We start from the raw sequence: 144179 nt of genomic DNA on the forward strand, positions 1-144179 counted from the left end.
ATAGCATAAGATTACTTTTCATATCTAGGAATAGAACCCAGGTCCCATCTACTCAGCCATACTACCTTTCAAAATGATTTGACCAAGTTACATGCTTGACTATGCTCTGTAAACTAGGGCTAATTCTGCAGGCCTATTTTCACAAATCACTTTGACGCATTCAGAGGAATGACCGTTCTGTAAATGCAAAGGATAATTAACAAATAGAATACTCAAGAATCCTAATTCCCAGCTCTCTGCCCCCACTTGACAACACTTCCTGCGTAGAGAAAAGAACAGACTCCAGGTCTCTTGAGTCTCAGAATGCCACTGCTCTTTAGCAACCACTTGTTTAACCCCCTGACCAAGTGTAAGTGTGTTGCATCCCTCCCTGCAGGCTGGATAACAGCTTACTATTGTTACCTATTATTGCTTTAACCCAAGTGGTACAAGTTAGAGCTGTAGGTTCTAGGGTCAAAACCTGCTGATGACTCATTAGGACAACTTTGATTTTGGCATATTTTAACTTTTTTTTGTCAGTTTGTTCTTTGGTATGGAATAAGAAAAAAAATTCCATATGTCAAAATTAATGCTTCACCTTGCACACTGCATCAGAAGGTTAACACTTCTATTTAAACAGAACTGGGCTCCGGGTCACAACAGAAATCAATATTAATAGAGGCTATGTGATTTTACCTATCACTGCCGGAATTCTTTTTTCAAACTTTTTATATTATTGATTCCCTATCTTTCCACCAAGCCCCTTCATAAAAAGGAAGCACATCCACATCTTTTTTTGTGAAAAGCAACAGGCTGCATGGTAACGTGTGTACAAATAATTACATACATACCCAGAACACTCAGCTATAGGGCTCACTTGTGCCCACTGCAGAGGCAATATGGCCCTGCCCTGTGCCAGAGGAGATCTGGGAGGAATTTTGGCCTCAGAATTCCAACTTTTCAGCTGGCAGCAAACTCTCTCCCCTCCATCATGTGGGGTCAGCTCTTTGATTGGTGCACAGTGAGAAAGAACCATGACCCCACCTGTTCTTTGCCATGCGTGGGGTGGCTTGCACCCCTTAGTGTACAAATAATGATCAGTTTCTGTACTTTGGGGAGTGCATGAATTGGTAGCATAATCGTACCCAGTTGCTCTGTAGAAGTCTCTCTGTGTGTGTTTATTTGCACCCCCCTTCCCCTTTCACACTGATAAAGCATCTGGGCACAGCCTGGCTTGTATTGTTTGCAAATGTTTAGCCATCTTCTGCTGAGGTACAATACCCTCTCACATTTCAATATGGAGTCTCTTAAAATAAATGTACTATATAAAACTGATAGGCTAATACTATTAATATAGTAATATATAATTCGTTTATTAGTAGTAGTGCTACTACCACAAAACTCCATTAAGTTAGCATAAGAGATAAAAGGTACTGAAAATTCAGGGTACCACGTCCTGCTAATCTCACATAGGCTCTCTCTTGTGACTTTGGAGTGGTCCAGACAGTGGTATGCAACATTGCTCAAAGGGAAGGTGGAGAAAGCCCTGTGTTAAATCTGTACAAAGGTTCCTGTCTAGCTGAATTACTGTAGTATTCCATGAGGGTGCAGCAGTGATGCAGAATGGGATATTGTAGAGAGAGCTGGGGAAGAGAGGAAAAGGGCAGAGGATAGAACAGAGGAGACAGGATAAAAAAGGAAAAATGATAGGAGTATTGAGGCATGAAAGGTAGGAGGTAAATAGGGGGAAGACAATAGTAAAGGCAGAGACACTGGCCTGGATCCTCAGGTGCATGAATAGGGACTTTGCTCAGCACACTTGAGGAGAAGCATTGCAGAAGCACTGGTTTCCTTCTTTGATCCATGGGGCTGAACTGGCCTCTGGCCCAACTTAAAGCAACTAGAAGGCTGCATCTGTTTTTCAACATATTTCTGGGGCAAGCTCCAGCAAACTTTTCTTCATCTCCACTCACTCCCATTTACTTTTGGGATTCACAACCTGCAGAAAATTCCGCCACTTTCATAGATTCATAGACTTTAAGGTCAGAAGGGACCATTATGATCATTTAGTCTGACCTCCTGCACAACGCAGGCCACAGAATCTCACCCGCCCCCTCTTATAACAAACCCCTAACCTATGTCTGAGTTATTGAAGTCCTCAAATTGTGGTTTGAAGATCTCAAGGTGCAGAGAATCCTCCAGCAAGTGACCCGTGCCCAAGGCTGCAGAGGAAGGCAAAAAACCTCCAGGGCCTCTGCCAATCTGCCCTGGAGGAAAATTCCTTCCCAACCCCAAATATGGCGATCAGTTAAACCCTGAGCATGTGGGCAAGACTCACCAGCCAGCACCCAGGAAAGAATTCTCTGTAGTAACTCAGATCCCATCCCATCTAACATCCCATCACAGACCATTGGGCATATTTACCTGCTAATAATCAAAGATCAATTAATTGCCAAAATTAGGCTAGCCCATCATACCATCCCCTCCATAAACGTATCAAGCTTAGTTTTGAAGCCAGATATGTCTTTTGCCCCCACTACTCCCCTTGGAAGGCTGTTCCAGAACTTCACTCCTCTAATGGTTAGAAACCTTCGTCTAATTTCAAGTCTAAACTTCCTAGTGTCCAGTTTATATGCATTTGTTCTTGTGTCCACATTGGTACTAAGCTTAAATAATACCTCTTCCTCCCTGATATTTATCCCTCTGATATATTTATAAAGAGCAATCATATCCCCCCTCAACCTTCTTTTGGTTAGGCTAAACAAGACAAGCTCTTTGAGTGTCCTTTCATAAGACAGGTTTTCCATTCCTTGGATCATCCTAGTAGCCCTTCTCTGTACCTGTTCCAGTTTGAATTCATCCTTCTTAAACATGGGAGACCAGAACTGCACACAATATTCCAGATGAGGTCTCACCAGTGCCTTGTATAACGGTACTAACACCTCCTTATCTTTGCTGGAAATACCTTGCCTAAGGCATCCTAAAACCGCATTAGCTTTTTTCACAGTCATATCACATTGGCGGCTCATAGTCATACTGTGATCAACCAATACTCCAAGGTCCTTCTCCTCTGTTACTTCCAACTGATGGATCCCCAATTTATAACCAAAATTCTTGTTATTAATCCCTAAATGCATGACCTTGCACTTTTCACTATTAAATTTCATCCTATTACTATTACTCCATCAGTATGTCTCCATTCAATTTTTCATTTTTCAGCTTAATCTGAATCACCTGGTAGGGAGCTGGCCGATATATTTTTTGGGGGGGAGGGGGAGAAATTGGCTCTGACTCTTCAGGCAGCCTTTTTTATTGAAGTTTCCTCCTAGAAGGTCAATTTACATGCATCACTGATTCTAGGCAGGGTTCTGAGCCTGACCACCAGCAGACAGAAAGAGCATAGTATTCTAAGAGTATCACATTCTGGCTACCCTTTGGTGCTATTGGATCAATAACCATCTTTAGATTAAATATAATTGTGTGGGTGTAACATAACTGCTGGGATATGTTGTCTACGAAGCCTTGCTTTCTAGTGCCTGAATTTACTCTTCTAGCCAGGTTTGAAATCTGGACTGGTAGTGGGGAGATGGGGAAGATTTCTTCCTTCCCACACACAGGTTCCTGTCTTTATCAATTAAAGGTTCCATCATCAGTGGTTTTGGAAAGACTCTTTAAGGAAATCTCTGTAGCTTCTTTCTCTAAAAAGTGGTTGTTATTCATATCTGACTTCAGGAGTAAACCCTATAAAATCTGTCTATGCAGTAGCATTGATCATTCCCAGGATATTAACAGTTGTTCTAGAAGTTTTTCCCAAGTTTGACTTTCAAGCAACTTGATCTTTTTCTCAACTGAAGCAAAATTGTAATCAAAATTCTTGGCAGTAATTTTTGTCTTGGCTTCCTGAGAATGCATTTTCTTTAAAAACAGAATGGAAAACCAACTGTGCATGGAAACTGCCTTTTGAGAATGCTGCTCTCAGCTCTACCAGTTCCCCTTTCACCAATCACTGTACATTATCTTAAAAATGTAATATTTTTTTATTGTCTTTGAAAGATGCCTCTGAGGAAATGAGTTCTCATCTTCCACTTTTAGAGTGTTTTTGAAGTGTTTATTTTGAACAGCAGGTGTCTCCTCTTTGGTGTCTGTACTGATTCTGATGTCTGTTAGTACAATATCTAAAAGGTATTTAAGTTACATCTTTTGGGAGTATCACACTTGGACTAGATAAAAACACAAGCCACTTGCACACCTGATATTTGCTACAGCAGGACACAAAAATCCAAGGCTGAATGTCTTGAGCCTTAGGCCCCTTGTGTTGGGACATATGTGGAATGTCTTGGTGCTCTATTGGCTTTGGAAAGTTTCCTGCTATGAAATTTGATGTGGGTCTTTGTGCTCAACTCCCCTTAAGGGAGGGGGGACTAAAAGACAGAGGGTCAGATCCTCAGAGTGGCTCACAATAGAGGCTCTGGACCAGAGTAGCCTAGATTTTTCTCAGGAAACTACTGAACTGTATCAAATTCTAGTAATCAAAGCTAGAATCTGTCTAGAAGGATTTGATAAAAACTTGAAAATCTCTCTGCTCCCAGGAGAGAAGTTTGAACTCATATGGTTGAGAAACTCTGGACCAGATTTTCAGATGACATACAAAGCTTAAAACCCAAATTACAAGCATCTCAAAACACAAACATTCAAAAGGCAGCCACTCCCCTCCTTAAACCCTCATCGTTTTCTTTTATGGTTTCCATAAGTGGCAGAAGCAGTTGCTGACAGTGACCCTTTCTTACTCTCCAAGCCTATATTTCCAAAAGCTAAAAAGCATTCTAGAGCTGGAGCCTGATAGACTGTGTCTACATTTGTCGGGATAGAAGTAGTGAAGCAAACCAAATGGGAGGGAGGGAATGGTGGCACTCTTTTTCAGACTCCTCTCATAAACATAGTACCTGGATGTTTCTGCTAAAACAATCAGTAGTGAAATAGTTAATCAGGTTAATATTGAAAATTTGTCATACTGATGGCGATAGTCCTTCCTACTCGGCCCACAAGCAAGCCAAGCAAGTGAGATTTCATTAATGTCAATATGAGTTGCAGGTGCTCAGAACTTCTGAAAATCTTAAGGTGCCTAAAATATGGATTTAGTTGCTTTACTTTTATGCAACCAGATTTGAAAAATTGGATTTTTTTTTAAATGAAAGTGTAAGCCTTGTCTACACTGGGATTATGCATGTGACAGGTATAAACCATGTCTACACTAGAGCAGCTAGCCTGATACAGCTACACTTGTGGCTGAAAATCCAGGGTAGACAAAAAACTGATGGAGCCAGCAGAACATTGCTAGTACAGTGTACCACCATGTACATTATTGGCTTTATCCAGATGGTAGGCTATGGATAAACAAACTCTTTTTTTACAAGCATCTTTGCTAACTGTGACCTGGAGATCCCCACTGAACAGTTTTTGAATTATGCTAGCTGGTTACTGGTGGTCATAACCAGGTTTCTGTGTATGGGAAATGAAATCTGTGGCTGTCAAACCTGGTTTTTATAATACAGTAAAAGAACCTCCTGCAGTGGATGTTTCAAGGGGACCTTTCTAGTTATAAACTAATATAATAAATCAAAACACTAATCTCAAGAGGTTTGCAGTGTTGCTGTCCTAAACAGCAACTTACAGATAAAATGTTTTAATTTGCTAAATATCAGAAAATTTGTGTTAAACTGAAATTTTTGCTGGGTATTTGATATCACTACAATGGAAATATTCAGCCTCCCTACAAAGAAGATGATTATGATCAACATTTTCATGCTCCAGTGTCTGGATATATAATGTTAATAAATGCAGTTTGTGTTTCAGGGCAGAAATACCTTTAAAAAAAGTATTAAGGGAAAAATACTGTCTTGTGTAAAGATCATTGATTGCTGACTTCATACTTTACTAGATGAATATGAAAAGCTAAGTGAAAATTTCAGAGGAGCACAATCTGCCTGGAAAAGATTTGGATTTCAATGGTAAGATCATCCAGATTGCAAAAGTGCTGCATGCAGTCACTTGTAAATGTATGTTGCAGATTTGTGATATGAAGCATGTATGCATGAACCAGAATAAGAATTATTTGTTTTACTGCCAAGTCTGCAAACATTTGTGAGGGATCCAAGTATACTGCTGACCACCCAAGTTAATTGTCTTGAAAACATGTTTGTGTGTGTATGTGTGAGGAAGGGTATACAGAATAATTACTTGAAAAGGACTCTGTGTTTGTGTGAGAGAGATACCAGGCAACTGCCGGAAAAGGCCTGTATATGTGTGATATTTATGCTTTTGTCTCTGAAGCAAGAGCTTGAAAGGGTGCCTGTGTGTGAGAGAGAACAAGGGAGAGAGCACTTGCCATGCCTATTTTATCACAGGTAATTTTATTTTACAGAGGATGTAGAAACCTTCAGAGCTGCATGATGAGTGCACCTTTATAACAGCCAGCACAGATGGACACTGGTAACCATACACTCCAGCAGTAACCCTACTGGCCATCTCCTCAGGCTGGAAACAGCCCGATCTGCCTTTTTCTGACCTAGGGCTGTCTGCTCTTCCCGGGGCATAGATTAAAGAAGAAAATCATCCCCATTAAAGAAAAAATAGCCCCAAGCCCGACAGTCCCCACTGAGGCTACACTCTCCTTGATTGCACTGAGAGCTTTAGCCACGTAGGACCCATAGAGTGTACGAGGGGCAAGAAGTGGCAACATCCTGGGGGCGGGTTGGGGGGGGGGACTGCCCTTGGGCCAGCTAGCGCGTCCCACGCACTGCCCGCTCCAGCCTTCCTACTCCAGGGGTAGTGACTGGCCCAGCGGAGCAAGGGGCTCACAGTGTGGGAGCCAGGCCAGGCCGGGGCCCGCGGCGAGCAGCCAGCGAGAGCAGCAGAGGTGTGGGCGGGGGAGCTCGTGGGGCGGGCGCGGCTTCTCCCCGCCTTCTCCCCCGCTTGGGGGCCCGAAGCACAGCCCTCCGCCCCTCCCCCAGCCGGGCTGTGCGCGCCCGGGCAGCCGTCACGCCGCAGGTGCGGTGCGGAGCGGAGCGGCACAAGCCGAGGCTGCTGCTGCTGCTGCTGCACCGGCCGGGAGGGAGGAAGCCGCGGGCGCCGGAGCGAGGCAGCCCCTTGCCGCGGCCAGAGCCCGAGCCGGGCCAGCGATCTCCGTAGGGGCGGCAGCGGCCGGGCGCGGAGCATGTCTGTGGTGACCGGGGGCAGCGAGCCGGGTGCCGCTGGGGGAGGCGGCGGGAGCCGGGTTTTCTTCCAGAGCCCCCGCGGCGGCGGGGGAGGAGGCGGCTCCTCCCGGGAGGACTCGGTCTCCCCGGCCGCGGCGGTGGTGCAGGTCCAGCAGCAGCAGCAGCGGCGCCACCAGCAAGGCAAAGTGACGGTGAAGTACGATCGGAAGGAGCTGCGGAAAAGGCTAGTGCTGGAGGAGTGGATCGTGGAGCAGCTGGGGCAGCTGTACGGCTGCGAGGTACCGCACCTGCCCGGGGCGCGGCTGGGAAAGGAGCGGGACTGCCCGCGTGCGGTGCCCAGGGAGAGCCCCCGGGGTGAGGGCGATCGCCCGCTGCGCCCCCCTGGCCGCGGGAGACACGCACACGCCGAGGTGTGTGAACAGAGCGGGGCTCTCCCCTGGGCTCCCCCTCTCGGGGGTGTGTGTGTGTGTGATCTCCCTATGCTGCCTGTGCCTCCCCTCCCCGAACTCTACCTGGAGACACACATTGGGGGGTTGGTGTTTAAACTTTTCCCTTTTGAGCGTGTCTATGATTTGATTAATTGGAAACGCTGAGGTGTTGGGTTTTTTTTAAACCCACCTCTAAATGACATTCCCAGCGCTAGTGTCCCCTCCCCCCTCTCCTCCCTCTCATTTCTAATGTTTGTAAAGGAAGATGCATGCTCCTCTGTTAAGCCGTTTAATTAATTTCGTCGCAAGGATGTCTTTCAGGGAGGTGGGGGGATACCTCAGTGGTTTGAGTATTGGCCTGCTAAACCCAGGGTGGTTGTGAGTTCAATCCTTGAGGGGGCCATTTGGGGATCTCAGGCAAAAATCTGTCTGGGGTTTGGCCCTGCTTTAAAATCTTCTTTCAGCAGAAATAGTCACTGCAGAGGCACAAAGGGCTTTTTTGCAACTGGGGGGTTGTAGGGTGCCTGTGTGAGTGTTAAAAACACATGTTTAGTGGCCATGTGTAGAGCAAAGGGGCTGAAGTCTGGTTTGCGCTGATCCTGAGCAGCTCTGATTTGTGTGAAGGTGATCGTTTCTTTTTTCTCTTCCCTTTCCCCAGCGGTCCCCCAGAAAGGAATGGGGGGGGGGGGACAAGCTGCCTGTTCAAACACTATTGATAATCATATACATGGCATGCGGTAAGCTGGCCTTGATCCTCCTGCCTCTTAACCTGTCTCTTGCTGCATAAAGGGGTTATAAGTACAAATTGATTTAAGCGGTTTAAAAAGGATGTGATTGTGGGCTGGCTTCAGTTACTTAGGCTGCCTCCTGGCTTACGTGTGTGCAGTGTTGCTGTAGACATGTTGGTTCCTAGAGTATTAAAGAGACAAGGTGGGTGAGATAACATTTTTTTTTTATTGGACCAACTTCTGTTGGTGAGAGAGATATGCTTAGACCAGGGATGGGCAAACTACGGCCCATGGGCCACATTCGGTTCGCCAGCTGATTTAATCCAGCCCTCAAGCTCCTGCTGAGGAGCGGAGTCTGGGGCTTGCCCCTTTCCCGTGCTCCAGGTAGGGATCAGGGACTGCTCTGCGCGTGCGCGCTGCGGCTCCTGGAAGCAGCGGTATGTCATCGTCTCCCCCCCCACATTGGCTCCTATGTTTAGGGGCAGCCAGATGGCTCTGTGCGCTGCCCTGTCTGCAGGCGCTGCCCCTGCAGCTCCCATTGGCAGGAACTGCTTGAGGTAAGTGCCGCCTGGAGCCTGCACCCCTGACTCCCTTCTATGCTCCAACCCTCTGCCCCAGCCTTGATCCCCGTCCTGCCCTCTGAACCTCTCAATCCTAGCCTGGGGCACCCCTGCACCCCAGCCCGGAGCCCCCTCCTACACCCTGAACTCCTCTTTTCTGTCCCCACCCCAGGTCCTGCACCCCCAGCCAGAGCCTTCACCCCAATTTTGTGAGCATTCATGGCCCGCCATACAATTTCTATACCCAGATGTGGCCCTTGGGCCAAAAAGTTTGCCTACCCCTGCTTTAGAGCTTTCATAGAGCTCTTGAAGAAAAGCTTGTCTTGGTTGATTCAATAAAAGGTGATTCAACAAAAGATATTACCTCACCCACCTTGTCTTGTCTTACTTGTGAGTCTGAATGGAATACTGTCATCCTATGAAGTAACATTATATAGAGCAGCAAGTTTGTTATGTTTACAGTTTACATAGTATACTGCTGAATGACTATAATATAACTGATGCTTAGCTGTACATTAAAACATGTTTTTAAAATTTAGGATTGCCTCCAAACCATTCCTTCCTTTAACCAAGTAATTGCAGGAGGGAAAGCTAGCAGAAATATAAGAAGTGCTTGTCAGGGAGAAGCTAAATTGAGTCACTTTGTGGGCAGTGTTCTTTAAAGAGGATATTTTCTCTTTAGGCTACAGTGTGAATGTTAAGTCTCTTGTATGTATGGGCCTATTAAATGAGACTCTGGGATATTATGTTTTGTATTCTGCAGCCTTTTAGTAGAAAGAATAGCAATGGTTGGATATTGACTGCTGCCTTTAGCATTGTTCACTTTACTGGAGACTAATTGGTTGTAACTTGGGAACAAAAGGGAAGCATTCCAGAGGCTCATCATGTTAGTGAATAACATATTACACACATTCTTCAGAATAAATGGAGAAACAAGTGCTTGATTCCTACTGCATTAAACATAAATTAAGTGCTTATTTAATTACATTCTTTACCTTACATGTTTCCCCACTTTTCTGTATTCACAGAAACGAAGTGAATGTATTAAATTGGGGAATCAGCCTTTGAGCTCTATAGAGGCTGTGCTAATATGGTAAAATATATTGTGTACACTGTAGGATACAATAGTCTTGTCAGAACGTTATAGCAGCAATTCTGAAGATTGCATTTATGTGCTGATATTATGCTCAGTTCTGGACAATATTTTAAAAATAAGTACTTGCTCCAGAGAACTTGCCACTAAATAAAACTAGTACATATTAGAGCATTTCTCTTTCAAATGTGTGATTATAAAGTCACTAGGATGAAAGAGTTCAGCATTCTGAACTTGCAATATTACATGGAAGCAGTTGATAACAAAAGCTTGGGGCACAGCAAAGCTGTCCTGTGTTAGGAACAAAACACTTCTTTTTGCGAAGAGTAGGTGAACGTGGGGGAGGGTTTCTACTGAAGACTATGCAGGACAACATATACTGTGAGTGATTCCTTAGTTAAAATGTCTTTTGCTAAAGCATAGGTAAAATAAAATAAAATCCTCCAAAAAACCAAAACAAACAACAACAAACCAAAAAACCCCACAAAAAGCAACCCCTATATCCTCAGGGCTATAGTTCAGCATTTACAAGGTCTCAAAGTTAGACACTTCTCAGCTGAAGTTCCAATGTTGCCTTTCCATGTCAGCTTCCGCCTCGGGATCACCTCTTCTTCAGCTTTTGTTCTGAGGTGAAATCCTGGTTCTATTGAAGCCAATATTAATTTTGCCACTGACTTGAGTGGTGCCAGGATTTCATCCCAGGGTTAGGAGTGCCTGTCAACAAAGAAGGAAAAGTTTGACATGTCCTAAAGTGCTGATATCTAAATTAGATGTGAGGCTTGAATAACCAGGCCTTGGGCATCTTACACACATGCATCTTTAAAATCAGCATGTCTATATTTTAAAACTAGTTTCTTACTATACTGTCTAAGGTTGCTTCCCTCATTAAGAAATGTGTGTAACAAGTTCAAAGGTCTTAACTAATCTGACACATGGACTTTCATCATCAACTGAGGGAAGAGGATAGGTGGGAACTTAGTAAAAACCAAACAAACCATTGTAAATTTAACTCTTCAGACAGGCTGCCTCCCCCCCAGCCCCAAATGGTGAAAAAAGCATTCACCTTTGGTCTGAAAGGAGCAGGGGATCTCTTTTAGAAAACGTTAACAGTTAAATGGAAAGATAAGTTTAAAGATAAACGTATAATTACTTTGCTCTTGAAGTTTCTTGTTTTTTAGCAAACTCTCATGACTGGCTCATTTCAGATCTGTAGAATTTACCTACGTTTTTTAAGAAAATGGTGTAAAGCTTGGATTAGAAATACTAATTTAGGTTAATGTCTTGTTTTTCCCCAGCTCTTGCTAGACATGTTACTTTATGGTTAAGGCCCTATCAAATTCAGTCCATTTTGGTCAATTTCACAGTCATAGGATTTTAAAATTTGTAAATTTCATGATTTCAGCTATTTAAATCTGAAATTTCATGGTGGTGTAATTGTAGGGATCCTGACCCAAAAAGGAGGTTTTTTGGGGGGGGGATCGCTAGGTTATTGTAGGGGGGGTTGTGGCTCTTCTACCCTTACTTCAGTCTTGCTGCTGGTGGCGGTGCTGTCTTCAGAGCTGGGTAGCTGTAGTGTGGTGGCTGCTGGCCGGGAGCCCAGCTCTGAAGGCAGAGCCGCTGCCAGCAGCAGCACAGAAGTAAGGATGGCATGGTATGGTATTGCCACCCTTACTTCTGTGCTGCTGCCTCCAGAGCTGGACCCTCAGTCGGCAGGTGCTGCTCTCTGGTCACCCAGCTCTGAAGGCAGCAGTGCAGAAATAGGGGTGGCATGGCATGGTATTGCCATCCTTACTTCTGTGCTGCTGCTGGCAGGGCATTGCCTTCAGATCTGGGCACCTGGCCAACAGCTGCTGCTCTCCAGCTGCCCAGTTCTGAAGGCAGTGCAGAAGTAAGGATGGCAATACCGCAACCCCCCTAAATAACCTTGCGACCCCCCCTGCAACTCCCTTTTGCATCAGGATCCCCAATCTGAGAAACGCTGGTCTCCTCTGTGAAATCTGTATATAGGTAAAAGCACAAAAAAGACCAGATTTCATGGTAGGTGGAGCGGGGGACCAGATTTCAGGCTCTGTGACATGTTTTTCATAGCTGTAAATTTGGCAGAGTCCTACTTACGGTACTTTGTAGTGTCATGGTATATCTGCACAGCAGCTGGACACCAATGGCTGGCCTGTGCCAGCCGACTCGGGCTCACAGCGGTTGAGCTGCAGGGCTGTTTCATTGCTGTGGAGACTTCTGGGTTCTAGAACCCTCCTACCTTGCAGAGTCCTAGAGCCCTGGCTCCAGCCTGAGCCTGGAAGTCTGCATAGCAATGAAACAGCCCTGCAAGCCCGAGTTGGCTGGCACGGGTCAGTTGCAGGTGTACACTTGCTGTGTAGACATACCTCCAGAGTTGATGGCAGTAGTCAAAGGGCTGAACAATTACTAGGCTGTCAAAATTCAAAATAGTATTCAATATCTATAGTCTGGTGGCAAGTGTGATTGAATAATGTAAAATTCTTTGCTTAAATTATTTTTAGGTTTGGCTGTAGCTCCCGTATTGAAACTTAATCACACTGTTAATAACTGAGTGAAAGCTGGTTGGGAGGAATTGGTCAGCTTAGCTTCTATGAAAGATCCAGCACAATTTCATAATATGGTGATGCTCAGATTTTGAAAGAATTTTAATCCTCCAGAATGTGTCACTAAGCTGTGGAATGGATAATTCTGAAATAGCAAGTCCATGGTAATGTTTCCTGTCTAATCTGTTGAGGGACTCAGCATTTGCAGTTTTCACTGATAGTGGAACTGAGTAATTACTATCCATTCTTGGGGAAAAGCAGAAGTAGGGAGATGAAGGGTACTTTGTAGCTTAGTGCAGAGAATGTGTACAAAATAAATCTTGGACTCTAATATTGTGACTGGATAAATTTGCTGTCCGCCCACTGATCTCCATTTAAATAGCTTCTTTCTAATGAATTACAGTAAGACTCATTGGTAAATAAATACTTCCAAAACCAGAAGTGTCCCTTTATTTGAAACCTGAAATGTGGTCCTGTGTCTCGCTTTCAGTGCTTGAGAGAACACAGGGTATAGGAGTTGAGAACAGGATTTTAAAAAAGTTTGTGACTTTGAAAACCTCTTAATTTTTTATTTAAAAAAACTGAAACTGGATGTTAAAGTGGATAATGAAAAGCTTTTCATTAGAACATCAATTTTTCTTCAGAGAAGTCTTTTATTTTTATAAAGACACTTGGCACAATTACAACATACAAAACTTGTATTGCCTTTAGGAAGACTAATCATATGTAAACAATCATTTTAGAGTTGTTATGTTGGGGATCAGGGATGGCTTGCATTGTGAAGGGCTGGCTATTCTGAAAGCAAACTTTGCAGGACCAAAGAACTTGGAGTAAGATTGAGGTTGAAGCATTTCAAGTAAAGGTGCTCTGAAACAAGGTCCAATGGAATCCAAGGTGATCCAACCCAATCACGAATTTAGTTGTGCCAAGTTCTCAGGATGACTGGGCTTAAAAACACAAATGTGAACCCAGCTTAAACTCCTGTTGACATGACCTCTGGCACTTAAGTGAATTTCTCTGGATCAGGGCCACGGGGGGCGGAAGTGGGGCAATTTGCCCTGGGCCCCGCAAGGGCACTGCGAGCCGCTCCAGGTTTTTGGTGGCACTTCGGCAGCGGGCCCTTCCCTCGCTCCGGGTCTTTGGTGGCGGGTCCTTCAGTGCTGCCGAAGCCTCGGAGCACCGCCTGGTGAGTACAAGTGCTGCAAGCGGGGGGTGGGGGGGGTGGAGGGGTGGGGAGGGATCCGCGGTTGGCGGCACTTAGGTTTTCTGTCTTATTATCTATCCCTTTCTTAATGATGCCCAACATTCTGTTCACTTTTTTAACTGTTGCTGCAGATTGGGTGGATGTTTTCAGAGAACTATCCACAATGATTTCAAGATCTCTTTCTTGAGTGATAACAGCTAATTTAGACCTCATCATTTTATATGGATAGTTGGGATTATGTTTTCCAATGTGCATTACTTTGCATTTATCAACATTGAATTTCATCTGCCATTTTGTTGCCTAGTCACCCAGTTTTGAGAGATCCTTTTGTAGCTCTTCGCGGTCTGCCTGGGACTTAACTCTCTGAAGTAGTTTTGTATCATCTGCAAATTTTGCCACCTCACAGTTTCCCCTTTTTCCAGATCATTTATGAATATGTTGAACAGGACTGGTCCCAGTACAGATGCCTGGGTGACACCGCTATTTACCCCTCTCCATTCTGAAAACTGACCATTTATTCCTATCCTTTGTTTCCCATCTTCTAACCAGTTACCAGTCCATGAGAGGACCTTCCCTCTTATCCCATGACAGACTCTAGTTAGTCTTCTGCTGAGCAAGACTACTCCATGAGTTGTTATAAATTTGACTCTGTCCAGTGAAGCAGAGATTGAGTGTGTGACCTGGATTTTTTAATGGTTTTAAACTCTTAATTAGTAAAAGTTCAATATTATTTACTGCAAAAAAGATATTTTGTACAAAGTAATAGGGGCCTGTAAGTTGCATCCTCTTCTATAAGTTTTTTATTTGCATTTTTTCTGTGGCAGATTCATGATACTTCCCCATTTTTGGCCATGGCAAACAGCTAACCTTTATCATTCCGGCTTACACGTAAAGAGTAATTTTTCCAAGCCTTTAAATAAAGTTTAAATTTTAACAGGAAGAGCTTTTCTTTTGTTCCATTGCCAGGTGCCCCAGAGGGAAAGAACAGAACAGGTAATCATCAAGTGATCCATCCCGTCACCGTTCCCAGCTTCTGGCAAACAGAGGCTAGGGGCACCATCCCTGCCCATCCTGGCTAATAGCCATTGATGGACCTATCCTCCATGAACTTATCTAGTTATTTTTTTGAACCCTGTTATAGTCCTATGCTTTGCAAGAGTATGAGTATTCCTCAAATATAATCCTATGCTTTGCGAGAGTAGAAGGGCTTTGATCAATGTAGTTATAATAAGCATATGAGTGTCAAAGATACTAATTTTAGTTCATAAAGCACCTTTCATGTTCTCTCACAGGTCTGTTCAAAAAGAGTACAAATCATAACAGCTAAAATAAAACTGCACAAACATTTTAGGAAATCATAATGCCAAACAACCTCTTTGTGCCAAGTGGCTGAGGGCGCACAGTTTTACAGGTATCTCCTGGGTCAACTATATGCAGAATAGTGCACTAAAAGGGGGCATGTAAAGTCTCTATTGAGAGCCAATAGCCTATTGGTGCTCACAATCATTGCAAAATGTATCTATGGAATATATTGAAGAAGGTATTCATCTGCCCTGGAAATTAGGTTCCTTGAAGTTAAAGTAGGCCACCTGGAGGTGACATACCTCGGGCAGGTTCTGGTCAGGCAGGCGGTAGTAGACGCTTACTTCTCTGACTAGTTTTTGTGTGCTGTGTGTCTCACGATGTAAGTCTACCTGCATAGGGAGCCACCAGCTAATCAAGATTGTGAAATTGACAAGTTATCATGAAATCTATAGGAAAGAACACACAGCAGGAGGGTGTCCAGTTCATGAATAAAGATCAAAAGGCTGTTTTGATACATCTGGGGTTGCAAAGAGAGAGAGAGCATCCATCACTGAAGAGACAAGCTGACAGTATGGCTTGTCTCATGAAAAAGGGATTACAGCCTTCCGGGCTAGAAAATGCTGGCGAACAATACTTACATTAGACATAATATCTTATTAAACCTAGGCTCTGGAATGCATGTTAGAAAATAAAACCAAAAGTAACAATTTGTTTCCAATATTTCTATTTGTTATTGCCCGAATTGTTATACTCTTTTAAACAAACTTTTACTTGTTTTTACTGTAAACATACCCAAGTTAAATGGAATTGTGCTCTGAGGTGGAACTGGCAAGTTGGGTGTACTGCCTCTTTGGGAGCAGTGGATCTGTGAATGCTGTGAGTGTCCAGTGAATTGGGGGGGGGGTTGGACACCACAGGGGGCTGCGTGGAGGGCTCAGGTGTTGGAGTGTGCCTATTGCTAACCTGCAGCTGTGTGGGGGTGACAGAGTCCGTGGGCAGGGAGTCAAGAGTTTAGCATTCAAGGTCACCAACACTTTGTGCTCCACATAGGTCAGGCATAGCTGAGCTAGTAGCTGGAGTGACCTCGGCCATGAGTGCCATTGTTGTCCCTGGGGCTGGTGGAGCTGTCACCGGCTGAGACCAGCTGGTTAGGCTGTACGGGCACTATGGGGAAGGCAGCATGGGGCCCTAGCTCCCCCTGGAACCCGACCCAACCAGCTACAGAGACCCCACACCTGCAGTGACTCCTCCCTGGCGTGAGTGGCCAAGCTCCAGAACCGGGAAATAGGGAAGAAAGTGATGCCAAGGGCCTTTGCAGAACTTACTTTGGGGTTGGAGTGATGCTTCAGCATCAAAAGAGAGGAAACTGGCTCTCTGCCCTGGCGCACACACTCTCCTCCTCAGGGAGAAGGGCACCCCATTGTTTGAATACCTCTGCTCTAAATTATCCAAAACTACATATATATTTACTAATGAACCAGTAAAGTGAAAATGTAGTGCCTAAGTCATATTAGCCTTTAGTAGCACAAGATTTAGCGGCCCTCACTGGACTAATATTGTGTAAATTCATTCTGGTCAGTTTTTTTCAACCTCTGCAATGTCTTTTTTTCTTTTTTTAGTTTTTTAAAAAAGCTTTCAATCTTTCTGTAGGAGTATCTTTCTCCACAAGTCTGGCACCTTTAAAATCCCTGACCAAATTCATAGGTGATAAATAAGGTTTTGTAACTGATGCTGCCTTAGAACCACTTAAAAGTGAATAAAAGAATCAAAATTGGTGTAATTTATAGCATCTGGCTGGTGGCCGTGTAAGTTAAACCAGTGTGGATTTCCATATGCATAGTTTGCCTTTGCTTTATATTCACCACCAGATTTAAAATTTTACACAGTCTCTGGGACAATTTCAGAGATCATCAGGTCAGTTCTATAAGTAACTTTCTGTGCTGTGGTACTTTCTCCCAGTAGGTATATCTGTAATAAGTAGGGCCCTACCAAATTCACCGCCACGAAAAAGGTGTCTCGGACTGTCAAATCAAGTCTTTTGTGTTCTTTTACCCTATGCGATATAGATTTCACAGGGGAGACCAGCGTTTCTCACAATGGGGGTCCTGATCCAAAAGGGAGTTGCAGGGGGGTCACAAGGGGGGTTGTGGTATTGCTACCCTTACTTCTGCGCTGCCTTCAGAGCTGGGCAGCCAGACAATGGAGGCCGTTGGCCAGCTGCCCAGTTCTGAAGGCAGCGCCCTGCCAGCAGCAGCATAGAAGTAAGGGTGCAATACCATACCATGCCACCCTTACTTCTGTGCTGCTGCCTTCAGTGCTGGGCAGCTGGAGAGTGGCGGTTGCTGTCCTGTGACCATGAAATTGACCAAAATGGACCGTGAATTGGGTAGGACTCTAGTAATAAGGCATAGTGGTGGCTACCTGCTTATGTGGTGAACACACATGGCGGGAATAACAGCATGTAAAACCTACAGTGAACAATGAGGAAGAATCCAGTTTGTATTACAGATTGTTGGTAGACCTGTTGTGTGTATGCATTTGTATACTAGAAAGCAAAAGGACTTCTAGTATTATAAATAAATTCTTCTTTTGGGCCTTTATGAGAGTTGAGGTCATTACCCAACCAATAAGGTTCAGGACAAGTTGACTGTCAAAACATTCTTTGCTTTGTATAGAATTTGGATCATGGCAGGTAGAGGTGAGTACATGGTGGTATCAGTACAGAAATATGTGCTCATTGTGCATGTCTATAATTGGCTACTGGATTGTGAAAATAGGTGGTCTCTGTCCAGTGGGACAAATTGCTTTTGCAGACTTTGATTTAGATTAGATGTTGAGGGTACCTGGAAAACCAAGAGTTGACTTCAGATGGCTTTTCTCCCCTCGCATTCCTTCTGCTGTCTGTAGACTGTAAATCAAATTTGAATGTGAGCAGGACATGATGTCTTGCAGCCTTTTGTTACTTTCACTTCTATCTGCTTAATTTAAATTGCTCAGCTATAAAGTTTAGAACAACAGAGAATTTATTTTTTGCTTGTTTGTGTTTTTGTTCAAAACCTTGATTCAGGGGGGCAGGGTTCAACAGGTAAGATATGGGTAGGTTTCAGTAGCCTATCTTGTCTTGCCTGGCTTGCATTTGACCAAAAAATAGGATAATCTGAATAATACAATTTCCATCTAAGTTACATTTTTTTAAACAACCTTATGATCTCAGAGAAGCAAGAGTAGGTATAATACGATGCAGATGACTTGCTCATATTGTGGGAACTGGAAGAAAGGGTGGTTTGGTTGTCTAGGAGACCGTGTCCTATCCTAGCAGACTATGACCAATCTCAGTAATAAGTGTGTCTGTAACTGCATTGCATTGCTGTAGTCCAGCCAGGAAGTATACCTGGGACTGAAGCAAGAAGCAATCCGCCTTTGAGGAAACTCCCACTAGCACAGAATGCAGCAGCATGTCTCTTCAGTGCTAGGAACGAACATAAATACCCTTAGTCTGTCCCCACAGAATGTAGCCAAAGTGAAGATCTTAGTCTTTATCTTCAACGTGCTTAATGGCTTGGGCCTAGGATACCTAAAATCATCTAAAACTCCAGGATGAAGGAGTTAGATTCCATGTTTCCAGCTCTGCTTCCTGGGGACAATGGAGTTATGCTGTCTGCCACAAGGATGAAGCTTGTCAGTGTAGATGTAGATTTCTTGGGAGGCCCATGCAGAGCTGGGGAACAGAGTCTCAAATGGTCAAAACTGCTTCAAACCTTACCACTTTCCATTCCAAGTGTAATGTGCCCTTTTCCATGTTGCCTTCCATAGTAAACACAAAGCACAGCAGACGTAAAACAATTATGGGAACCTCCAACAAAACCTCTTGCAACACTCCCTCTAGAGATAATGAGGGAGGGGAACCACACGTGACAGATGCTAATTGAGTTGTCTAATGGGTTTCTGGAAGGTGCTCATACTATGGTGATATGGTGCTATGTAAATCTGAGCACAATAAGGGATTTAGTCTTAACTATACTAATCATCATAATCCTTTCCAAGAACAGTACCAAAATGGACCAAGTTAAAGCTACTACAGTTGTATTACAAAAGATAATTACTAATTTACAATCTCCTTTGAATAGGACAGGTCTTAGAGATGAGCCCTATTGGTCATATTGTATTGCTAAATATTTCTTTAATGTCATCATTCACGGCATTTCCAGCACCTATCTCATTAACAAAACACTAGTCAAGGCTAATGGATATTAACAGGTACACCAGAGATAATACTGTATGTGCTGCACCACTGAACACGGCACATTGCATCAATTTCTATATGCATTCATGTGCTAGTGAGCCAAAGCTTCTTGTACGTCTCTGATTACCTCAGCTATTACAAGGTGCTTGCCTGGGATTTTGTGGCTGCCTTCCTATTCACCTCTGGTCTTCCACAATAGTACTGTCTGTCTGCTTCAGCCCCTACCATCACCTGCCACTGTGTCTGTGCTATGCAGACCTTAACTCTCTGAGGTGGTTGCTATGGTTACCAGCAATCTGCTTGTTCTGCATCTGCAGGAACAGTACATGGAAGTGTTTGCAACATCTAGGTAAACCATTTATTTATTTATTTGGCACATCCCATCCTTGTTGAAGTCACTTGTGCTGTTTTTGTTGACATTGCAAATTAGCTATATGGATTTGATGGGCTGATGCTGTATGGTGTACTCTTTATCCTGTTTTTGGAGCAATGGTTAAAATATTCTTTATTTTTCTTGCAGAGTTTCTTATTCCAAAGAAGATTGGACCCCCATTGGGTAAAATATTGCTAGGGTATAGAAATTTAGTGCCAGTTGTGTCTCTCTCTTTGAAGAGATTCCCTTTAATTTGGGTGGAACCCCACTTTCCCCAGGGTAATTGGTATCTGTATTAATTCTTGAATAGAATGGATGTGGCAGGAAAATGAGATGCATTAGCAATAGTTTGGAGAGTGAGTGAGAATAAATTCTTCACTCAGATATGAGTAAGTAGCTAGGCTCTGAATTTTTTTTTTCTCAAGGAATTCAGTATGATAACCCGGTGCTTGAACAACTACAGCTCCATTCAAGTGTTTTATTTATTTAGAAACATCTCTCAGAAAAATTTAACTCAGCGCTAGTAATGAAATAATCTAAGATGACCTCCTTTAGAAAACTGATCAGGAACGGCCTAGATTTCGTAGTATACTACCCCCACTTACTACTGAACAGATCTATGCTAGTGAATTGAGTGCTGTGATCAGGGCTATTTACAAAGGTTAAATATTCAGGTTAACAACACTAAGATATATGAAGCAATTACTAAGCTCCCATGAAGTTAAAGGCACGGACCGGACCGTGCTTGGTCTAGAAGTGCCTAAGGAAGGAAAAAAGTTTCAGAGGGGTAGCTGGATTAGTCTGTGTCAGCAAAAACAATGAGGAGTCCTTGTGGCACCTTAGAGATTAACAAATTTGTTTGGGCATAAGCTTTCGTGAGCTAAATTTGTTAATATGTAAGGTGCCAAAAGGACTCCTTGTTGTGATTGTGGGTTTTTTTTTTTTAAGTAAGGAAAGTGTATGTTCCTTTTAGATAGAGAGGTGCTGAGCTCACCCACCTGCAATTGGGTGTCTTAGGAACTTGCAGGAATGTTTTCTCAGTCTCTCTTTTTGTTTATGTAAATGTGTTATCTAAACTTCTGTAAAATCTAGAAACAAGTTTTTTTAATTCTGGCTTTGAGCACAACATTCAGCTGTCTCCTCCTTTCTTTGTCCTCTTTTTGTTGTTGTTGTAACTTTAGGGATGTTGCCACCTGAAGGAACACAGGAAAAGGTTGTATTTTAAATCATGTAAATATTGTATAATTTTGTTGCCCTTTCAGCATCCTGATCATTATCATGATTTTAAAACGTAAGAAGTGTCCTTGACTTCTGCTTCTGAGACTTTAAAGTTGACTTTGACTGTCTTCATTTAATCATCTTCCCATGCAGATGAAGTCCCTATTTACTGATTACTGATGGCCCAGAGATGAACTAGTTAAACTGGAGAACTAATTCACTTCATCTTTTTTTTTCTTTTCCCTTTTTTCTCTCTCACTCTAGAGTGTACAGGTCTTGCTTTTTGTGGTGGGGTGTGGCTGGCTTTTGACAAAGCAAGGAAAAGATGAGTCACTTATTTAAGTATATAATTGTACTTGTTATAAAACAACATCTGTAAGCAGTCCTAGTTATAAGCTTTTTTCTGCCTTTAGATAGCTTGATATATCAAGCTATTTCTGTTATAAGGCAGTCAACCAAATTTTGTGCTGACTTGCATCCCATTTAACAAGGTGCAAGTCAGGGCAGAATCTGGTCCAGTCCTCTCATCTTGCCATAGAAGCGGATCTAAATTCTGCAACTGAAACAAATATTTGAAACAAAAATAACCCTCTTTAAATGAAGAAAATGTTTATTGCATGTCAGACTCCAGTTATGAGGCACAGTGAAGTGTCTCTAAATAGACTTGGTATCTGGATAAGAAGACATTCTAATAGAAGTAAAATCTCACTTTCCAAATAGTGAAATGTTTCAGGTTTACCCCGTGAATAATCTGATTCTGTACTCCTTTGTTTGCATATACCGGCTGAATTTCCTGCTTGTAGTGCTTCTCATTACTTGAAAAGATGCTGTCCCTGGACCATGACCAGCAAACATCTCCAAACAATCTCACTGTACACTAGGGATAATCTCTTCATTTCCTGTGCTCACAAAGAATTGCTTTGCATACAGGTTTAAATATGTACTCAACCTGTAACCTGAATCAAAGTGAATAGCAGACTCCTCTTACGCAGCAGAAGTATCAATCTATATTCTTCTTGCAGACTTCCATCTTGTTTACCTACCATAAGAGAGTACTTCTCTCTCATCTTCCCCTTCTTCTGTCTTCCTGGCCACCCACCCACTGAGCTCCAGAAACTTCAGCTTGACAACACAAATTGAGTAGGTTAAACATAACTATCCATCTGTCAGTTCAACTGCTAGTTGCGTGTCCTAAAATGTTGGCAGTTTAACAACCCCAGTGTGACACACAGAATGGAATTACACAAGTGGTTTTCTAGAGGTTATCAACACTAGAGAAAGGGAGTCAAATTTAAAATCATATATCTGCTGCATGTACTGGCTGACATTTTTATAAGAATTATTTCAAAGGTTAAATAAACTTAACTATTAAAGATAATGGTGTTCTTGGAACAAAGGAGCATGAGTCTGAGTACATATTGGGGTACAAATCTTCATTAAGGTGATTGTAGATCATAAATTGACTTAAGTTCTGGTAATTGATAAAATCCTTTATTTAAAAATCCATCATGCTATTCTAGGAATCTGTTCAATACAGTATCCAAACTATTTCCAGGGAATAGACAAAATGCCTTCTGTGTCTATGACCTGTGTCTGTTTTGTCTGTATGGTAATTACCAGTAGTGGAGATAGTGTACTTAAACCTTGATGGAAGTCATAGTGTTTTGTGTGTGGACTTCAATTATTACAAAATCGATAGCTTTGTTAATCCAGTGAAACACCCTTCTGGCTCCAATACAAAACTAGCACACTAAACATTTGTTATTATGTCTCTTTATGTTTTCTTATCTCTTACTCTTATTCAGAAGGCTCTAATTTATAGGTGATTTTATTAGTCTATTATAGTGCAGTTTTTGTTCTGAAAATAAAAGGCATCTTGCATTTCTGACTACATTGCTAATGTGAGGATTGTAAATTTAGGTTTTGTATGCAGGACTTTATAAATACGGAATTACAGCACAATCAGTGCTTCATAGTGAAAATCCTCTTATCTGACTGTCTCAACAGGATTACATTCTAGTAACTGTAAGCTTTTTGCATTTGATTTAAATGTTAATAGGGTAATTGTAGTCGTATATAATATGCAAATAGGTTCAGCCTCATGTTCCTTTCACGTTGCACTATAAGTTTCTGTGTAGACTCTAAATGCCCGACTAAATTGTTTTTTGATATTGGGGTCTTCCCTAATGCACTTTCCTCACACGCTTTATAATGGCACAAACATGAGACCTGAGCTCATCAAGGGATGTAGTTGTCTGCACCTTTATATGGGAGTGGAGTCCCACTGCAGTAAAAAGGACTCAGTTCCACCATAAAGGTCTACCTTGCATATGCACTTCTTTCTGTGGTTAGGGCCTTGATGTCCTTACTATGAACATCATAGGTTTGTTCTGTGGCTGGGATCACATGATGATCTTGAAAATGATGCACAAGTATAATAAAAAACCTTAGTGATAAATGAGGTACAGTAGTAGATTACTCTCTTTTCATAGAATGGTGTTGAGTTCTCTTAAGTGACCATAGACTCTAGTCTTGGTTGGGACTCCATGGGAAACATAGGCCTGGTCTACACTAGGACTTTAATTCGAATTTAGCAGCGTTAATTCGAATTAACCGAGCACCCGTCCACACCAGGAAGCCATTTAATTCGACCTAGAGGGCTCTTTAGTTCGAATTCGGTACTCCACCCTGACGAGGGGAGTAGCGCTAAATTCGACATGGCTATGTCGAATTAGGCTAGGTGTGGATGCAAATCGAACTTACTAGCTCCGGGAGCTATCCCACACTGCACCACTCTGTTGACGCTCTGGACAGCAGTCCGAACTCGGATGCTCTGACCAGCCACACAGGAAAAGTCCCGGGAAAATTTGAATTCCTTTTCCTGTCTGGACAGTTAGAATCTCATTTCGTGGTTGGACATCGGGGCGAGCTCAGCAGCACCGGCAGCGATGCAGAGCTCTCCAGCAGAGGAGTTCATGTAATCTCTGAATAGAAAGAGGGACCCAGCATAGACTGACCGGGAACTCTTGGATCTGATCGGTGTGTGGGGCGAGGAGTCTGTGCTTTCGGAGCTGCGCTCCAAAAAACGGAATGCAAAGACCTACGAGAAGGTCTCCAAAGCCATGAGAGACAGAGGATACAGCCGGGATGCAACGCAGCGCCGCGTGAAAATCAAGGACCCCAGACAAGGCTCTCAAAAAATCAAAGCGGCAAACGGACGCTACGGAGCCTGCCACCACTGCCCCACCAGTGACCATGGACTCTGATGATGGGACAGTGTCGACGGCCAGTTCCTCGGCGATGTTCGCAGACGGGGAAGATGAGGAAGGGTTTGTGGAGGACGAGGCAGGCGACAGCGCTTACAACGCTGGTTTCCCCGACAGCCAGGATCTCTTCATCACCGTCACGGAGATCCCCTACCAACCGTCCCCGGCCATTAACCCGGATCCTGAATCAGGGGAAGGAGCAGTCGGTAAGTGCTTTAACCATGTAAACTGTTATTCTTAATATAACAGGAATCTGAAGTATGTGAAAAGGAGGTCTCTCTATATATGGGGACAGAACAGAAATCCTCCTGGGAGATCTCCACGAAGCTCTCCAGGAGGGAATCGAAAAGCCTCCGCAGGAGGTTCCTGGGGAGAGCTGCCTTATTGTGTGCTCCGTGGTAGCACACTTTTCCGCGCCAGGCTTTCATGAGGTACTCAGGGAGCATTGCCTCCCCGAGCACGGCTGCATAGGGCCCTGGTTTGTGCTGGCTTTCACGCAGCATGTGCTCTCTATCTCCTTCAGTGACCGTCCTCAGGGTGATCTCGCTCGGAGACTCCTGCATCTAATTAGGGGAATTACTGTAATGTTACGCCTGGTCCAAAGTATTTTTAAAAAAATCTCCGGACAGACGGCATAGCAGAGACTCAGCACGCTGCTGCGTGACGAGCGTAACGGAAAGCCAAAGAATCAAATGGACGCTCATGGAGGGAGGGGGGACTGAGGACGCAAGGTATCCCACAGTTCCTGCTGTCTCCGAAAAGGATTTGCATTCTTGGCTGAGCTCCAAATGCTTCTAGGGTCAAAAACAGTGTCCGCGGTGGGTCAGGGCATAGCTCGGCAATTTACGCAGCCCACCACCCACCCCCAGAAGTGAAAGGGAAAACAATCCTCTCTTGACTCTTTTACATGTCACCGTATCTTTACTGAATGCTGCAGATAGATGCGATGGTGCAGCACTCAACACCAACATCCTTGCTCCCCCCATGCTATGGATGGCTGATGGTACAATAAGATTGATATCCATCGGCCTATTGGCACATGGGGCAGTGCAAAAGGACTGGTAACCATGCAGACTACCATCCGTTAGGTCGATCAAGGGCGCCTGGCCCTAATTTTTCCTGGTAGATGGTACAGTATGGCTGATAACCATCGTCATCATAGCAACAGGGGGCTGAGCTTCATCAGCCCCCACCCTTCATGTGTAAAGAAAAGATTCAATTGCCCCTGGACTAGCAGCAGGATGCTGGGCTCCTCTCCTCCACACTCCTTAATGTCCTATCTGGACTATCATAGCAACTGGAGGCTGCCTTCCACTCATTTCTCACTAACAAGTCACTGTGTCTTATTCCTGCATTCTTTATTACTTCATCACACAAGTGGGGGGACAATGCTATGGTAGCCCAGGAAAGCTGGGGAAGAATGGAATGAACAGGTGGGGTTGTTGCAGGAGCACCCCCTGTGAATAGCATACAGCTCATAATCTATGCAGGATCTGACACAGAGCAGCTGTGCTCTCTGGTTCTCTGATACAGTGGTTCTGTAGTACACTTACCCATATTCTAGGCAGGACTGATTCTATTTTTAGATACCAAAAAGGAGGGATTGACTCAGGGAGTCATTCCCAATTTTGGCTTTTGCGCCCCTGGCTAAGAGCAGCCAGGGGCACTTATGACAGCAGCAAATGGTGCAGTGCAAAAGGACTGGTAACCATGCCCATCTTATTACCAATTTATGGTATGGTAGATGGTACAGTATGGCTGGTAACCATCTCTGCTGTCATGCAAAAGCAAAAGCATGCTGCTGTGTAGCGCTGCTGGACCGCCTCTGTCAGCGGCATCTAGTACACATACGGTGACAGGCACAAAAGGCAAAACAGGCTCCATGGTTTCCACGCTGTGGCGTCTGCCAGGGCAATCCAGGGAAAACGGGCTTGAAATGATTGTCTGCTGTAGCTTTCCCGGAGGAAGGGATGACTGACGACATTTACCCAGAACCACCCGCGAAAATGGTTTTTGCCCCATCAGGCACTGGGATCTCAACCCAGAATTCACAGAGACAGACTAGACTGTGTTCATTGTTCGCAAAAATGTATCTTTGCAAGGAATTCACTCCCTTTTTCCCATCACACAGCTTCGACTGTCTCCAGACCTGCCACAGCATCCCCCTCACAGAGGCTGGCAAAGATTAGGCGGCGAAAGAAAAAGACACGGGACGAGATGTTCGCTGAACTTATGGGGCGCTTCCGAGACGAGGCGGACCAGCAGAGCCAGTGGAGGGAGACCCTCTCTCTGTACCAGCGCTCACACAGCGAACGGGAGGAGAGGTGGCGTGAGGAAGACAAGCAGGCGACTCAAAAGCTGCTTGGACTAATGAGGGAGCAAACGGACATGCTCCGGCGCCTTGTGCATGTTCTGCAGGACCTCAGGCAGGAGAACAGAGACCCCCTGCAGTGTATCTGCAACCGCCCTCCCCCGCCACAAAGTCCCATACCCCCCTCACCCAAAATAACCAGAAGGAGGGGCGCCAGAGGCCATGTAAACTGTCACTGCACCCCAGCAGAGTGCTCAAGTACCCAAAAGCTCTCATACCCTAAATTTTGAGAAGTCCTTTCCTTCCCGCCTCACCCAAGCCCCCATCCCAGTTTCATCCCCTAACTGTCTAGTTGATAATAAAAAATACTTTTCTGTTAATTACTGTTTCCATCATGTTCTTTTAGAGGAGACTGTGTTTGAAGGGGGGGAAGGGGGTTGGTAATTTGACAGGACAATCACCTTTACCAGGGTACAGACATGGGGGCAGGATCAGCAGCAGGTCACACACACACACTGCAGTCAGTACGCACCCTGGTCGGTATGGGAGGTGGTTTGCAGGTTCTGTGTGAGTGGGGGGGTATGTGACTTTGTAGCGGGGGAGGGGGGTTACAGATCTCATGCAACGGTCCCTGTCCTGGACCACAGAGCCACGCAGCAGAGGAATCTGTATCCGTCCTCCCCTGCCAAAAGGCCACATAGCCCCCGCACACAGAGTCCCAAAAAAGGAGGGATGGCAGGCTCCGTTGAAACATCCAGTCCGGCACTGCAGACCGCTCTGGGAGCAGGAGCCTGTCATTCCTCGAGTTTACAGGTGGTCTTTACATCACTGCACACCCTACCCAGCACAGTCCGTGTCCCAGTTTCAACCCTGTAACGCAAAGTCATCAATAAAGAAACCTTTGTAAAGTTACAGTGGAACATGTATTTTATTTTTAAACGTGTGTTGGAAGTTGGGGAAGCGGGGTGGGCGGGGTATGTAACTGCAGATGATAGTCTACAGTCACTTGGTAAAGAAACAGGGGCAGGTTCAGCTTCTCTGTAAAGAAACTGAACAGTCACAGGTCACGCTGCTCACTGCTCGCTGGTACTTGAAGAGTTCCTTGTCGCTGTGCAAGGCGCCTGCACAGAGCTTCACGAGCCAGGGCATTAGTGGGTAGGCTGGGTCCCCGACGATCACTATAGGCATCTGCACATCCCCAAGACTTATTTTGTGGTCCGGGAAGAAACTACCTTCCTACAGGCGTGTAAACAGACCACAGTTCCTGAAAACATGCACGTCATGAACTTTGCCTTGCCACCCAACGTTGATGTTGGTAAAACGTCCCCCATGGTCCACCAGTGCTCGCAGCACCATTGAAAACTAGCCCTATTTCTCAGCAGCTGACTGTGGAAGAGGTGGACGATAAGGTGCGAGGAGTTGACAACGGCCATAACTGCAGCGGGATCCGTGCTCGCAGTGCTGTGGCGCCCGCGCTGTCACTGAGCAGAAAAGTGCACGAACAGATTGCCCGCAGGCGCTTTCAGGGAGGGAGGGAGGGCGTGATTGACGGTTCAGTGATGACAGTTACCCAAAACCACCCTCGACACATTTTTCCCCCCAGCATGCATTGGGGGGAAATCCCAGGATTCCAATGGGCAGCGGGGACTGCGGGAACTGTGGGATAGCTTCCCACAGTGCACCGCTTCCAAAGTCGACACTGGCCCCGTTACTGTGGACTCACACAGTCGAACTAGTGTATTTAGTGTGGATACACAACTTCGACTTCATAAGGTCGATTCCACAAATTCGAATTAAGTTGATTCGAAATAGTCTTGTAGTGTAGACATACCCTTACCCACCAATATAGCTGTGAACCACTTCGCAACACTTGAAAATAGAAAGAATGATGGCAAATCAAGGTCCTAACTTAATATTTAAAGACTTGGCTGAGAAATTAACAGGGTAAGGCAGACCATTTAAAGACTCAAATTTAGCACTGTGCTGCTTCTTCACATTCTTTCGAGCATCTCTGTTAATTAGAGCCTACTGACTGTAGGCTGAAGTTCTCAGCCTCAACATTACAGCTGATTGATCGTTCTGAAATCCAGTCCTCCAGGCTCTGGATGGCTGCTTGGTCTAACTTCCATAGCACAAATGGTCATTTAATCCTGTTATCTAAAAACATTATTTCATTTAAATCTCTGTGTTTCTCTGGAGATCCCGTCTCTCCAGATTCTACAGCACATGACCAGAATCTGGTATTGTTTGACATAGCATGGATGATCCTGGTTTCCCCAGATGCTGCCAGGAGAGCATAGTATGGGTTGTAGGATGCCCTTGTACAGGGGCGGCTCTAGACATTTTGCTGCCCCAAGCATGGAGGGTCCGCCGAAGCCGCGGGACCAGTGGACCCTCCACAGGCAAGCCGCCAAAGGCACCCTGCCTGCCGCCCTAGCAGCGACCGGCAGAGCGCCCCCCGCGGCTTGCCGCCCCAGGCACGCGCTTGGAGCGCTGGTGCCTGGAGCCGCCCCTGCCCTTGTAACAATTCTTGGGATCATTCTACTAGTATATTGAGGCTGATTACTTCATCCTGTCATAGAAGGCTTGTGATGGTTCAGAACTTTATTATGCTTTCCAAGTATTAGTGTGTAAGGGTGAATTAAAGAGTACAACATGTATAAATATTAATATTGAAATGTTTCTGCTTTGTGTGAAGGATGAGAACAGGAAAACCATGTCCCCTGTATCTGTACTGCAGTGGCTTTATCTAACAAAAGTAACAATTGAGAATAGGGTTAGCATGTTGTATTGTTGTACCAGAAGATGAGGTATTTGCTTAGAAGATACTACTTGAACTTGACAAATGGTTGCTGAGACTTGACCAGTGTTGTGGGGATGATTAAGAAATTCTGAATTTTTCCTCCATCTACTGTAGCTCAGTGCCTCTACTACTCATTTAGCAATTTCATGCTTTGATCCTTTCAGGCAACAATAGAAATACACAAAGTAGACTACAGTTCCATAACTTGTGTTTGTTACTGACATCTTTAAATAAAGTGAAGTTGTTTGGACATTTGAGTAATTAAAACAAAGAATACCAAGCACTGCTAATGTAGTAGAGTAGAAAAAATGAAGCTGAAACCTGGCTGTAACTGGATGGCAGCTCACTCCTCATACTTATGATACTAGAGTTCTATTACTGTGAAAATACTACAAATTTTCTCTGCATAGTTAATGGATTTTGAAAGCTAAGCACATTTTTAGGTGCACCACACCCTGCATTTATCTTTTTTTTCTTTTTTTATCATCTGAAACAGTTGATTTTTAAAGACTCTTTGATACTATGATTGTGGAATTTTTGCTAATCTTTTTAATGTATGCCAGAGATGACAGTACCAGACATGCTGGATTTATTTCTCTGGTAACAGTGATGATTGCTCATAATCAGATAGCAAATTCTGGGCCTGATCATTCAGGTTGCAGAGAACCCTCATTTCTCAATCCTGCAGAGTTGAATGTGCGCAGCACCTCACATTTGGGTGTTTGAACTGTGGGCTTCTTGAGGAGATAGAATAGTTCTAAGACTTTGCTACCATTGCTCTTTTGCAGGAAAGACTCTTGCAGGACTAATATTTCAGTCACCATGCTCAAGGTAAAGTTTGCTTATTTTGAGAACTTTGACTTGCTCTGTAATGATGTAGTGCACATACTCTTAATATTGGTTAGACAGATATCTTTCTCCATTAGACTGTTAATTTCAAGACAGGAAATTGGTGTATATCCATGTAATATTGCAAATCCTGTTAGCACAGATTAGCCTACTGTTTGGTCTAGGCCACCATTTAGCTAATATTTGATGCTTTGAGGAAAGCAAAAACCAACAGACTGACCTTAACTATACAGTATTGCATGAAAGTAGGAAGTCTGTGTTCCTGAAACACTGTAGGAAATTGGCTTATACCCTGAAGGTTGAGACTTGGTCAGTTTATCACTTGTTTTGTAGAGCTACAACATTAGTAGAGATAAATGAATCCAACCACAGTATTTGACTCCACAACTGCCTTCAGGTTGACTACGTACTATGTAATTGAGAGCTTTATTTTATTGGTTCTAAACTTAATGTTGTCTTAGTTTCAGGTTTCTTTACCTCTGAAGGGACAGGGTAAAAAGGGAGGATGGATCAGTTTTTACTATGCCCTTCTTATTTTCAACTATCTCCATCAAATCCTTTCTGACTTTTTTTCCCCCTTTGTCAAGCTAAATCCTAGTTTGGGAATATTTTATAATAGGAAATACAATATAGATAAGAAAAAAAGCAACCTCATATACCAATAGATGCTTGTTTGCTTCCTGCTGGAAGAGCAGTTTGCTTATAATTGTTTTAATATCAGGTCTCTAGATGTGCTGGAATTCAATTTTTTCCCTTTTGCCTGCTCAGTAAAGAATCTGAGGGACTAAGGATTAAGGGCCTGATTACTGAAGGCCAGATTTGGAAATCAGTGGGAGTTAAGCACCTAAAGATCTTTTTAAAAATCTGACCCAACCATCAAACAGTGAGATCAGGATTTGAAAAGGCATGTCTTCTCTGACACTAGATATCAATAATATTGCAGGAATAAGGGTGGAGGCATAGAATAGAGGGGGCATTAATAGGGGGTTGTTGTGTCTTCCTCACACCTGCCTTCAAAAAAGAATCAATATTTAGGACTAGTTCCTGCAAGCACTCAATAGTGAGGAGTAATTCCTCTGAAGTTCAGTGTCTGGGGCTCAAGGCACCGAGCTCTGCTGTGCTGACTGCGTTATAGCAGTAACACCTGTGGATGCTGTGATTTCCCATGCTGGCTGATCATCTTAGGGCTACTACGGAAAATGTATGTGATAATGATCTTGTGGTTAGTATTCTCCTATTAAATGTGGAATATGCTTACGTCTTGAGGTTAGCTACAGAAGCATCTGCCAGTTACTTCCCAGGCAGAATACGGTACCTAACAAACAGCTGGCATCTAACTGTACGTTCTGATTTTCAGAACCTAATTTATTGTGTGGGTTTCTGGAGCCAAACGTTCTGGTTCATGTGAGCCCTGATCAGCATTCTTAATCTCATTTCATCCTTTCCCTTTTTATATTTCAACAGTTATGCTAAAAAAATTTGAACCACAGAGACTTTTAAGTGGAACTATGTGAAATCTTTATTGACTTCATATTTAACAAACCCACAAAAGACATGCAAGGAAATCCTGCCACAAGCTTCAAAAACAAAAATGAGGTTTTTAATTATGAACAAATCCAAGAAATACTTAATCTAATTTATGGTGCACCCAAGTTCTCTGCTTTCAGCATGTTGCAGATTCATTGCATTGATGAATAACCAAATTATAGATGTTTTTGGGAGAAGAGTTGGAGGCGTTGCCTGCTGGGGATGTGATGAGGCATGCTTGGTACCTGAGAGAGTCTGAGAGGTGATTTGATCTTCTGGCATGCAGGAAGTGGTTGAGGCTGTTGGTGGCAGACAAGGAATGCAGCATCTCTTCCTCATGAGTGGGATCAGAAGTTACTTGCACGGTGAATGAGGAGCGGAAAGTACTAGTTCTGTTTTCTGTTCATCTCTTCCCTCCCTCCCTCCCCTGGCAGTAAGCCACACCATGGCCCTCACATGGCAGTATTTATCACTGCATCCAACAGTGATAACTTAAAATCAGGGAGAGGAGAATTGTGGGTACAAGAACTACTCCATTCTATAACTTTGGGGTGTCCCTGTGGATTTGGCTCCATGCTAAGTATTATAGAAATACTAAGGTTTCATTTGGCAGAAAAGATAAGCTTTTCCCTGATAGACAAGCTTTTGTCTTGGATTTGCACTCTGTTGCAATGTGCTGCTACTGTGTTAACATAGCTCATCTGAATTGATTAGACTCTTCCTGTTGGTATGCATACTTCCACCTTTTCATGTTCTCTGTATGTATAAATATCTCCTGTCTGTGTGTTCCATTCTATGCATCCGAAGAAGTGAGCTGTAGCTCACGAAAGCTTATGCTCAAATAAATTTGTTAGTCTCTAAGGTGCCACAAGTACTCCTGTTCTTTTTGTGTTAACATTGTCTTGGAGAAAACTTTATGCAGTCAAATAGCAACAGTAAAAGTAGAAATTTACCCTCTCCATCTCACTCATCTCAATGAGGTGAGAATTTTCAATTCTAATGGTCCATTTAAATGCCAATATTAAACACACAACATCTTTTCTGTCTTTAAAAACCAAAAGTCCCTGTGTGATTAAACAAAAATACATAAAAAAGTGTTAGTGCAACATTAATCTTACACAGTTAAGAACAATCAAACTGTGTAAAGACAAGGTTCTAAAGACAGTGTTAACTCTGCCCTTTTGTACACAGGGTAGTTCTGTTCCTGTTTCCTGGCTAAATGTGTTTTGTTCTAAAGCACTGTCAATGCAAAGATTTCAAAATGCTTGAGAATGTTTATTAACTAAACCTAAACATTCTAGTGAGCTGCCCATGTATTACTTCAGTTTTAGATATGGAGAGACTAAGACAGGTCTATACTTAGAAAGCTGTTGTGCTGCTGTAGCCCTTTAGGGCTTGTCTACACTGGCACTTTACAGCACTGCAGCTTTCTCACTCAGGGGTGTGAAAAAACACCCCCCTGAGCGCAGCAAGTTACAGTGCTGTAAAGCGCCAGTGTAGGCAGTACACCAGTACTGGGAGCCGTGCCCCTCGTGGAGGTGGTTTTTATAGAGCTCTCTCCCAGCGCTCTGCCGTGACACAAGCCACGTTAAAGCGCTGCTGCAGCAGTGCTTTAGCATTGCCAGTGTAGACTAGCCCTTAGTGAAGACGTGACCATGCCAACTGGAGAGCTTCTCCATTCAGTCTAGTTAATCAGGTGGTAGCTAAGTTGTCAGGGGAAGCTCTGCTGTCAACATAGCACTGTCTGCACCGGGGCTAGGTCAGGATAGTGGTGGTCAGGGGGGTGGATTTTTCATACCCCTGAGCGATATAGTTATACCCATGTAAGTTTGTAGGATAGAGCTGGTCTTAGTCATGATGAGGTTAAGTGACTTGCCCAAAGTCATTCAGGTATTTCAGGGTAGGTCCTGGTTACCAGATTCCAACTCTCATTGTTCTGATTTAATCACCAGACCACCCTTCCTCACTATTATTTATAAAGCATACTTCCTGAAACTAGGTGTCTCGTGTCTCCACTCTTTTATAGGGTGGATTACATATCAAGAGTACCAGTATCTTGTGGCTATCCTTCCCCTCCCTTTAAAACTATATAGTAATCCTACGGCAACAACAGCAAGTACTTGCTTGGGCACAGGGCCAGCTCCAGACTCCAGCGTGCCAAGCGCGTGCTTGGGGCGGCGTGCCGCGGGAGGGCGGCAGGCGGCTCCGGTGGACCTCTCGCAGACGTGCCTGCAGAGGGTCTGCTGGTCCCGTGGCTTCGGTGGAGCATCCGCAGGCACGCCTGCGGGAGGTCCACCAGAGCTGCGGGACCAGCGGACCCTCCGCAGGCACGTCTACAGGAGGTCCACGGGAGCCGCGGGACCGGCGACTGCCAGCGTGCCCCCCCGCGGCGTGCCGCCTTGCTTGGGGCGGCGCAATTCCTAGAGCCGCCCCTGCTTGGGCATAGTGTGTCTTTTACCTTCTCTTAATGCAACCTTGTAACAAGAAACAAGGAAGACTGTCAGCAGCAATACGTAACAAGCTAGCTCTTCATAGGTCCCTAGCAGTCCACAGCCCACAGTGTTTGAACTTCGGCAGTACAAATCTTGTATTTTTGCAGAGAAGAGTTCCTGTTGTTGGAATCTTAAATCTAGCAAATCCTGTTTTTAATATTCTAATAGGTGTTTGAATTTAAATATATAGTAATTTAGTTGTTGGGAATGATGTTCTAATATCTGAGATCAATATCAGTATGTTTGGCCTGGTCTACACTGGTGTGGGGGGGTCGAACTAAGGTACGCAACTTCAGCTACGCGAATAGCGTAGCTGAAGTCGAACTACCTTAGTTCGAACTACTTACCCATCCTCACGGCGCGGGATCGACGTCCGCGGCTCCCCCGTCGACTCCGCCACCGCTGTTCACAGTGGTGGAGTTCCGGAGTTGACGGGAGCGCGTTCGGAGTTCGATATATCGCGTCTAGATGAGACGTGATATATCGAACTCCGAGAAGTCGATTGCTACCCGCCGATCCGGGTGGGTAGTATGGACGTACCCTTTGATAGGCTCTGAGAAGCTTCCCCAGACAAGTGTATTCTGGAAAATCATTTAAACTCAATTCAGAGGAAGTGCTCCAGCAAGCCTCCTGTATCAATCTTGCTTTGTAAGAATGTTTGGTGTTCAAGGTGCATATTGCTCTCTACACAAGCTAGGGGTATGTCTTCACTGCAGAGTTAACTCCAGTGATGTGCATTTAGATTTGAGCACCCCCTGTTTGCCTGCATCATGTGTGAGCAGCCACACTGCTAAGCCATTCCTGAATTATTGTGTCCGCACACTGGTGCTGCTGTCATCTGTGTGGGGTTTTGGACTTCTGGGGGTGTAGCTCATGGTGCTTCATGCTGCAGTAAGCTGAGCTGCTCTGATTCTTGTGGAAGAACTTGTTCTTCTTTCTGGGCACAGGTGGTGAATTGTGGGCAGGCACTGGAGAGTTATAACTACTTGCAGTGAGGACACAAGCTAAACCACTCAACATAGGTGGGTTACCAGCTGGACTGTAAACAGCACTCCGACTTTAGCCTGTACCCCAGGAGGGGCCAGCTAGCCCAGGTATAAAGCATCATCACCCTTAGCTGAGAGCCTTTTGTGAGTGGATGAGAGCTGGGTTGGGGCAACACCTGAGAGAGAGCCAGAGTTACTCCTTTAGTGAAGAGAAGCCTGAAGGTGTTGGCAGCTCCTCTTCAAATTTTCCTTTGGTGCCCATTATTAAAGAACAGTCGTGTGAGAAAACTAATTATGGCTTGTAAAGCAGAGCAAAACTTCATGAGATTGTTCTGATGTGAAACGTTGGCTCAGTAAGTGAGACTGTACATACTCATCGCACCTGAGTCAGGTTCCCAGACTGAGTACACTTCTAACACTTACCAGCTATCATGCTGTAGATATGCAGCTCTTGTTCTGTGCAATATTTCGTAACTCTAGCTTTAATTTGCCTTCCTTAAGTATTTTCTTGTGTAATTCAATCCTCCCAAGTATTTGGTTGTATCACCTCCATGATTTAGGCACTCTTCTGACTATATTGAAAAAGCATTTCAGGATGCACACCTCCAAATCTGTTTTTGCTATTAAATGTAGCCTGGGACCTTTCCAAAATTGAACAAGTGGTTGACAGTGTAAATGTCTGAGGAACAGCATATAAGGACATGGCGAGGCAATTTAATTGCCTCCATGGTTGTTCTTGAATATGCAGCTATCAAAATCGGTTTCTGTAACTGCCAGAACAAAAATCTTTATAGAAATCTCAAGTGAATCTAATGCCTGGGTTTTTCTAATGAAATCAGTGATCATTAATCTTAGTGTTTTGAAGTTAACTTCACAAGTTTGGGTAGAATGTATATATTTTTGTCTTGAATATCACTCATCTAGAAAGTCTTTCATGTCCTGATTTATCTTTTTATCAAACAATGGCACCAAAGGCATTAGACCAGGATACTTCAAACTCCTTTGAAGGGCAGAGCACCGTCTAACAATGTGTGTCTTGTGGACCATCTCACTTCTGACTTGCAATTGCATCAGATCCTTGTGGCAGCTACCTAATATTCCTTTAGAGATGGGCGTTTTAATGCGTTTTTAGCTGTCCTTTAATGTGACTTTAGCTGGTGGGAGTGAGGAGATGGTATCATGTTGCCACTCAGTACTCCACAAATCAGTTACAGAACCTCTTTGCATTAGATCATTCACCAAGATATAGATTCAAATTATTATTTATTTTCAATTGTGATAAAGCTCCACAGGTGTACATTGTGCTGCACAGTGATGACCAAAAATAGGGTTACTATCAAAATCTACTTACAGTGTAATGGTTCAAGCCTGCAAAACACTTATTACTGAGTGCAATGTTTCCTTGGGTGAGCGGCCTTACTGAATCCAGTAGGGCTACTTAAGGTTGTAAACACCATCTGCACGCACAACTCCACAGAATAGCTTTCTCTTTCTAATAAAAGAGAAATGAAGTCTCTGGCTTTCTGACAAAAATGACAATTTAAACAATAAACATTTTAAACCAATATCGTGCTGTCTCCAAGTCTTCAAATGGCTGCAGGGCCTGGGTGGTGCTGCCCAGAACTCTGGCAAGCTTCAGAAGAATGAAGGTTGATCATCTGGTCACTTCTCATCCTGGTGCTGCCTGGGGGAAACTGAGTTGCCTGATTTGGCACTGGGGAGAAGGACCCCAAAATGGAGGCTGGGGTTGGATGATGTAATGGAGATGCCTCTGCATGTTAGACAGAAGGCTGAGGGAGGGGTAGAACAGCTGAAATCCCTGTGTATGCTCCCTTGGTGCAGCCAGGAGGTGCAGATGAATAGATTTTCCTCTACCTGTCTCTCTAGCAAACTTGGGAAAGGCTTTTGGGGAGGTTTCATGTTTAGACACCTACTAGCCTGAGGCTGATGTGAAATGTGGAGCTCCCAAGCCATGTCCAGAAGTTGCAGCTTGATAGTCTCAGCACCTTCCATTTTCCTAGCCGGTGTGAGGAAAGGCTGAGAGGTTTGCCTTCTCATTAGGGTATTGCCCCTGGATAGTAGCACCGCCTTCTGCATTATTGTCCTTGGGCTAGTAGGTTTCTTTCTCTAACTCTCAAGTGTCTGGTAAAATGTTCAAGCCCAAGGGCAGTATAGATGGAGGAATGGGAGGGACATGCATCTGACGAAGTGGGCATTCACCCACGAAAGCTCATGCTCCAACACGTCTGTTAGTCTATAAGGTGCCACAGGACTCTTTGCTGCTTTTACAGATCCAGACTAACACGGCTACCCCTCTGATACTTGGGAGGGAGGAGGCTTTTTTCTTATTCGATCGAAAGTGTAGTGCAGTATAAATATATAGTGATTCTGGAGGGAACTGAGAGGAGACACAAAATGTAGAGGAGGAAGCAGAGGACTAAAAGAATGGATGTATGGGGAGAGAACAGGAAGAAAGTGATGACAGTGCAGAAAAGAAGCCCCGTGGCCTTCTAGGAAAGAAGAATAAAAATTGAAGGAGGTGTAAGAAGACTTAACAAAACCAAGAGAGATGAACTAGGTTGCATTTTTTAAAAAGCATATAGAAAGGTGATTGTATGCAATTAACATTTGTACTTTTAAACTGCAAAAGGTGAGGCTCTGGGAGTATGTCAGTACAGGTACTGGAAGCCTAGTCCCCAGGATAGTATATGTTGAGTATATATTTGAAATCCAGGTAGAAGATAGTGTGGGATTTGAAGGTATAGGGGGAAGTTGTGACTGTATTTTGTAGAGTGCATTGTCTTTAAACTGCTAGAATAATTCCTCAGTGTTTCATGTCAATAGTTTATCCAGTAGTTTAAGCTGCCACTGATATGGTCATGCACAGCCTGTAACGAATGCAGTTTCATATAATCCTGGAGACTTCATGTCACTTGTCGGGTAAAGTTTAAACTTTATTTTCTCTAGTGAGTTCAGTGACTAAGATGGTTAGCCTCAAATGAAGCTGATGACAAATAAATGAGTAATAAGCCAGCGAAAGGAACAGATTATGCCACCTTGTGATGACATGCATGACACTTCAAGTGCTGTCAGCGAACAAAGCATAGGAGTTCTACTGAGTGAGCTAGAAAGAATGCTTTTTTATTTTTTTTGGTGCCGTGGAATCTGGTTCACTTTTGGGGGCTGCATACATGCAGAACCCTCCCCTGTATGTTAAGGGCATGGAAGGAGTTTGTCTAGCTTGCTGGATGCAGGATGAACAGTGAAAGAGAAACTTAGGATCATAGAAATGTAAGCCTGGAAGAGGGCTTGAGAGGTCTATTCCATCCCCCTGTGCTGAGGCTGTGCTGGACCAAGCATACCTAGACCATGTCCAGAGGTGGATTAAGGTCTCCTGGGCTGGAGCAAGTGGGGGGCTCCAGCACCATAACTGTGGCCCCACCTCAGTCCTTCTGCCAGCAGCCCTGGCCCCTTCTGCCCACAGCCCCACCCCACTTGCTCCTTTCAACCCACTCATTCCTGCTGCGGCCCCAAGACCGGAGACTCTCTGTGACCCCACTGTGGGAGCTCCTTCAGCCCCAGGGCCGTCCCCCACCACTGACCAGGTCTGACAGGTGTTTAGCCAATTCTTAAACTGCCACTTCTCACTTTGCTCTTATATTTTGGCATCTCTCTCTGGTCAATTGTTGATAAAATACTAATGTTTCTTTAATGTTTGAACATGTCAAAACTATTCACTTTAACTTTTAATTTGAAACTGGATATTCTATTAATATTAATCTGTGCCTGAAGGGATTTTAAAATCCATCTGCCACTTTGATTATACTGACTCTCTTCCTCCCATAGAAGTTCTTCATTGATAAAATGAAGCTATTCTAAAAATGTGATCCCTCACAGATATTAAGTATGCACTCCAGCATAATTAAAATGACCAGAAAATGAAATATGGGAGGGACCAGTGGGAAAGGAGCCGACTGTACACAATTCAGTGTAACATTTTCACGGCATCACAACTGAATAATTTTTGGGGGAAAAAAGCAGTTGTTGGATCTCCTCAAGCACTGGGTCACAACGATGATAAAAGGAAGCTCCATAATTGTGAAGAGCACCTAGACTGGTATTAGGCAGTGCTTAAAGCCTGAGCAAGAAGGGATTTAATGTTTGTGGGCAGGAATCCTTTTCCAGGCTCAGGCCAGCAGATGGATTTGCCAAACCATTTCAGATGGAATGCCTGGAGGCTTTTGCTTTATCTGGTGCCAGTTTGGATTGCCATCAAGACAGGACAGACATGTTTTGGGGAACTAAATAACCTTGGTTGCCTTAATTCAGGATAAAGAGCTAAAACACAGGAGGAAAGAATATCTTCACAGCAGGAAAGTTGCCTAGTTAGCATGAATGTCAGGGAACTTTATCAGAATTAACAGCTACATTTTCCTAAGTAGGAAACTTTTAAAAACTTCTACGTTGCATCGGATTTCAGTTTCATAAGCCTCTCTCTACACCTCCCAAATGCAGAACTCGTATTGGATATCTTGAACTCAGACCTACAAAGAGAGGAACTAGTTTCCTTTCTATTGTAATATAACAGCCTAAATTGCAACATTGTCCTGTAAATGGACACAAGGGATCCAAACCCAAGCACAGTATGTTACTCTTTCCTGGGTGGATCATACCCCCTGTTTCTGTTAGAGCTCTCAGATGGGGCTACCTTTTTTATATCTTGGCTACTCTTGTATAGCTTGCCATGTCAATAAAATTTCATTGAACTGAACTGAAATCTTACTACTATTTCCTTCTTGGCTTACCAGTACAATGTCCACTTTTAAAATACTTAAAAAATATTCCGCCTCCCCCCAGGGCCGGTGCAAGGATTTTTAGTGCCCTAGGCAAAACTTCCACCTTGCACCCCCCCGCCCGCGGGAGAAGTAAAGCAGCAACTGCGTGCTTGGGGAGGAGGCGGGGCAGGGGTGAGCTGTGGCGGGGAGTTCCCCTGCATGCCGCCCCCCCCCCCTTACTTGCTGCAGGCGGCCCTCCCCGCGCTCCACTGCTCCAGCTCCCTCCACCTAAATGCTGGCAGTGGCTGGGGCTGCTGAAGATCCGGCCGCCGCAGTTGCTGATGAAGAAAATGGCGCCCCCCAAATCCTAGTGCCCTAGGCGAGCCTAAATGGTTGCACCGGCCCTGCCTCTCCCCCAGAAATATTAGTAAGAAATCAGAAACCTCAATGTGAAATTTCTTTTCAGACTAGATTTGTCATTCTCTGGTTTTAAGGTTTTGTTTATATAGAGTGAGTGTTTGATGTCCCCTGTTGATCATGGTTCCAGGTTGTTAGAGACATTAATGTGATTAAATGTGTTAAATTGCTTTAATTATCTTGCTGTTAAAATGTATTAAAATACCAAGCAATAGGAATAAGCGACAGGAAAGACTCAGCTTTTTCCTCTCCTTTCTTTCTCAAGGGTTCCAACTTAGCTCTTGTTCCTCTCCAACTCTGTGTGCGTGCGCACACTTACACATGTTTTCTTTACTATTCCCTCTCCACTATGCATCATCAGCAGGGATTGAACCCACAAATTTCAGATCCCCAGCACAGACCTCTTCCACGTCTATCAGAATTCCTGGATTCTCTTCCTGGCTCCATGAGCACATTTATATGATGTAGTGCCTAGAGGCAGCATAGCCAAATATAAGGACACTTTGTTTAGGTCACTTGGCACTGAGCCTGGGACCTGTGGATATAAAATTATGAGCCTCTAATTCTGAGGAAGTTGCAGACTCAGAAAGCTCAATATGTGGTCTCACCACTGAAAGTGACACAGACCCCCCTGGGTAAACATTGTGTCATATAGCTGCTCTAGCACATCATTAGGCTTGTTCCATCTGAAAGACAGGGTGGCAAAATGGCTGAGACTTTGATATATTAGAGACCTGAGTCCTAACTCTTCCTCGCATGACCTTCTGTAAGCTCTCAGTTGTTTTTCCTACAAAATGGTGAATAATACTAACTTCCCCTGAGAGAGGTATGAAGCATTTCCCACCGATATAGATGATTTTATTTGCTGGGGGAGGGGAATGGCCTACCTATCCTGATAGGAATTGCCAAGTATCTTGTACTAGCATTGTAAAAATACCAGTCTCCTCTCTTGATGTATGGTTTTAAAATGGCCCTGTGGAGCCATCGGATTGCACGTAGGTCATGTTTTTTAAAATCACAATTGGTACTAGGGTTGTCATAAGTGCTGTGCTCCAAAACTGCATAGGGATGGGAAGTTGAGTGTAATGGCAGCATACTTTTTTCTCCGTAAAAACACTAAAGCAGAAACTTGTAGCATCTGTAGGCCTGTAAAGGGAAACCTGCTATCATTGAAAGTGGCCAGGGAGAGGAAGGAATGTTGTCAAAATGCTAAAACAGATCAGGGGAGTGAGGAGTAAAGAAGATGTACCCCAGCTCAGAAAGCATCTCAAAATGGAGCCCTAACCTTCTACAGAATGCTTCTCAGTTAGCGGGTTGCTTAGAAGAGGATGCATTAGCTGGAGCAGATGGATCCTGGCACAACAAAACTAGGTGCAGCAGTGTTTTGAGTTGGAATTTTGCATTCACATGAAGAGACTTGTGCACTTTCAACCAGGCTCAAATTTCACTGTTTTAAAACAGTAGGTTCCTGTCTTATCTCACATTGTGATGTGAGGATCAAAGTGCTGTATGGAGTGAGGTACAGTGTAGGGTTTCTGGGTTTAACCGTAACATTTTTTTTTGTATGTGATAGAGAACAAAATATTTTCAAATTTGTTCTTAAACTTTTTTTTTGTAGCTAACATTTGTGCCCTGCCCAGCCCTCCTCTTTGTAATAACAAAACTGTTTGACTTTAATCCTAGTTCCAAATGATTTTCATCCAGATACTATGGTTCATTGTGTTTCTGATACAAAATGGTTGACTTCAAAAGTCAGCTGTTTCTTGGCTTGCTGCAGATTACTCTGCTCCATTCTCACATGCTTGTGACTTCAAATGAGTTTGAGCCCTGCTGGGTTAGATACTGAAGTTGCTCAGTGAAATTCAGGATTAGAGCTTCAAAAAAAGCAGTCACTTCAATTTTTTTTATGCTATCATTTCTGGAATGGTAATTGGTATTGAGCTTGGTAAGATTTCTAAGCTTACAAATATCAGAACTTGTGGAGTTATTTGACAATTTAATAGAGCTTATTGTCCATCTGCTCTGTCTAGTTTGCCACATGGCAGAGTATAATTAAGCCAGAATACTGATTGAACAGTGCATTAGCAAAACAACTTGCTCTTGTACATTATAGTGGTATTAAGTTTGTTGATACATTCATAAAACGTTTAGCTGGTCTGAGTTCCATCCAGTCCCCCAACTCGGGTGCTCAAACGAGGGTGGTGAATGCAGTAGAGGTGGATAGAAAAGGGTTGTCTGAATCCTTACTGGAGTCCCTGTTCTTTTTCCTTGTACTTCCATTATCTATTTTCTCAACAGATGGGCAGCAGAGCCAATTACAATCGCCTTCCTTGACATCCCCTGCTGCTACTGCAAGAGTTTGAAATACAATGCTGTATGCAGATTAGACACTTCAGTCCCTCTTTATTTTGTACACTCATACTGGGCCAAAGTAGAAAATAGCTGGCTCTGCCCTTCTGAAACATTCTTTATTTCCATGTGTTCTAGATGAATGTTCTTTCAGTCTCTGATTGTGGAACTGTAAGTCTCTCTCTCTCCCTCCCCCCCCCCCTTTTTTTATTAAAAAAGAAAAGGAAAAAAAGGCCCCATATCATCCATAACTGTTAATTCTTCCTAAACTGTCCAGAACGGTCACTGGAAACAGAAACATACGCTTTCCTTTGGCCAGTGATAGTTATCCACTTTTCTGGAAACTAAGGATTTTTAGTTGCAACCCTTGATTCTTCTTTGAGTCTCTTGACAAGTCAAAACTAGGGGAAAAACATGTGGTGGTCTTTGGTGCCCTTTTAAAAATGTTAGCACTTCTTATAGATAGTGTTCAGGATGTTTAAAGACCTGTTAGCTTGTCATGGTCAGCCCGAAGAGGGTTGGGAGGAAAAAGGTGACAGCAATAAGATTCATGTGGTTGCTTCATTCTTAAGGGATTTAAAATTGATGACTTGGGTTTGTAAGCCCCTGAAGTGTATTTTGAGAGGAGGGTTGATTGAGTCATGGTGCATGGGCTCAGGAAGGAGGTTCCAGGCATATTTGATCATGTGAAGGAACTTATGAAAACAGATGTCAGAGAAGGGACTGCACATCTGAGCATAATTTGACTTTTTGCCCCAGGTTTCCTTTATTAATACACCTCTCTCTCCTGTGAGTTGGCTGGGAAACAAAGTTGGATTGTCTTTGCTTTCTCTTCTAAGTTTCTGTCTTGATCAGTCCTCACACCTTATTCCTTATGGGGATGTTTATTTTCTCTTCCCCCTGCCCCTTGTGGGGAAAGCTGGAGAGCCAGAGGCAACTGCAGGAGAAGGAAAATAATCAGGCACATGACTGCAGCAAAATGATAAATTCAACCATAAAACAGTTGAAGTCCATGACTATCTGGGTGGGGAAGGGAGAATGCCCAGTTTTGCAGCTGTGGAGTCCACAAGGCCTTGACTGAGATGAACACGGCTTATCATATCTTAAAATTAATTGTTCCAGGCTCTCTGCAGACTCAGGCAGGTGACACTGCATCCGTTTGTTTGGCTCACATTTTCAAGGTTATCCTCAGAACCATCAGGCTAGAAACATCATTCTGGTTCTTTTAGAGAATGAAAGCTGAGAATCTGGAGCATAATTCTGTGGCAATAAGCAAGTTCCTCAGCCACAGAATTAGAGACTTGCAACCTGGCCTGAACCTGATTACAAGAGTCGGGTTGGGTCGGATCTGAAAACAGCCTAACCTTCGTGGGCTTGTGTTGAGACTTCTCCAATCACCACACCTTCCCATGGGGTCATTGCAGCAACAGCTGCAGGACCCGCTCCTGCCGGCCACCCCCACCTTGCTGTGCTCTGTGTGCTGTGGAGTGAAGGTGGCCGAGTCTCAGTGCCTCTCGCATCGTAGCACAGTGAGGTGGTGGTGACTGGCAGGAGTGGGGCATGCAGCTGCTGCTGCATTGACCCTGGGGGCAGGAGGTGGCTAGAGATGAATTGCAGGTACAGGATGTGGGGAGTGAGAAGCCCCCACAAGGCTAGGCCACAAGCATGAGATGGTGGTGTTGATACCGGTTCGGGGGAAAGTGTCTGAGGCTGGGTCTGAAAATGACTCCGCATTCTTGGGTTGGGTTCGGATTGGCTATGCTCATCTTGGGCTTTAAAAAAAGGCCCTCTATACAGGACAACTACGGCCCTGCTCATATCTCCTCATCAGACCAGGGTTGTTTTATATCCAAAGAGACAAATGGCTTGATGGTTATAAAATTTTTAACCAAATATATACTTGTGTAACTGTGAGGGGAGAAAACCAGGTATACAAGAACTAACACTTAACACCGCCCCCTCTCCCCTCTCTTAACCCATGATTTTCTAGCAAATGCCTATGTTGGCTGTGCCTCTTGCTAGATCCTCTTGCAAAGAGAGGAATCTGGTTCAGCCACAGACAAAGCCACTTAAAAAAAAAAAAAGGTGCTGGTTACACTAAATATAGAGGACCACTCCGTGTGAGGTACCAAGGACTAGCTGTTAAATCCAGCTTGCATTTGTCCTGTCGCAGACTGAAGTAGCGTTTGTTACAAAGAGCTTTAACCTCTGCGGGGAAGAGAACTAATCTCATATGGTCTTGCTGGGTCTGAGGAAACCAAACAGCAGTAATACCACCTCGCAACTAGAGGCTCTAGAAGCTCTGACGTGAAGTGGTTTTCCTGCCACTCATGGATTGTGGAGAATACCTATTCCCACTGTGTTACCGATTAGGAAGAGATGTGTGTGATGAAGGGAGAATAGATGATTTGAGAGGCTCCTTGAATGTTTGTGAACATCTTAGGTGCTTGAGCCAGCTGCTCAGTAGTCACCTAGTGAAGGGTGGTTGCTGGATATCCTTGGTGGGAAAAGATCGGTTTTTGTTTTGGAATTCAGCTTCCTTCTTGAGTCACTGGAGCCTTGTTTAGGTGACTTCAGGACAACTCAAAAGCTGCCTGTTCTCACAGGTCATCACTGGGCAGAGAGCCTGCATTGAGAAATGGGCAGGATGATGCAGTGGAACTTTTTTGGGGGACTTGGTTGAGGAGGGCTTTTAAGAGGTTTGGTGGGTTTTTTATTTTTATTTTTTTAATTATTTTAATTTTTTTGGAAATGTGTTTATGTGGCTTTCATTGCTATACTGCACTCAACACTTTAAATACAGGGAAATACATTCAAATAAAAAATGTATGCATGACTTGTACTAAGACTTGTTAATGTGTAACAACCACAGCTTCATTAGAGCCTATCTGTCTTAGAGGGTCTCATGAAAGAATAAATGTGATGCAGTATGAAAGTACAAAGACCACTTTTTGTATGATGGAGTGTTCCCAATACACACTTTCAGGTGCACACTTGGAGTTAAATTGGAAGCTATTTCTGTCAACATTCCTAAGGTCCTCTAAGCTGAGGCTAATATAGCATGAGGAATTCAAACTACTGTCAATCAGGCTGTAAAGATGCCAAGCAAGCTTAGATATGTTGGCAGGGTTTTGGTAGGAGTGGGGATAAGACTGGATGACAAACAAGACCCTGGACCTGCAAGCAGGTACAATAGATCTTAAAATGCTTTTGCATGTGCAGTTAAGCTAGAGGTAAGGCATACCTTGAACTTCAGGGCCTGAAGGATAAAAATCCCCAGTTGACAACCCTGGAGGGACAGAGATAACCCTTCCATAAAAGGAAAGGAATGGACGCTTCTGTATAAATTACAGATATGCAGTTATGTATCAAAGCAACATAAATTAAAGAGCAAAGCATAATCTCGTCATTTTACTGTTGTAACCCTTATCTACCCCGTACTCACCTATCCATTCCATTATCCCCACAGTAAACGCCTCAAGTCAGGGACTTACTGCTTTTCTTTTTTCCTGCGAAGCTCCATGCACCCCAACTGTATAGTGCTACAGTAATATCAAGATCTTAGTATTTGGTTGTCCAAACTGAATTTAAAGCAATAATGGAAACTAGCTTGTTGCTTGCATGCCTGCATCTCTGGCAGAGCAGTGACTAGGAAGGCAACTCTCCTAATTTAATGGCTGTGCCTGCATCCGGATCATAACTGTCTCTTCCCTATAAACTTATCTGAGAGTGTGCCAGTAGAGAGCAGAAAGCATGATGAGGTGCTCTAGCAACTTCTCTTGAACCTGCAAAGCACTTCATTGAACCAATCTTACTCAGTGCCAGACTTTATAGTTGAAGCCATCTGATCTCAAGAACTATAGAAGTGTTACCTAAGTTTTCAGTACTTAATTAGATTCAAACAAAAAATAGTATCTCTCCAAACATTTACTTTTATTCCTCAAACGCAGGGGCGGCTCTAGGCATTTTGCTGCCCCAAGCATGGCAGGCAGGCTGCCTTCGGCGGCTTGCCTGCGGAGGGTCTGCTGGTCCTGCGGCTTCGGCGGACCTCTCGCAGGCGTGCCTGCAGAGGGTCCGCTGGTCCCGCGGCTTTGGAGGGAGGTCCTCCAAAGCTGCGGGACCAGCGGACCCTCCGCAGGCAAGCCGCCGAAGGCAGCCTGCCTGCTGCCCTCACGGCGACAGGCAGAGCACCCCCCCCCGCGGCTTGCCGCCCTAAGCACGCGCTTGGCATGCTGGTGCCTGGAGCCGCCCCTGCTCAAACGAACTGATGTAAATACTTAAAGATTTGGCTGAGACACTAGAACAGGGCAAATGCTGCAAAACTGTATTCTTGAACATCTTTAGAGTCCAAAAAACTGCTTATTGAACCAAGTTTGTGTCCTTATTTTTGGTTTTGCTTTTGGCTGGTACTCATCAGTGTTTTTGCACAAACATTAGGGAAGTGGGTTTTTTTTATGCAAACACTAGTAACAGTGCATGAACAGACATTTATTATCTGCCTGTAAGTGCACATCTCTTGATTAAAGCTTCAGTCAGCCAATCAGGGAGCAGAAACAAATCATTTGACTTTGCATGGTAAATAAAAATAGGAAATCTAAGATCTAGGGTAACATTTTCAGTTGTCTAAGTGACTTGTGAGTCTGTCTCATTGACTTTCAATGAAACTTAAGCTCCTAACTCACAGCTTTTGAAAATTTTACTTGTAGTCAAAACATGGTGCAAAGAACTCATGGGCTGAAAAATGAGTACATAAATTCTTAGTGTATTCATGGGTACCTGAATAAATAAAAAAAAAGGTAGACTTGTTGGTTCATTACAAATATCTTGTTCACCTCAAATATTGTGAAAAGGTGGAAGGAAACCCTGTTGGAGAGAGATGAGAAAGTTAAAGCATATATCTTTTCCTTTTATTGACTAAGCTCCTTGCACAAACCTCAGCTAGTCATGGAAATGCAAACTACATAAATACAGGGACTTCTTCCCTCACCACAGACACTCAGCCATTTCTGCAGTGGCACACGACAGTCATTGTTATGGTGCCAGCAACACTATACGATTTAAGGATTTGAAATGAGGCATATGGTATCCAGTTAAAGCAAAAAGGATATTTACGCATGCAGAAAGTGTTCTCCTACTGTAATTTGGCCACAGCAGTTCAGCTGATGCCCTTGTCCCTTACTCATGCAAAAGGATTTTTAATGGCCACAAGTGGGCAACATGTTTGCAAACTCATCTGAAACATAGCACCTCTGATGACACGTGACGCTGCACCCCATCTTTTCCATAGTGATATGATTATAATAAGAGTATGGCATAATTATGATGTATTTTATGCAAGATAGCTCATGTAAGAACGTTGAAAAGGTTATGATTTGCTGAATATGATTATCCTGTTTGTATGCATGTATCATTTTTGTATCTGAAGTTATGAATATTGACTATGAATCTCTGTTTCAAATGTGGTTACACCTGGGAGACTCCAACTGGACAAGTTGCATTGTCAGTGTCGATGAGATTGGAATTTACATGCAAGAACTGGAATCAGAATTTTCTGACAGGTTTCAAGATTTCCAGCGATTTGGCCCAATGCTTTCTTTTCTAATTAACCTGAAAAGTTCAATGGAAGCGACTTGGATTTGTCTGTATTTCAGTGGATGGGTGTTGAAGATTTCAAAATGCAGCCCATTCAGTTCAAAAGCTCAGAATTGTGAGCATCAAAGTTTGGAGATCTGCGGAGATCATGGGGCCTCTATTCTGACCGGCTGGACGTCCCTGCTAGTGAAATTTAACTGTTTTGAAGAAAATTGCATTTGCAATGCTTTCAGCATTTGGATCCACATACCTGTATGAACAGGTATTTTCATACATGAAATCTGTCCTCTGTCCTTCGCCAAGCTGGTTAACAACTGATCCTTCAGAAGCCTGTGTGCAGCTTAAAGTATCCAAATACATGCCAGACACTGGAAAACTCAGCAAGGAAAAGCAAGGGCAAGGATCACACTAAATTGATAAGATCTGCATTTTAATTTAATTTTAAATGGAGCTTCTTAAACATTTAAAAAACCTTATTTACTTTACATACAACAATAGTTTAGTTATATATGATAGACTTTTAGAAAGAGATCTTCTAAAAATGTTAAAATGTATTACTGGCACCCGAAACCTTAAATTAGAGTGAATAAATGAAGACTTGGCACACCACTTCTGAAAGGTTGCCGACCCTCGGCCTAACCTGTTCTTAAAAGCCTGCAATGATGGAGATTCTACAACCTCCCTAGGTAATTTTGTTCCAGTGCTTAACTACCCTGACATTTAAAAAGCTTTTCCTGATATCTAAACAAAATTTTCCTTGGGTGAATCTAAGTTTTTAAATAGAAAAATAAATTTTACATTTAAATAGTCTTAGAATCTAGTTAATCTTCAGGATTGATGTTTTCAAGCTTTTACAATCTTGAGTTTTTTTTAAAAAACAAACCCAGCTCTGTTTTATTATACTAGTGGGGTCTGAATCAAGACTTCTGAGCACTTGAGGCTAGCAGTATTGCAACATCCTTATGAAAAAGCTTGAGCATTATGAAAACGGGCCAGATCAGGAACCTGACACTTAGGCTCTTCTATGGACTGTGACCACTTAGGGTGTTTTTTGTTTTTGTTTTGTGGAACATGAAGTGGCACAATGCTTCAGATGAAAACGTAGCTATCTGTGTGGCTTATTAATACAGTTTAAATCCATATTCCAAATACATAGTATATTTTACTATGTATAAACTGAATGTCAGATCAAGATAGAAGGAACAGTCCATATTTTGTATTGCCCAAATTCTGAGAAACTTTAGTTGCACTGAAGATTTGCTTCTGCATCTGTTACAAGGCATCTTCTGAAATCTGCCCCACCTTTCTTTCCATAAATAACTTCTCTTCATCTTGGGGAATCTCTTTATACTCACACAAGCATTTGTATAGTTAACTTGCATTGCCCTTCTCCCTTTCAGCTGGCTTTTGACAGTTTAAGACAACTGCTCTCACTTCTGTTGCCCTCCCCCCACCACTAAGCACCCATTGCAAAGTGCTGTATTTGTCAGCTGTATTCTTACTGGCATAAGACTTAAGTATCTGACTTATATTTAGCATTTGGATAACCTGTAACCTAGATAATGAGTTTGTCCAGGGGAAATTGGGGGTGTACTTTCTATAAGGTTTCTGGTCTGTAGTCTTGTAACTGAATAAAAAAGACAAAGATGCAGTGGCATCAAAAAAGACAGCAGCTGTTCCTCTGCGCCATGTCTATGTAGATTAACCTTATTTCCCCTGTGGGGATGTGTTCAGTGAAGCGGGGTTGGGGCGGGGGGGAGAGAGGGGTGGAAATCTTTGTTCCGTAGTCCTTACATATCGAAGTCTGTTCCCCATCCTCCTTCATAAAGAATTGCCACAAAGGGGCTTTCAAAATAGTTGCCTTAAGGCATATTATTTCCATCACTACCCATACATTTCCCCCACTCAACTAAAATAAGAGCAAAGCCCTTCAAAAGAAAAGTATTGCTTTGGAGCCCCAGATCTTTGAGGAGAGCTATTAGAGGGTATTTACAGCCTTTTTCTGTAAAACCGTAGTGTACACAGTGTTCATTGCCAAATGGAATCTAAATTTCAGAACAGAACTTGTAACAGCATTAGTGCTTCTCCTAACTTATCTCCTTTTTAATCACAGAAACCCTATAAGGATACGACATGGTGTGTCAGTGCTAATTCATAACAAGGAGCAATGGTCTACAAATATCTGAATAAGAAAGTGGGTCTGTTCTTTAGGGTTGCCAGTTTTGGTTGGACGTATTCCTGGAGGTTTCATCACAACATAATTTTAAATTAAAGATTAGTCTCTAATTCCTGGAGACTCCAGGACAATCCTGGAGGTTTGGCAACCTTAGCTCAGATTATCTGAAGTGGAGGAACTAGATTTAAGGGAAATGAATGACATATTTGCATACTCTACCCACACTTACGGAAAGGATTATCACTGGTTATTAATTACTTAATGTGTTCTCAGCTGAAATAAACATGAATTTATAATGAATTCTGTGTGTTGTGTAATCAAGGCCGTGCAGGTGTATTTTCTATTCTAATTCTAAAAACAGATTGTGTGAATTTTGGCTTTATAAAACATGTTGTGCTCCTGTTGATGTGTGTGAGGAATATAGATTTAGGGATATTGAGATCAGTTTTTTAAGCTTGTCCATGAGATCTTTGCAAACTGTTGGTTATTGCATCTCAGGCTGCAACTGAGTAGGGGTGTGCTAAATGCACAAAAAGGCATTTAAGATACACTGACTGCCTAATTTGAGGCACTCTTCCAGATCTTGTTGGCCTCATTTTTCTGGGCTTATGCTGTATGTGGTATGCAGGTCCTGTCTAGTGTTACAAGAAATATAACTGAAATTCCTCTTCTGTTTTTTAAAAAAATTGCATGTCTGAATTTACTTATAATGCTTTATGTGACAGCACTTACAACAAAGTTCAAAAGATTTTTTTCCAGAACTGGAAGAGTGAAATTGCCTATTCCCAATCAAATCTGTTTAACAACTTCAATTGAAATTGTGTCAGTGGAATCCAGGTCCTGTTGACAGCCATTTAAAAACTTTATTTCTTTACAAGAAAACTTTTTTGTAGGTGTAGAGTTAAGGGATCTAACTAGTTTTTTTTCATGTAATCTTTCATCACTCAATATTGCCCTACCAGAGCTGCGCTGTCAACTCTTAAATCAATAGGGTGCATGGATTAAGTCAAACGCCTTACAAAAGTCCAAGTTATATCTACAGAGTTATCTTTATCAACCTCATTTATTTCTTCAGAGAATGAAATTGGGCTTGTTTGACAAGACCTATTTTCCATAAAATCATGCTGATAGGCATTAATTATATTGCGGCCCTTAATTCAATTGAATTTCTTAGTAGCTTTTCCAACATAAGAATAGTCATCCTGGGTCTGACCAAAGGTCCGTCTAGCCCAGTGTCCTGTCTTCCGATAGTGGCCAATGCCAGGTGCCCCAGAGAGAATAAACAGAACAGGAAATCATCAAGTGATCCATCGCCTGTCGCCTATTCCCAGCTTCTGGCAAACAGAGGCTAGGGACACCATCCTTGCCCAACCTGGCTAATAGCCATTAATGGACCTATCCTCCATGAATTTACCTAGTTCTTTTTTTGAACCCTGTTATAGTCTTGGCCTTCACAGTATCCTCTGGCAAAGAGTTCCACAGATTGACTGTGTATTAGATGAAGAAATACTTCCTTTTTGTTTTAAACTCCCAGTTTTCATTCATTCCTGAGATTGATGTTAGTTTAATTGGTGCCTGGGTAAGACCATTTGCCCTTTCTGAGTATTGGCACATTATGATCTCCTTAGCCAGCTCGTTAGGAACTTTTGGCTGCAAGTTATCTGGGTCTGCTGACTTAAAAATGTTTATGCCTAGTAGATGTTGTTTAATATTCTCCCCGGTTATTAATGGACCGGAAAGTAATTTATCCTCATGTGATACAAACACATCATCCAACTTCTTTCCAAATACAGAATAGAAGTGTTCAGTGAATACTTCTGCTTTTTCTGCATCATTAACAATTTTGTTAACTCCATCTAGTAATGTGCCTATACCATTGCTAGGATATCTTTTGTTTCTAAAGTACTTAAAAAGCCACCTTATTGTCCTTAGACCTACCAGCCATAGGTTGTGCCATGATTTCTTTAGCCTCCTTTATCAATTTTCTACACTTCATAACTTCTAATTTATATCAATTGCTATCTATTTCCTCATTTTTTATTTAATATTACTTTTTTTCCTATTTCTTATTACTACCTTCAATTTGCCTCTAAACTAGGATGGCTTTTAGCCAAAATTATCCTCTTTCTTTACTGTGGAATTATGGCTTTTTGACCATCTAACCAACTCTTCTGAAAGAACTCCCAGTTTTCATTCCTTTTTTTCTGTTTTAAACTTTTCCTTCCAGTCAATTTTTCTCATTATTTTCCTCATCTTTGGGAAATGAGCCCTCTTGAAACACTAACTGTATATATTGCTGGTGGGAACAGTTTTCTGTTTGCCAATATTGAATGTAATCAGGTCATGATCATTGGTCCCTAGGTAACCACCAACTTCAAAATCAGTGATTAATTCATCTTTATCTGTCTTAATGAGGTCTATAATAGAGTTACCTCATATTGGGCGAAATATCTCTTGTGGAAAATTCTTATTTTTAGAAACTCATGTCTTACTACTGGCTGCATGAGACCCTCCAACATGTCTCCCAAAGTGAAGAGTGTGAGAGTTTAAGAATTGGGGTTATAACAGGAAATTGGCTTAAACCTTAACCATAGAATAACTACCACTATTTGTAATCAATCTTCTGAAGTATGTTAACAAACTACATTTCCTTGCCTGTTGTCTACAAAGAATTCGTGTGACTTAACATGTAACACCTGACATCGGAATATAATCTAGATATGCAATATGGGAGCTCAAAGTCGCTGCCAAACCTTGATGTTTGGGGGAGGGATGGTGAGGAAGGTCTGCAGCTAGGGTCCTTGATTTCAAAAGGGAAAACTTTTTAAAGAAATTTAAGGGAATTAGTTAGGGAAGGGGACTGGACTGAAGAACTCAAGGAGGTGGATGTGGATGTGCTTGCTGCTTGCTTGAAATACACTGTGTGGCCTGTTTGTTTGGGGGCCCATATACTGACCATGTGGGTGCTGAGCCTAGCGGCCTGCTAGGCAAGGCTGAGAGCTTCTAAATGAGGCTTTGATCTCTAAGCCCTCTAGCACCCATCAACCCTTCAGGGCCACCCAGAGGTGGGGGCAAGTGGGGCAATTTGCCCCGGGCCCTGGGGCCCCCACGAGAATTTTTCGGGGGCCCCTGGAGCGGGGTCCTTCACTCACTCCGGGGACCCTGGAAAACTCTCGCGGGGCCCAGGCCCCCGGAGCTTCTTCTGCTCTGGGTCTTTGGCGGTGGGGGGTCCTTCCACTCTGGGACCCGCCACCGAAGTGCCCCGAAGACCAGCGGTGGGGGTCCTTCCACCCCGGGACCCACTACCGAAGTGCCGGGTCTTCGGCGGCAATTCCACCGAAGACCCCAGGTCCCCTGAATCCTCTGGGAGGCCCTGCAACCCTTAACCGGGAGGAGGGGCTACTCAGGAAGACCAGGGCTTTAAAAAGCCTGCTCCTAAGTGACCACAGGAGTGGCTAATGGGAGTTTTGTGAGGGAGTTTACAGAGGGGGCGTGTGTGTGTGTATGTGTGGCTAGATACACTTAACATTAGTTAAACTTAAACCAAAAACACCTCCTGTAAAAACAAAACAGCAGCAACAAAAGAACGAGCTTCAGGAATAAAAAGAGAATGCAGGCAGAAGTCCAGCAACAGAGTAGGGACTATCCAATTTATTGCACCCCATGCAGCTTGTATGATTACCTGCCCTATGGGTGGGTGGTGTCTGTGTGCATTCAGTGCAAGGAGCTCCTGGCCTTCAGAGACTGTGTACAGATTTTGCAGACCAGAGTGGCTGAACTGGAGGAGCTGAGGGAGACAGAGGTACATAGATGAGACTTTCCAGGATACAGTAGAACGGTCCAACCCCCGGTCTGACAGCCTCTATGCTGTTGAGGAGGATGAAAGTCTCAGGGAAGGAGAACATCCAACTGGAGCAGAGGGAAACTTTCCCATAGTTGGGACTCTCCTTCCAGATGATGTCGTGATATCTTCTCACACTGAGGATGCCTCTCTGGGGCAGAGAACTCCAGTTATTAGGAAGAGACAGGTAATAGTTTTTGGGGAGTCAATCATTAGAAACATAGATAGCTGGGTTTGCGATGACCGGGAGAACTACATGGTGACTTGCCTGCCTGGTGCAAAGCTTGCGGATCTCTTGAGACATCTAGATAGACTTATGTGTAGTGCTGGGAAGGAGCCGGTGGTCATAGATTCATAGATGCATAGATTCATAGACTCTAGGACTGGAAGGGACCTCGAGAGGTCATCGAGTCCAGTCCCCTGCCCTCATGGCAGGACCAAATACAGTCTAGACCATCCCTGATAGACATTTATCTAACCTACTCTTAAATATCTCCAGAGATGGAGATTCCACAACCTCTCTAGGCAATTTATTCCAGTGTTTAACCACCCTGACAGTTAGGAACTTTTTCCTAATGTCAAACCTAAATCTCCCTTGCTGCAGTTTAAGCCCATTGCTTCTTGTTCTATCCTTAGAGGCTAAGGTGAACAAGTGTTCTACCTCCTCCTGATGACACTCTTTTAGATATCTGAAACCTCCTATCATGTAGGTACCAGTGACATAGAAAAGGATATGAGAGAGGTCCTGGAGGCCAAATTTAGGCTGCTAGGTAAGAGATTGAAGTCCAGGACCTCCATGGTAGCATTCTCTGAAATGTTTCCAGTTCCACATGCTGGGCCAGTTAGGCAGAACTGCAGGGTCTCAATGCGTGGATGAGACGATGGTGTAGGGAGGAGGGGTTTAGATTTATTAGGAACTGGAGAAACTTTTGGGAAAGGGGGAGCCTATACAGGAAGAATGGGCTCCACCTAAACCAAAATGATGGAATCAGATTGCTGGCACTTAGTTAAAAAGGTTGTAGAGCAGTTTTTAAGCTGTTTCAAATTTGATGACAATATATATCTCCAGATCAGTGGCACTGCTGTGGGCACCCACATGGCCCCACAATATGCCAATATTTTTATGGCCGACCTGGAACAACGCTTCCTCAGCTCCCGTCCACTCACACCCCTTCTCTACCTACGCTACATTGATGACATCTTCATCATCTGGACCCATGGGAAGGAGACTCTGGAAAAATTCCACCACGATTTCAACAGCTTCCACCCCTCCATCAACCTCAGCCTGGACCAATCTACACGGGAGGTCCACTTCCTAGACACCACGGTGCTAATAAGTGATGGTCACATTAACACCACCCTATACCGAAAACCTACCGACCGCTATGCCTACCTTCATGCCTCCAGCTTCCATCCCGGACACACCACAAGATCCATTGTCTACAGCCAAGCACTGAGGTACAACCGTATCTGATCTAACCCCGCAGACAGAGACCAACACCTAGAAAATCTCCACCAAGCATTCTCAAAACTACAGTACCCGCACGAGGAAATAAGGAAACAGATCAACAGAGCCAGACGTGTACCCAGGAGGCCTCCTACTGCAAGACAAACCCAAGAAAGAAACCAACAGGACTCCACTGGCCATCACATACAGTCCCCAGCTAAAGCCCCTCCAACGCATCATCAGGGATCTACAACCCATCCTGGACAATGATCCCACACTTTCACAGGCCTTGGGTGGCAGGCCAGTCGTCGCCCACAGACAACCTGCCAACCTGAAGCATATTCTCACCAGTAACTGCACACCGCACCATAGTAACTCTAGCTCAGGAACCAATCCATGCAACAAACCTCGATGCCAACTCTGCCCACATATCTACACCAGCAACACCATCACAGGACCTAACCAGATCAGCCACACCATCACCGGTTCATTCACCTGCACGTCCACCAATGTAATATATGCCAGCAATGCCCCTCTGCTATGTACATCGGCCAAACTGGACAGTCTCTAAGGAAAAGGATAAATGGACACAAATCAGATATTAGGAATGGCAATATACAAAAACCTGTAGGAGAACACTTCAACCTCCCTGGCCACACAATAGCAGATCTTAAGGTGGCCATCCTCCAGCAAAAAAACTTTAGGACCAGACTTCAAAGAGAAACTGCTGAGCTTCAGTTCATTTGCAAATTTGACACCATCAGTTTAGGATTAAACAAAGACTGTGAATGGCTTGCCAACTACAGAACCAGTTTCTCCTCCCTTGGTTTTCACACCTCAACTGCTAGAACAAGGCCTCATCCTCCCTGATTGATCTAACCTCGTTATCTCTAGCTTGCTTCTTGCTTGCTTATATTTACCTGCCCCTGGAAATTTCCACTCTTGCATCCGACGAAGTGGGCATTCACCCACGAAAGCTCATGCTGCAAAACGTCTGTTAGTCTTTAAGGTGCCACAGGATTCTTTGCAACCTTTTTAATGTTAAGGGCTGAGGGAAAGCTGACACGTGCACAGAAACACATTGTTCGGACAGAGACATCCCTTAGGGGAAGATCTACTAATGGAGATTCTCTATGTCCTAGTAAGGAGGAGAGGATGGAAGAATATAAAATACTGGTAGGATCTGATGAGAAACCGTCAAATGGAAAAAAAAATCCCATTCAATTACATCATGTAATGGCAGACAGCTAAAAAGTGACAAGTTTTTAAAGTGTTTATATACCAATGCTAGAAGTCTAAATAAGATAGGTGAACTAGAGTGCCTCGTATTAAATGAGGATATTGATATAATAGACATCACAGAAACTTGGTGGAATGAGGATAACCAATGGGACACAGTAATACCAGGGTACAAAATATATCGGAAGGACAGAACATGTCGTGCTGGTTGGGGGAGTGGCACTATATGTGAAAGAAAGCATAGAATCAAATGAAGTAAAAATCTTAAATGAACCAAACTGTACCATAGAATCTCTATGGATAGTAATTCCATGCTTTAATAGTAAGAATATAGCAGAAGGAATATACTACCGATCCTCTGACCAGGATGGTGATAGTGACTGTGAAATGCTCAGGGAGATTAGAGAGGCTATAATAATAATAATAATTTATAATAAAGGCTATTAAAATAAACTCAATAATAATGGGGGATTTCAACGATCTCCATATTGACTGGGTACATGTCACCTCAGGACTGGATGCAGAGAGAGTTTCTTGACACCTTAAATGACTGCCTCTTGGAGCAGCTAGTCCTGGAACCCACAAGAGGAGAGGCAATTCTTGATTTAGTCCTAAGTGAAGCACAGGATCTGCTCCAAGAGGTGACTGTAGCTGGACCCCTTGGTAATAGTGACCATATTATAATTAAATTTAACATCCTTCTGGCAGGGAAAGCACCACAGTAGCCCAACACTGTGGCATTTAATTTCAGAAAGGGGAATTATGCAAAAATGAGGCGGTTAGTTAAACAGAAATTAAAAGGTACAGCGCCAAAAGTAAAATCCCTGTAAGCTGCATGGAAAGTTTTTAAAGACACCATAATAGAAGCTCAACTTAAACGTATACCTCAAATTAAAAAACATAATAAGAGAACCAAAAAAAGAGCTACACGGCTAAACAACAAAGTAAAAGAATCAGCGAGAGGCAAAAAGGCATCCTTTAAAAAGTGGAAGTTAAACCCTAGCAAGGAAAATAGAAAGGAGCATAAACTCTGGCAAATGAAGTGTAAAAATATAATTAGGAAGGCCAAAAAGGAATTTGACGAACAGCTAGCCAAAGACTCAAAAAGTAATAGCAAAATGTTTTTTAAGTACATCAGAAGCACGAAGCTTGCTAAACAACTAGTGGGGCCACTGGACGATTGAGATGTTAAAGGAGCACTCAAGGATGATAAGGCCATTAGAGAAACTAAATGAATACTTTGCATTGGTGTTCACAGCTGAGGATGTGAGGAAGATTCCCAAGCCTGAGCCATTCTTTTTAGGTGACAAATCTGAGCAACAGTCCGAGATTGAGGTGTCATTACAGGAGGTTTGGGGACAAATAGATAAACTAAACAGTAATAAGTCACCAGGACCAATGGTATTCACCCAAGAGTTCTGAAGGAACACAAATGTGAAATTGCAGAACTACTAACTGTAGTCTGTAACCTATCATTTAAATCAGCTTCTGTACCAAATGACTGGAGGATAGCTAATGTGATGCCAGTTTTTAAAAAGGGGCCCCAAGGTGATCCCAGCAAACATAGGTCAGTAAGCCCATCTTCAATACCGGGCAAACTGGCTGAAACTATAGTAAAGAACAAAATTGGCAGATGCACAGATGAACATAATTTGTTGGGGAAGAGTCAACATGTTTTTTGTAAACAGAAATCATGCCTCAGCAATCTACTAGAATTCTTTAAGGGGTCAACAAGCATGTGGACAAGGGGGATCCAGTGGATAAGCTGTCATGGGATAAGAGGGAAGGCCCTCTCACGGATTGGTAACTGGTTAAGAGATAAGAAACAAAGGGTAGGAATAAATGGTCAGTTTTCAGAATGGAGAGAAGTAAATAGTGGTGTCCCCCAGGGGCCTGTACTGGGACCAGTCCTATTCAACATATTCATAAATGATCTGGAAAAAGGGGTAAACAGCGAGGTGGCAAAATCTGCAGATGATACAAAGCTACTCAGGATAGTTAAGTCCCAGGCAGACTGTGAAAAGCTACAAAAGGATCTCTCAAAACTAGGTGATTAGGCAACAAAATAGCAGATAAAATCCAATGCTGATAAATGCAAAGTAATGCACATTGGAAAACATAATCCCAACATAAATTAGCTTTTACCGCTCAAGAAAGAGATCTTGGTGTCATAGTGGATAGTTCTCTGAAAACAGCCACTCAATGTGCAGCGGCAGTCAAAAAAATGAACAGAATGTTGGGAATCATTAAGAAAGGGATAGATAATAATAAGACAGAAATATCATATTGCCTCTGTATAAATCCATGGTACGCCCACATCTTGAATACTGTGTGCAGATGTCAAAAAAGATATATTGGAATTGGAAAAGGTTCAGAAAAGGGCAACAAAAATGATTAGGGGTATGGAACGGCTTCCGTATGAGAAGAGATTAATAAGACTGACTCTTCAGCTTGGAAAAGAGATGACTAAGGGGGAATATGATTGGGGTCTATAAAATCATGACTGGTGTGGAGAAAGTAAATAAGGAAGTGCTATTTACTCCTTCTCATAACACAAGAACTAGAGGTCACCAAATGAAATTAATAGGTAGCAGGTTTAAAAGAAACAAAAGGAAGGATTTCTTCACACAACACACAGTCAACCTGTGGAACTCTTTATCAGAGGATGTTGTGAAGGCCAAGACTAACAGGATTAAAAAAAAAACTAGATTAAATTCATGGAGAATAGGTCCATCAATGGCTATTAGCCAGGATAGGCAGGGATGGTGTCTCTAGCCTCTGTCTGCCAGAAGCTGGGAATGAATGACAGGGGATGAATACCAGTTCTGTTCAGTCCCTCTGGGGTACCTGGCATTGACAACTGACAGCAGACAGGATACTGGGCTAGATGGACCTTTGGTCAAACCCAGTATGGCCGCTGTTATGTTTAACTTTAGAATTCTGACTTCAATTGAATGGTGGTTTTTAGTCCACACAATACTTTCAAAGTACCTTATTTTTTTAACCCTTCTTACACTTAATTTGTACCCAGTTTTGGGGAAGAGGTTGGTGGTTTTGTGTGTGTGCATGCACACAGTATTTTAGGGAAAAAAGTAACTTCCAGTTGAAAATATTTTTTATTTTACTCAGTGAACATCCACGCCTAACTACTGCTTGAAGTGTCTGCTGCAAAGCAGTGCATTTGCTAATAATGCAAGTGACTTGCATTCCAGATCCATATTGATATTATCTAACAGTCTACAGTTCTACACTAGGATGTTTCTGTGACATTTCTTCTTTTTTCAAAAGGAAAAAAAATCCATCCACATCCCTCACGAAATAACAAAATGCAAACTTAGCTTAAAGGAGAAGCTTAAGTCTCTGTCCTAGTTGGTGTTTTGTTTGCTGGTGGAATCTGTGATCTGGCTAGTTATTTTGATGGTATGAGTAAAATGAATCTTGACTGCTAATGTCAAGATACTTGTAAGTACAGAGGAACAACTCGGACATTATATTTGGTTAGACAGTTAAAATGCTCAACAGAATTTTTTTTTACGTAATTTAAATGCAGTAAGCAGGGATATCTAAATTTAGCAAAAATGCTTTCTATTGGAGAGACTGAAGAAGCATGTAGTACTTCAAAATTTATATATTGCTGCTCATGTTTCCTAAAACTAGTGGGCAGAAAGATCCAATTTCTGAATAGCTTTGTCTCACATGTAACATCTGTCTGATTTCAGTGGTGATGCAAAAGCTCTGGGATATCAATTGAATATAAAAATCTTACGGGGAAAGACTTTGTGCATGAGATTTCTCATTTCTTCATTGTGGGCACTAGAAATCTGAACTTTTCAGCTGGGGACTTGGCTATCACTTTGTGCTAACAGTGAATGAACGTGACTTTCCATAACTGAAACGAGGTAGGAACAGCCAAAAGGCCAATCCAGAGTATAATTTTCAAAGCAATTCTTTTGCTTCTCTATCCTTTCCCCCACACTGAACACTTCATTGGCTCCAATCCAAGGAGGGCTGTATGACGCACTTCTTGAAGTAGGTAATACTGTTCCTGAAATTATCAGAAGAGTTGATTCAGAGAAATCTTCCTTCCTATACTAGCAAGGCCTAAGCATGCTGTGTGTGACCTCTCTTGGCCTAGGAATGAAGAACCAACCTGGTGTCTCTAATTGATTTTTTTCTCCTCTGACCCCCAGCAGATGGTAATGCACATACTATTGCTAGACTGCCAGCTCAGCTTTTAGGTCGAAGGACAACTTAATGCACTCAACCTGATTTTTCATTTTGCAGGAAGAAGAGATGCCAGATGTAGAAATTGACATTGATGACCTTCTTGATGCAACTAATGAAGAGGAGAGAGCTACCAAATTACAGGTAAAATATTTTTCCTAAAGTAAACTTGAAGATGGCTGACTTAACATATCAGGGTCACTATATCTTAATTCTGAATGACTCCGTTCTGGTGGAAGCCTTAGAATGAGTATTTCCTAAATTTGAGAAAAGGGAATTTAATGTAACCTATCTAGGACTACTGTCTGAATGTAAACAGATTCCCTAGCATCTGTAAACAGATTCCCTTCGCAAACTCCTTGAATGAGGATGACAATAGTATAAATACAAGGTCCAGTACACCAGTGAGAGGGATAATTATTCTGAGAAGTAGTAGAGCACCTTAACTTTTGTCCAAGTGTCGTTTGTATTGTAAATATGAAGAGGAAAAAACCCATGAGTAACTTTAAGAACCCCAGAAATCAGTGGATCTTCTGGTCATGACAATGTTGGTGTTATTCCCTATTAATGCATGTATACAGATCCCAGTGGTCTTCATTACATTACTAATCTTTTCCTAGCCATGAAAAAATAACTACAACTTCTATTGAAACGTGCAATTTTTTGAGCGTAAAAACATAACACATTGGTAGCCATTCATGGCTCTATCTAAAAATGTGCAGAAAAGATCAAGATAGTCAACAACAATAAATAACAGAACAGGGAAATCCAAAGTATGTCAGCTGAATTAGGCAATGACAGTAGACTTGTTCTAATACTATAATCTTGTTTGAGGTAAATGTTAATGAAATAGAGCGGGGGAGGGAAGAGAGGGGAGAAAGGAAGAATAGAAGAATAATTGTGTGTCTGGAAATGACACTTGAAGCCAATGCGGGACTTGCAATAAAATGGGTAATAGTTAAGATAGATGAGAGGAAATGGAACAAGATCTAGTATACCGACATTCATCCCAGTTCACATGTTATGAACCCAATTAGTGATGCCCTAATGAAAAGTTCCCAGTAAAAAGTTACTTGAATCTTGGGCTGTGTTGGGGGTAGTGTTTGTATGCATGAAATCTTAGCTTCTCCTCCTCGCTCCCATCTCCTTGGTGATGTACAAATTGGGATTTTGAATGTAGAATTCCTTTTTAAGGAAGCTGCTACTACTTCCCCTCTGAGCCCAGTGGTGTAGTCCCTTTCTGCTAGAGATACTTTGCTCCACCTATGCTGCTATGCTCTGTAAAGATTGCACATCTTTCCTCTGTAAACTACATGAAAACTAATAGACGTAGCTTGATTATATATGGGAAAAACACTATGAAAGTATGATAACCTAAGATTATAGATTTGTTTTTACTTTTCAAAACTGACATGATTTAATACAGAAACTGACACTTCTTTCATGTTTTACTTCTAGGAAGCTCTTGTAGACTGCTACAAACCAACTGAGGTGAAGTACCCCTTTTCTTGAATACCATTTTTCCCTGTTAAACAGTGTAGTTGCACTATAGCTATCTGTATCTTTAGGTAAAAATATGGGAATGCTGATTTGGAGTTGAGGGGGTCTGAACATTTCAGGCCTGACAGTCTCCCCTGGAATGCTGGAGTTCTGTTATTTGACTTGAGCAGGATTGGGCTCTTTGGAAGAAAGTTGATTATTCCTAGCTAAGTATTAGGGTTTTGATTTCTGATGCAGGTAAAATGTGCAAACTATTAATGTAGTGTTACTTGTCCTTCTCTAATGCTTTGGTTGCCTTCAGTAATACCTAAATCAAGATGTGAAGCTCAGATGTAAAGAAGTGAACAAATGGAATTACTTCATCTGAAATGATAAAAATCTGACCGAACGAATTACTATATTTGTGTAACATTGTTTCAACCTATTAAATGTATTGTATGGTCTCCTAAGCAAGACCATTAGACTCTCATCTTTTTTAACTTATCTTTGGGGAGAGACTTGCATCTTATTTTACAGACATTTGTTTGAGCTGTATGTGTCCAGCCACCTTATAAATGGATACAAATACAATACAGTGGAATGATTAAGCCAACAGACTTCTATTAAGTGGATATTTGCATCAAAGTTTAGAAAATAGTTGTATGCACCTATACCACAATTGCACATGTTTACTAGGAAGAGTTAGCCTGGTGATCTAACAGATATTTTGGCTTTATGCATAAAACCGCAATAGTTGAACTACTAAAATGCATGATCGAAGCTTTTAGGTTACTCAACAGTTTATTTAAAATAAAGTGGTCCCCATTATAAAAATCAATACCTTCTGAACAAATGCCAAATAGTGGTATCTAAGATACTGCAGTTATGGGCAGGGAATGCCTGGTAGCTTGGATTCCACTATTGGGTAACTGCTGTAGTCAAGCTGTGCTTGACGGGGGGGGGTGCCGTTATTAAACAAGGCTGTGGGCAACTGGTTCTGCTTCAGGGGAGAACAGGGCTGAAATGGCTGTAATCTGAGCTGCTTTCTTTAACATAGAATACTGAAGCAATCTGTCAGGCAAAACCTCTGTCATGGTTGAAAGGACAATTCTTTGTCTATTTCTGCCTTAAATTCTTACAGAACCTTATACTGGAGAAGTCTGTTTATGACCAATTGCTGCAGCTATGGCCAATGAAGTCTTTTGTTCGTGATGATGGAAATGTTGCTCAGAAAGGCTCGGATACTAATGCTGGTTTAGCTTATTCTTCAGTGTGATGGAAATGGTAGAGGTGATACGTTGCTGGGATTCCTACAGAGATACTAGGCTAAAAGTCCAAATCTTCCTGATGTGTCTCACAGTAGTTGTGCTACGTTTGAGATGACCCAGTCAACATATTCCAGCAAAGGCCATTGAACTTCAATTGTTTTTCATGCTATTGGTCTGGAAGGCTGATCTGGTGTCAGGAACCTGACATTGCTGATGTCCCTTGGCCTCTGAGGTGGGGGAGATGGAGAGAGGAAGGGTGAAGAGATGCAGAACAGGAATAGCTCAAATGGACTTATCGAGGGTGGCTCTGAATGTGTCTCTTCTGTTTTAATCTTGCAAGATTACCCCATTTTCCCAACTAGATAAATGTGTGAGGATGGCTTTTTTGGGAGCGAAGGGTAGGGCAAGAGGGCAAACTAATAATTAAAAAATTAGTTTAAGCTAAAATTGTTTTGCTTAAAAATCTGTTCATTATACCAAAATTCTGACTAGTTTTTGAGACAGATACAAATTTTATTTCTTTATTTTAAATACACACCTGACACTTGAGAATGAGGCGGTGTTCGGTGTTTAACATAATTTTAGAAAATATCTGTATGCGTGAAGGAATTCACGTACAGTAATAAAAACAGGGTTAATTGGTATGACAGCTTAAATGGAACAGTAATAGATTTGTGTGTGCATTAACATTAAACCCACTAACGTTAAACTGAAAGTGAAGAGCCAAAGTTTGAAGGCACCATGATAGGGGATTAGATTTTAGTATTCTAAATTCTTGGTCCTTGACTCCTGTGCCAGTGAAGTGGAGGCAATGCTCTTACCTTGAAGAGTCTCCTCTCACGCCCTTGGTGACCCTTTGAGTTGGCATGGGAGTAGAATTGACAGACTGCAGTGAGCAGGGTCTCTTCTTCCTCTGCCAGTGAGGTAATCTGCCCAGTTTGGGGTTGAGAAGGGGAAAAGAAAAAATCCTGGGACATGGAAGAAAAAAATACTGTTTACATATATATAAACAAATACACAACATGCGCACGCATGCGTGCGCACACACATATATGTATATATATGTGTATATATATGTGTGTGTGTGTGTATCTGACTGTTATCACACTAGCATGTGAACTATTTCTATAAGAGCAAGAGAAGTAAGTGTGTGTGTGTGTGTGTGTGTGTGTGCGTGCGCACGTGTGTGCGTGTGGAGAGAAGTGTAGTGTGTGGCATTTCTCCTTCTAAGGAGCTCTAATTCAAACATGATGATAAGTTCTATTTCTGGCAAGGATTTAACATTTAAAGATCTACCACCTGAAAAATGCTTGTGATCCTGAGTTCTAAGTAGAAAAAATTAATGTAGTATGAAATCTGCAATTTTACAGCACATGAAAGGAAAGCCAATAAAATCAAAGTTCAGTAACTTGAAGCTACATTATATGGATTATAAGGTGTCATTTTGGCAGATTGGTCATCTGAAGTCAGTTCTGCATAGTTTTGTCAACTCTTAGGAGGTGGAAGGTTAAGGAAAGTTTCAGGAGTTACTTTTGTGCATTTATACTCAATGGCTTTTCCGATCAGAAGAAACAGAATTATTTAGGTCACTCAGCAGGTGGCAGGTTTTAAGGTTTTTCTCTCTTTTAAATTATCTAAAATAATAATAGGCACTAATTTATTAGTGTTTATCTTCCTTCAAAGTAAAATACAACTAGACATCTGAGCATGCTCAGTTCTTCTAAAAGCTTAGGTTGTGTAAGACAGCAATTGCTGCTACTTTCACCTGAACGAAACATGTTTAAAGCTGGCATATTGCAGTAAATTATCATTTTTATGACTTTATAAACTTAATTATTCAAATAAAGAAATGTCAGTCATTCAGTATTCTCAAATCATTTTGATTAAGAAGGTATTATGGATTATAGTTTGGCTTGCATATAAAATAAGACCCACTGACTAAAAGCTATTTAAATATATTCAGTGTAACATCTTAACCAGGAAAAATGTGTAATGTGACTGATATGTCCCCTAATCTCAGAAGCAAGTTTGGTAGTGTGTGCCAGGAACTAAAAATGTCTTCTGGGCACATGATGCCAACTTCACTGTGTTTCTAAAAAGCAATGGCTAAGAGGCACACTTTGCAAGCTACTGTTAGATCCTAAAGTATAAATAATAAAGGCCTGCTTCCTTAATGTGATTAGGTCACACCTGCTGAAGAGAAACGGAGATACCTCTAGAAAACCCAGGGTTGGAAAGAGAATATAAGCTTAAAGAAAAGCCTCCAAGTCTGGCATGCAAACTGAAATTTTCAGACTTGGGCAAGACTTTGAATTTTATTGCTGAAGTCTTTCCACCACCTAAGAGTGGATACTCCTTTCATTATACACGGTTCAAAAATTGGGGATCCTTCTGTGACAGACTGAATGACTATTTTGGGGTGAATGAATATTTTGGAAGACTACTGTAGCTCCTTTTTCAGATGAATGGAGAAACTTAAAGAGCATTTTAAGTCTCATCTGCAAAATAACCCTCATGAAGAGGTGAGGAATGTATGTTGGGTCCATATTTTTCTTTATCCATGAGGGTCACTTAATAAATTTTCATGTTCCAGTTGATTTTAATATTTATGTATTCTGCAATAACTTGAGCCTCTGTGCTCAAAACAGCTAGCCATTCTCAGAAAAGAATACCATCCCTATACTCTAGCATGTAGAAAAAGCATGGCCTTTCTGCACTGTCCTGGGAGTGAGAAGATCAGATCTGGGGCAAGTCAATATTTCTGTTCCTCAATTCCCTGTCTGTCAAATGTGGGGTTGCTTACCCTGAATCACAGGGGGTGTTTGTGATGATAAATTAATGTTTGTAGCACTCATGTTGCAGTGATGAGCACCATAGAAAAGCTGCTGGGTATTGTCACCTGTCAAGGAGGACACTAGAACTTACTTTTTTGACGATCTATTGAAAATTGAATATTAAAGAACTGTTGTGGACCTGACAAGAATGAGTTTTTATCAAGGCATCTGTTTTGAAGAACTTGAGGACTCTGTCTGTATTAACTTTTGAGAATCTCCCACTGGTGCAGCTCCACCATTGGTAGCAATACTGAGAATGCTAGTATGAGAGCAAGTCTCAGAAACCTCTGGCTGGTCTACGTTAGTGCTCACGCTGGTGGGGCTGCCACAGTGACTAGCACAATGGTAGGAGATTTCCTGTTGTAAACAAGGCCAATGAGATAATTCATGTCTAGACTGTCTCTGACTGGGGTGATGTGTGTGTGTGTGTGTGTATGTATGTATGTATGTGCTTAACAAGCTCCTGTATCCATGAATGGAGTCAGCAAAAGAAAGTACAGGACTCTACTAGTTAAGTGACTTAGTCAGTTCCCCCTGGCTACTTGAACAGTTGGAGCATTTCAGAAATTTTCAGTCCTGCATTGGTAGCTTTGTAACAAAGCTTTTGGACTACAGTTTGGGCTAAGTGTTTGGGCATGTCTCACACAATGCACATATTGTGCAGTTTACTCTACAGATGTGGCGGGCAAGTTCAATTTCAAACTAGAAGTTTACAACCTCAAAGCCAAAAAATCATAAATTTGCTGTGGCCTTGAAACAACAGTAACAAGTTCAAAACTTCATCTTTAACCACAAGGTTGTAATATTTACTGTTCAAAACCAAGTAGGAAACTAAAACCAAAGAAATGCACCTTTTACAAGAGAGGAAATGCAGTAATCCAAATAGACAGAGTATAGAGAACATAGGGGCAGTTCTTCAGATGGTACATAAATTCTTAGCTCCATTGACGTAAATGGAGCTATGGCAGTTTGCAGCTGCTGAGGATCTGCTTCATATTGTACAGTGACACTGGAGAGCACTAGATTTGCACTCTTAATACCACAAACATAAGCAAAGGGCCAGAAATGTGTTTCCATTGTAGTGGTGATGGTGCACTGTGTGGGGGAGAAGAAACAGCAAAAACAGCAGTGCCTGCGAATGGTTCAGAAGGTGTGGGAATATCTCTTCCCAGTATACCTTGCGGAATCCACTGGCTAAGTGCCACAATAGAGATGGGAAAGGTCAGTCCCAATGAAGTGGCACTATCCCCTGGACAACTTGGAGGAAGGGATTATGTCTCTGTGAGCAGCTTAGTGTGCAAGAGGACTGCTAACCACTCATGCTTTGGACCAATATAGATTGGGGAGAGAAAGTAGACCCATGGTTCCACCTCCTTCGTTCCCCTTTTGAGACACCTGTCACCACCCCGCTCCACCAAGGGATCGTAGTGGGAACAAACCCTGCATTATCTTTAGCACACTGCTGGCAACTGAGGATTTGTATATTTTCTTCCCCACACACACACCTGTGTAAAGACCTGTCAGTCTGTTCCTTTATTGAGACCAGGTGGGTGAGGTAATATCTTTTATTGGACCAACTTCTCGAATGTCCTGGGACCAACAGAGCAATAGCTCGCTGTTCTTGTATTGCTCCAGCTGATCAGTGTCCCTCTGAAGAGATGTCCTCCGCCTGTGGCCAGTGTTGCTCAATAACCCCATCAGGAGTTTTACTTGGTTGTGGAGAGCTAAGACTGTGGTGGGAAAGGTTACTTTGTGCAAATGAATACTGCCCCTTATTTGGCTTGTCTAGTAAACCAGACTAGAAATGCTTCTGTATAGGATTCCAAGTATTTCTAGGATAAGAGGATCTTATCACAAGTATCCTGTACATGTGGAGAAACATCTGTAGGGATGGTGTCCAATTAGACTCTGGAACTAATTGGAATAATTTAAACAGGAAACCTGGAATTCATTGTTGGTCATTAAAACAGTGAATCACACCTCCAAAGGGGAGAGGTGAAATGATTTCCCCTCTTGCTGAACTAGCATTTCATCCTTTTTTTTTTTTTTTAAATTCTGCTTTATCTGAACTGCATGCCTGTGATTCTAGGAAAAATGTTAGAGTGGGGAGACCAGGAAAATGCCTGAAGGTCTGAATATAAATGAATTCAAATGAAATATAGATTTAGTCTCAGTCTCACACTCTCTCATGCATATTTGCTCCTTTGAATTAGAAAGGCATATCTTCTAGAAACAATGGCCTCCCGTGGTTCATTTGTAACAAATTGTGTTTACAGGTGACCTGCAAAAGAAATTAAACTAGGTTTGTGCCTTTTTTTACTGCGTTGAAAATAAAGGCCTTACTTAGTGTGTTTTTTTGTTTTTTCTTCTTTAAAAATAAGAGGGGTGCCAAGTTTTGCTGCAGGGATTCCTTGGAGATATCAAAGAGCGAACTTTCTTAGCCCTTTGATTCTTTAACAGAACTATTGTTCCTAAGTGTTTCTCAGGCATATGAGTTAAATAGATGTTAACAAAACCAGGGAAGGGAAGTGTGTTGATTTTTTAAAAAAATTGGGTTCTTTAACACAATCAGCTTTTATTTGCATGGTAACTGTCAAACCTACCAATTCTCAACCATAATCAATCAAGCATTCCAAGAAAAACAAGGTAGAGAGAACCAGGATTTCTAACGTAAAAGTAAATAGTGGGAAACTTGTTTCTGAAGGGGTGTGTGTGTGTAGAACAAATAGCCCCCCACCTATTAAGCTGCCTCCTTATACATCTGTAAAGAATAAAAGGTGCAAACAACCAATTTCAATCCTTTTCTGTGTAGCATTTAAAGAAAGCAAAGGGCCATTGCTGTGCCAGAAGTATTGAGTTAGCTAATTTGGTGATTATAAAATGAATGCACAATAAACCATTATGAAGCATCTTCCCATCTCCCAATCAGCCAAGGAAAACAAATCTGCAGCCTTATGAGATCCTTCTTGCTTTCTTTTTGCATGCTTTCAAAGCAAAGAACAGCTGAGTATGTGAGCAGAAAGGCACAGCTGTGTATTAGTATCTGAGTTTTATGCAGGCATCAGGTGCAGAATGATGCCCAGTGCAAAGCAAAAATGTGCTGGAAGCACTCTGATTAGGAACTTGCTTCACTGCATACCCGCGGCATATATTAACTACTGCATGGTGTGAAGTGTCTGCAACCTACAAATGCATTGATAGTCATAAGTTTATATTTTAGAATTCTTTATCACAAGTAAAATTGCTCCTGAGGGGGAAATCGTTTCTAATAATTTCATTTATTTCCTTAAACCACACACATTACCATTCATTTATCTCCTTTCCTGATCAACATTCTTCACTTAGCTTAGATCTGGCTGGGGATTTCTCCACCTACCAGCTAGCCAAATCAGCTTATTTTGATGTTCTGTTGGGAATATTAAGCAGCAACCAGCTGAAATTTCCAATGTAAAATGAAAGCCTCTTGCTCTGTATGATGTGTAGGAGGGTTGTGGCTCTACTTCAAAGAGGGCTTCCCCCTCCTTTTTTGAATTTCTAAAACAGTGTTTCTTCTACTGATTGCTCATAATCTCCCATGTGTATGTTTGCTTTCATTTTACACAGAGATTTCAGCTGAAAGTAAGCTGGTCATAGTTAAATTTGATATCAAAGGGGGAAAACTATTGAACAGCTCCTCTAGGAGGAGGGGTGAGAGAGGAGCTCAGTGGAATTCCATGGCCACATTTCAAATAGGAAAACCTGAGCATGCCAATATCAGAAGTGCAGCTATAAGGGTTCTTCTACTCACTTCTTAGGTACACAGGTTGCTGATCAGCTCTTTTGTGTCCCATTGATGTTAAGGAGTCAGCCAAGTTCTGAGCTCCATGTTTTGCAGCTGCCGAGTCAGGGGGAAAAGGAGGTGAAGTACCTGCAGCCTTTTATGGGAGCAGATAGGGAAGTTCCAGGCATTTAGAAAGGGAATGGAAGACTGATCAAATAGGGCAGAAAGGAAGGAAAAAATTTCTCCTCCTCCTAAAACTATCCTAATCCAATGTTTGAGACATTGATGCATACTTTTTTCATTTGGGACAGCTGTGGGAGAAATCTATTCCATGTTTTGAAAAGTCTTCTTCCCATAATCAAATCTCTTCTAAATGGGCAGGGAGGAAACTTGCTTTCCTTCTACTGCATTGGAATAATATGTGTTGAGACTCGCGCAGTCCATCCAGAAACACACTCTTGAGTTAAATATATATCTAATCATAAATGTTACTGATAGTGACATCTCCCATAAATACTGTAGCCCTGATAGCAAACAAACTTAAGCACTTGTTTTATCAAGGTTTCAACATGTGTATTTGAGCCTATCAGTGTGGCATGTAGGTGCTGACTTTGTTCACTGGCATTTCTAACCCTTCCCCCTCTCCCAACCTTCCCCCCGAATGAAACTTGGAAGTGCAACATTTGTTATGGGCTAAGCAAAGGGCTTTATTTTTATTTAATATCACTATAGCGACATTAATTAATCTAGGGCCATGGCTATACTTGCAAATTTGCAGCGCTGCAGCAGGGTGTGAAAACACACCCTCTCCAGCACTGCAAATTGCGGCGCTGCAAAGCGCCAATGTGGTCAAAGCTCCAGCGCTGGGAGCGCGGCTCCCAGCACTGTACGTTATTCCCCACAGGGAGGTGGAGTACGGACAGTGCTGGGAGAGCTCTCCCAGCGCTGGCGCTTTGACTACACTTAGCGCTTCAAAGCGCTGCCGCGGTAGCGCTTTGAAGTGCAAGTATAGCCATAGCCTAGGTCTGATTACTTTCAATTCCAAAATGGAAATGAAAGTAATCTTGTCAGCTATTTCCTGGCTTGCTACCCATATCTATATTATATTTCAGTATTTAAGAACTTAATGGCCAAGCTGACACTCACATGTGCTAGTACTTATGTCAACAAATTACCATATGTTTTTACAGTACTACAGATGGCACTACTGGTAAACTCAATTATCCAAAAGTCTCAAATGACATTAAAAATCTTAAGATTAGTTGGAATTCCAACTAAAACAAATTTTGGGATCTAATCAAAATTTTGATTCAGGGGATAAACTCATTTTGTATAATTTGTTTGATTTTTACCTGTATTAAGAGGTGATATTGTACCAGAATTCATGAAATGTAAACAAAAAGCTATGATCATATACAAATAATAGTAGATTCATAATAACAAAGCAATGTTAAATTGTGGCCTCTTTCTGCAAACCGTGACTCATAACTAGTCTTTAAATGTGAAAGAAAAACCTGTTGAAGTCAGACTACTAGCTTGATTAAAGATCAACCATGTGCATAAGTTTATTATTTTCAGGGGTGGCTCTAGGAATTTGGCCGCCCCAAGCAGTCATGCCTGCGGGAGGTGCACCGGAGCCGCGGAACCAGCGGAGCTCTCGCAGGAATTACTGCGGAGGGTTCGCTGGTCCCGCGGCTCCGGTGGAGCATCCGCAGGCATGACTGCGGAAGGTCCGCCGGACCTGCCTGCCGCCCTCCCGGCAAAATGCCACCCCACACGCGCGCTTGGCGCGCTGGGGTCTGGAGCCGGCCCTGATTATTTTAAACAGCACTGGCCCTTTTTAAGTTTAAAAACCATCCTTAATCACTCAAATTGTATCTAGATGTTAGTTGCTGGTTTTGCCTAACGTAAGCCTTGCTTACACTAGGTAAACTTACATATATTCCCACCTATGGTGACCCAGCTTCCGCAGAAATTGTGAAAGCACCATTGGGAGACCTCATGTGGGCAAGAATCCCTCACCCGGACCCACTATTATTATGTCAATTAAATTTCCTTATATTTAAAAAGGTGGTAAAATGGGGTTTGGCTCTGGGACCCATATAGCACTAGTGGGAACCCTAGTGTGACTACTTGGCAAAAGTGGGGCTAACAGTGATGGGGAAAGGGAACATTTTTGGCAAGCTTTTCCACTGTAGATGTGGCGTAAATGGCAGTAATTTCTCAGTAGTAACCACTGTCGTTAGAGGTTTCATAATAACTTCATATTTTTAAAGATTGTAGCTTTCTGAAACTGTCATCCTGGGGATGAAATTTCCTGAGCTTGATCTTTGTCTGAAGGTAAAAATTTTTGAGGGCAGGTTACCAAAATTGCCTCTGTTGTGTTTGAGGAAAGTGCAGGTGAAAACACCTTGTTGCACTTAGATTTCAACTCTGATCTCATACAGAGCTACATTTAAAAAAAGAAAGACTAAGGGCATGTCTCCACTTACCAGTAGATTGGTACTGCTGCAATCAATGCAGCGAGTGTCGATTTTAGTGGGTCTGCTGAAGACACGCTAAATCAATGGGAGAGCACTCTCCCATCATTTATGTACTCCACTTCCCTGAGAAGCGTAAGGTGTAGCCACCGCGGTAAGTGGATCCAACTATGCTGACCTCAGTTACGTTATTCACGTAACTGAAGTTGCATAAGTTAGATCGATCTTATCACGGAACTGGAGACCAGCCGTAAGTTTGAAACATAACATTTGATGTGAGCTGCTGCTTCTAGCTTTTGAAAAAAGCTGCTCAGTGGACAGCTGTCAAATAGACTTGTGTAATAAAAGGGTGGAAGATGAATAGCAATTGAGCTCTATTGCACATAGAGGGAATAATGAGTTTCTTTCCTTTCCATTTCATGATGGAATTGTGCATGTAGCCTTTACTTTAAGGTTCCAAGAGCTCTCATACATTCCACCTTATCAGTAAAATCTTATCTCCTGGATAAGCTTGTATAGTTTGCTTTAGTGTTCCTCATTTGAAAAAAAAAAAAAACACCCCAAAAGGATGTCGTCTTAATGATACAAAATATTGATTATTTCTAATCTTTTTTTTTCCCTAGGAATTTATCAGAGAACTGCTAACTCGGATAAGAGGGATGAGAAAGCTAAGCCCCCCTCAAAAGAAGAGTATATAACTACTCAAATAGTAGCACTCTTACAAGAAACCCAGCAAGGGAAATGGGACTTTGACTACAAGACCTTTATTAAAATAGAGTTGTCTTTCCGAGCAACTTTTGTTTGGTTTGGTTCAGTTTTGACATTTACTCAAGGGAGTCTTATTTCATGTGCTTTTAAGGGTTTTTTTTAAGTGTCAATTTTTTTTATCAAGGATACCAACGTTTTTGGATGCTGCTCAACTATCCTACAAAAGGATTATTGAACCAGGTGAAGAACCCAGGCATTAGTGACCACGCCATAGCAATGAAGGGCAGCAATCCCACATGGTGAATCAGAAGAGTACGTAAACTTGCAGAGCTAGAAGAATTGCCTTTTTTTTCCCCCTAGCAACTAGTTGGATAACATTTTTAGTTGGTTGTACATTTAACTCATGGATGTCAAGTTTCTTGTGCTTGTATGTACATAAGTTGTAAAGTGGGGGTGTGAATACTGTTTCACGTGGCTGGAAGGGGAGTTGTTATTGTAAACTATTTAAATGGTGGTTGAAGCAAACGTGTTACCAGAGGGCAACCGTTTAGATTACCAAAATGAGTGCTGCCATTTTATAAATCCATTTTAAAGCACCAAGGTGAAGAATTTCAGCATATCTTCTCATACAAAAAGCAACATATGAGAACTGGGGAGTTTCTTAAGGGCTTCATTTGTAGACTTCTAATTGTTTTATTGACTTTGATGCTTTGCCAGATCATTTCCTCTTCACCTCACAGTGTGTTAGAGTTTTATTAACCTACTGTATAAGAACCTGACATGATACTTTGAGAAATGTCAATCACCATCTAAAAAATGTTTCACGGTGTGGGGGAAAGAAGTGCTACCAGAGCAAACTAAAAGCACTGTTTTGCATTGGAGGTTTTAATGCAGATCCCCCTCTCAATAAAGATCAGTGTAGCATTTGTTTATAGCTCTGTCCCCAGAACTAGGGGGGACTTGTTAGTTATGGGTCTTCCTTTCTTGTGAAAGCAAGAATGGAATACTTTCAGTGGATCCCTGACACTTCTTAATCAAGGACATTTTCCAGATGTTCTGTAAGCTACCATATGCCAGTAGATGAATTTAGTCAGGCATTTTATATCAAAGGTGCTCTGAACATATTTTATTTTTAAAAATAAGAAATACATGTTTGTGAATTTTATGTATACTGGCAAGCTTTTTTAAATGTATTTAATTTTGTAATGTTTATCAATGATTTTATTTACCAGATATTTACTCAAATAAATGGAACAACTTGTGACTCTTGTTACATCTACACTTTCCAAAGTTACTAGTGCCTATATTCAATGATAGTTATACAGATGTATACACAGAAAAAATGAGTTGGTCAATACATGTCAGTCCAGCTTAGGCTGGCCTAATACCCTGGCTTGGTGGGGGGGTCAAAGGGGGGAGTTTCTATGAAGAAATTATCTGGAGAATTCCCTTTCTTTTAAAAGTCATCTGAAAGGGAGGATTTTTTAAAAAATTGTTTTAGTTAGTTAGTTATTTGCTGCTTTATAATGGATAGAGCCTGAAAACTGCTTTCAAAAAAGCTTCCCCTGCTTATCTTTTACACTAGAATATTAGGAATATGAAATTTTCTTTTCCTGATGTGCTTTGGATGACCAAAGAACTGGAGTGGAAAATTTCTCAGTCATCAGTCATAGAGTGGAGGTATTGAATCTGTCACCAAGGGTACCTTTTTATCCCAAGCATGGTCAGGAATCTATGTAGATAAAAAAGAAAACAGTTTTAGGTTGTCTTAAAAACTGTCTCACAGCAGCTCAGTTTTAAGTCTTGTCCCTCTTGATGTTTTGATCCATCTCCGCCTTCCAAAAGAGTGTCTCAGGGCTTGTCTTCATGTACAGCATTATAGGGTACAGTTACACCGGTGAAGCTGCCCCACTATAGCGCTTTAGTGAAGACTCAACTACAACAATGGGAGAGCTTCTTCCATCGGCGTAGTTCGTCCACCTCCCCAAGAGGCCGTAACTATGTTGGCAGGAGAAGCTCTCGCATTGACATAGTGCTGTTTACCTGGGGGGTTAGCTTGGTATAACTACGTTGCTTAGGGGTATGAATTTTCCACACCTCTGAGGGGTGTAGTTATACCATTATAGGTCTGTAGTGTAGAGCTGGCCTCAGCAAAAACATTGAAGTTGAGACTTCAGGTGAAATCCCGGACCCACTTCAGGTGAAATCTTGGGAGTTTTGTCATTGACTTTAACGGGGCTAGGGTTTTACCCTTTGATCTCCCTATTTTTGACACTAGAAATATCAGGTAAAACCTTTCCAGGTGTTAATGCATTATAAAGAAGCAAAAGAGCAGAATACTTCTCTTTAACTCTGTTGCAGGTCTCTTAAGACTAAAGTCACTGTTCTTGACATATGCTCCTTGTACAGGAGGATATGCTGCAGACCGACTGATGTTAGAATGTCTGGAACCACACCACATTTTAAAGAAAGTGACTCATATGGGAACCTTCCTTAACTTACCACCTAGCCTCAAATGTTTGAGTATTAGATTTCAATAGTCTCTGCAGACTGAAATCAAATTCTGGGATTGGTACAAAGTTAGTCGTCCTTTCTAGTGATTAAAGAATGTATTATGTGAGATGATTCAGGGGCTTTCACATGCCTTCCTCTAGAAAACTTACTACCATGTACACACTTAGAGACTTTTTCATAATCTCCAAAGTAATAATTCAGTGAAGTATTGACAATGAGACACACTCCAGTTCGAGAGACTTACCACTGGCATGGAGACTAGTGGTTATATTTATTTTGTTACTGGAACAATATCGGCTTACGTGAATATTATTCCCCTGCTATCTCCCAGCTTTGGATACCTGTTTCTCCTCAGGCATATAATGGAGACGGGCCTAGAACAACTCCCTAGTTCTAAACACCACAGAACTTTGCTTTCTCTGAATAATGCAGCTGGCTTATTAGTAGTAACATCCTAGATCTAAACACCCTGAGAGTTGTGGTATTTGGAATCTATGTCTGAATTTTGTGACTTGGCCCATAAAGGTTTTATTTATTTATTTTAAATATGGCAAACTTTCTAGTCCTGTGGTAATAAAGCATAGTACAGCTAAAGCTACACCAACTCACAAATATATTGATAATTACGCTGCTGCTGTTTGTTCTTCACAAACAATAAATTGCCACTATATTAAATTTTACCTAAAAAATATGCACAATGTTGCTAAATGTTAATTAGCCAGAAAGGTGTAATGTGCTCTCTTTGTTGTTAATTGCATCCTTTGTGATCTTCTGATTTGCACACAGCAGATATTGCTGGAAATAATGGTACCATCCTTTGAGGAACTGTTTGGAACAGATAAATCATGCCCTTAAAGCTGATTTTGAAAATCAAGGATAACGTCTACGATTTTTGTTTTTGCCGGTTGTGTGACTATAGAAGGGCCAATGCTGGGAAGGGCTTCCACTTCCCCAGCTGTAAGGCTGAAAATGCTTCACTCTTAAAAAGTGTTTGGTAAGCAGAAATGAACTCAAAATAGCCTTTCTTTCCAGCTGGTATAATGTGCCTGGGGACCTACAAGGTCGGATTCTACTCTTTTGACTTTTAATGGAGCTACCCTTGGCTCACTGGTGTGAGAGGAGAAATTCACTTGTTGATTTAAGATCTTATGGTGCTTTATCTCTTTATATGTGTGGGTGTTCCTAGCACTCCACAGTACTCGAGTGTCATTTCAGTAGCACACACTGTTAGTGAAACTAGAAATAAGATCTTGCAAGTCATCTCCACTGCCTAACTGGGCAACTTGAATAAAAAGGGCCAAGTTTGGCTGCAATACAAATTTCCTTTGGCTTTAAAAACTGCCAGTGAATTGTACTGAATTGGCTCCATAATGAATACACATTGAAGCAGAGTTTTGTTTTGCCTCTTTAGTGTACAAGCTGAGTTGCCAATAAGAACATAGGTTTTCAGGGTACACTCTTTGCATAATTCCACATTAGTGTTTGCATATTTTACAGAAGTAGCTGGCACCAAAGCAGTGTGGAATCTTCACTATCCACTCTTCCCAGTGGCCTAAACTTAGCTGGAGCATGCAAGGATTTTGTTTCCAGCCCACCTGACTTTTAATCACACCAGCAATGTGACTTTGGAGGCAACAAGAGCAGTAAGTAAATTCCTGTGCTAGAGAAGAAAAGCTGATAACTTGGTTGTCCCAAATACTCACCTATTAAAAACTCTTCTAGTCTAGCTTGCTTTTGCCCACAGAAGTAAATGTAGAGTTGGCAATCCTGAAAAGAGGGCATTTGAGGGGTGGGGGGGGGGGGAATGTCACCTTCCAAGGGGATTAAAAATGACAAGACAGGGAGGGAGGGAGGAAGATCTAGCTAAGAGTCTTCTTATGCACTTAATGTTGAGACCTTGAAGGTAGAGGGTGGCACCAAGTAATAAATGAGTGAGAGAGGCTCCTCCCACAGGTGGGTAACCACACAAAACACTGGCAAGTACTGACAACTCTATTGCCAAGTATGGCTCTGATCTTTCAACTAGCTCGGTGGGTAGATCCCTATGCCTGCCTACAGCCAGTTGAAGAATGGGGGCCTATGTTACTTGGAAAGTTTAGTGGTGGCAAACTTCTGATTACGAGTGGGTGATGGGTACCACCAGGGTACTATCATAATAAACACAATTGCTAATTAATTAACATCTGGTTGCCACTTCTGGATTTGGCTTGAAAATGCTGCCTGAGGTGCGGCACAGGCAGGTACAGCCTGTACATTGTAATGGAGATTTAAGTCCTCTGCAGCAGTCTGAAGGATTTAATTTCTTGGCTGACTACAATAGTTACACCAGAGATTAATTTGGCCCTTAACCTTTAATTAAAGTTGTCTCTCAAGGACTTTCACACCTTGTACAAGTAATAAATGATCTTCAATGAGTTCCATCCTTCTGTTCTAGTTTTAATTTCAAGCCTATCAAAGCACTAGGTAACCAAATCAGTTTTAGAATCTATTGCCTCAAGCTTTGTCATGGTGAATTCTTCCATAGCTTGAATTAATAATATGTTTTCCCCACTCCCACAGGCCTATCTTGATTATTTTTTGAAGAACCTGCTTATAATGCAGTGAGTTTTCTTGCCAGCTCAAACTTGAAGAATGTGTAATTCTCTCTCCCCTGTGCATATCCCTTAAACTTTAGTCTCTTTCTTAATAGGTATAAGTGCATGCAATATCATAAATGAACAACTTCCTGAATTATTCCTTTTCTGGGAGAAAAAAACAATTGTTGGAATGTTCCTTGACCCGATCCTATTGAACTTGACATCTCCTATATCCAGATTGTCCTCAATCTTGGTCTTCCTGGCCATCTCACACATCCCCCTGGGGGAAGGAGTCCAGTGCTGGTTAATATTTGCTGCTTCTACATGATACTAGTCCGGGGGGGAGAGTTTAAAGTGTAGCTAGTTTATAAGATCCATGTCTTTACACTTACAAAAGTGCTGTCTTTCTGTTTCCATACCAACAGGAGCAGTGAACTTTTTGCAATGATAGATTCTATCTCAAGAGTCATCTTTTTTCTTTTTGTTCTCAGATGTACCTTGCGTGTGAACTGCCAGTTGTTGTGTTGTATTGTATTATGTCTTCTCGTATGAATCTGGGCATTGGGCTTAGTCTTTAATCACTCCGAGGCTGGGTTCTCTACCCTTGACACAAGGACAAACTGATTTTTAAAAAATATCTGCCTAGCCTTTTCCAAAAACAATAACTTGGGGAGCCCCTACAGTCTTGCTTCTGCAGGAAATATGCCGGGTTAAGTGAAAAGATTGACTAATAACTGCTTAACTTTCCACCTCTTTGTTGCTCTTTAGACTCCCAGGGGGATCTGAAAACGTGCAAACGGTTTGTAAGTTTTAAGATGGGTTTTTATCTGACCTCATTAGCTGGTCTCTAGTCCTTTTGTTATGGTTGTAATTGGCACATGACGTAGCCCACAAGAGCACTTCATTCTCCTGTTGGAATTCCGTTTCTAAAGGGGTGGGAGGCAATAAACTTGTTTTTAAAATGCAGATTTGGAGACCCTCCTTGGCTTTTAAAAAATAGATGATTGCTTTTACCACCTTTGTGTAATTCAAACAGGAGAAAGAAATATACTGCATATTAAATCGCAAGTCCTTTGCGGTGATAGCATAAGAACTAGGGAAGGCCACAGGAGGTGAGATGAATGGGACCCAGTCCAAAACCATGAACTGACTACAAGAGAGCTCGATTTCATGAGATTGCTAGCCCAATTTCTATAACATATTACCGTAATTTCTAGATCAACTTGGATAAGAACCTGAGCTTTTGGATACTTTGTACCTATTATCTGAAGTGTCATTAACTGGAAATCTAGCAGCTGTTGTCAGTGATGTACAGCAGGACGAGAGATGGGCCCAACCAAAAGCCAGGATTGGAACAACCTTACGCTCAGGGGGTTCCAAGCATTGCCACCCTAGATGTTCATAAAACCATGAGACAAGTGCTGTGCCCCCCTCCCCACTCTTCCCACTGACCCTCCCAAAATCATGAGACTTTAAAAAAAAATACATTTTGGGTTTTTTAATTTGGGTTGTGGGTGGGTCACATTTTCTTGTTTTTTTTTTTCCCCCCTGCAATGATGAGGGCTTGAAATGTACTTTTAAATGAAAGCTGAGAGTCTCATGTAACCATGTCCTTCAGTTACTGGGGTTTTAAGAAAACCTCCAAACGACCTATGATAAATGATGAGTCAGCTACACGGCAACTGGCCTTTTTTAAAAAAATGGTCCAAACTAAGGCCCTGCTAATGCAACTGGATCTGCACAAGCAGGCCCTTGGGTTAGCATGTAGCCCAGTGAGCCTAATGGTTCTCTGTGGAGGTGCCTATCTGTATGCAGCTGCCAGGGAGGAACATCCCACTTTAACATCCTGAATTTTGGCATGTCTAAAAACTCAATCTGAATTTTTCAACTCAAGTCTGTTTCTATTTATAATCATCCACTTTAAAAAAAAATCCAGAGACTTGCCTTTTTGTTAAATGATAGATGCACTTTCACTAAATTGGGGCCAGAGAATAAAATTTTAGCTGATAACTTCTGTGTTTTGCTGGATTATATGGGGATAATGGCTTCTGCTCACTGGGGTAATATTGTATTTGGTTGCATAGTGTGAGACAATTGCTCTCAATACATTTACAAATTATCCTCTTCAAAAAGAAACAAGCTGGTTATAAAATGACTTCAGGCTGAAAATGTGTTTCAGTGGAGTCTAGCTAACACCCGAAACCAATTACACTTCACTTCCCAAATTGTGCCTTTGGGGGAAAACACAACAAACGTTAGGCCTGGTCTGCCTTTATAGCATAGGCTGACATAGCTATGGTGCTCAGGGTGTGAAAAATCCATACCCCTGAATGCTGTAGCTATGTCAACCTAACCTCCAGGGTAGATACAGGTAGGTCAACAGAAAAATGCTTCCATTGACCTAGCCACTGTCACTTTGGGAGGTGGAGTTCCTACGGCTGTGGAACAGCTCCATTTGTCATTGGTCCCAAGGTTGAGGACACGGATTGCAATCTTATTTAACCTTTTCATTAATGATCTTGGCACAAAAAGTCAGAATGTGCTAATAAAATTTGCAGAGGAGACAAAATTCGGAGGAGGTTTGGAATAACATACATGAAGATTTGGACGACCTTGGAAACTGGAGTAATAGAAATGGCATGAAATATAATAGTTCAAAGTGCAAGGTCATGCACTGAGAATCTAACAGGAGTTTTTGCCACAAGCTGGGGATTTACTAGGTAGAAGTGACAGAGCTGGGTGTATTGGTTCACCACAGAATGACTGAGTCACTAATGTGATGCAGATGTGGAAAAAGGCTAATGCAATACTAGGGTGCACCAGGTGAGGTATTTCCAGTAGATAGAGGGAAATGTTATTACCATTGTCCAAGGCACTGGTGACATCTCATCTGGTCTCTCCTATTTAAGAAAGATAAATTCAAATTGGAACAGATGCAGAGAAGGGGTACTTGAATGATCAGGGGAATGGAGAACATGCCTTGTGAGAGGGGAATTAAGGAGCTTGGCTCATTTAACACAACAAAGGCTGGGGCAGATATGATTGCTCTCCAAAAGCAGGGCTGGCCCTAGACCAAATGGCATCCCAAGTGAGGATCATCTTCGGTGCCCCCCCCACATTTGTTAAACTTCTGAATACCTTACTTTGTATTGCATTTGTACCCCATTTCATGACTTTGATGCATGATTTGCATTCATGATTTATCCCTGTTATACAAGATAAATTAGCACGTTAGAATCTGTAAATCTGTATTCATTCATGCCAATATAAGCAAATAAAAATTAGTTTCCTCTAAGCTTATAGAAACTTTTTAATTTTAAGAATAACTGAAATGTACTAACAAAGAAATTGAACTGTGCACCAATATTGGATGGACCAGTATTAAACAGTGTTATAGTATGTGACAGCCTTAGAATGTTAACCCAAGTCCTTTAGTTCAAAAGGTCGCTTTTCTCACCTTTGCCCTCGTGAAGTGAAGCACAGCGTCAGAGAGATCCAAAGACTGGCAAGTGGAGATTGCTTCCCACGTGGCGAAATGTGACTGATGTCAATAATAAAGACCTCTATGTCGAATTGGACATGAACATTCCCCATGTGTTAGCATCTGGTGAGGGTCTGTATGTACAATAGTTCAAGCGTGTCTTCCTGTCCGCCGGAGCTTACTAAGGTCATAAAAAAGCCCTTAGGTGCTTCATTTGACCAAACCTTTCTTCGATGGACACTCGAGCAGTGTCAACCAGCGAGCAAAAAACCTCCCTTTTGAATTTTAATTTGGAGCTTCCCATCACCTACTCTTTGTCCCACAGTGATCATTATAGCATTCATGGTGTACAAGCAATTAACGTGTGCTTTCCCCTTATCCTCCCTAGAAGGAAAACAGAAGCTACCCAAGAGAGAGCTGCTGCCTTAGATCCTGCTGTTGCCATCATTCCAGAAAAGGACAGTATTTCTTCTTCAACCATATCCAGGAGAGTCTCCTTCTAGTAAATGCACCACCTATTACTTCAGATAGAAAATGCAAAGACCTTCTCAAAGACCCTTCTTTATATCTACATGGCACTGCACCATGTAAAGTCAAGCTCAGTTTTATTACACTAATGTAAATCTAGAGTAACTTAACTGAAACCAGGTTTACACTTGTGTAGTAGGAAGCAGAATTTTGCCCCCTGTTCATTACTGTTAAATATATTTGTCAAACGTGCTGAAATAAATTGTATTGCAATGTAATACATGCCGAATGCAAAATCGATTATATATTGTATTTGAATCCAACTTTTGACCTATATTGTGTTTTCATTTTATGTCTTACATAGACTTTAGTGGAAAAAAAGAAAATGAAACTGATCCAGACAATAATTAAATTGTTCCCCTCTAAGGTATTTTGCGGGGCTTAAATTCCCATAGGATTTAAATAGGAATAATCTCTTAAAGCGCACAATTCATTTGTTAAATACTAGAGACTGGCAAACACTGTTGATTAATGCAAGAGTTGTAACCAAATCCAAAATTCGTCTAAAGTTAAAAAATGTAATTTTTTTTTGTTCTTATGCCTCCCCCCACCAGCGTGCCCAGGTGACAGTCAACACTGGAGCTGCAAAATTGAGACGAAACCCCTTTTCCTATTGTGTCTTCAACACACAGAAGTGGCCTATTTTATGTAATGAAGTCTCCTGCCCTTAGGAAAACAAATGAACAAACTATCCTGTGTCTAATACTAGGTATGGCACCATCAGCAGAAGGTAATTTCTTGTGTGCAGTCTCTGTCTGTCTGTCTCAATGTCCATCTTGATTCCCAGCATTCCCTTTGGACCACAAAAAAGTCAGTCCCATCAATTTCCTAAATGCAATACTTCTGGTGTCTAAATGGTACATCAACACCTTTCATTCCTTATCCTCCCCCTCCCATATTTCTAGTTTAGCAAAAGTAATGGAATAGCTCATTTTAGCAGCTGACATATCAAAAGCAGCCAGGAAGAGAGGCAAAAGTTGGCAGTGACTTAGAAAAATGAAGCAAAACCTCAGGGAGTCTCTTGGCTGATTAGCTGCTTTCTAACATCTTTCCCTACCAAATTGTCTTCAGCTACTGAGTTGGAACATTCCTCCTGGGAACAAAGCACTTTTTCCAAGGTAAACTTGTTAGTAGTAGCAGCAGCAGCACTATTATATATGTTCTTAAATGCCTGGGATTAATCCTTTTTGCTGTTTTAAAGGCATGTCCTTAAACAGAAGTAAAGGAATCCCAGTAGCTACAGCCTTTCCCCACACCTCAATTGGTCACTAGCAGAAGACCTCAGTAATTAACTATTGTAAATATACATTAAAATTATATTTATTTGTGTGTGCCAAAAAATAATTGATGCGAACTTTGCAGGTCATCTGTGAAGAGCCACTATGCCAGATGTAACAACTGGAAATCCTGCTGGTGAGCGATTGATGTTACTTTATTATAGTTCCAAGGCTTAAACAGGCTGTAAGGTATTTATCATTAATAGAAAACAACCCCCTCCACAGTAAGAGGCACCATTTTCTAAGGTGGTTAAACAAAAAGATAGGGGATGTGTGTTACATTCTTTTAAAAAAAAAAGTTACAAATTTTTCTGCAGGCAAATATTAGTTTCTGTAGTTTAGCTGGTGCGGTTTAGAGATCTTTGAGCCAAAGTTATGATTCCCACTTACAGCAAACCCCTCTTTCCCCAGCCCAGAAAGCGTGCATCCCAAATTGTGCTGTAAGCTTGCTAAGGACCATGGCCAAGATTTTGGGTGCCTCAATTTCTAGCACCCCTCTAAATAGGCCTGATTTTCAAAGGGTGACTTCTCAGCACTTTCTGAAAAACAGGTCCCTTTAAGGTGTCACAAGTTGGGTCCTAAGAAATTGAGGTTCTCCCAATTGTTTCAGTTTGAAACAATATGCACTGACAAATGGAATGGATTAGGTATAGTGCATTATCTGTGCTGGGAGAAGCAGAGTTATTTGAAGAGATGGCTTGGATGCAATACAAACCTCACACCCTGACCTTTCATCGAGAGTTTCAAAATGAACTTATTTTAGGACTGGCAAAAGTTCATTTAATTTATTTGCCCAATAGTTTTCACTTTTCTACCCCATTTGGAGCTAGCCTGGATGTGGAGTGACAAAATACCATTAGAGAGGTTGTTACTGGTACAGCAACGGAGGGAGGTGAGATCTCTTCAGCACCTGATTTTGAGAGGGAGGCAGCCTGGTTCGCAGCCCTAAAAGCTTCAGATGATTTGAATAAGGTTGGCATACTAACAGTGGCATTTACCTGGAGGAGTGGGTGGCTTTACCTAGTTTGTTTTAAGACTTATATTTTCATCTACTGCACTGGCTTCTCAGTTTGTCTTATTTTTATCACCTTTAGTTTTAGATGATATTTGGCAGCCTGAAACTAAGTACAGTACTCAGTTTAAAAAAAAAAGCAGGGAGGAATGGAGGCAAGGGGGTGATGATTATAAATCTCACACGCCATCCCATTGTAAAGTGTAATCATTCCAAGTATTGTTGCTATTTATTCCCATTTTATTCTTAGGTTTAATTCTAAACAGGAGAAAGCCTATCACATTACAAGCCAAGCTAACTGAATGAATTAATAATCCAAAGAAGGAGGATGGTCCAGTGGTTAGGGTGCTATCCAGAGACTTGAGACACCCAGGATCAGTTCCCAGCTTTGCTACAGACTTCCTATGTGACCTTGGGTCAATCACTTAAGCTGTGCTACCACTTACATCAGCATAGCTTATGTCGCTCAGGAATGTGAATAAATTACACCGACCTAAACACCGGTGTGGACAGCATTACGTTGGCAGGAGAGCTTCTCTCATTGGACGTGGATTTATTAAGTCAATGGGAGAGCTCCCTCTCATCTGCTTAGAGCAGCTGTGCTAGCGAGCTTGCAGCAGTGCAGCTGCATTTGTACAGCTGTGCTGCTGGAAACTCTCTAGTGTAGCCGTAGCCTTAGACTCCCTGGCCTAGATCCTTCAAGGTACTTAGGTGTCCACTTAGCATTGCAGTGCCTGCCCCCAAAGCGCCTTGCTGCCTTTGAGCGCTGAGCTAAGTGCCCAGGCTTCCGGTACAATGCATTAGGAGAGGAAGGGATTTGCAGAAGCAGACCAGTGGAGCAGGGAGGTGTCTAAACTAGCCAGAAGTGAAATGCTTGAGGGGTGGGCAGAGGAGAAGGATTTGGGCACCTAAGCATATGTCTACATTGCAACTAGGCACCCGGGGCTGGCCTGTGCCAGCTGCCTCGGGCTCATAGAGCTCAGGCTTGTGGGGCTGTTTAACTGCAGTGTAGACATTTGGGCTTGGGCTGCAACCTGAGCTCTGGGACCCTCCCACCTTGCAGGGTCCTAGAGCCCAGGCTCCAGCCTGAGCCCGAATGTCTGCGCTGCAGTTAGACAGCCTCTTAGCCCGGTCCCGAGCCAGCTGCGGGTTTTTAATTTCAGTATAGGCCTCCCCTCAGTGACTGACCTGGTGTGCTTGGCTGTTGGGTCAGAGACAAGCGCCTCTTTCTGTTTGGAATTCTCAGCTGTGAACCTTCCCCTAGAGACAGGCACCTACCCAGGTCAGCTGCTTAGGTAGCTCATGTCCTACAGCTGAAACTGTCTTTCTGTCTCTTGCTCATGCTTGATATCTCTTGTGCTTGCCCTCCATTTGCCTGTGCCCCCCACTCCTGCTGTCTTTTGTGTGGGCGCTCTGTTGCCTCTCCATCTGTCGGTGGGGGCTGGCAGGTAAAAGGTGTTAGGCATGTTCTGAGCAAGCCCCTGGGCCTCACAGGTGAGAGAGGATTTTCTCCCATGCCTAGTTTGAGACTCCTCCTTTGGGGCCTTAGGGGCTTCAGCTTGAGCTAGGGCTTTGGAACAACTTGGTAGCTGTGGGGTGGTGTCCGCACTTAGCTGGCTTGGCAAATGCCAGCTGGCAGAGAACTTAGGCATGCAGAGGATTTAAATATCATGGGGATTTAGGTGGCAACTGAGTGATGACTTTGTTAGTGGCACCTGAATGGTAGACCTAGATGCCTGGAGGCAAATAGGCATCTAATACCTTTAAGGATCTTTCTGGGCCTCTGTTCCCCATCTGTTAAATGGGGTTGTTAGTAGTTCCCTACCTCACTGGGTGTTAGGATAAGTTCATTAGAGATTGTGAGGGATTCAAATGTTATGGGAAAGGGGGCCATATAAGTACCTTAGATAGAACTGAATACATAGCTGCAAGCTATGTATCAGTTTTTTAAAAAATTCTACAATATTCCATTTAATATTTTCATTCAATGGAAGGTATTTCCTCAGAAGTATTTAGAGAAAGGCTGTCTCAATTATATGAAGTGCAAAACATAAACCAAATTTCCAGCATGTATAAACTACCAATGCAGGTTATTTTTAGCAGTGTAGGTAGGAAGTGCTGTACTTGTAAGGATAGTGCTAACTACAGTAGATGCTTTACATTTTATTCCCCAGCAATAGAGCCCTATTGGGTTACTGAGCTGAACCAGAATGATAAGCCACAGTGCTAATCCCCATGTTACTATTGTAAGGGACGGCATGGATTTGGTGTGTTATTGTTATTCCAGTAGTGACTACCAATGGCAACATATTTCAGGCAGTGTTAATGTTTCCGTTCAGTAATCTCCCCCTCCCTTCCAGGTAAGTTATAATGTGCAGGGGCGGCTCTAGTAATCCGGCCGCCCCAAGCAGGGCGGCATGCCGCAGGGGGCGCGCTGCCGGGTGCCGGTCCCGTGGCTCCGGGGACGTGCCAGCGGAGGGTGCGCTGGTCCCGCGGCTCCAGTGGAGCTTCTGCAGGCATGCCTGCGGGAGGTCTGCTGGTCCGGCGGCTCCGGTGGACCTCCCGCAGGCATGGCTGCGGAAGGTCCGCCGGACCCGCCTGCCGCCCTCCTGGGAAAATGCCGCCCCACGCGCGTGCTTGGCGCGCTGGGGTCTAGAGCCGGCCCTGATAATGTGGTCAATAAAACATGAAATGTCTGCTGCATAGTGTTGACTGTCTGGTTTTTGATAGTTTGATGGGTTGGCTTACGCTGAGTGAAACGTTCTGGCTTTCCTGTATTGCTTGCTTTTCTTTCATCTACATTAGATATTTCCAGTCCTAGAATGTCTCATGCTCTTTTTCTAAAAATCTTATCCATTAGTAGGATAACTCTATTTTCTTTTAGATCTTTTTAGTTGTCTTGGTCTCTCAAATATTTAGGGTTGTATTTTTACAGGATCCACAATCCTGCCTCTCCATTCATAGACATGATATTGAGTACACCAAAAAGCTGAGTTTCAGCCTGGTAGTTAGATATCTTTCTAGCCAATTTATACATGGAAATGATGGGTCAATTAATTGTAGACGTGGTTTTTGCAAGTTTTGGCTCTAATTTTCTTTAGATGTTTGCATTGAAAAGATACTTTGTTACTGTTTTGCTATATAACAAAGCTCCTGCATCACTAATTAAAAGTAAAGCTGTTTGGGAAATGATTACTCCCCACCCTCCTTCTGTGAAAATTTTCAACAAAAATAAGAAATGATTCATCTCCAAAATTTTCTGAGCTGGAGGAAAAAAAACCTCTGACAATTTTCAGTGGAAACAAACTCTTTCATGGAAATTTCCATTTAACCCAGAAAGTGTTGTTCATGTTTGGGTGCTGATGGGGAAACAGGTCAATGAAAAATGTTGACTCTAGTGAATAGTGACTTGGCTTCTCACCACTACACACTAATCCAGTATACAGTACATCTGCCAGGAGGCATGCAGTATTTCAGATATCATTAAGGCAACAGGATTGTGAGAGACCATTTATTGTGGGACAGCAACACTACCAGTTCATTGTCACATCACTGGGGGTGATAAGTAGACCTGCAAACTTCCAAATTAAAAACAAAAATGGTAAAAGGAAGGTGGTTGTATCTACTTGTTCTTCTTCGAGTGATTGCTCATGTGTATTCCACAGTCGGTGTGCATGCTTGCCATGTGCACTGCTGCCGGAAGTTTTTCCCCTTGCAGTACTTTTGTCTTTCTAATATCCTGGGACCAACATGGCTACAACAACACTGCATACACAACTATTACAGCAGTTATATAGCTTAAATTGGCCTATAACTTTACTATAATCCTGTTGACTTATGGTAAGTATCCCATAATACCTTGCATTAGTTGAAGTAAGCTTTGGCTTAACTAAATGGGAAAGCTGTGATTAGGACATATGAGTATTTCACCATAGCAACAGGAAAGGCATTGTCACAGGCCTGCACAGGAATGTCCCATAGGAAGAGGACAAGACATATGATTGTCCTACCATAATATATACCCAGGAGGTGCCTTCATGCACTTTGGTACCTGGAACCCAGGTGTTCAGAGCAAAGGAATAAGGGGTACACCATGGTACCATAAAAACAAGTAGAAAGCTGAATGGTTAAATCTAGTTTCAGATGCTGTACACAGTATCTTTTACTGGTAAAAAGATGGCTTTGGGGTGTAATGTGGGGAGCACACTTTCTGTGTAAGATGAATGTAACAATGCTGGACAAGATGGCTTCCCAGGGACTGGTACCATATTGAACCTTTTTCCTGTGCTATATTCTTATTGGCTTAATAGTAGTGACTGACAGTGGTTATTTGGTCTCTTAAATATATTTTTATAACAAACCGAAGTGTAGTCCAGCAATTGACTATACAAATGTATCAACAGAATGAATGAGTGGAATGGGGAAAAAGAGAAATGCTGGATGTGATTTCTGCTCTTACACCAGTGGGAAATAAGGTGTAAGTCCATGGAATTCAAACTGAGTTGAGCTAATGTAAAATGCATGTAAGTGAGCACAGAGTCAGGCCTTGAACATTGTCTGAGGGAAAGAAGTGAAGAGGATGGATGAATGAGTGAGATGTAGAGAAGCAAAGTGGGCAGGAGTTGTAAATGAGGGAAAGAATGGAGGGAGAGACAAAGGAACAGTTAGAGATCAAAGAGAGACTGCACAAGTAGACAAAAAAAATCCAGGGGAAGGTAGGAGCTAGAGAACAGATAAGGAATGGCTGGAAGCTGGGGAGATTAAACAATAAATTAAAATTAATTGAAAGCCTTTAGGCCTGCAGAAACAGGGGAGAGTAGCACAGAAAAGAGACAAGGATCAATACACACACACACAGGTGTATATAGATTTATTGGTAAGCGTGTGTGTGTATAATTTGTGCAGTTTATATGTAATACAAATACAAAACACACCATTTTCTCTTGAGGGAGACTCAAAAGTATTGCCCAATGTGTCCCTGACCAGAGCATTCTGGGTACCGGCCATCACGTATGACAATGAATAATTACAGGTGAAGCTGGTAGCACCACTTAAGATTCCCTGATATTTCCTATTATTAGACCCTGTTTTCAGTTGCTTATAACTTTTTGTCAAACTTTAACTGTTTGGGCTGAAATTTTCCATGCAGCACGTCTTCCTCAGCCTGAAGTGTTGTGGAAAGTTTCAGCAAAAATTGTTCATCTATTTTCAAGAACAAGATTAGGAAAAAATATTTTTTGTCCCTGTTAAAAAAATTTGGACAGCCTTTTCTTTGAGAAGCTCTTGCACCCCTATGCACTGAACCAGGGTCTTGAAATTTAGTAGGGGTGTATCTGACCTTTTTTTGCCTTTCACAACCCCCATGCAAATTCAGCCAAATATGGCCAAGTTATAAGCCTTTGAAAAATCACAGGATAAGTTCAATAGAGACTGACTAGAGCTTTTCAGCTAAATTCCCTGAAGATTCTATCCACACTGAACATGCTCCAGCCCAGGGATGATCAAGTCGTTCCCTTGCAATTGCAGCTCTGGATCGCAACGGGTGAGGCCAGGCACTGGAAATGAGAGTAGGGGGTCTGTCTCTCCTGTTCTCTCAGTGACTCCCTTGCTGGCCAAGGATGGGTAGAGGAGAAATATACCTGATCCAGATGCAGAGGGTACAAGAGTCAGCCTTGGGGGTTGGGGCCTGGGGAGTAGACTAGGATGGGGAGTCTGAGAATGGAGTCTGGCATTGGAGAATAGACAGAGACTGGGGTTGGCTGGATGAGGAGGTGTGGTGGTGGGTAAACTGGGGATGGCTGGGCCTGTGTCTGGTATGGAGCCTGAAGGAGTGAGACTAAGACTTTCTGGGCAAGGAGACTGGGATGAGAAGCCTGAGGAATGAAGACTATGTAGGTAAGGGGAATGGAACTGAGTTGAGAAGCCAAGGGTTGGAAAGAGACACAACTGGGACATAGAGAGGTTGGAGGGAATGGGGAAGGAAGAGGATAAGCTGGGAGGGGATTTTTTTTTTTTACCCTAGGACATTATACACACACAATTACATTAAAAACATTATTGAGATTGTAAAATCAAGCACTCAAAAGCTAGAAAATTCCAAAATTAAGGTTGATTGTACAGCCTAATTTTGGGCTCAGTGTGTGTCTGCGTTATGATGCAGTCTTTAATTATATGACTGCATACTATTTTTTACACAGGTCCCTTCCCTCATTCAATGCCACAGAGTTCCAATGTGATGCTAGTCAATTCACTTAAACCATTCTCTTCACTGGTGGTCACTACTTGTGTGTTTCTCGTTTTCTGGGTGCCTGACTTGAGACCTGACTCTGATTTGCAGAAGTGCAGTTGCAGGTGGAACTGTGCTTTGAACTTATAAAGTGCTATAAAATAGTAATTATGCTAAAAATCAATTCCTAAATGTTTCAAATTGGGCACCCAAAATTAGTAGATACTTTTGACTTTAATTTCTCAGTGCCTCAGTTCCCCATTTGTAAAATAGGGTTAATAATCACCCCTCATCTCACAGGGGTGCTGTGAAAATTCCATTAATGTATGTGAAGTACTCAGACACCTGTAGTGATAAGCGCTATAAAAAAAGATGAGGAAATTAATAATTCTGTATTCAGAGCATGGTTTGAATGGTGTACAGTGAAGAAGGCCTGTCCCCATCATACATTGAAGAGACAGGAGTAGCAGGGAGTGCAGGACTAATCCAGAGTGCAAATATAACCTTTTGCTTGTACCACCCTTGGGTGTAAGTGGACAAAGAATGTCGTTGCTAGAAAAGAGAACCTATTTCTGTTTTAAAAAAAAAACCCTCTGACTCTACACCTCTAGTTGTCATCTACCACCCCACAGTAGATCCTGCATGGGATATCATCAAAAACTACAATCCATACTCAATGGATACCCCATCCTGAAAGAAATCTTTCCTTAACTACCCTCTTCTGTTCTGCAAACAACTCCTCAATCTCTCCAAGATCATCATCAGAAGCAAGATTCCTGCTGTCAGGACACACCAACTCAAAGGAGCACCAGATACTGCCAGAACAACAGATGTAAAATCTGAAGCCATGTCTCCATTTGCTACAATGATCTACACCCTCATACAACACACCTTTCAAGATCCATGGGTTCTACACATGCCTATCACAACGTGTGAGTTTCCTCATCCAGTGCACTAAATGCCTCAATAACTAAGTGGCTGAAACCAGAAAATCACTATGCTCTCAAATGAACTCACATAGGGTGTTTTCTTTATCATTTTCCTATCACCTGTGGGTGAACACTTTTCACAAAGAGATCACTCTACATCTGACCTCTGTGCTCATCCTCAAAGGAAATCTGCACAGCACTTTCAAACAATGAGCCTGGGAGCTTCAATTCATAATTTTGCTAGGCACTAAAAATCATGGACTGAGCAGACACCCTGGATTTATGGCTTATTACTGGGGTAGGCAACCTATGGCACAGGTGCCGAAGGCGACACACGAGTTGATTTTCAGTGACACTCACACTGCCCAGGTCCTGGCCACTGGTCCAGGGGGCTCTGCATTTTAATCTAATTTTAAATGAAGCCTCTTAAGTATTTTAAAAATCTTATTTACTTTACATACAACAACAGTTTACTTATATATTGTAGACTTATAGAAAGAGACCTTCTAAAAACATTAAAATGTATTACTGGCACACAAAACCTTAAATTAGAATGAATAAATGAAGACTCGGCACACCACTTCTGAAAGGTTGCTGACCCCTGGCTTATTACAACAATCTGTAACCCACTAACAGCCCCCCATCTGCTTCACCCTCCTCCCGGTTCCTTTCCTCTATATGACTGGAGGGGTGTTAATGGGCCACTTTACCTTGAATGGTCCCTTGAAATATGTGTTAACTACTTGTGCTAAATAATCTGTTTCATATTGTATTTAGCTGTGACCCTCGGAGGGCAAGACTACATTATAAAATTAAGTCAACTGAAGTTATGGTGACATACAACCACCACAGTAATTTAATTGCTTTTGCATGTCTGCACTATGCTCCTTGTGTTGGTGGTGTGCATCCTCGCCAGGAGCACTTGCACTGATTTAACTGTCAGTATGGGGTGATACAGGACAGCTTCTGAAAGGCAGCAACAGTCAATATAAGTAATGCAATATCTACACTGACACTGTGTTGACTTAGCTACATCAACCTAAGCCCTATGCCTCTCATGGAGGTGAAGTTATCAAGTCAGTGTAGTGGGTGAGTGACAGTGGTGGGGGCTACATTTTAGTGTAGGCGCTTAAAGAGTTAGGTTGATGTAAGCAGCCTTATGTTGACCTAACTCTGTAGTGTAGACCAGACCTTAGTAAGTTTCCCAAACCTGAAGAAGAGCTCTGTGTAAGTTCTAAAACTTGTCTCTCTCACCAACAGAAGTTGGTCCAATAAAATATATTACCTCACCCACCTTGTCTCTCTAATATCCTGGGACTGACATGGCTATAACACTGCATACATCCATCAAGGAAAGCCTAGTTTAAACAGTTAAGTCTTACACTGTGCTCTTGGAGTCAATAGGCTTTGGATTAAGCCCTAAGAAAGGCAAGGCAAGAGTCCCTCCTGCTATACTGCAGTAGAAAGTTCAATAGTTCTTCAAGAATTCCTTGTCTCCAGCTCTAATCTGTTCCATCCTGGAAACCATTAGCTTCACTGTTTTGCAGGAAGTTCAATGCAGAGGAAGAACTGATCTTCAGCTGGTCATGTTGTAGCCCATTGTGGGTTTTAAAGAGGACTGGGACCTTGAATTAGATCCTGTACTGAATGAGTAGCCAGTGCAACGTGCAGAATAATGGAAGGACATGTTCTTGTCTATGTGTCCTGCTTAGGAGAATAGCTGCTGCTATTTGGACCAGTTTAGCTTCTGCACTCAGCTTCGGGTACAGCGCATGGCAGTAATTCAGCTTCAAAGTAAAGAATATGTAATTCGCTAATGGCTAGGTTTTCATTTATGAGGAAGTGGACAGTTCTGAATTGTGTGAGGTCTTCAAAGTGCTTTCTCTTACCACAGCATCATCTCCTACCTTCCTCCCTGGGTTATGCTTTCACCAGTTGTTGTTCATTCAGGTCCTCCAGATACTGGGGTAACAAGGTGATGGCATTATCTGCTTTGGATGAGAGAGCTAAGGGCAGCTCCATATTATCAGCAGCATATTGTTGACACTTGAGCCTGAAGTATGATGTGGTACCCCCTAGTGTTTTAACCTTATAGTTAGATGGGAGTGGGGAAGGACACTGCAGTGTAAGGGTCTCTCTTGGACATGCAAGACCTGGTCCCTGAATAGCCATTAGGCAGAACTGACTTCCAGTCATTATTGACTTGGACTGGATTCAAACTGGTTATCTTAAGGTAAAGTTTCTGTAGCCTATTACAATTCTGCTTGGCCATCTAGTCTCCAAAAGTGAAAGGACATCCCAAGGCAAGTTTTTTGCTTCTCATCAAGTGTTTTATTAACATTCAGTAGTGCCAGGTTAATGATCAGTGTGTGCATGGACAGGTTTGCCTTGAGGGATGCAGTAGGCAATGCAGGCAGGAAGCCACAGCCAATAATATGTGTGGAAACTAAATCAGTAGAAAAATATTTGATTTAAAGTTATTTTTTTGGCTGATATTTAACCTGCACATTGAGTGGGGTGAGGAGACTCAATGCCAGGACACATGCATCCTGTACATGGTGTTTCCCACCACAGGCTTCAGGACCCACTGTCTGGCCTCCTAGCTGGGCTCAGTTAACCTGCACTGGTGACAGTTGACTTGTCACAATCCAGGCTTCACGTTGAACTTGCTGTCTGGTCTATCCTCACTATGGGCAACACCCAGCATTCAAAAAAAAAAGTTACACTCCAAAAATGAGTAGTTTTAAAAATATTACGTTCTTGTTATTTGTCTTCTATTAGAATACTTGATGGCCGTGTTCTGAAGTGCTTCTCCACACCCAGGAGGGCATATATATATATATTTTAATATGAAAGCCAAGATGCTGAGGTTGAGAGAGCTGGTAACTTTGCATTCTTCTGTGGCATGATCACAGTGTAGCCCCCATGTCAATCCGGCCGATGCAGAGAATTCCTGCAATGAAGCAGCATATAGGGAAACACATTCCACTACTTGCTCAGTCAAGGGATGATGTCTAAAGCCTGTCTTCATTCTCTGATATGACTCAAACAAAAATTCACTCGCTGACATCAATATTTGCCAGCTCTCTGCCACTTGCTATCAGACTGAAAAATTAATATGCTTACACTTGGACTAAATTATACAGTACTCTAATTCCTGAAGAAAATGTTGATAAGAATTCTTTTGAAAAAGGCTCTTAAATATCCTTTGCAAATGATTAAAGGAATTCCAATTAGACCTCACATGTCATTTTCATTTACCTTGTCATTGAAGTCTAATTCTGAAAATGCTTCCATATAAACTTCTTTCATACATCATCTGCTCCTCTTATTTGGCCACACAAACATAATCTTGGTGGGTGATGTGACAGCTATTTCCATGGTGAGGTCATTACAAATTCTAATATCTTCCATTTATACAGCACTTTCATCCTTAATACAACTGTCTGAAGTTCTATTTCACAGATTTCTGTATACAAACGTTCACCATTTTGCAAGATTTTACACCTCTTTATTCTTAGTGTTTTCATAGTTTCCACAAGATAGCTACCTTTGCATAATAAAAACCCTTGCAAAAATCCATATTTTTGCATTTTGTATAGAAAATCCCATTTAGCTTGAAAACAGGGTTTCTTTATATTTTTAATTGGAAATGAGGCTGTTTCCCCCCATCCTGCTTAAAAAAGACCCTTCCTGCATAGAAAAATTTAATATACCATCATGATACGGTGTGCTTCAAATGGGCTCATTTTCAAATGCATAATGGAAAACTCTTGTATTTCATTATACTTGCATCATTCACCATTATGCTGAAAGGATCACAAAATACTTTTTTGTTCTTTCAATTAACTTTTACATACAGTAATTTCTTCACCTGAAGTTGAAGTACAACCGCTTCTTGGGAGAAACGCGAAAACTGCTTAACTGCATGCGATAACCCTACACAACAGAATTACTTCCCGTGCTTTGAATCAGACCTTAAGTTATATCCTCTGGGTCTTACTTAATACAACCCTGTTCTGCTTTCTCAAGTGGCTTTGACTATATACAGTGTATACATTAATTGACTGATGACTAATGCTATTGCCTCCAATCAAGACAATAGGCTATTTGTTAATTCTCAATTCAACAAAATTGTTTCTGTGCAATCCAGGACCCACATTGTGCCAGATTCTAATTTTAGGTATGTAGCTGTAAACCAGAAGTAATTGCACTGAAGTGAGTAGAATTGCACTGATGTAAAAATGGCTTAAGATTAGATTCAGGCCCTCTGAATATGAATATAGACTACACAACTCATTATTAGAATATGACATGCAGGCAATAAGAATATGACTTTTGTATTGGTAAAATGTCTGGCCAATCTTTGCCTCACAGTCTAACTGGTACCCAGATCACCTTGCTGGAGGCTGTTATGGAGTCAAGAAATCTGAACCTTTGTAGCACTCAATAACCTGCAGATTACGATTGCTGAATTGCAGATCTAAATGTGCTACATGATGATCTATCATTTGAATGAAAACTTTCATTTTAGGTGCCCTCTGCTTTATAACGTGTTGATCTATATATCCAGTAATGCTGCTGTTTCAAATACAGTATGTCCTCCTTTGCAAAGACTCACACAAAGGAGATCAACAAGTGGCCCATATCATAAAACATTGTAATGTAAAAGGAATATTCTATGAAATTCTTAAAAAAAAAAAATATTTAAAAAATCAAAAGGTTGAAAAATCTCAGCAGAATGTCTTTTCTACAACTCTCAGCTTTTCCTACAGTCAGGCAGTGTAGTGAGGCGGCCTGGCTCCCAGCTGCACCTGAGAGGGACGAGCCAGAACAGCCACCTCAGTGGGCGGAGCCACTGCCACCTGTCCCCGCCCCCTGGAAGTCAAGGGGCGGGGCAGGAAGTATAAAGGTCTGGGCCCAGCGCTCAGTTGGGGCCCGGCCGCTGGAGAGGACAGACGCTGGTGCCTGAGCTCCTGCTGAACCAAGCCTTCCCCGAGCCCGGTACTCAGAGGAGGACTGGCCGAGCCTGCCCCGAGCCCGGTATCCAGAGGAGGAGTCGAGCCCACCCGTGCACCCGTCTCCTGAGGAGCCCATGCTGGTGGACCCCCGTGCTGAAGCTCTGACGATACAGGTACCAACGGAGGGGGAGATTGGAAGTGGCCCGGGGATAGCCGACCCCAGTCTGGCTGTAGCTGACACTGAGCCTATGTCAGTGTGTTGCGGCCAGGATCCCCACTGACTGCAGCGGATCCACGCCGCTGCTAGGACCCCGGGCCGGGACACAGTGGAGTGGGTGGGCCTGTGTCCCCCCTGCCACCCTACTCATGGGTGACAGTCTCCCCCTCAACCCCAACGCTTAGAAGCCTGGACTTACCTGTTTGCTGCTCAGCCCTGCCTGAGGGTCTGAGCCCTGTGTTGCTGCCCCGCCCTGAGCTAGGGCTTGGGCTTACAAACTGAACTGCTGCTCAGCCCTGCCTGAGGGTCTGAGCCCAGGACTACTGCCTGTTGCCCCGCCCTGATCTAGGGCGTGGACTGTGTGACTGCACTACTACTCAGCCTCCTGTAGTGAGGCGGCCTGGTTCCCAGGCACCCCGAAGTCGAAGAGCGACCCCTCACCTGACAAGGGGACCCGCACACGGACCCTTACAGGCAGTAAGGCCAAAGAAAAGTGCATAGAATAGTTTAAAGGGAAATCACTTACACATTATATGAGATTCTACCACAATGTGCTGTGGCAACATGTGATGTCCTTGGTAATGCAGGAGAGCGTTTTTGTATAGAATACAATAAGGTGTCTTCAAACTTAAATTGCAGTTGGAAGGAACAGGCAGACATTGCAGGTGCATGACAAAGCAAGGAAGATTAGATTATGTATTCTGCAGCAAGATTTAACAAACCTCTTAGTATCTGAATAAAAGCTAAATGCCTCTTTTGACCCAGGGACCGCTTAATGCCAACTGGCAGAGAGCGGAGGGGTGCATCAGGATTGCAGGGATCCCTTGGGTTTGGTGTGTACATTCTAGTTCACCAAAGAGTGTTATGTAAGGTTTCTACTGAAAGCCTGTGTCTCACTGGTCATCCTAATCTTTGCAAAATTTATTTGCAGATAATATGTACAAAAATGTGTGTATATATTGGAAATTATGTTCTTAAGGCCTTGTAGCAAAAGGCAGCTCATCCAAAAGTAGCATGCCTTGAGACAGACTCCTCCAGACAGGAAGTGAGAGAGACTTTTATCTCCACAGCTGACCTCTGTGTATTATGTCTTACAACGGACATCTATTTGCATATTTAGTCATATTCTAATGAGACTGTGGGGACTTCAGAAGGAAAATTAACAGGAAGAGGTGTGGTGTTTAGATATTGCTTGAAATGATTAGAACTGGGAGCACTGGCTGTTGGGAGTCTGAAAGGACAGGAAACAGGAAGGAGGGGGGGAGGAGTTGAGGAGGCAGAGTGAGAGTTGCAGAGGGTGCAGCAGCAGCTTGGTACAGAGGTTTCCACTTTAAAAATAAAATCCTGTTGAAGTTTGTTAGTACCTTGCCTGGTTGATACAACAAGAGGTAAACAGCAGGGGTCAGGGTGGGGGGAGGGATAACCCTGTTTTAGACATGACGGACAAAGGACTGGTTCGGTATATCTGTCGGAGTAGAAAGACGCCCTGCCATCCTTCCTCAGGGATCAAGGGTAGACAAGTTACCACTGGGCTTGATCTCCTGAAAGGAGGGTCTCAGCCATCCCGGTTGAAAACATTGTGTGAAGGACTTTGCGGTAACCAGAACCTTATTAGACAAGAGGGCATCTTGTTCCTTGAGGTCAGGCTCTAGCAGGTGCTGTTATGATTGTGTTTTCTATGTAATGCTTTCTTTCCAATATTTCTATTTGCTGTCATATGAATCGCTGGTCTTTGTTCAATCCACTTGTTTTCTCTATAACCAAATCTAAGTGCTGTGTGTGAAGCAGTGCTGTGTTCCAAGGTGTAACTGGTAAGCTGTGGTGGACTGTTCCTTTGGGAACAGCGGGTCTGGTCATTCTGTGGAAAAGGGGCCGGATGCCATAGGGGATGCTGGAAGACTTGAGTGCTTATTACTAGCGTTAATGAGGGACCGCACAGCCCGGTTGGGCTAAGAGGGAGTGCTTGTGTTGCCTATGGCTGGGAGAGTCAGGGAGCTGACCTCTGGCAGGCAGAGACAAGCCTCCTTCATGCTAAGGGCAGGAGGTTGAAAGGTGCCTCACAACCCTGGGTACCACTGGGAAACATCACATCTCTGATAGCCCAAACATTTTTCTGGAATGCCCTTGGTCAGTATATGTTGTGAGTTAAGACTTTGCAAGACACTTCATTGTAAGGTTAGGTGGATAACTCACTTGCAGAGCCCACAGGATGCACCTGCCCTCAGTTTTTCAATGTTACTGTCCTGCTCAGAAGGGCTGGTCACTGCTTCATCTGGAACCCGTCCCTGGAGCTGTTAGCTAGCTTGAGTAACCAGCCAGAGAACAAGAGGAGACCCTGAAATCCAGAGTCTGAGGCTGCTTTTTCCTTCCTATTTTCATTAGTAGTAGTAGTACAAAGGAAGAAAACTTGAATTAAAAACAATGTAGATCATTAAGTCAAATATAAACATGCTGATGAGTGAGTCTCTGGTCACTTTGTGGTGTTAGCTCTTATTTTCCACCGAAAATATTAGATCTATCGAATACTATCGCTAAGCACAACTAAGAATGTAGGAACTGCCCTACTAAAACAGGTCAATGGTAAATCTAATCTCATGTCTTTTCTCAAACAGTGGCTTATTCCAGAGGAAGACTAAACATGCATAATGCATCCACATGTGTAAAATTATATCATAGATGCTGTGTCCATATGTGAAATATCTTGTATGTAGCCAGTGCACATATTTGGCCATCGAAAGACTGAGGCCCCACCAGGCAAGCATTTAAGCCTGTGCTTAACTTGAAGCACATGATTAGTTTTGTTAAGATCAATAGGACTACTCATATGTTAAAGATTGGAATATGTTCTTAAGTGCTTTTCTGATTCAGGGCCTGATAGCCCTTGTTAGTGTAATAGTCAGAATCTTACCATATTATTAACATCTAATAATATCCTGCAGCAGTGAGTTCTATAGGTACTTTTTGCTTGCTTTTTTTGTTGTTAAAGGATTTGTGTAAAATTGGGGAAAAACATACACTTTCTCCCTCAGGCCAGAGAACATCCAGGCATTCAAACTGAACATTTGCTGAATTGTAAATTTCAGCTTTGTAAAATCAGAGTGTTAGTGTTTCCCTTCATGGATCAGCATTCATGTTGCGCACCCCATCAGTACCTGGCTTGGGCAGGGGAAGTTATTGATCCAACCAGTGGACCAAATTTGGTGATGAATCCTGGTCATATGCCACCTAAAGCACGATGTGCATACACTAAGAAGATCCATCTTAAATGTTCAGTCTTTTAATTTCTCCAAGAGGTGGTGCTGTACTGCTCCAGTCAAGGGGAGTTTGGCCATTGACAGCAGTGAGAACAGGAGCTGGCTCCAAGTATCTTCTTATTCTTGTATGATGAGAAAAGGTAAATAGAGGCATGGTATAAGAAATGACTGTGAAAGAGAAGGCCAGCTGGATGCTTCCATCAGAATCCCAACTTTAAATAATTCCCTATATGGACTGTCCTCTGCTCCATGCCTCTATCGTCATCTGGCTTGCCCTTATGTGTACCTTCACTACCTATCCTATTTACCATATCTTCATTTGCAAACGAAGTAGCCAAATATTGAATGCAGTATGCAAGGTGAGGATGTGCTATGGATCGGTAATGCACAATGCCGTAAAATTTCCTCTATTCTCCATTTTCTCATTAATACAGACTAATATTTATTCTCATGTTTAATCACTGCTGTGCGATGAGCAATCACCCTGTCAGTCTTTCCCCTGAGAGGCTGCATCTAATTTCTAAGCCCTTCACTATAAGGGCAAATACTAGTGCTTGATATGAAAAGGCAGGAACAAATGTTACAGCACAAGTTAACCACACTGAAAATTTCAAATGACAATGCTTGCTGAATTGTTTCCTGGTGTCTGAAATTGCCTCTTTGCCTCTGTTAGTGATGTTCTCTATTCTGCTTGATCTTTTTTTGAATGGTATCATTGATATATTTGTCTTTTTACTTTTACTGATTAAAAAAATGTGAGGATTCATTTATTTGCATTACAGTAGCACAACAGAACCGTGTCAGGATCAGGGACTCCCTGTAATATGGGATGAAATAAACACTGAGGAGAAGGAACTCCCCTGCATTGAAGAGTTCAAAATGTGATCTCTGAGCTGAGCTTCCAATGGTTCCAGTTCAGTTTGTTTTCTGGGCAGCCCTGGGCATTTTCAGAATTTTCCTGCTGACACACTCTTCTCCAAACAACCAAGTTATCAGTGCACTCACACTATCTCTCCCTCTCTAAAAAGCAGAAAGAATACTGTTTTCATTGGTATTTTGTGACTAAGTTGAAAAGAGCTAAGCAATTATCTGAAGAGATCTTATTGTAAGTTAAAGTATACAGCAAACTGCTGACAATTCACCATATTTAGGATTGAGTCTTTGTCATAGGGAATCCCCTCTTGTATGAGGCAGAATGGAGTGAGAGAGAGGCCACTGTCTGATCTCTGGAGTGCCCCAGTTATTGTTCTCCTCCCTTTCCGATCAGGCAGTGCTCACTCTGTCCCTGTCCCTTCCGCCAGGTGCAAACAGAACACCCAATGCAAAACTCACCCTTCTGCAGATATTGTGACAGTGCTTCCCAGGAGGATTTTCCCATCATCAGATAATGGTACAGAGCACCTGTAATGTGTGCTGTCAGTCTGAGGTGGCAGTGCCACCTCTTGGAGTGCAAGGGAAGTTTGGTCTCCAACCCCATTTCATCTACTGTGACTGCCAAAGAGGGTACCAGTTTTGATACAGACATCCATGCACAAGGAATGGCTTTGAGACCACCAACTAACTTTTACATTGGCTCCTGACAAGCCATAACCTAGTAATTTTCCAATTTGGATTGGGTTTGAATCTGTGATTTAGAGATGAAAGGCTCCATATCTAAGGATTAATCCCAGGAATCGTTTGGTCACCCAGTAAACCCTTATTGGTATGGACATTGCAGACTGGGTTCATTAGTTTCTATCTTCTCTTGGAATGGTTAAACAAACTAATAGTAGGATGCCCCTGGAACAATGGGGTTGGGAAACCTGCATCATGTGACGCTGTGCCTGCCCCATAAGGCATTGCAAACCCTTCCCAAAGCACCCTGCGGCCCGTTTCACAGTGGGATAGCTACCACAATGCACTGCTGTCTTTGCCGTTGCAAGAGCTGCTGATGTAGATGCGCTCCAGTGTCACAAGGAGCACAGTGTGGACACGCAACAGCGATTTCATTCCAGCGGTTTAATAAAAGTGGTATAACTTGTGGCGCAGAAACTTGCCAGTGTAGACATACCCTAAGAAAGCATGTCAAATGCTTGCACTCAAAAGCTTGTCTCTCTCGCCAACAGAAGCTGGTCCAATAAAAGATATCACCTCACCTGCCTTGTCTCTAATATCCTAGATCACCACGGCTACTATACTGCATTCAACTCTGGCTGTTGACAGCGTCTCTAGAACTGCACATTGTGGAATCAGATACTAGAGATGAGAGAACTTCATTTGGTCAGCTTCTTCATGACTGGCTTATTCATTTTCCTTTATATTTATAATACAAATCTAATGTATTTCTAAGGAAGGCTACAGACCATCTTCCCCACCCTGCATGCCATCTTCCCACCAAGTATTATCATCTTTGTCTTTTATACTTCTAGAGCATAACCAGAGTTTAAACAGAGTCCTTCCTTGTTCTTGAAAACATTCCTCAGAGTGGGCCATAAGGATGTCATCAGTGCTATCTTCTCTACCTTAGATTACAGCATCTGGCGGTGCCAGTTTGAACTCTCTGATGCAGAGCAGCACACATAACATTTTATCACTGCAGCATGAAGACAGATGCAACAATACGTCCACATCAGAGTCCTTTCTTGATGCAAAGCCATTCTGCTGAGCCTTTTGTTCTTCTAACTGCTGCTGCATTGTGGTGCAGTGAACTGATCAAATAGAGAGTAAAACCCTTTTCTAGCATACATTAGCCCAAATGCACCTTTTTTTAAAAGCACTCCTAGCAGGGAGGATGGTGGGACAAAGTAATCACACACACACACACACACACACACACACACACACACACACACACACACACACACACACACACACACACACACACACACACACACACACACACACACACACACACACACACACACACACGTCTTGAGGCATTATGGGACAGCTCCGCAGGCCAATTACAGCACAGAAAGTAATCAAGTGTCTACGCTGGCAATAGAGTGCTGGAGCCTCTGCGCAAATAGCCTTATGACTCTTGTCTAGATGGTGTTTTTGCAGTGATGCAACTGAGGAGTTTCTGCGCACAAAGTGGCTTGGCAGTGTGTACACGTCTGCCATTTGAGCGCAAAAAGCTGCTTTACTGTGCAGAAACTTGCCATTGTAGACAAGCCCTTAGAGAGAGTTTAAACAGTAGCTATTCTAGATCACCCTGAGGCTGAAATTCTTAAATAGATCACAGCTGGGGTTGAAAAGCCAGTGCGCAGGAAAACAAGAACAATTTTCCTCTGCTACTCAGTTACTTTGTGATTGGTGGTTTACTTCCTTACTTAAAAATAGAAATTGCTCTCTAAACAGCATCATCTAAATGTATGGCAATCTCCCTCCGCACAGCTCTATTTCTCAATGAACTAACCTTTTCTTTTATATATGGCACTTTAAATTACCCATACAAGCAGCAAATCCAGGATTTTTCCTTCTAACATTCATTATTTAATGCAACTTAAATTGACTTTAGAAACCTTTCTGTGAACATCTTTGGCATTTGAAACCTCCTGTTCTAGTTTTTTAAGAATGGAAGAAAAAAACCTGGGTCATTCATGCATAACAATGAGAGTGCGCTCATTCATTGATTTCTAGCAAGCAAATGTTCCTGTTCTTTGATCACCCATTACAATATTTCTGTGCATGAATTCATTATATCCTCCCCCACTCTCAAGATTATAATGTTATTCAGGTAGTGCTGTAGCAGAGAAATAGACCTTTTCCTTTCAGTGTGTGCATTGAACTAGAAGGCAGTGATTTACAGCATACATTAGAGGAAGCAACAAGTCAAAGGACTGTGTGGATTGCATTCATAAAACCACTGGGCTGGCACTTTGTGACACTTCCTTGTGAACAACCCATTGGAATTCCAGGCAGAATCTCTCATGCTGCAGATTGTCCTGATTACAGGACTTTGCTTTAACTAAATCTACTCATCTGCAGGGCTTGTTTTTGTTTATATTACAGCCCAAGTTGCAAAGTTCAAATCTGAATCTTAGAGGGTCAGGGCTGGGCAGATGCTGGTTTTTTGTTTTGTCCCTTTATAGAGATGGGAACCAGCTGTGAAGTTTGGATCCAAAGTGGAGAATTTGGGGTTGGGTTAGTTTATAGATTGGGATGGGGTGTTAAAAAGATAAAAACAAATATTTATGGCACAAGAGGAGGAGTTGTGCTTATTTCAGAGCTCCTCTAACTTTGGTGAGGAGCGAGTCCTGAGGTTTTTACTGAGGAGAAGGTGACATGAAAGAATGGGGATGTTTTTCTTTGAATTGTAGGGTGTATCTGTGCATTCAGAAGGTCTGAGTGCCTTTTGTGCATGCAAAGCTTTGCAGCAGACTCTCATACCTGTGGGGGAGAGGGAAAGATTTAGAAATTGTGCTACAAATGCTTGATTCAGTCCCTCACCCCACATACCTTATTAGTAAGGCTACGATTATGTCATGGAGGTCACGGGATCTGTGATTTTATTGACCTCTGTGACATTTTCTGCTCTGGGGCTGGAGTTCCCAGCCACTGCCCTGGTGGGGGGACCCCCACAGCTGCCCAGCCACCCTGGCTGGACAGCTATGGAGAGTCCCTGCTGCCCACCCTGGCTGGGCAGCTGCAGGGTCCCCCTGCCGTGGTTGGACAGCTGAAGGGAGTCCTCGCTGCTTGCCAGCTGGGCAGCTGGCAGACCCTGCAGCACCCAGCTGCGGAAGGTGGGGGAGGGACCACCTGCAGCTGCCCAGCCGGCAGGCAGCGGGGACTTACCCGAGGGACCCCACAGCTGCCTGGCGGACCCAGCCATAGCCAGTGGCTGGGGGACCCTGCAGATCCCAGCTGCCGTGGGGGCCAGGGGACCCCACAGCAGCAGCCCAGCCCTGCGGGCAGGGGGACCCCAGAGCTCCCATGCATCGCAGCAGTGGGGGACCCGAGGGACCCAGCAGCAGTGGGTGCTGAACCCACCTTGTCAGGTATATTTTTAGGGAAAGTGAGGGGACAGGTCATGGGCTTCCGTGAATTTTTGTTTATTGCCTGTGACCTGACCATGACTTTTACTAAAAATTTCCCTGACAAAACCTTAACCTTACTTATTAGGAGTCATCTGCTGAGCCTATTGCATGGCTCTTCTGTCCCATGCGCTGAAGTCAAGCTGTAGACAGTGCGCATGTCCTCCTGTCCTCTTCAAAGCCATCGTGGTTCCCTAGGACCACCTCTAGACCTATTAATACTGTGAGAACTGCTGCAAAGGAGCTTCTTCCTCTTTGTGGCCTTTATATGAGAGTACAGTAGGAATTGTGAATTATCCTATTTAAGTTCTTGTATCTCACTCATCATCACTGTATTAAGCTACGTTCTGGGCTGTACATTGCAAGGGAGGCATCAGCCAGTTTAAGTGCCATTTTTTCTAGGCTCTTGTAAAGGTTGATTTATACTGAGATATCTGGGATCAAAGAAACGTGAGATACACATAGGGAGTAATTGACACGTTGGTGCCCTTCAAATAAATAGGAGTTATTCCATTTTCCATCTATATCAGAAATGGAATAGATCCTGCTAAGAGCAAAATCATTCCGTTCATCAGGCTTCAGGCTGAGATCTGTACCATAGTTGCCCGACAGCCTATTGTATTATTAAAGAGTTTAAATGGCAGCAATAGATTAGTTAGAACAGGCAGGCTAATTAAGATAGGTCATGGCTTTATTAAAATTGCTGGCTATTTTGGACTGAAATGTTTAAGTGTGATAACCCTTTCTGAGTCTTGCATTTCAAATGATTTTTATGTGTTACAAGACCTGATTCAGTCTGTAACAGAGCCCCGCTCAGATGGAATATTTACATGGTCATACTCCCATTTTTCACTCTGGTAGGTGGAGCAACCATTGATTAAAGCCACAGGTGATATCTGCAGTTACTGTACAGTATTACACAAAGCTGCCTGATTAATTTAGAGCACCTCGGATCAATTAGTCAGTTTCAGCTTTGTTGATGTTTTAACTTATACATTTTCATATCATATAATGTTTTTAAGTCTGAATTTCAAACAAAGTATGTAAGACTTGATGAGTGCATGAAAAATGACGTCCCCGACTGATTAGTTCAATGAATACATCCATTCATAAGTGAGCGTGTGACGTGCCACACCTTTGCACTTACAGCAGAACATTCACAGCTAATATCTCTGTCAGGTCCTTTGATTCCCTCTATACTTCCTCTTTCACTACTACTCTTATGGCCCTGTTATAGACCTCTTTCTGGTAGAGGAGTGTTGGTCAGGAAGCCCAATGAAGCTCATCAATACCACAATTTCTCATAAGGGCTAGTGGAAATATTTAACAGATAAGAGCATAAAGAAATTATTTTACAAGTTTTATCCGATGCCCACAGACATGATATTTGTGTACATCTCCAGGCTTATATAGTTAGTGCAATAGTTAATGACCATTAGAAAAAGAAAAATATATGTAATCACCTCTGAAATGTGTACATATAAAGCAGCATTTAGAGTAGTTGATTCCAGGACAGCTCCAACTAGCTCCAGCTTTGTCTAGCAAATATTATCCTAAAACACAAAGATGGAGTCTGGAATATGTGCCTTCTTTCTAGAGAATTTTTTTGGCATTGTGCTTTCTAGTATGCCAGTACTTTTCTATGCAGCAGCACAGCACAACCCTTTAAAGTTCTACGACAGAAAAATGTACACTTAGAATATGTGGTGGGGTGGGGTGCCATGATGTTTTGTGAGATTAGATGTTACATTTGGAGAATATAGACTGTATTGTCACTGCAGATGTTTATCAGAAAACAGGATGATGGGTAGGGCATAAAACCCTGAATAGAATAGGATACCATACATTGGGAGTGGGTGGGTGGGGAGGAGGTATTAGAAAGTATACTCTGCAAATCTCTAGAAAATAGACTGTATGAAGTAACCTTGCTCTGACTAGGGGATGGATAAAGCAATGAGTCTTTTCCATCTCTAATTTTTCTGATCATAAATTACATTACTCATCATGAGTGTGCTGAGTGAGTTACGCAGGGCTTCCCAAATAAGTGGTGTGATGGAGCAAGGCCGGATGGCTACAGGAAAGTACTCAGGAACAGGTATGTTAGCCCCAGGCTAAGCAAATCCCTAGTACCTTGGGAACCAAAATGGCAGTTGCTCCAGGATAATTAAGGCACCTGGGGCCAATTAAGAACTTTCTAGAAGGCACCAGAGAGAGCTACATTGATTGGAGCACCTGCAGCCAATCAGGACAGGCTAATCAGGGCACCTGGGGCCAATTAAGAACTTTCTAGAAGGCACCAGAGAGAGCTACATTGATTGGAGCACCTGCAGCCAATCAGGACAGGCTAATCAGGGCACCTGGGGCCAATTAAGAACTTTCTAGAAGGCACCAGAGAGAGCTACATTGATTGGAGCACCTGCAGCCAATCAGGACAGGCTAATCAGGGCACCTGATATAAAAAGGGGGAGCTCACTCCAGTCAGGGGTGGAGGAGCCAGAGGAAGGAAGTGCATATGAGGAGCTGGGAGTCAGAGACACAAGGAACTAAGAACTGAGAGGGTGTACTACTGGAGGATTGAGGAAACACCATACAATCAAGCAGCATCAGACACCAGGAGGATCCTATGGTGAGGATAAAGAAGGTGTTTGAAGGAGGCTATGGGGAAGTAGCCCAGGGAGCTGTAGTAGTCAAGCAGCGGTTACAAGTAGCACTATAGAGACTGCTGCAATTCACAGGGCCCTGGGCTGGAACCCGGAGTAGAGGGTGGGACCGGGTTCCCCCCAAGTCTCGCTACTCCTAAACAGACATAGGAGGAGTTGATCCAGACTGTGGGCTTCATCCAAGGGGAAGACCACTGAGGGGAGGAAAATCCGCCAATAAGCGCAGGACCTACTAGGGGAGAGGAGGAACTTTGCCACAGTGGTTATAAAAACTTTATGGCATCTCCTATCCATCATCACTTTTGTTTATTTATTTTATGTGACTGTTATTTTATTAGTCTCCATCTTGCTTTTTTCTCCCTCCTTGAACTACACTAGTTACTATGGGAACAGTGTCAAGTAAATGGAAAAGAGTTTGGTAACCTCTGCAAGTGCAGTATAAAGTCACTTTATAAACTGGTTTGAAACGAATACTTTGATTTGGGGAACATAGTTATCAGCATGCTAGGTAGGAGACCACATCTGATATAAACAGGGGCGGCTCCAGGCCCCAGCACGCCAAGCGTGTGCTTGGGGCGGCATGCCACAGGGGGGCACTCTGCCGGTCACTGGGAGGGTGGCAGGCGGCTCCGGTGGACCTCCCGCAGGCGTTCCTGCAGAGGGTCCACTGGTCCCGCGGTTTCGGTGGAGCATCCGCAGGCACGTCTCCGGGAGGTCCACCGGAGCTGCGGGACCAGCGGACCCTCCGCAGGCACATCTGTGGGAGGTCCACCGGAGCCGCTGGACCGGCGACCGGCAGAGCGCCCCCCGCGGGGTGCCGCCATGCTTGGAGCGGTGAAATGGCTAGAGCCGCCCCTGGATATAAACAGTGTGCAGATATACGTAGAGTGATTTTCTGACCTTCAATATGACTTGGTGACTGAAGAACTTCCCCTTCAGAGGTATAAATATGAAACAAATGGGACAAATTCAGCCCTACTGTGAAATGGGTGCAACTCCATTAGTTAGAATGGACTTACATGTATTCAAACCGGGGATGAATTTGGCCCTAAATCTATAAAGCCTTCAGAATACGTACTACTTTCCTATCAGGATGTCATTAACCCCAGACTGCAAAGGAAAGAGTTAAACAGCTGCTCTGGGCCCATGTGACCCTGCCCCACTGCACCTGCAAAGCCTGCACAGGCTGGAGGAGAAGCTTAAAAACAGGAGCAGAGTAGCTCAGTGGCAAGCAGAGGGTGGAGGTGAGCTGAACTGCACTGTGGGCTCCTGGGAAAGAGCACATGGGAGCTCTTGCTGCTTGAGGCCTGGCCGTGTAGTGACCATGCCTACAGTGAAGGGACCAGCGATTTGCTGAAGGCGTAGACTTTTTTTGTATTTTAGTTATTTACTTTACCCTGTGGAAGAGAGAGGACTGGTAGGAAGTGATCCAGGGACGCAGCTGCCTAGCACCCCAGGGATTTAGCTACCTACTAACCTTTAATCATTTTTGTAGCCTGTAATGGTTTCAACACCCGCCTCTCACGAGCACCCCCTTCTGGCTGATACATGCCTGCAATTAGTCAGTTTTGAACAGGGCAGCACCCACCTCTCAGGGGTGCCCCCTTTCTGGTCAGGTGTGAGCCTGCTTTTCTTTCTGTTCTTACAATGGGGTGGCACCTGCCTCTCTCAAACTCCACACCGGTCGATGGTTGTTTGGTGGGTCTTCAGTGATTCAGCCCTTCAGGTCAGACGCAGACACTGTCCCCTCTTCAAGGGTATACAGTCTCTAGTTCTTGCTCATGGCCCTGGTATGGGGCCGTGGCACCAAGGCTTCTTTCCTGGAGATGCTGCCTTCTTTAACATCCCAACAGGGGCCCACCTTGGTACCTTCAGTTGGTGTTCTTTGAGCAGTCCTCCCTGGGTTCAGTCTTCAGCCAGACCAGCAGGGCCCATCACGGTACCCTTACTTAGGCTATCTGTACACTATGCAGCTTAGCAACATGGCTGTGTCGCTAAGAGGCGCGCAGTGTAGCCACTGTTTGTCAGCTCTTCTGCCAACAAAAACTTCCACTCCCAATGAGTGGTATTAGTGTTGTCGACAAACTGCTGTTCTCACTGGCAGTTGTCTCTGGCAAAACTTGTGTCTTTCAGAGGGGTGTCTTTTTTTTTTTTTAACATCTCTGAAAGACAAATTTTTTGTCATTCAGTTGCCAGTGTAGACATAGCTTAAGTCTGACTAGGTTCTGGGCTCAGTCCCCTGGGCATAGCCTGTCCACACTGACCTGTCCATGGTCTGCTGCTCTTTCAGCCAGATAGGCACCTGGTTCTCCCTCTTCAAGCTCCAGGCAGCAACTGACTGTTCTGCCTCAGCTGCCTGGAAGTAGGACTAAGTGGACTTGTAGGCACTACAGTTTTACATTGTTTTGTTTTTGAGTGCAGTTATGTAACAAAACATCTACATTTGTAAGTTGCACTTTAATGATAAAGAGATTGCACTACAGTACTTGTAGGGGATTAATTGAAAAATACTATTTCTTTTGTTTATGATTTTACAGTGCAAATACTTGTAATAAAACAATAATATAAAGGGAGCACTGAACACATTGTAGTCTGTGTTGTAATTGAAATCAATATATTTAAAAATGTAGAAAAACATCCAAAATATTTATAATAAATTTTAATTAATATTCTATTATTGTTTAACAGAGTGATTAAAACTGAGATTAATTGTGATTATTTTTTTAATACTTTGACAGCCCTAATTTCTGTGTTAAACCATATATTCCCCCAACCCCTTAAGGTGTTATACTTGTCAAAGTTTGGACATACTGCTGCAATTTGTAAGGGAACAATGAGGTGCAGTAAATGTGGAGGAAATCACTCACATGGGAACTGTGCGGAAGGAACAGAACCTAAATGGAGCATCTGGGGGAGGAGAAACCACAGTGCAGCATATAAAGAGTGTGCAGTAGCAGAACAAACTAGAGAAATAGAAAAATTTAAAATTATTCCAAAAGTATCATATGCGGAGGCTACCAAAAGGTTCTTACTGCAGAAACCAGAGAGAGAGAAATACTCAAGTAAGAGAAAAGATGTATAGTGGCTGCAAAGCACATCTCTGGTCAGAGAGGAGAAAGAGAGGACTAGGAGATGATGTGCTGTGTTGCTTGTAGGTAAAGAGAAGTTTTTAGAAGTCATTAAATGCACCTTGCAGATGAGGGGAAAACTGAAAGGATTAAAATCATAGCCAAAGCAGCAGAAAAATATCTAAGGATAGACAGCCACTTGATAGATTGTATTCATGCAATATTAAATAAAGGCAATAATACAGCTTAAATAACATGGTCTTAATGATCCTTAGCTGGAATACATGTTGTTTAATAATGCATGAACAGGAATTTAAGAGAGCCATATTTGAAATGGGGAAAAAAGCATGCTGTAATGTGTGTGCAAGAAACATGGATAATAAGTAAATATATATTGTGATATATTCAGGGGGGATCAAGAGGCTACCAGAGGAAGGGAGGTCTGCATATGTATAAAAGAGAGACTTCGTTATGTCAAAATGGATGTGCAGTAACTAAGTTTTGAATATAATGCTATTGCGATTCCAGTGCAGAACAAGCCTATGTATATATGGATTTATAATGTTTATAATCCATGTGTCAGGGGGATCGCTGCTCATTGCTGTGGTGTCTCCTTATGGGTGTGTCTGGGCGTTTTCTCTCAACCAGTCAGATGCCTCCTCCTTCAGATGCTTGTGCTCTCTCGAATGCTCTCTCTTCATGGCTTGGCCTTCTGGCCAAACCACTATAGTTTTTCCCCTTTCATGATATCAGAGTCGCATTGGATGAACAGTCACAGGCAGTCTTCCACTTCACTGCCCCTACTGTGCCACTTCCCCAATACAGGAACCAGGATCCAACCCCTACACTGAGTTCCAGCCCAGGGACATGTGACTAACACCCATTGTCTAAGCAATCCTAGACCCTGTTGCTGTTTCCCTAGACTCTTTCCTACATTCCTTTCTCTGTCTTCTGATCCATACCCTGCGTTATCACTGGACCTTCCTGTGTTCCCTGTGCTTACTTCACCCTGACTCGGGCTCTTGCTAGAGTCTGTATTCCCAGGTTTACTCCCCCACCAGGCCTCCTCCTTATCTCTTACCCACTGCCTTCCTTTCTAGGAGGTGACTGCAGTATTCCTTCCTGCCGTACCTTCTTGCTCTCCACTTCTTGGTTGTATACCAGCTCAGCCTGCCCCTGCCCAGCTGGGCTTCATCATCAGAGCTTACCAGCTATGACTCTCCTCCAGGTACCAACTGTCATGGGGATCATTACCGCTTTCTATCTATTCAGATCTTGTATGAGGTAGACACCACATTACACCATGTAAAAACTACTTATTTTAGAATTAGAAAAACTAGTTAATAATGTAAAAAACCCATTCAAAATCTGTGGAAACTTTTATAGTCCTAATGAGCTATAGTGAGGTAAGAAAACTGACCTAAATGGTAAATGCTTAGTACTATTTATTGATATGCTTTACCTGGTAATATGAAATTCAGGTGCACCTACTGGATTTAATTCAGTGGATGGCTCCTTTTCTGTTTTGGATTTGGGAATTTCAACAAATAATATGGCTAGTAAATACTGCTGGGAAATTCATAAAGAAGACAGAATGGGAAGTGATCACTTCCCTGTACTTATTGAGTACCAAGGCTGAGGAAATGGCAAAAACAAATGAAGTTCCTAGCTGGAATTTTTGAAAAGTTGATTGAGTCCTTTTCAGGATTAAATGTGATGAATATTTATGTAGTAACTGTACACGTGACAATCTAGGAGACTTCTATAGAACATTTAATACAAGGAATTACAGCAGCACCTGATCTGGCCATCTACAAAACATCAAATTGCCCCCCATCAAATTTCAAATTAGAAATATGGTTCCCTGGTGGAAGGAGGATTGCAAATTAGCAATCAAGGAAAGCAATAAGGCATACAAGCAAAACACACAAGGAATAGTAAAGACTTGGTGAATTATAAAAGATGTAAGGCGGTGCACAAACGATTATCAAAAAGATAACAAAGGAAGTTGGAGACATTTCTATGGGAAATGGGACAAAGATTCAGAAATATGTAAACAAATTCCAAGAGTGAATGGAATTTGAAGTAAAAGTAAATGTCTGATTGTAAACAACGAAATTGAGGTTGCCAGCCCAGGAAAGCCAGACATTTTAGCAAAAGAATGTCAGAAGGTCAGTAGTGATATGAATCAAAGCAGTGGGTTTCATGAGAAAAAAACAGTTTATTGTGGAAAACTGTCAACTATTAAATGGTTGGAGAGCATATACTGATGATGCGTTAAACAAAAAATTTAGTATGCAAGAGCTTATTGCTGCCATTAGAAAAAGGAAAAATACAGCTCCAGGTAAAGATAATATAAGTAATGAAATGCTTCAGCTCTTGTCAGAAGAGACTAAAGATTCTTTCGTGGTTATATAATGATATGGGGGCAAAGGAATGCTGCCAATAGAATGGAAACAAGCTTAAGTGATACTAATTAGAAAACCAGGCAAGGTACATACAAGACCTGGTGCTTCTAGGCCTATTGCCCTTCTAGCATATGTGGGGATAATCATGCGGAAAAAAATGAATGTAACACTAGTGGAATATGTGAAGGAAAATTATACTGTAACTGAGGCACAAAGTGGTTTCAGAAAAGGAAGATAAGTTGATCATATAGTGAGACTAGAAATGGACGTTTTAAAAAAAAAGCATAAAGAATTTATTATATCAGTCTTCCTGGACACTGAAAAAGCAGTGACATGCTATGGAGGGAAAGCCTCTTATTTAAACTAGCCAAAATTGGAATAAAAGGGAGAATGTTTTGGTGGCTTTCAAGTGACAGAACTATACAAGTCAAAGTGGGAAAAGCTTTATCAAAAACCTACACTCTTACATATGGAACTCCACAAGGGAGTATTATCAGCCCTACTTTGTTTTTCTTTATGATAAATGACCTCCTAGAAATTGTGTAGATGTGAATAGGTATTTCCCTTTTCACAGATGACTCTGCTATATGGACTAAGTATAACGACTAGAAGTAGCTGTGGAAAAGACAAATGAGGCACTCCAGAGAATTTCCAAGTGGGGAAGTGATTGGGGATTTAAATTTTCACTTTCAAAAACTAAGGGAATGCTTTTAACTAGGAAGATAATTAGGAAAGACCGGGGCTTATTTTTTTTATGGTGAAAAAATTCAGATTGTTCAAACGTTTATGTTCCTAGGAGTAGTGTTTGATATTAAATTAATTTGGAAAGGTCACATAGATAAACCACAAAAGTGTAAAAGTAGGAAGAACTTACTTAAAAGCATAGCTGGAAACAAATGGGGTGCAGATCAGAAGGTACTGATGATGGTGAATAAAGCATTGATAAGGCTTTGATAACCCTAAAAATGAATGAAGAAAGTGGCAATCAGAGCCTCATAGGATGAGGTTACTGTGCCAAAAAAAACCAAACAAAGACAAAGAAGGGAGACCGAGGAGAGGTGAGCGAGGAAAAGGGGAGCCAAAGGAGAAGACCTGGGAAGTCAGGTTGGAAGATCCACAGAGAGTGGGGTTGGCCACAGTGGAGGAAGGCCTGAGCCAGGGCTTCCAAGTAGCAAGGAGATTACTAAGGGTATGTCTACACTATGATGCCAGCTTTCTGTTCAGCCTCAAAAATAACTCTTAGAGACTGGGAACTTCTCTAGGCCCAACCTCTGCAATTGGCATGTGGTGCAATGATAACCGCACCAGTGTATGTGCTGCAAATAACCACTGGAGAAGCACCCATAAATCTAAGGATGAAGCTATTAGATCTAACCATTTGGGCAAAGGTAAAAGGGAATCCTGAAAATAGACATACGGAACAGATGTATGAGAATTGTTGGGAGCTTAGTAGACACACATAATTATATTTCAGACATCTTCATACTATAGGTCAAAAATGGGTAAAGGGGATATATAAAAAAGAAAAATCAAGAGAACTAAATATTTTTAGTCATGGGCAATCAGCCTGCAGCTAGACAGTTATTCCCCATTGGTGGATTTGGAACTGTATGGGGAAAACCCTTCAACACATAGTTATGTTTAAACACATTATGACCAATGAAATTTCTGTTTTTTTAATGGAAAATGGAGCCAGCTTTGCCAAGTCTATACAGATGGATCAAAAGATGTGTAGAGTGGGAACAGCCTTCTGTGTTCCTAGTCTTGAATCCAGAAATCCTAAAAGGCTATTGACTTTCTGATGCTGAACTAATGGGATAACATTGGCACTAACCTGGGTAAGAGATGTGTGACCAGCTGCAGCTGTAATTTTATCTGATTCCTTGTCAGGTATTATGACACTCAGAACAGGGACTTCAGAAAGCAGAAATGACATAAGTGAAATAATGTTCTTAACTACAGAAATAATGCAATCTGATAGCTGTGTAACAATAGCATGGCTTCTGTAAAGGGATTAGTGAGAATGTCAAGGAAATGGGGGTGGGGAAGCCCTGCTGTGTTTCCTTATGGATACTAGGCTGAATAAAAGGATTCAAAGGGAAAAAAAACCCTAAAAATGAATGAAGAAAGTGGCAATCAGAGCCTCATAGGATGAGGTTACTGTGCCAAAAAAAACAAAGACAAAGAAGGGAGACCGAGGAGAGGTGAGCGAGGAAAAGGGGAGCCAAAGAAGAAGACCTGGGAAGTCAGGTTGGAAGATCCACAGAGAGTGGGGTTGGCTACAGTGGAGGAAGCCCTGAGCCAGGGCTTCCAAGTAGCAAGGAGATTACTAAGGGTATGTCTACACTATGAAATTAGGTCGAATTAATATGTCGATTTTTTAGAAATTGATTTGATACAGTCGATTGTGTGTGTCCCCACTAAGCGCATTAAGTCGATGGTGTGCGTTCACAGTACCGAGGTTGGTGTCGACTTTCGGAGCATTGCACCGTGGTAGCTATCCCACAATTCCTGCAGTCTCTGCCGCCCATTGGAATTCTGGGTTGAGCTCCCAATGCCTGATGAGGCAAACACATTGTCGCAGGTGCATGTCATCAGGCCCCTTTCCCTCCCTCCATGAAAGCAACGGCAAAAAATTGTTTCTTGCCTTGTTTCCCGGGTTACCCGTGCAGACGACATACCACGGCAAGCCTGGAGCCCGCTCAGCTCACTGTCACTGTACGTCTCCTGGGTGCTGCTGGCAGATGCGGTACTGCAGTGCTACACAGCAGCATCCCTTTGCCTTGCGGATGGCAGACGGTGCAATACGACTGCAAACCATCATCGTCGTCCCGTGGGTGATCCTGGCCGACCTTGGTTAGGTTAGTCGGGGGCTCCTGGGCAGACATGGGTGCTCCTGGCCGGCCTCGGTGAAGTCAGTCAGGGGCGCCTGGACAAAAATGGGAATGACTCCAGGTCATTCTCTTCTTTAAGTTTCGTCTAATGGAGATTCAGGCCTGCCTGGAATATCATGCTACCTAGGGCTTTTCCCTCAGGCTGCTCTCCCAGTTGGCTGCACCACACGGTCGCACCTACCCCAGCCTACCCCTTGATCCCATGATTCATGAAGCCTGGAGCAGTTCAACTATAGACTGAGCAAGTGCAGAATGGTGGTAGAATGTGCCTTTGGACATTTAAAAGCTCTCTGGCACAGTTTACTGACTTGGTTAGATCTCAGCAAAACCAATATTCCCATTGTTATTACTGTTTACTGTGTGCTCCACAATCTCTGTGAGAGTAAGGGGGAGACGTTTATGGTGGGATGGGAGGTTGAGGCAAATCGCCTGGCTGCTGATTACGCACAGCCAGACACTAGGGCGGTTAGAAGAGCACAGCAGGGCGCGCTGTGCATCAGAGAAGCTTTGAAAACCAGTTTCATGACTGGCCAGGCTACGGTGTGAAAGTTCTGTTTGTTTCTCCTTGATGAACCCCCGCCCCCCAGTTCACTCTACTTCCCTGTAAGCCAACCGCCCTCCCCACCCCTCTTTGATCTCCGCTTGCAGAGGCAATAAAGTCATTGTTGTTTCAAATTCATGCATTCTTTATTAATTTGTCACACAAACAGGGGGATAACTGCCAAGGTAGCCCAGAAGGGATTGGGGAGGAGGGAAGCACAGGGGTGGGGTAGTTGTAGGGGCACCCCCTAGAATGGCATGCAGCTCATCATAGAAGCGGCATGTTTGGGGCTCTGACTCGGTGCAGCCGGTTGCCTCTCTGTCTCTTTGGTAGGCTTCACGCGGCACTGCTGCGGGTCCCTGTTATAACCTTTGTCCTTCATGCCCTTGGAGATTTTTTTCAAATATTCCGGCATTTCGTCTTTTGAAACGGAGTTCAGATAGGACGGATTCATCTCCCCATACAGCAATCAGATGCAGTACCTCCCATTTGGTCCATGCTGGAGCTCTTTTGCGATTCTGGTCACTTGTGCTGATCAGCTCGCCATGCTGGCCAAACAGGAAATGAAATTCAAATTCAAAAGTTTTCCTGTCTACCTGGAGTTGAGAGCGCTGTCCAGAGCGGTCACAATGGAGCACTGTGGGATAGCTCCCGGAGGCCAATACTGTCGAATTGCATCCACACTACCCCAAATTCGACCCAGCATGGTCGATTTCAGTGCTAATCCCCTCGTTGGGGAGGAGAACAGAAAACGATTTTCAGAGCCCTTTAAGTGGACAAAAATGGCTTCGTCGTGTGGACGGGTGCAGGGTTAAATCGATCTAACGCTGCTAAATTTGACCTTCCAGGCCATGGAAGACCCAGACAGAGGCAGACAACCTGCAGGAGATGCAGGAGCTAAAGATAACTGCAACATTATGCCAGGATTGAAAGGGGGCACTTAATGGGGAGTGCACCCGTATGGCAAGGGGTGAAAGGTACCCGTGAGGAGGGAGAGGGATGAGAAATAACAGAAGGAAGAGACAGAAGAAAGGAAAAAGAAGGTGAAAGGTGATGGAGACAGAAAAGGGGAGGAGCAAAGGAGGGGGAGCCAAAGAGGACGAATAGTTAGCAGCTGCCTGAGAGTAAAATACAACTCATCAGTGAACAGGCTTTGTCCAGCCCCCCTGCACTTTGCTGGTGAACCTGGTCCTTGCTCAAGGAACTGATTCATCTAATAAGAAACATTCCAATCTTGGACCCATTAGTCTGGCAGCAAGGACCTTGGCAGAAGCGAGGCAGAGGTCTTTGGGGCAGAGGCTGGAGCACACATGGGAAAAAACTAGTGGGTGATCAGCACCCACCGGCAGCACCTCCTCCATCAGCTGTTCCCCATCTCTCCCAGCGCCTCCTGCCAGCTGCTCAGCAGGATTCAGGAGGCGCTCGGGGTGGGGGGGGAGATGCGAGCGCGGGACGTGCTTGGGGAAGGGGGTGGAGTGGGCAGAGGTGGGGTGAGGGCTTGGGTGGAAGGGGTGGAGTGGGGGTGGACTCTGGGGTGGAGCAGAGGTTGATCCCTCCTCGAAACTCATAAAGACCGCCTATGCTATCAGCCCCCATAGAAGGAGCAGCGCTGTGATAACACTGGGCCAACTGGCAAGGAAATGGCTTCCTTTAATTGTTTTCAGCATGACATTTTTAAAGAAGTTTAAAAAAACCCCAACTCTGATATCTTTCACTGCAAGTGTGTAGCGCAGACAGAGACTGTAGAGAAAGTGACAGGAAAGGCAGGTAGGAGCCAAAATTAGCATTTCAAACAGCTCCATACCAGGGTGCTGGCGTGTAGTTTGAGATTTGAGGTGACTGTTATAAAAGGAAAATGAACTGTCATGGCTTGCAGGCAGCCTCCACTGGGTCACCACTAGTGACATTCACATGCTGAAAAACAATGGAGACATTTTACAGGCCAGAGCCTGCCTGCTGCAGCATCGCATTTCACTGCAGTGAGGCAGGGCTCAATTCACATTCCAGCCTTAATCCTGCACTTCCCCAGGCCAGCAGAGAAAAATGGCTAATGTTTCATGTCCTAATCAATGCAATCCCTCCTGGTAGATTAGGGGGGAGAGCAGCAATTGGAAAAGGGCCTGATTGTCATCCTCAAGTGAAGGAAGCTGCCGTGATTCAGGAAGGGCTGGAGATATTCTTGCTAAAGGACAGCTCTGGTCTGTGAAGCAGGAACTATGTACAAGTGAGATGGTTTTCGAGGAGGGGGAAATGTGGGCATATCTCGAAGCAGCTTGGTTCAGACTTCGGATCCCTCTTTTATGTAGGTCCTGGACGCTGATTCCAAGTTTAAGTGCAAAAGGACCTACTTGGGAGTAGTAGGACAGAGGGGCAAAACCCACAGAGGCCTGGTCTACACTACGAGTTTATACCAAATTTAGCATGTTAAACCGAATTAACTCTGCACCCGTCCACACAACGAAACCCTTTATATCGATATCTGTATCTGTAATCCTCCCCGACGAGGGGAGTAGCGCTGAAATCGGTATTGCCATGTCGGATTAGGGTAAGTGTGGCCGCAATTTGACGCAATTTGTGGGCGCTATCCCACAGTGCACCATTGTGACTGCTCTGGACAGCAATCATTGTCTCCTGGCCGGGCAAAATGTACAGACTTAATCACGTCACAACATAGGTAAATACCTTCTCTCTCTCTCTCTCTCTCTCTCTAATATAAAAATAGGGCAATGGATGGGGATTTTATCACTGCTTGTCTCTTGCACCCTAATTTTTGCTAGCTCTATTGTCTGTCCTAAGGTAACAAAAGAGAATGCGAATGCTGCTGTGTTTAGACATTGTTATGGGTGTTACAAGTGTTGGCTATGCAAGCTGCAATATGCATCCAGTGATCCTATGGATAACATGATCAGCCATTCAGTTCAATCAGAGTGATATGCTAAAATAAATTTGTTAGTCTTTAAGGTGCCACAAGTACTCCTGTTCTTTTTTTAGTAGGGACAGACTTGCTCAAAATAAGATTCATCCCCATTAGCACATCGTGTGTGTGTGTGTGTGTGTAAACTGCATCCCCAGGGACCAGGAGGGCCATTTTTGTTTGAAGAAGATGCTGTGTTTTCAGAACCTCTCTTCCCAGGCGTTGCACCTAGGTGAGTAACTTTAAACTGTAGCTGGGGCTTCACATTTTTGTATTTATTTATTCAATATTATTTATAGGTTCCACACAGTAGTACATGGATGCCCCTCAGACATCATTAAAGAATTTGACCTCACGGCATCCTTGTGAGGTAGTACAGTTATATTATCTCTAGTTTCAGATGGAGAACTTACACACTGAGAGGCTGAGTGACTTGCCCAAGGTCACACAGGATGTCATAGTAGAGCTGGGAATAGAACCCACATCTTCTGTGTCCCTGGCCCAGTGCAGTTAAACAAAAGACTGTCTTTCTTCCATAGATTCCCCGATGGAAGAGGCTGCTAAGGGGGATGCACAATAACTCAATTGTCATCTTTTCCCCAGAGCAGAGTCAAGCACTCTCCCCAGCCAACCTCACTCACTGTAGGCTTGGTTCAAACCCAATTAAAATCTTTCTATTGACCCCAATGGGCTTTAGATGGTCCCTTTGGGCATGGAAGCTTATTCAACCTGAGGTGAATCTAGACCAAACTCCGTATTAAGGCTTCTACCAATACAAAAATTCCTGGGCTTTATTACAGATCAGGTGACCAACATAAATTCTTCTTATGTTACGCATGAAACTTGCATTGTATTCTACCTTGGAATATTTTCAGTCCTAGTTGAACACAACAATTTTTCCCTTCTCTTCCAGAGGCAGTCATTGAAAGGCACTAAAATTTTGATGAAACGTTTTACCTACTGCTTACATGTGGGAAGAAGAGATTTTACCTATGGGAACTTTCCCAGTGCAATGACAACCATAATGTGGACTTGGGTAGGTTTGGGGCCACTGTTTATTCTATGATGTTTGCCTTGCCAAAATATGACCATTTGAAGAAATGGCTTTACAAAAGAACTTTCACTTGTGTTTTTTAGTTATACCTATTGTGGTGAAACATTTGGTTGCTTGCTTTGGTAATTGATATAAAGCTCTACTAAGATTTTCTAACTTGCCATCTCTCATTCTTATAAAGTGAGAATTAATTCTGATTGAATACTCTGCTTCAATGAGCTGCAAATAAGATGAATGTGGAATTATTGGCTAAGGAATGGCTCACACAATGTGTTTTAAACCTCTGTGTCCCTGGGAACTTGATCTATTAATGGGTTTTGTAATGCTGTTAGCCCCTGCTGTTCCAGTTACCTCACATTGCAGAGCACCTGCATCAGGAGGAGGAGGAAGAGAAGAAGACTAGTGGTGACCCAGTTTTTTTCATGTGCACATACATGGTATGCCCTGGATGTCCTCCAAGTCAGTTTTTGAAAGCAGCATTCTTTAAGCACAGAGTGGTTTCTGGGCTTGCCAGACATATGGTGTCTCATGAGGACAAAGTAAATGCTTACCCCCTGAGGTACAGGTGGGAGACTGAAGAATGCTCATGCCTCAGAAAAGCATTTGGATTTTATTTTGTTACAGATGTATTTCTCTGTGCTGCTGATGCTGCATTGCAGTCAGCGGCAATGGGGATGAAGATGTTAGTGACAGGAAGAATATATCCACGAGTCTGTTTGTTCCACTCTTGGAACAGCATCAGAAATGTCTTTGGAGAGCTATCACGCCTCGGCAGGGGTCCCCCCAGTGAGAAAGACAGATTCAGATTTAATGTGGGGTCTAAAGTGCTTTGACTGGATCTCTCCTAGGTTGTGTCTGAGGCAGGACTAGTGGAGCTCTGATTGCTGGGCCTCCCCTTGGCCTGCTTCAGAATGACAGCAAGTAGAGGTAACAGGGTTTGTTGGAGGAAAGGAGAGAAGAGGCTGAGGGGTAACCATCTCCAAATAACTTAGTGGGTGACCCCTCAAAATCCAAATGCTGGCACTGCATGTCATTACCTCCAAATGTCTATCTACAAAATGAACTAGAATACTTGCTTGAAGAAAAACTAGAGATGCATTTAACTGGTGTAGAGCTAGCTGCAGTAAGGGGCATTTCTCCAGGGCTGCATGTGTGTGCTTCGCAGTCAGGGGGAACTTGGGCAGGATTGAAATACTACTTTATTGATTATAAATAAAAGTGTTTCAATGTTGCTTTGAAGCCATTACAGCACATGAACCTGTACATTTTAGGGTATGTTGTAATGTAATGGGCACATAATAAGGGGCAGTGCATTGCTACCCTGTTTCAAGAGCATGCCAAGAATGGTGTGGCTCATGGGCAGAAAATCACTCATCTGTCTCTGCTGCCTCCCCAGTCATGTAGCTTGGTGACGGCGGGGGAGCCCGCAAGTGGCAGGTGCACAAAACCCGTTTACCCCCATGTGCACAGACTCCAATTCTGGGTAGCCTGTGCAAGGATGTAAAAGGGGCTCTTACATCCCTGTATAGTTGCACAGGACAAGAGACAATCTAGCTCTGAGTTATACTAACCTAATCCAGGCATATTTACATATTCAGACCTTTAATTAAACTTCATGGCACATCTGCAACTATGTTTTCATTTAAAAGCTGGTTGTTTCTGACTGAGCTTATTTTCACATTTGTTTTAACTTTTGAAACAGTGCCCAGATGCCCCAGAAACGAGCATGGCATATAAATACATAAGTAAATGAAGTAAGCTAAATTACATCATTGATGCAATATCCAGTCTGATCTCTCTTAACACTTCTCCATAAATAGCAATCCTCTCACCATTCCATTACATAGTCCAGTCTCCCCCTCCCTCTAGCAGACGTTGTAATATGTTTAGGTTAGGCCTAGAGAAGCACCCCACACATAGGTGTGTCTCTGTTTTGAAGTGTGTGGTGTATTGAAAACTGTAAAAATTTCAAGCTGTCCCTTTAAATCCTAAGCATTTCCCTGGTTGTTCTTGCTGGCTAGGGAGCTCTGTAGGGAAGCATGCGATCTGTGTCCCTTATCTGCAGAAAGCCATCCTAGAATAAGGTTTGGTGAGTTGTGCCTCTCTGTTTCAGGGAGCAGCCTGCTTTGTCTCTGTTTTTGGGGTCTTGTGTGTTATCGTTCTGAATTCTAAGAAATGGAGTGTTAAGTTGCAAACTTCTGGCAAGAGTACTTTGTTTCTATCTAACTTCTGTGTGTGTGTGTGTGTGTGTGTGTGTGTGTGTGCGTGCCACAAACATAACAAAGAGGAATGGCCTATTATGCCTAGCGCTTCTATAGAAGGGATCTAGAGCAGGACAATATAATTACAGTGAGCAGAGAAAACTACCCACTTAATATTCCATGAAGAAAGGTTTCACCATCTTTGAACAGTGTTGTGACCTTTCTGAAGAGAAGCTGACTCCGCAGGCAATGCAGGTACAAAAGGCCTTGGACACAGTGCAGCAGGTTAATTGTTTGCTAATTTCACATGTGGCAGATGCTTTACTATGCAGGTCAGGCCTGGCCTGCTGCATATAAACTATGGGGAGAACCAAAGCAGGAAAAGCCCAGTTCCAAAGGCAGGTGGCTCCCTTGCCACAATTAATTGAAAGTGTTGAAATCTAGCTGAGAATGTTGTCCTTCCACACTCCCAAAGCTCCCACAGAGTATCAGGGAAGAAACAAAATAACACAGCTGAGAGTACTAGAATAGGAGAGCAGAACATTAAGAGCAGCAACTCTCCTTGCAAAGCAGGCCCTATTGGCATCTCAGCCTGTATTGGTCCAGGTTAGAGACAATGTGCAAAATTCAGCCTTGGCATAAGATGACACAACTTCACTGACTGCTCCTGCTGACTCCTGGAGCTGTCGTCTAATCTCCTTGAAATCTGAGACAGGGAGGGTCAGATTCTCAACTGTTATATCATTTCCTCCTACCAACTCCTGACTTCTACTTTGAGGGAGTTTATTGTATTTTGAACTTAAATTCTTCATGGATCTAGGAAAAGGGAATAGTAAAATGTTAGTTTCTAGAGGGATGAGAGGCTTTCCTTGATGGCTGTGCAAATTGTATGGGAATAAAACATATTTAGCTCCTTGCAGAAGACTGGCTTCATGCTGCAGAATTGAGTCACAATGACTCAGGGCTTCAGGCACATTGTTTCATGGATTCCAAGACCAGAAGGGACCATTCTGATCATCTAGTGACGTCTGACCTCCTGTATAACACAGGCCACAGAACTTCCCCAAAGTAATTCCTACAGTAGATCTTTTAGAAGAACATCCAATGTTGGTTTTAAAATGGTCAGTGATGGAGACTCCACCCACCCCTGGGCAACTTGTTCTAATGATTGATTAACTTCACTGTTAAAAATGCATGCCTTATTTCCAGTCTGAATTTGTTTAACTGCAACTTCTGGCCATTGGACTGTGTTATACATTTCTCTGCTATATTGAAGAGCCCATTATCAAATATTTGTTCCTCATGTAGGTACTTATAAACAGTGACTGTCACCACTTAACCTTCTTTTTGTTAATCTAAATAGATTGAGCTCCTTGAGTTTATCACTATAAGACAAATTTTCTAATCCGTTAATCATTCTCGTGGCTCATCTCTGAACCGTCACCAAATTAGCAACTTCCTTCTTGAATTGTGGACACCAGAACTGGACACAGCATGCCAGGAGCAGCTTCACCAGTGCTGAAACAAAGGTAACATAGCCTCTCTGCTCCTACTGTTCATGCATCTAAGGATCGCATTAGCCTGTTTGGCCACAGCATTACATTGGGAGCTCATGTTCATCTGATTATCCACCATGATCCCCAAATCTTTTTCAGAGTCACTGCTTCCCAGGATAGAGACCCACATCATGTAAATATAGCCTTTGTTCCTAAATCTATACATTTTACATTTAACCATATTAAAATGCATATTGTTTGCTTGTGCCCAGATTATCAAGTGATCAGATCGCTCTGTATCAGAGACCTGTCCTCTTCATTATTTACCACTCCCCCAGTTTTTGTGTTACCTGCCAACTTTCAGTGATTTTGTTTTCTTCCGGGTCATTGATAAAAATGTTAAATAGCATAGGGTGAAAAACCAATGGGACCCCACACCTGCTTGATGATGATTCCATTTACAATTATATTTTGAGAGCTGTTAGTCAGCATTTAGGTGTGCCATCTTAATTTTATATTGTACTCGGTTTTTAATCAAAATGTCGTTGGTGGGTCACTATGGGAAAACTTATACTGGTACTGCCCATAATGGGCCTGAGGTGAAATCCTGGCCCCACTGAAGTCCATGGGAGCTTTGCCATTGACTTCAACAGAGCCAGGATTTCAGTCTAGGTGTGTCGATCACCTGAGTGCTCTAGACTTTGGGCCTGTCCAATCCAACACCTTTTGGGAACAACAATTCATTTTAAATCAAGTTCTTCAACATATTCCTCAAGTTGACATGTGGGAAAAAGAAATCCTTGTTAAAATATCTGAACAGGAGTAACCTTTGTGGTTTTTTGTTTTTTGTTTTTTTTGTAATTAATTGCCACACCTGTACTGGGCCAGCATGGGAACTCTGGCTGGCTGCTAAATTCTTTAAAGCCACAGCCCTTTTAAATTTTCATAAATTACTCACCACCTCAAAGGTGGTGTTAAATATCCTAACAGCAACTAGAGCAGACAGTCAATATGCCAGAAGAGGACACTGAGAATTCGACAGAAGATTAGGGCTTGCTTATAAGTTTTTTTCTGGTTTCAATTTTAGTGAATTGTTCATTTGAGGGTGGGCAAAGGAATTCTCCCACAGTATAATGTTGAGGTAAATGTGATGGATTAGTGTGTCTGTATGTATCTATTCTATATCAAGCTCCATTTTGTTTTGTGAATGCCATTTTGATTGTAAAACTGCATTTTAGCTTCACTGTTGTCTTTTAATCTCCATATTGAACTGGGATTCTGGGAAGTGTTGGCACAAGGCCAACACTGGAAAGCAATCAGGAGCTGTTAACCTGGATTGTTGTCTGTTCAAATGGAAGCACCCTTGGACAATGAGTTGGCTGCAGCCTAGGAAAACTAGTTTTACAAGTCTGGACTGCAGAGGGCCATAACCAGGCAACATCCTTAATGAAGGACTTGAATCCACTAAGCAAAGTGCCCTGATTGGGTGCGGGGATGGGACCAGGGGCGGCTCTAGACATTTCGCTGCCCCAAGCATGACGGCATGCCGCGGGGGGCACTCTGCCGGTCGCCGGTCTTGCGGCTCCGGTGGACCTCTCGCAGGCGTGCCTGCGGAGGGTCCGCTGGTCCCACGGCTCCGAAGCCTGCAGGAGGTCCACCAGAGCCACGGGACAAGCGGACCCTCCGCAGGCATGCCGCCGAAGGCTGGCTGCCTGCCACCCTCCTGGCGACTGGCAGAGCACCCCCCACGGCATGCCGCCCCAAGCACGCGCTTGGTGTGCTGGGGCCTGGAGGCGCCCCTGGATGAGACTTGCAAAAAGTATACAACATGCCAGTAAAGACAGTTGTACTGCAAAGTCTCCTCTCTCAGGGAGTGGTGCTAGACAAAAGAACTGTACTCCAAGAGTTGCCTAGAGAAGCAGAATCTGAGACATAGCTTAAATTTGCCTCAGACCCAGTCAGCTAAGAGCACGTGGGATCCAATGGGGGATCTAAATACAGGAACTTGGTGAGCTTATCAAGTGCTGTAACAAAAGTCACTTGGGAGCAGTGCTGTATTTGCCACATTTTGAGAGGTGACTCTAGTCTTTGTCACACAACCACATGTCCTTCAATAGAGGAATGAAATAGAATATATAGAATATCGGGTTGGAAGGGACCTCAGGAGGGTCATCTAGTCCAACCCCCTTCTCAAAGCAGGACCAACCCCAACTAAATCATCCCAGCCAGGGCTTTGTCAAACCTGACCTTAAAAACCTCTAAGAATGGAGATTTCACCACCTCCCTAGGTAACCCATTCCAGTGCTTCACCACTCTCTGAGTGAAAAAGTTTTTCCTAATATCCAACCTAAACCTCCCCCACTGAAAATTGAGACCATTGCTCCTTGTTCTGATGAGAAGTAGTCAGACTTGTGACTAGGGTAATCTCATCAGATACAGTTAGAACCCCAGACAGAAAGGCTCTGCACCAGAATAGTCTGGTGGCCCACAGATCCTCTGCTAGACATGTACACTTAATTTTAAGGCATTGCTTCTCCTCAGTCACATCTCTATAGATGCATGGGGGTAAGCATGCCTGACAAGGGACAAATCTAATTTTCTTGGAGCAACTTGTTTTAACGTTTGTCAGGCTAGATTCTTTAGGTTACCTTATGGTTCATCAGGCTAGAGCTATCAATGCCAGCTGTGTGTGTAACCATCTGCTGCAAGAGATTATGGCTATAGTGTAGCTAGGAACCACTGGTTAGTCCATGTGTGTACATATTTCAGATTGCTGCTAAACACCAACGTGTGTGCTGCACTATGTCCCATAATGCAGTTGTATGGGTTAAAAAATACAAGCTGTGTTCAGCACTGACCCTATATATACTGGACTGGACACTAACTAGCTTTCAGCTTTTCACTTATGCCAAAGTGAAAGAAATATTTGTTTCTAATTAAGAACCATTTCTAGCCATGCAAAAACCTCCCTCTTGGAGAACTACTGGGAACAGAACTGAATGAATAATGCAAAAACAGATTTGCAAATTCATGCGCCAACGTTACTCCTCTACTAAAAATGGGGTTATATTATCACTCCTGCAGCTACTCATGAATAACAGATAAGTTCTGGGTTTAACATGTGTGTGAATTCAAGAGTTTCACAGTTTCCTCTCTCACCAAAATAGCTTTATTGTGGTCACAAATAGTCAAATACAAATCTCACAGGGATAAAGGATACCAAGAAAAACAGGTGAAATGGGCATATGGGTCACTGCCATAAAGTCTATGCAAAAACATCAGGTTTAGCATGAATCATTTTGACCAAAAATGTGTGCTAGGGAGGTATCTTTAAACGTTCAGCCATCCAATCAGAGGGCAGAAACAATACATGTGACTTAAGGGACCACTAAGAGTGGTCAAAGTGACAGTTTGTGTCCAGCCCCTACCATGACAATTGTTTGTCCAAGCTACTTGGCAAATACATATAATGAATACATTTGCTCAAAATCAGGATTGGTTTGGGAAAGATTCAGGAATCTAAAGAAATGCTACATTCCTAACCAATATTAATCACACTGATAAATGTGACCAGCTGTGTGTGGGATACATTTGGGCTTTTCAATGCTTGCACATATCTAACCAATACTAACAAACTCCTGATGCTCTTCAGCTTCTAGTGCAAGCTGGCAGACACAGTAACCCACAGGAAGTGCTGAAAAGAGGCAACATATTGCATTTTGATTGTCTACATTCTGCTTTCTACTGGCAGAAAAAGCATTAGAGCCAAATGAATATGACGCCTACATACATGCAGCTTTACCCTCAGAAGATCTTTTGGTTTTAGATGTATAAAGAACTTACTGTTCACTAGTTAGTCATCAGCCTGTCCACAAGGATCCCATTCTAAGGCATCTTGGTCAGGTCCCCGTCTTAAACAACACTGCAGTATTCTATAGTGATAGAAACATGATAGTAATGCTAACTGAATGACTTGGGCATCATGGGCTACTGCAGAGTGCTGGGAGGAAGCAAAAGGCAATTGCCTCTCTTCCAGGTGTGGTGGGCTCATCAGGCTTCTACAGATTCTATTTAGAGGCGGTTCAGTCAGGGTGATCTTTCTCCTTTCTCCCACATCCCTCTTTGGGTTGTTGCTGTTTGAAGCAACAGCAACCTTGTCTCTTTGGTCAGCCTTCGATGCGGCAGTCTCCATCCCCTGTTCTAGTTGTGTATGAACCTACCTGAGCAGGGGAAAAGGCTCTGCCTGGGAAAAGGTGGGTGACATTCAGTCAGGGGCCCCCAAATGTCCAAACTAACAAAAAAAATGTTTCTTTAAAATAAGGCTTTGGGCCTTGCTCTCTTCTGCCTTCACCTTGTGTAGGCCCTTCTTCCACCTGTGCAAAGAGAGTGCCAAATGCTACTGCTGGGAAGAGCAAGTCACGGATTCTGATGTGGCACTGTTTTACACCTACTTATTGCAGGTGTGAATGAGTACACGAAGTGCAAGGCAGTGAACACCTATCTTATGAAAGTATCAGAGGGGTAGCCGTGTTAGTCTGGTTCTGTAGAAGCAGCAAAGAATCCTGTGGCACCTTATAGACTAACAGACATTTTGCAGCATGAGCTTTCGTGGGTGAATACCCACTTCTTCGGATGCAAGTAGTGGAAATTTCCAGGGGCAGGTATATATAAGCAAGCAAGAAGCAAGCTAGAGATAATGAGGTTAGATCAATCAGGGAGGATGAGGCCCTGTTCTAGCAGTTGAGGTGTGAAAACCAAGGGAGGAGAAACTGGTTCTGTAACTGGCAAGCCATTCACAGTCTTTGTTTAATCCTGAGCTGATGGTGTCAAATTTGCAGATGAACTGGAGCTCAGCAGTTTCTCTTTGAAGTCTGGTCCTAAAGTTTTTTTTGCTGCAGGATGGCCACCTTAAGATCTGCTATTGTGTGGCCAGGGAGGTTGAAGTGTTCTCCTACAGGTTTTTGTATATTGCCATTCCTAATGTCTGATTTGTGTCCATTTATCCTTTTCCTTAGAGACTGTCCAGTTTGGCCGATGTACATAGCAGAGGGGCATTGCTGGCATATGATGGCATATATTACATTGGTGGAGGTGCAGGTGAATGAACCGGTGATGGTGTGGCTGATCTGGTTAGGTCCTGTGATGGTGTCGCTGGTGTAGATATGTGGGCAGAGTTGGCATCGAGGTTTGTTGCATGGATTGGTTCCTGAGCTAGAGTTACTATGGTGCGGTGTGCAGTTGCTGGTGAGAATATGCTTCAGGTTGGCAGGTTGTCTGTGGGCGAGAACTGGCCTGCCACCCAAGGCCTGTGTAAGTGTGGGATCATTGTCCAGGATGGGTTGTAGATCCCTGATGATGCATTGGAGGGGTTTTAGCTGGGGACTGTATGTGATGGCCAGTGCTATCTTATGAAAGGAGACTCAAAGAGCTTGGCTTGTTTAGCCTAACCAAAAGAAGGTTGAGGGGGGGATATGATTGCTCTTTATAAATATATCAGAGGGATAAATATCAGGGAGGGAGAGGAATTATTTAAGCTTAGTACCAATGTGGAGACAAGAACAAATGGATATAAACTGGACACTAGGAAGTTTAGATTTGAAATTAGACGAAGGTTTCTAACCATTAGAGGAATGAGATTCTGGAACAGCCTTCCAAGGAGAATAGTGGGGGCAAAAAACATATCTGGCTTTAAGACTAAGCTTGATAAGTTTATGGAAGGGATGGTATGATGGGATAGCCTAATTTTGGCAATTAATTTGGCAACTGATCTTTGATTATCAGTAGGTAAGTATGACCAGTGGTCTGTGATGGGATGTTAGATGGGGTGGGATCTGAGTTACTACAGAGAATTCTTTCCTGGGTGCTGGCTGGTGAGTCTTGCCCACATGCTCAGGGTTTAACTGATCGCCATATTTGGGGTCGAGAAGGAATTTTCCTCCAGGGCAGATTGGCAGAGGCCCTGGAGGTTTTTCGCCTTCCTCTGCAGCATGGGGCACGGGTCACTTGCTGGAGGATTCTCTGCAGCTTGAGGTCTTCAAACCACAATTTGAGGACTTCAATAACTCAGACATAGGTTAGGGGTTTGTTACAGGAGTGGGTGGGTGAGATTCTGTGGCCTGCATTGTGCAGGAGGTCAGACTAGATGATCATAATGGTCCCTTCTGACCTTAAAGTCTATGAGTCTGAGTCATGCTCACAACGTGGCCATATATACCCCTGATCCTGTGTTGCATGACATCAATGAATAGGGCTGCACTTGAATGGTTAGAGAAAGCAGGAGAAGGCTTTTGGTGGCCTAGGAAGAATGTTGCTCTGCCTCCATGTTCCACATTGGGATCCACTCATCACCCTGCAATACATCTTTATTTTGCACAGATTATATATGTATTGTAGTAGGGCCCACAGGCTTCAGTCAGGATTGGGGACCCAGTGAGCTAAACACTAGATGGTCTCTGCCAAAGAGCTTACAGTCAAAGGAAGACAAGATGTAACAAGTGGGTGTAACAAAGTTAGAGAGAACAGAGGGGATGGATGAGGGGCAATAATTATAAGGCCAGGTGTTTACATAGGCCAGATGTGTGGTGCAGCTAAATTAATTTTGTCAGTTTATATATATTAAAAAAAAAAAGTGTAAGAGAAATATCCAAGTCCCTACTAGCCATTTACCTAGCTATTCACATTGGGCAGTTTTCTCACAGTAGAAATATGTCTTGAAGGAGGATTTGAAGGAAGACAGTTTTGTACACTGTAAATCTCAAAATAGTCACCACTAAAGTTTTCACAGTTGCCTTTGCCAGTAATGAACGTTACCATGACCTTTCCCCCACTAAAAATAGGGGATAGCTTGGTAATGTTATGTTCTTGCAAGGGCAACATTCTAAAGATTTGAATGGCAACTATTGGACCTATATGGGGTGGGGAGGAAGCATTACCTATTGATTGGGAGCGCTGAGAAAATCTCTGGTTTGGAAACACCTCTCTGCATAATGTTACTTGGCTGGCTCTGGCTTAGATTGCCATCAGAAATATTATCTCTTCCTGAAATGTGTATGTGCTTTTTTTCTGTAATATTAGTTCATACTGGAGCAGAGCTCTCTTTCTCCACTGGCTTTTTTGCAGTACTGTCAGTGACTCTGGCAGCTGCCCAAGCAGTATAGATGTCACACCATTGGGCTCCCCTTATGGCTTGCTTTATGAAGGGCTAATTGCTTTGATAGATGGCAAAACTGAGGTTTGGAGAGGGATGAGAGGGTGAATGATCTAATTTTAAAAAACAAGATGCTCCTCTTGGCCTGCCAGTCCTGTGAGAGCCCTTGAAAATGGAGTAGAGCCAAACTAAGCACTTTGGTATGCTGGGTAAGTCTGTTGGAGATAAATCTGTTCCTGTGATGCCTCATGTGTGCAGGGCCGGCTCTAGACACCAGCAAACCAAGCACGTGCTTGGGGCGGCACATTTTCAGGGGCGGCATTCCGGCCATCCTTTTTTTTTTTTTCCCGCTTCAGGCGGCAAAAGCCTAGAGCCAGCTCTGACAGCAGCAGTGCGTTGTGCACAGGGGGCGCTCTGGGGCCACTGCGGTTTGTGCAGCAGGGGAGCAGCGCCTGCACTTTGTGGCTGGACTGGGCAGGGTCTGAACGGGGGACACTCAGGCTGAGGGCTGCCCCCCAGGGCCACAGCCGGGGCTCAGTGAAGCAGCCTGAGCCGCCCAGGGACTCCAGCAGGGCAGCCAGAAGCAGCAGCAGCAGCGGGGCTATACAGGGCAGGGCGCTGCCGTGTGGGGCTCGCGTCTCGCTCTCCCGGGCTCCACTTCCTCTGGGGCTACCCTGCCCCAGCTCCTCAGCCCCCTATTGGGTCCGTCTCCCAGCTCTGCCCTCCCAGGTCCCGGCCAGTCCTGGAGGCAGGAGCCCTGGCTGGAAGGACCCTGAGCTGAGACATGGCCCAGGAGCCCCACTGCTTACCCCGACCCTGCCAGCGCTGAACTGGCTGGAGGCGAGGGGGGAGCAGGCAGAGTCAGCTCTGGTGGGGGGGGGGGAGCCCAGCGCTGGGGCAGCAGGGGGTGCGGGTGGGGGGGAAAAGCCCAGGGCTGGGGCAGTGGGGGGTGGGGGAAGAGAGAGGCCAGTGCTGGGGCAGCAGGGGGTGCGGGTAGGGGAGGGCACTAGTGTGGGGGGGGTGTGAGAGCCCAGGGCTGGGGTGGAGGGCACCCAAACATTTTTTTGCTTGGGGTGGCAAAAAACCTAGAGCCGGCCCTGCATGTGTGTTGCATTGGGGAAAACACATCAAGGCCAGGAAGGACAGAGCAATGATGAGAGAGAAATGGAAAGCTGAAGGCAGGAAAGAGAAATGAGAAGAAGAAAAGGAGGAATGCCTTCCCACCACACCCACTCCCACACTGAGGATGGGAATAACCACTCCTGCAGAAGGACAGTTGACAAGTTGGTAGACTGGAGGCAATTGCAGAAGCAAGTGAAATTTTAAAAGAAAGAAATTAGGCCATATAGGAGGCTGAGGTGCTGTGTGTAACTGGGGCTAAGTCAGGCAGGCAGGATTTCTACAAGGAGGCTGTCAGGAGAGTGCAGGGAATTTTCCTGTTAAGAACTTGGCTAAAGGGAGCTGCACTTTGCCCTTTACCACTGATTTTAGCTGGAACTCAAATAGGCCCTGATGTGGGTTTTTTGGCCATTATAAGGGTAGGATACTTTCACTTTTTGATTTTACACTAAACCAACCCATCAATGTATTTAAATTCCAGACAGGTGTACCCCCCTTTAGAACTGCGTAGGGTGTTGTCCCTCTTCACCAGCACAAATGAGTCTGTTACTGCTCCGACGTAAGACACTTAGGAAGAGATTTTCAAAGGCACAAATGGCAGTGAAATATTTAGTTCTCATTGAGTTTCAGTGGGATTTAGGTGCCAAACTGCCCTTTATACCTTTGACAATTTCCTCCTTGTCTTCAAGTGGTAGAGGCTTATACTTTCGTCTTGAAAGTCCCAGGTCCAAACATTCTTGAAACCTTTCCTGCTTCTGCCTATCCCAGTGTTTCTATCTTCCAGGTTACATGACTCATAGGTTTTTAAGGCCAGAAGAGACTACTGTGATCACCTACTGTGTCTCCTACATAACACAGGTCATAAAGTCACTCTGAAGTAATTTAGAATTAGAAGAAAGTAATAAAAAATCCCCACAATCCTGAAAAGGCTTGAAATAAAATAAAACCCTACAGAATAAAAAATACAAGAGTAAACGTTGCATTCTATTGCATTTCATCTTTATTTCTTCTTGGAGCTGTATTTGATGATTTCCATCTCTATTAATCAAAAAGAGATTAAACTTCCCCACTTGTTTTATACTTGGTTCAATGTTATGCAGTCTATTGGCTCTGGCCAAATGTTTCCCTGTTAGGTGGAACCTTTACTAAAACTATTCCAGTTAATCAGCAGTCATTAGAATACATTAGACATCTCCACTTTATGGAGTATACTGTAATAACACCCTTAAGGTCTACATTTGATTGCTTGCTTTGTTCCACCCACTTACATTATAAGCCCTCTCTGGTTTCATTAAGCCACCCTAAGTTCACCTGGGAGAAACCCCATAACTTTCTATAAATTGCCATGAGAGAATTTTCTTGTCTGTAATTTTTGCTTTTTCTCTTGCATTTAAATACAAAGTCTAATCATATTCGCTTTTCGAGGCCAAAATAAAATATAAGAGAAGTGTGGGGAAAGAGAGAGTTCTCTAGGTTATAGAGAAATGGGCTTAAATTCCAGCAATGTTAATAAATGTTGGATAATTATCTGAACTGAACCTTTCGAGGTTCTGCCATCATTAATATAAAGCTAATAAATGCACACAAGACAGGGAGAAATGTCTGTAAAATAATGACAGACTTGACAGTTTCTTTGTTTGGAGGAGAGAGAGACTGTGACTATGTTCTGAAAAGTATTTTCAAGGCAGATCAGTGTTTGCCTACATTCTGCAGCATCCATGCAGGATGCTCATTGCAGCTTCCGTTCTGGTCATCTTCATATGGTCTCCTCTCCACTCTGCCCCTTTCCCCCATCATGGCTGCAGACAGAATACGATCTGATTACAGCGGGCTGCCAGTCTAATGTTCATCTCCCATAACTTTGCCTCAGCATTTTTTGAGGAGGAGTGCTGCTGCTCGGCGCAAACAGGGTGTCCTCCAATTACAGCAGTTCTTGTGGGAGCTCTGTCTGGTGTTTTGTTTATTATCTTTTCTTTGAAGGTTATAAAAGGAGCCAGGTGTTTCACACAAGCTCTGTTTGAAGGGATAACCTTATCCTTAGTGATATCTCTTTTCATCAGAAATGTGCACTGAGATAGAAAACTGTAACCTACTTTTTTTTCCTGCAGCGCAATTTATTCTCTGACTAGCATGCTGATTGAGCAGAGAGCTCAGATGGGCTATTCGGTGGAAAATCATTAAGTGGAAGCAACCCTAACTCAGCACTATATAGTAGCTGGACTTTTTGCCCCCTTTCTTTCCAAATGTCAAAATAATTTGTGAAAAATCGCTTCGCATTTCAGTGGAGAAACCCTCCTTCCTTGCTCCCCACATTTCAACCTTTAGCAGGGAAAAAAGAAAACCCTAGAGGAGATTGAAATAGAAAATACCAACTTTCTGGGTGTGGTGGTGAGTTAGAGACTTTTCACATGTATGTGGGGATGTACCGTGCTTACTCAGTGTGTAGTCACATGACTGAGGTGGAATATTACTGGGACAGGATTTCTCACTGTTAGAGGTTTCATTGTTTTAGATCAGATCATGCATAGAGCAGCATTGCCAACCCCATGTGTACTGTGTTTTTGTTTTGTTTTTAAATCATGCCAAGCTCCCCAAAATCATGAGATAGGCCTAAAAATCATGAGTTAAAATAATAAAATTGGGGTTCTTATTAATTTGTCTTGTGGCTTGTGAACCTGTTTGTGTGTGTGTGTGTGAGAAAGACAGAGAGAGACTTTCAAGAATTTCTCTGCAACTATGAGGACTAAGAACATTTTTTTAAATGAAAGCTGAGATAATCCCAGGGCTCAAGGAGCTGGGGCTTTCAGAAAAACACCAAAGTCCCACCAAAGCTCAAACGGTGAGAGTCAGCAACACTGATGGAGGCCTGTTGTACAAAAGGTGCAGCTGTTCGGTTCATTCAGAGATGCCAGTCTAGGGGCTTGTTACACCACTTGAAATTCAAGAGGAGGTTCCCCATTTTGCAGAGGTCTGTGCTGTGTCTTGCACATTTACCCTTTTGAGGACATTCAAAGGGTCTCAAATTTACTGCAGGTTACATGACGTATTACAGCGTCTGAAGTATCACATTGGGTGCCCAAATACTGTGGTTGTGGCTGCCCTACAAATGCCTGTAATCAATCAATGTCAATATTTATATACCATGTTTCAGCTGGAAAGATCCCCACACACCTCACACACTATAGAGAGAGGACAGATGGCCCAGCGCTTGGGGTGCTAGCATGGGACTCAGGAACCCCAAGCTCAAGTCCCTACAATGCCACAGATTTCCTGTGTGACCTTAGGCATGTCACTTACCCCCAGATCCTCAAAAGGTACATAGGCACCTCACTCCCATTCAGGGCCGGTGCAATCCATTAGGCAACCTAGGCGGTTGCCTAGGGCACTAGCATTTCGGGGGCAGCATTTCAGGCCCTTCGGCAGCGACTGTGGCGGCTGGCTCTTCGGCCGCCCCGGTCATCATCGGAAATTTAGGTGGAGGGACCTGGGGCAAGGGGGCGTGGGGAGGGCCACCTGCAGCAAGTAAGGGGTGTGTGTGGCATGCAGGGGAACTGCTCCCCGCCCCAGCTCACCTCTGCTCCGCCTCCTCCCCTGAGCACACCGCCCGATCTGCTTCTCTCCCTCCCAGGCTTGCGGTGCCAAACAGCTGATTGGCGCCACAAGCCTGGGAGGCGGAAAAAGTGGAGCGGCAAAGGTGTGCTCAGAGAAAAGGCGGAGCAGAGGTGAGCTGGGATGGGGAGCTGCCGCAGGGCTCGGGGAGGGGGAGGCACAAGGTGGAAGCTTCGCCTAGGGCACGAAACATCCTTGCACCCGCCCTGCTCCCATTGGTTTGAGGATCTGGGCCTTAGTCTTTCGTGCTTCAGTTCCCCATCTGACAAGCATCACAGCACTTCCCTGCCTCACAGGGATGTTGTGAGGATAATACAGTGAAGATTGTGAGGCACTCACATACTACTGTAATGGGAGCCTTATAAGTACCTAAGAAAGATAGCTAGATAGATTTACAGCACCTCTGGAATCTAGCCACCATTGGGGTAGATGGCAGGAGCCACACAGGCAAATAATGCATAGTGGGATAGGGGGAAAGGGATCTGTTAGCTGAGGACAGTAGGATAATCCCCATCTGATATTAAAAGCACCAGTGAATCTTTAATATCTGGGTAGAGGAAGGCAAACTTCTGGTTTTGAAATGACATGCACAAGATGCCCCATGCAGTAAACTTCATAGAGCTCAACATATCTCTGCAGCTTAGAGAACTGAGTCAACACTGATGGTGTGTGAACCTTTGGTCCCAGGAGTCTAAGTATTTCCAACCTACTGCTTAGATCCCCTAATCCATCCAGGATCATGAATATCTGACTGAATATATAGGAATGACAGAGTAGTTTATGCTGGTGGGGGAATGGCACTATATGTGAAAGAAAACTGAGACAAATATAGCAAAAATCTTAAATGAATCACAATGTACCATAGTCTCTCCACGGGTAGAAATTCCATGCTTCAATAATAAGAGTATAGTAGTAGGGATGCCTGACCAGGATGATGATGGTGATTTTGGACATTAGAGAGGCTACACACACAGACAAAAAAGCCTAATAAAACACAACATCAAAAATGCCACAATAATAATGGGGGATTTCAACTATCTCCATATTGACTGGGTACGTCAGGACGGGGTGCAGAGATTAAATTTCGAGACACCATTAATGACTGCTTCTTGAAGCAGCTAGTCCTGGAACCATAAGGGGAGAGACAATTTTTGATTTAGTCCTAAGTGGAGGACAGGATCTAGCCTAAACGGTGAATATAGCTGAACCACTCAGGAATAGCGACCATAATGTGATTCAATTTAATACCCCGGGGGGAACCAAAGAAATCCATCACGGTGGCATTTAACTTCAAAAAGGGAAACTACACAAAAATGAGGAAGCTAGTTGAATGGAATTTAAAAGGAACAGTCACGAGTAAAATGCCTGCAAGCTGCATGGAAACGATTTAAAAACACCATAGTAGAGGCTCAAACTACATGTATACCCCAAATAAAACAAAAACCAGTAAGAGGGTCAAAATAAATGCCACCATGGCTAAACAGAGTAAAAGAGGCGGTCAAATAATCCCAAATATACATGCAAAATGATGGGTTCTAAATTAGCTGTTACCACTCAAGAAAGAGATCATGGTGTCATCATGGATAGTTCTCTGAAAACATCTGCTCAATGTGCAGTGGCAGTCAAAAAAGTTAACAATGTTAGGACCCATTAGGAAAGAGATAAGACAGAAAATATCATAATGTCACTGCGTAAATCCATGGTACACTCACACCTCAAATGCTGCATGCAGTTCTGGTTGCCTCATTTCGAAAGATATATTAGAATTGAAAATGGTACAAAGAAAGGCAACACAAACTATCAGGGGTATGGAACAGCTTCTGTATGAGGAGAGATTAAGAACACTAAGACTGTTCATCTTAGAAAAGAGATGACTAAGGGGGGATATGATAGAGGTCTCTAAAAGCATGAATGGTGTGGAGAAATTGAATAGGAAAGTGTCATTTGCTTCTTCACATAACACATAACCAGGGATCACCCAATGAAATTATTAGGCAGCTGGTTTAAAACAAACATAAGGCAGTGCATTTGCACACAATGCAGTAAGCCCATGGAACTCGTTGCCATGGGATGGTGTGAAGGGCAAACGCACAACTGGGTTTAAAAAAGAATGAGAGAAATTCATGGAGGATGGGTCCAGTAATGGTTATTACCCTAGATGGTCAGGGATGCAGCCCCTGTGCTTTGGGTGTTCCTAAACTTCTGACTGCCAGAAACTAGGACTGGATGACAGGAGCTGGGTCACTCAGTAATTGCTCTGTTCTGTTCATTCCCTCTGAAGCATCTGGGACTGGCTACTGCCAGAAGACAGGATACTGGACTAGGTGGACCATTGGTGTGATCCAGTATGGCTGTTCTAATGTTCTTCAAGGCCTAGTACAAACCAGACAGACGGCTAAACAGTTACTGACACAGATTTTTTCAAATATATAAAATATAATTGAGGGCTGCTGGATTATAAAGAATTATGAATAACTAGACATCTAATTTCACTTGCAAATACAAATATTTTTCAGCAAGTGGTGTTTGATAGCAAAACAACAATTGAAGGGCTAATGGCCAGAGACAAATCTTGGCAACCCTCCTGAGGACTGATCCGTTTATAGGAGCATCTAACAACATGCTTTCATCAACGTTATATGGGCAGCCAAGCCTAATTAGTGCATTTGCTCAAATAACTAACTATGATTTCCTACAAATCAAATTGCCCTGGATTAGATTAGATTTTGAAATTGTTTAAAAATTATTGAATCATATCTATTAGAGAGGGAGATACACAAGAAGGTATTTTTACCCCGCTAATGGGTATATAGGCAAAATGGTGATTAACTCTATCAAGAGAATGTTTCTGAAATAGTAAGTTTGAAAAACATACTGTGCAGAGGTCCAAATCCTACTTGGTTTACCTTTACTAGCAGTTCCCTGAGAATCAATGCACCAGCTCTCTCATGAATAAAGCAAGCTGGATTTGACTCTCCCTTTATACGTATTTGCACAGAGCGAGAGGGAACGTGTCCATATTTAAGTCATTAATATTTCAGCAATAGTAAAAATGATTTTCTACTGTTTTTCTATTTTTACATGTGCAGTCAAGTTGTTTATCTTTTTTAAGGCATTGCATAATTGGATGTGCAATTAGGCACATCGTGTGCATGCAAAAAATTTGTGTTTTCAATTGCAGGACTCATTTAAAAGCCCATAGGAACCTGTTTCCATTTATTTATGTCTTCAGTCATAGATCTGGTGTGCACTTAGAGTATTCTGTGAAAATTTAGGGCATGATTTTCAGAGATGCAGAGCCACTGCCACTCTCACTGGCTTCCCTTGGATTTGTGAGTGCTCAACATCTCTGAAATCCAGGTGTCTTGCCCTTAGAATTGTGGTGAAATTCAGTTTTAATGACACCATTTAGCCATATGGATCAAATCTTACTTTCCAGATGCTATTTCTGACCGTGCTGATGTGTTTGCCCCTTAAATTAGAAGTTATGTTTTTGATTTTCTGTGTTTTCAAAGGTAAGTAAGAATTTCAGACTTCTGAGTGTTCCTGGGCTGTAGGTTAACAATCTTGCCATTTTCAAGAGTGCCAGTTATAATCTGTCTTCCTGCCATAGCACAATGGCCTTGTCTGCACCAGGAAAATTGTCCTTTGTAATTCACCATTGTGCAGCTCCTTCGGTGGTGGCATTGATGGAGATGGAAGTGTAATCGGGACTTGGGTATTTTTACCACCATGTTGTCTAACTCAGTTTTGAGCAGCACTCTTGAATTATGGTTGAACATTTTGCTAGTGTAAAAGCCTGGCAGAACTCTTTGGTTAACCTGGCATGATAACAATTTTATGTCTATAGATGTGTCTGTTCTAGAAAGTGGTTGTGGATCTAGATATTCTAGATATTGTGATCGTTCAATTATAACAATATAAAATGGGGGCTGCTAAATTGATCTATGTAACAGAAATCCACTGTACTAAAAAAAGTATTCCACTTTGGCATCAGTGCTCAGCTAACGCCAGGTGTTGAGTATTCAATTAAGTTGTAGTGCCATTTAGAGACTTGACAGCCAAACTCTAATCATGACATAACTTCAGACAATCAGAGCTGCAAACGAAGGACACGGGGCCAGTGGCAGGCGAGACATCAGCTGGCAGAGGGTGCTCCGGAGCTGGAAAAGAGCTAATTCTCTGGACAACCAGCAGGAGGCGCCACATCGGTGAGTCATTGCCCCGCCACAAAGGCTAATGTGTGATACAATATTTTTAGAAAAACAGATTCTGTTTTATTACAGCCTTGTAAAGGGCAGACAAAAATTGCACAAATAACTGACACTCAACACCAAAATCTTGGTTATCCTTCATACAAAATATTACTGAGGCCTGCTCCTGCTCCCACTGAAATCAATGGGAGTCTTGTCACTAAACACATTGTGGTAATACTTGTTCTGCTTGAAGTGTAAGTCTGACATCTTTGGCATATAAACACAATCTTTTTGCCAGTTAGGCTCCGTATCTCCATATTAATCACTTTCATCATTCTCGTCGACCTTCTCCCTTTAGTCTGTAACCAGAAAAGTAAGACCAGAGAAGGGAAGAGGAATTCTTTAGAGCTGCAGTAACTTCTCTGGTTTCAGTCAGGCTTGATGGTGACAGAGAGGTTGAGGATCAGCGAGTTGGTGCAGATTGGAGGATTCTCATTTTCTCTGCCTTTCCAGCGCATGCCGTATGCTAACAGATGGCAAAGTGGCTGTAGATTCACTCTACCCACCTTACATTCCAGGTCTGACCATTATCAGGACTGGGTGGTTCAGTGCAGTGCTCATGCATGTGGCAAAATGGAGCTCCTACACCCTTAAATGTGACATGACCATGCATCAAAAGCTGATGCAAAAGAAATAATAAAGAAGCAGAAAATGGACAGAGTGCACTAGTCACTGCTGAAGGCAAAATTTGGTCTTAGACTGAAGTACAAAGTAACAGATAAAAGTCTAGGAGGTGAAGAAAACCTAGAATAGCAATATTCCTCCCTCCGGCTAATTGCAATAAAGGTGGGCGGGGAAATAACTGTCTTGCAAAATAGGTCACACATTTAGCCAGGGAATGAAGGTGTATGCTCTTGAGGAAAAGGTATTTGAAGAATTTTATGTGAATGCAAAACTACATCAGAAGGGGACTCGGGGTACGTCTAGACTACCCGCCATATCGGCGGATAGCGATCAATTTCTCGGGGATCGATATATCGCGTCTCATCTAGACGTGATATATCAATCCCCAAAAGCGCTCCCATCGATTCCAGAACTCCACCAGTGCAAACGGCAGTAGTGGAGTTGACAGGGGGAGCCACGGACGTCGATCCCGCGCCGTGAGGACGAGAGGTAAATCGATCTAAGATACTTCGACTTCAGCTACGCTATTCACGTAGCTGAAGTTGCGTATCTTAGATCGATCCCCCCCTAGTGTAGACCAGCCCATAGTTTCGCCTATTGGCCAAATCCTGCAGACATAACTCAGGCAAAACAGCAGGTGACTGAATTGAGGTTTGCAGTGATGTTACTTCGGCTAATGACATTTAGGTGCAGTTATGACTGGAAAACTGACCATTTCAAAAAAGTCACTGGCTCCTGATCTCTGACTAGGCCTCTAGGCACTACCATGATACAAATACAATAATGCTTAGCTCTTACATTATTATTGTTTGCCTATGCTAGTTACAATTCCTATTTTCATATATATGCAAAATCCAGCTCTGAATCCAGAGTAGGGCCGAAGATAAACCCAACATATTTTACAATAGTCCAATCTAAGTTAAGCAAGCAAATTTGGTCATGATACTTCACAAAGGCTTCTATCCTGCAATGAGAATTGGTTCATATAAAACAAGAATCTTCCCTCTCTGCCCCAAACTTCTATTCCAATAGTGCCGTTCTTCTACAGCCCATGTTTGCTCAGCAGTTTATCATCCTTCAGTGTGTTCGGTTTCTTAGCAAACAATTAGCTTGCTTATTCTAACTAAACAAATGTCCCCAGGATATTCTGATTAAGTGTCCAGACGCTGTTTGTAATCCATTTTCCAGACATCTCTTTTGATGGACCAAATGTAATTCTGCAATAGTCCTTGTACAAAAGCTGAAGAGTAGAGTCCTTATTCATTCTGCATTGCTGTCTATAAAGCCATGTAATGGTACGCAAGCAAAGTTTGGTTTGAATCAAACACCTCTAATTGGCTTGCTTTGAGAAGATGACAGTTCTTTTCTTTTCCAAGCAAGGGGCAATACAACAAAAAGAAGAATCCCACATATATAAACCGTTTTTTCATGGAATAAGGTGCATCTGCATGTCTTCAGCATGCTGCTGTGACAGTTTATGTAACAGAGCAAGTCTGGCAGAAAAGTGAAGCTGAAGTGATCATTTTAAAATTCTGTTCAATGGAAATATGAAGATATTGACAGGCTCCATAGCAGTAAAATATAGCCCATGTTAAAATAATTCCTGAAACTGTTTTCTTCTTTCTATGATCTCCATAAATCTACTCCCACCTATATTTTCATCCTCATTTCCTCCCACACCTCATATACTTTGCCCTTCTCTAACTCCAGCAGCTCACTCAAGGGTTTATATCTTCCTTCATGCTGATCCACATACTTGTTCCCAGTTAATATATTCCTTGTCTCATATTTCTTCTCTTTCAAAGAACCCCTGAAAACCCACCTCTCCTGAGTAACATTCTACCTAGAATGACCATATGCTATAGAACCAATGCAGAATGGTGTAGCTGCTCTGCCTTTATTCTGAAAGCTATTTGGATGAAGGATCTGCTATTTAGTTGACAAACTTATCCAATTGGACATCATTGTGTATACTGACAGCACCATATGTATAATAATAATTAATTATAACTTTTATATGGTCTCTCTGGCACTGACTGGAGAATCTACATCTCTGACGGTTATAGTTGCATTTCAAGCAGGGCGAACAGCTTGCTACCACATAACTGTCCTGGTTTATTCTTGGCCTGTACATAACATCACATGTTCATTTTTTACATCTTCTGTAACATTTTTTTGAAGACTCTGCAACACCACAATTTTAGATCCTTTGAAACAATAACCGGTCTTTTCCTCTTTGTGTCTATCTTGCTGCTACATGTGTCAGTGACTTAGATGAATATGCTATAGGTTGCCAGTAGTCTTCAGACTCTTTCCAAATTACCACACCCAAAATAAGAATGTGAGATATCTGCTGAGATTGCCATAAGCAGTTAATAGAACTTGAAATACTAGTTCTTGTATGACAGCATCTTAAAACCTGTCCAAAAGTGTTCATTTGCTTAGGACTCCACTTAAAAACAGTGACAG

At 43.0% G+C, this 144179-nt stretch overlaps 1 protein-coding gene across 1 annotated transcript; it reads left to right on the forward strand.

Annotated features, from left to right (window-relative positions):
- Positions 1-6992: 6992 nt before the first annotated feature.
- Positions 6993-74988, forward strand: PPP1R14C (protein phosphatase 1 regulatory inhibitor subunit 14C). Its single transcript, XM_045010974.1, has 4 exons — positions 6993-7471; positions 61261-61344; positions 62659-62691; positions 73645-74988. The coding sequence occupies exons 1-4, from the start codon at positions 7193-7195 to the stop codon at positions 73717-73719; spliced, it is 471 nt and encodes a 156-aa protein (XP_044866909.1). The 5' UTR covers positions 6993-7192; the 3' UTR covers positions 73720-74988.
- Positions 74989-144179: the final 69191 nt, after the last annotated feature.

Source organism: Mauremys mutica, chromosome 3 (assembly GCF_020497125.1).
Source record: "Mauremys mutica isolate MM-2020 ecotype Southern chromosome 3, ASM2049712v1, whole genome shotgun sequence".
NCBI lineage: Eukaryota > Metazoa > Chordata > Testudines > Geoemydidae > Mauremys > Mauremys mutica.

Coding starts and splice junctions, on each gene's coding strand:
- PPP1R14C (XM_045010974.1), top strand. CDS start 7,193: ATGTCTGTGGTGACCGGGGGCAGCGAGCCGGGTGCCGCTGGGGGAGGC. Junction 7,472..61,260: donor GGCAGCTGTACGGCTGCGAG/GTACCGCACCTG, acceptor TTCATTTTGCAG/GAAGAAGAGATGCCAGATGT. Junction 62,692..73,644: donor ACTGCTACAAACCAACTGAG/GTGAAGTACCCC, acceptor TTTTTTCCCTAG/GAATTTATCAGAGAACTGCT.